The 138,394-nt window shown below is 32.2% G+C and overlaps 3 protein-coding genes and 1 non-coding gene across 4 annotated transcripts; 1 reads left to right on the top strand and 3 right to left on the bottom strand.

Moving 5' to 3' along the window:
• Nucleotides 1–24,324: 24,324 nt before the first annotated feature.
• On the bottom strand, nucleotides 24,325–120,356 carry LOC123709503 (calmodulin-binding transcription activator 2-like). The gene is made up of 24 exons (XM_045660893.1): nucleotides 120,220–120,356; nucleotides 118,198–118,310; nucleotides 104,249–104,340; nucleotides 71,139–71,206; nucleotides 54,604–54,739; nucleotides 41,695–41,766; nucleotides 39,004–39,148; nucleotides 38,373–38,419; nucleotides 37,279–38,313; nucleotides 36,959–37,196; nucleotides 36,495–36,718; nucleotides 35,972–36,241; nucleotides 34,896–35,086; nucleotides 34,410–34,544; nucleotides 34,192–34,286; nucleotides 33,795–33,884; nucleotides 32,604–32,671; nucleotides 31,879–32,024; nucleotides 31,394–31,557; nucleotides 30,932–31,068; nucleotides 30,188–30,288; nucleotides 29,379–29,453; nucleotides 25,145–25,249; nucleotides 24,325–24,822 (listed from the first exon to the last, which is right to left on the bottom strand). Exons 1-24 carry the CDS (start codon nucleotides 120,354–120,356, stop codon nucleotides 24,744–24,746), a joined length of 3,963 nt encoding a protein of 1,320 aa, XP_045516849.1. The 3' UTR covers nucleotides 24,325–24,743.
• Nucleotides 100,004–101,207, top strand: LOC123710261 (carboxylesterase 4A-like). The gene is made up of 3 exons (XM_045662058.1): nucleotides 100,004–100,246; nucleotides 100,450–100,646; nucleotides 100,916–101,207. Exons 1-3 carry the CDS (start codon nucleotides 100,052–100,054, stop codon nucleotides 101,118–101,120), a joined length of 597 nt encoding a protein of 198 aa, XP_045518014.1. The 5' UTR covers nucleotides 100,004–100,051; the 3' UTR covers nucleotides 101,121–101,207.
• Nucleotides 107,497–109,948, bottom strand: LOC123710260 (UDP-xylose and UDP-N-acetylglucosamine transporter). Its single transcript, XM_045662057.1, has 2 exons — nucleotides 109,818–109,948; nucleotides 107,497–109,426 (listed from the first exon to the last, which is right to left on the bottom strand). Exon 2 carries the CDS (start codon nucleotides 109,417–109,419, stop codon nucleotides 108,409–108,411), a length of 1,011 nt encoding a protein of 336 aa, XP_045518013.1. The 5' UTR covers nucleotides 109,420–109,426; nucleotides 109,818–109,948; the 3' UTR covers nucleotides 107,497–108,408.
• Trnae-cuc lies at nucleotides 109,450–109,521 on the bottom strand. The gene has a single exon. It is a non-coding gene; the product is annotated as a tRNA-Glu (tRNA).
• Nucleotides 120,357–138,394: the final 18,038 nt, after the last annotated feature.

The following is a 138,394-nucleotide window of genomic DNA, read 5'->3' as shown; positions in this document are numbered from 1 at the left end:
AATTCAACTTTGTACGGGCATTGCCACTTAACTTAACTACTTCGAGAACAAACCCTCATATAAGTTATAGAACAAGAAAATTGCGATTGTTTTAATGTGAATTGTTGCTTTGAAACAACACTGATGTTTTTTTTAAGTGTAAATTTTTTATAAACTTGATACATACAATAAGTATTGACTCTGAAGATAAAAATATCAAAAGAAAACCCGTATCGTCACAACCTTTATTATTTCGATATGATATCAGTTCCCTAAGTACCCATTCACTTAATGACAGCCCATTTGAGGGGCCTCTTGAAAAAAATTACTCGAACCTTTTTGTAACCAGCTGAGCCACCTTCAGGCTGACGCAAAGTGTACATTACCATATATATGTATTAAATACCTAATTCGCTTCGCACCGTCAGAGAATTTTCAAATTTTTAAACCAACTTATGTATATAATTATAAAAATAAGTATCAATCGAAAAGAACTTTGCAGATCTCTAAATTTGTGGTCCTCTTTGTGGTTCTTGTAACGACATATACGTTGTATTGTTTTCAGTTCTTTAATTTAGAGGTATCACTCATTTACTCTTCTTGCACTACGTCCGATTCGGAAAATGTTCTCCAGATAGTAAAATATTACAAATATATTGCAATCACAGTATCTCAGTTGATAACACTGTGGACTTAATGATCTTGAATGTTCTGATTTCATGTAAATGTGAAATTATAAACATCAGAACTTCCTCAAACTTATGTCAAAAAATCTGAGTACACCAAAAGAAAATAGAAAAAAGACGACCCAAAGAACGGTTGTTATACAACGTGGGCCCTGCAGCAAGTATAAGAGATTTTTTGAGTGTACTGGAAACGAAGACAACAATAACAAAAATATAATAATAGAAATATCCGTAAAATGTTGAAGAATTAAATTGTATTGCGGTTGCCTGGAACAGATCGCTCGAAATCGATAAGGCCGCCAGTTACCCTCATTTTCATTTAACTATGTAATTATGTTATGGGTGAGTCGCACGCTGAAGCCACTAGGCCAACAGAGATAAAACTCTAAAAGAGATTCTTATAGCATAAAAGTTAACTATAGAAATCAATTGACCCTTTTAAACTATTTATTGTAACGAGAAAATGGATATTTTACAATATAACATTATCATTCTATCAGCATTAAGAACCAGATAGCCGTAATCGCTCCTTTAATATAGTTAAACCTTTTTAGATAAAGCCCAACTATTGGATGTCGCTTAGATTCAGCTATTATTCTTCGAAGATTGCCCTGGACGGCCTTTAAATTACAACAAATTCAATGGAAATCATGATAAAGGAATAGATTTTTTTTATATTTTTCAATATTCGAACTTAGTTCACAAATTTAAATCAATAAATAGCTGCCTAAGAGTTACCTCTTGATCGTTACAATAACATAGGTACTGCGAATCTCATGCTTGTTTGGCCCATCAAGGTTATATTCAAACACACAATTGTTACGTTATCAACACGAATAAAAAATTCTTTATACACATCAAATAGAATTTACTGTTTTGTATGTACTATGAATAATTTACAACTACCGTCTTCCATATTAACAATAGATCTTTGATGGAGCAATACAGATAAAAAAAATCCAAAAAAAGCGACGATCAAAATGAGGTTCATTGAGATTCAAGTGTATTGGGAAATGGCTCCCTCGATGTTAATAAATACAGATTGCCTAACTTGCCCTTTCTTCCGATCTCTAATACAATATTGAAATAGAAAAAAGTCCGGATACGATGTGTTTAAGTATTGACACTACTGGGTATTAACATAATTATATGAAAGTGACATATCATTAAAAAAACATACTACTTTTACTAAAAAGCGAAATCAATCATTACAGTATTATCAATCTGACGGAGAAAGACAAACGAGTATTTTGTTAAAAGAGTGCCTTTTTATTGTACTTATTCTTACTTAAGACTTAATCATTTAAATACTGAAAATAGAGCTAAATCTCTATTGAATTTTTTATTCAAATTGTTCGTAAATATTAAGTGTCATCTATGAAGTCATACATTCTCTGCTCGCTCAGCACATAAAAATGGATTTTCCGCTGCTATTTCACAGATTTCTATGACGTACATTCTGCCTCATTAAAAATATATAGGTTCCTGGGTTTAAGGCAGATATAGTCCCAAAGTGGTTGCCGTTAGTTACAAAATTGTTTCAGGTCGATACACAGACGGCAGTTCACCTTATAAATAATTTAGTTTTATAGACCAATGAGCATGACATCCTTTGTGTACTACTTTTAATTTTGGATCCCTGAGACCAACTCCATATCACTAAAGAAAATCAGTCATGAAGATTGGTTTGTACTCAAGTGAAACCAAGTGACTGAAGATGCAATTAACAGAAATTTCCAGCTCAGTGGGAAAGTATTACAAGAAAATTACAAAGCTTTCAACGTTAACAACCTTTGGCATTGAAAATAAAAATCATTCACATTTCTTAAGATTATAATTAAAAGATTTTAATAAAATTAACGGTGTTGGCTTATGGGTGGAACTGTCAACCCCCAAGTCGGTTGGATTTATATCAATATATTTCTTATCAATAAAGGCAAAAATTAATCAAAGCACAGAATATGACACTGGTCTATAAAAGATGCCAATGTGATTCCAAGACCCATGTAGGGTTGGATTATTTTAAATAAGTGACAAACCAAGCATGTTGAAACCAAATAATAGTTACCGCATAATTAACGTTCAGAGCGTCATATTTCTAAAGGAATTAAAGCGGATTAGTGAATGCGAGGGATTTAGCCTGAACTTACTGACTGACGGACCGTACTTATATTGGTTGAGGCCCCAATAAACATTAATAGAAAAATGTATTCTTCTCATCTAAAAGGTAAATAATATCACATTAAAAAGTAAAAATCTTAGAAACCAACTAAACAGAAACCAAATAAAAATTACATCAAGATATGCTATTATTTTACCGTTTTTAATTTAGTTTAGTTTACACAATAGAAAAATAAAAATAATCCCCGTGTTCATCAAAACATGTTTCATTTTGTTGTTTTCTCTGTTATACGGTATTAGCTAGGAATAAAAATTCTAAAGTTTTTATCTTGGGCATTTTCTTTTAAAATGTGAACGCTGTGGAAAGATATAGGACAGTGCTGAAGTTCAACGGAACTTAAGGCAATCTTATTGTCTGACACTGATTAAGTACGGTGGTCGTTGGAGTGATGTTCTAATAAATGAAACACCATGGTTGGAGCTAAATGTCAACTATATTTAATCATTTAACACAAGAGCTTATAACTAACATAACATTAGGGGTAGTCGGGTTGTGACGCTAGACTAACAAAAAACTTAACTCATTTGTCACTACCGAAACTGACGTTTTACAATTTATTAGCAACAAGTGTAAGATGATGAATTTCTATATACATATTTATTACCTAACTAACAAAAGGTCACATCTTCTTCTTCTTATCCAGTAGACTTGAGAGTCGGTCGTGATCGCTATGTAGTGGTGGTATTAGAAGGGGCAGATGTGCCGAGATACGTGTCCGAAGAATGTAAGGATGCGAGATTGTACTGTTGAAAACAGGCGCTGCCTAATACCGAATCCTTGAAGTATCGAGATGTTTGTACGAAACTCGGTCCACGAAACCCTAAGCATTCTCCTCCAGTACCACATTTTCAGAGCGTCTATTTTCTGTCTTTCCACATCTCGCAAGGTCCACGTTTCAGCCGCGTACAGAAATATGGGGAATATAAGTAATATCCCCATATTACTAATATAAGTTAGCTCACTAATAATTTAAATTAAAGATTTGTACTTTTGAGAAATATTTTCTCGCATGAAAGTTAATGCGACCCCGTAGGGGATAGACAAATGAATTCCAGTTTGTCGACATGTCAGCCTACCTCATTTTAAATTAATATACGCGGTTGATTTAAGAAGCTCTAATGTTGAATGTCGTAAAACCGCAATTTCCCGGTTAGGTTCTTTCTGCGAATACGAATTTATTATTCATAGCTTTAGTTACATATGTACATGATACATACATTGAGCAGCCTTGGAGTTCGTATGTTACAGTTATTTTTTTTATATATCATTTATGATCAGTTTGGTCTGTCGATTTGTACACTTGTAATTCCTCTCTTTCTTTTAAGTTTTCTCTCTTGTAAAGTGGTTTAACGCATAAAAACTCCTTTAACCGTTTAAATAGTTTAAGCGCTAAATATTCTAGGTTATTGCTAAATTAATTTTGAATATAACTTATGTTGTAGTAATATTGTGTTTAGTTTTTACCTAGGGAAAGACATATTACATATCGTAATAAAAAAATCAGTGTCACTACAAACTATTTAGGTCTCGGCCTTAGATTTCTGTATCTGTTTCATGATAATTTGTCAATCTAATACACAAATAGGGGATCAGCCTCCTGTGCCTGACACACGCCGTCGACTTTTTGAGTCTAAGATAGGCCGGTTTCCTCACGATGTTTTCCTACACGAGCGAATATTAAATACGTACATAGAAAGAAAGTCCATTGGTACACAGCTGGGCATCGAACCTACAACCTTAGTGATTATAATCGAACGTGAACGCAACTAGGCTAATACTGCTCTATTAATTATACTACTATTATATAATGTAAGCATGCCCTAATTGTGAATATATAATACTCTTAAATCCCAGTAGATTTCTAACATTTAACAACACACATATAAACTTTTTGTATTAAACTTTATTGTGCTAAGGTTTTACAGCACCCTAATGTAACCTAAAAACTGGCTGTTACGTGTGCCTACTTCTACCTCCATTTTGAACAGTTAATTTAGATTCGAATATTTAATGAAGGTTCCGGCCACAGGAGGGGCAGAAAATACTTCAAGCACTCCTGTGGTTCAGCTACCAAAATTATGTTCGAATCCTATCGTTATTGTTTTGAGGATATACAATAATGATATGACGAAAATATCAATAATTCAATGATAAATAAATAAAATTATTTTTGTACTACAGCTGATATATCATTATATGTATATGTCTAAAGCTTAGTAGTTATTAATTATACAACATATATTTGATTGAGGTGACCGAAGGATTTTCTCTCAACTTGGTTTGGTATTTTTTTTTCCGCTGAGATAAGTCTTAGCGCGTAGCTACCAGGAGGCCTTGTTCTAAACAGCGACAAATAGTAAAACTCGGAAAATATCTGTTTTAAAACATCTCTTACATTCTACCCACTAATCGTGTATATCTAACGATACGAAAAGTGGTTTTCCTAACCCATTATAGTTGTCGTCGAACGTTAACTTTCAGTACTTTAAACTTGAAACGGTAAAAGTTAACCTGTTACTGAAGATTTGCTTATACTCCGCAGTTTAAAACTTTAAATTATTATTATTATATTATAGATAAATTAACATAGAAAGTAGATTTATTAATTGTTGATAATTAGCACGAAGAAAGTTTTTATTAATTTGGATACAATACAAGTATATTAACTGAAGGTATTTTACGCGCGAATTAGGGTAATATAGAAGACGCAGTTACGTAATATGTATACTCCAATTTAATGTTAACCCATTCGATTTAATCATATGTATCTCATAGATATTGTAAAAAATTTGAACTTAGAAAAAACCTTTTTTTAATTATAATTGTCAAAAGCTCATATTCTTCGCCTTTACTAAACACTTTTAATCTGTTCGTGCATGCGTTACTATTAAAGAAATACTTCTTAAATTCCAGCCACGCCCTTCACGTAGGTGTTTAAAACCGAGCTCAATAGTGCAATCAAAATCTCACCGAGTGAGCCCTAAAAGCATTCTGATTTAAGCCAGGTACATAACAGTGCACTTTAACATTAACTTAGCTTTAAAGGAAAGTACTTATTAGTTGAAGTTTCGAACTTCGCTAATAGTGCTTGATGGACCTTTTATTTGTTTCAGCTCTATTGGATTTTATAAGACAAAGCGATCATTGGTGTGATAATTACAATCATTTGGTCTTTCGTTTTAAATTCTCATACCGTAATCTCACTAAGCCAACTTTTTTGACTAGAAACGGAAGCTAACATCTTTTGGTTTCGACTGGTACACATTAGTATGGAAAATGATGTGTGCTGCCAACAACTAACGTTGAGTACACATTCGTATAGAACTCGAGGTAACTATAGAAAAGTTTGTGTTCAGAGCGAACCTTTAGCTAGCAAAATTTATGATTTCACCCGTGCGTCTCCCTCTGCCCGAGTGCCATACGCAATCACCATGGCGCAACGGTCGCACTTCTATAGTAGGTAAAACTCGAGGGCATTTTAATGGTGCGCTGTATATACGTCTATTATTTTTAACCATTGTTAGTACTACTTGATTTGTTTTATAAATAAAATTATATAAGTGTCCTTCTCAATATAATCTTAAGGTAGCCTCGGTTTAGTTAACATATACTACGCGGTTTCATTTGAAATTTCATGGAATCTTTTTTTTAAGTTGAATAATTACGTATTATATGTTCTTACTAATATTATTATTGCGTAGTGAAACTAAAGTATGCTCGAGGTTTGAGTGAAATGAGACGGACGATATAGTGTTTCGTGGAACAAAAATAAAGTAAACGCCAAATGTATTTTATTTAGATAACTGTAAATTATACAATATTTCATAAAATCGCTAGTAATAGCTCAGCCAAACTAATGTGCTGTAATTTAATTAATTTTTAACTCCATAACGCTCGCCACGATTGAATAAAAACGAAATTGAACAACGAGGTGACTTTGTGTTTTTAATTAGAGTCCTTCATTTCATCAACCATTGCAATGATAGTGATGGATATAAATATTTATTGTTTTGAATATAAACATCACATACTTAGATCAAATCAAATCTACGATGAGTGATTTTGATTATATAGCCCGCTCGGGTCAGAAACTATATTATATTATCAGTTGAGCTATAAAAGTTCTGTAATTAACCATTTAGCTATTTGTATAAGAAAGTAAAACCGGCTAGAGATCTCCGACCGACAGATTCAGACGTTGCACTTAGAGCAGTTTTGTCCTAGTATCTTCACCTTGCGTTTGACTCTCATCCCCGATGTCAAAGGTTCGAACCACGGATTTGCACCAAATTCTACGTGCGCATTTAACAGTCACTGGTACGGCGAAGGAAAACATCGTAAGAACATCTTAGAACAAAAATTTTGCGGAGTGTATCAGGCACAGAGAGCCTAGAGCTCTATGAGAAAAAAACAAATGATAACGAAACAGAAATCTGTATCAATATTTTTTTCTGCACTTGGTCATTTTATTTGTATTCCTGTGTATGTATAAGCAGGTCAGTAAATATTCATCGAAATATATGTAAACCGGTCATTGAGAAATCTTCGAGAAAATTTAAGAAAAGAAAGTCACGTAACGTATGACAGCCATTCATATTAGTACGTGGTCTGCGAAGGTTTGCATTTCCTGCTTTATCCGTGTTATTTATTTTTCTTATTTATGAGACCCGGATTCTTATCAAGAAATACAATATAATGTAAGCCCTAATATTTCGAACATGTGTATAATACAAAACATATTCTAGGCATTGCAGCGTATTCTGTACAATTAAATTATGTAGTATGCGAACACAATTATGAAATAGTTATCTAAACGTGAATTGGCAATAACAACATGCATAATTAAAATATTTAACTAAATCTTCTGCTAGCAGAATTATGGGTCAGATCAACTCACTTTCAGACTTTGTAAATGACAAAACAAAAATGCCTATCCAGTCGATAATGTGAAACTCAACATCAAATGAAAAAAATATAAAACAATGTTAAGAACTTTTTAAAGTAGGATATGATTGAATGAAATATAGATTGTCTAGTTTATCATGTGAGTTTTATGAATATTACTTACTTATTTTTATCTCTTAGTCTCTCTGGGTTTCTAAGGTGAATTCCACGAATTTCAAGATATTATTATATACTGGTACTTTCGTTCGCGTCTGATACAGTGATTTTTTGAGAATATTACATTGATAATTGGAATTTATTCGTATATAAGGTCCCTAAATTACACACTAGAGGGGAGTACTTTTATTAAATAGCACCCTTTAAGGCTGATTTCGTTTTTATGCCTCCGAGTAAGGTTTACAGCGTTATGCTTCAATGTAGCAAGCTAAGCACACATGAAGTGGCCAGTTACTTTTTAAACAATAATCTTGAGAGCAGAGTCCACTTACCATGAGCTCGAATTCAAACCAGAGATTATTCCTGCGTATTAAGCAAGTCTGGTTTTGCTATAATATTCTCTAAACTATTTTACGACAAAACATTAAGTGCACGCTACTTTCCAATATAAACATTTAAAAGTCCATTTCAGTGTTGGAGAGAGTTCACTTGACCAAATACAGCTAATACTTTCTGTCTCCTCGTCTCCTAACACCAGGAAACTGTTATAGCTTAAAAGCCTGTCCCAGTACATTATAGTGTGAACACCTTACCATAGTACATGACACGTGTTGAAAACTATTAAAATATTTTTTACATTTATTTCTTAAGAATGTGTATTTTCTCTCCTTTCCTTTAATTCCTTTTTCAAATTGAAACGTTGGGTAAAATAAATTTCGAGTGCCTACTTACATTATTTGGCCGCCTAAGGCCGTCTTAACGATATTTATATATTTTTTAATGTGATTTCTGTTTTTACATTTACAGATAAGAAATCTTAAGAAGATAAGAAATTATAAAATATCATGTGCAGATAGAGCAGTGTTGGCCTATTGGTTTCGGCCGGCAACTCTCATCTCTGAGGTCATAGGTTAGACTCCGGCTGTGTAATAATGGTCTGAAGGAAATAATCCTGAGAAAACCGGCATGCCCCAAAAAAATCGACAGCGTGTGACCAGTTACAGAAGGCTGGCTTCTTGGCTGTTAAGCAAAATAAATTATTACAGAAATCAGAAGTCCAGACCTAAACTATAATATCTTGTAATGAGGCTAAATTTTCATTGTTTATCTTTTATCTTTCTTTGTTATCTTGTATTATACATTTTATTAAAATGTAGCCTACTAATCTACTATGGTTGTGGTTTATTGACTACCTATATAATGTTATATAGGTTGAAATCCTGATATCACCGTAATCATAATCATTGCCATAAAACTTAACTATTATAAACAATATTTCGTATATTTATTTTTGTCTTAAACGTTAAGACTAATTTCTACATTTGGTTAATCGATGTTTAAAAGTGTTCCTTATGTGTCTGCCAAACACAATTAGTACCGGGAATAAGAAATCTAGAAATGTGAAGTCATTATCACACTTATCAATACTACATATCGGAGAACTTAATTGTTGATTTTTATATTATTTATAAAATGAACAACTGGAATGAAATACACTGTTGTTCTAACCTCTCGTGACTCTAAAGTCACACAGCAGACCTTTTATATCGCTTTTCCGAATAGTGCCTAGAATAAAGATATCTAGAAATATTTGGCCAAATGTATAAAGCTTTTATAAAAAGCGAGCAAAAGTAATTTCTTTGCTTATATCGACGGCAGCAAAAAACAAACGGTCACCCACAAAATCACTAGTATTAGCGAGAGCATTTTATGTGCAACAATGGTATAATTTCTACAATAACAAAGATATCATTTTCAAATTTGGAATAGTTAAATATTACATTTTATTATTTTTCAAAATACGGCAGATGTCTTTATCTAATCCAATCGAAATAACGAAGAAACTGAGTAAACTGTTCGTTTCAACTTGGGACCGCTAATCATTTATTCCTTAACAATTTTTCGACGAAAAACATCTCATTATATAAATAAAGTCTGTATACTGCTAGATATCCATTAATGCTTCGCTTATCAAGCTTAAATATCAAGTAGCTGATATCTTTGTTTATAACAGCGAATCGCCCGCGCGATGGACACAAGGACAAGTAATTCGTATTTAAAAAAAACAATGTAAATATATCTTTATAAGTTGAAAAATTGGAGTAAAAAACAACATTCTTCGAGAAAAAAGTATCACAAGATAAAACAAATAATTCTGTGTTGAATTATGCAATAAACGATTTTGGCAAAATGCTAATATCATTTTGTTCTTTGCTGCCGTCGATATATCGAGTAACACGAACTGTTAAACATACCAAACAACTAAAACATATTTCAAAACTCTGAAGCTAAGGTAAACCTTGGTATAAACTAAATCAGTTTAAATTAGTAGATAATCATACAACAATAAAACCATTTAAAAATACCTCAGCGGCCATAAAATAAAGCAAATACCGGCTTCCGTAAAACCAATGCAAGTTAAATTAAACCGAAGATAATCCCGGCTCAAAGAATAAAATTAAAATTGATAACAGTATAATTTCATTCCATACTGGGCGTTTTATTAACATTTTATATTGAAACCCAGATTAATTTTAAGCGTTGAAATTCAGGCACTAAGCTCATAGGACCGCGCTCAAATGCTATTTTTAATTAAACTCTTGCAATTTTCACAGTAAATGTCAAACAAAATGTTACATACGTTACATTCCCTTTACATATATAACGAATAAGTAATACAAATATATTGTTACTACATATGATTACATATGTTCAGCATATGTAACATCTATGCAATACAATCGGTGGTAGGAAGTTATGTAATAATTTATTTTATGTATGTAGGTACAACATTAAAATTCTTTTAAAGCAAGAAAATTATAATACTTACGAATCCGAACCATGTTCAAAGCTGTAATAAATAAATAAATTTATGACGGTGTTTGTCTTTCATTGAAAATTATTACGTTTTCCTTTCTTCAAGAATTAAGGTAATAAATACAATTACAACTCGCGCTATTTAGCTGAGGATTTCTTGATAAAACAAATTGTTGAGAGAGCAAAAAATATTTTCGAAACATGAAATATTTTTGGGTGTACCGTGAAGGCTGCCGAATAGTCGAACTTCAAGTAATGCGGCTATGTACCAAAGATAATGTATTTTTTCATGTGACTGATTTCCATTGTAATCAGTTAGGATAAATAATTTTAAATTTAAAACAACCAAATAAACAATAAAACTTCGATTAGCACTAAAACCTATAAACCTAACTAATAATGAGTATTTTATAAAATAGAGACATACATGAAACAGAATTAATGTTCAAATTAACCACAATCCCTTTATCTGCCAACATTCAAATTCATATTGATTTGAAAATTGTATTTCAATGCAGGTCAAAATATGCTTTATTAGAGACTTTGTTATATTCGTTAATTATTAAGTGCTGTGTATTATGAGTAATGTGTATGTGTCGTATGGGTGGCTTTTCGGATTAACTAGTGTGTGACTGTTATAAATGAAATATATTTTTCACATAGCTTTAGCTCTCTTTTAGGTGTTGGGTGTAAGAGATCACTCAAAGGCGATAAGACCTGCACCCATCCTTAAGATTTATTACTGAGTGTTGCTTTCTTTAGTAGAAAGTGTAAATAAATAAGTAGGCCGCCATGCGCGAATGGGTCAGTCGGTGAACAAGAATGGGTCTAAAAATCCATTCTATTTATTTTTCTATGTTTGGTCATAAATATTAGGTCCTTACATATGAAATTGGCATTTTGTATGGGAGGAACAAAAAGTCGAATATTTTTAAATATAATATATTTCATTAATCAAAGTATGAACCATTGTTTTCTATGCACTTTTGCCATCTCATATGTAGTTCATTGATCCCTTTACTAAAAAAAACAGTCGGACGGGAATCAATAAAATCTGTGAAGGCGCAGATGATCAAGGCGCCCGCAACTTTGATGGGGCAGTCCAAATGGACTGCCCCATCAAAGTTAAATTTTTTGCCCTTGCAAGAAGTTGTCCAAATTTCGAAAAAAATGGTAATCTGTTGGAGCAAGGTCCGGGGAGTACGGAGGATGTCTTAGGCATTCGATTTGAAGCTCTTCTAATTTGGTAGCCGTCTGTTGTGCAGTGTGTGGTCTAGCGTTGTCGTGAAGTAGTAGTGGCGTGGAGCGATTGACCAGCCTAGGTTGTTTAGCCGCTTGCTTTTCCATCATGGTTTGCAATTGCTGATAATAGACATCAGACGTAATAGTCTGGCCAGATTTGAGAAAACTGCAATGAACAATACCGGCACTAGTCCACCAAACGCTTACAAGTAACTTTTTTGGGGTTAATTTTCGCTTGGGGCAGGATTTGGCTGGCCGGCCAGGATCCAACCATTGCGCTGAGCGCTTCCGATTATCGTAAAGAATCCATTTTTCATCACAGGTAATGATTCGGTTTAAAATACCTTCATTATTGTGCCGGTTCAGTAATGTAACGCAGCAGTCGACGCGCGTTTTCCGGTTTGCTTCGGTCAATTCGTGAGGTACCCACCTTTCAAGCTTTTTAATCTTCCCAATTTGCTTCAAGTGAACTAAAACAGTTTTATCACTAACACCATAGCCTGCAGCTAACTCGGACGTGGTTTGCGATGGATCCGCTTCCACAATAGCCTTCAATACTTCAGTATCAACTTGGCTCTCAGGCCGTCCACGGGGCTTGTTCTGCAGGTCTAAATTTCCAGAACGAAAACGTTGGAACCCAAAAACGAACTGTGTTTTCTTTTGCAACATGACCGCCATACACATCATTCACCCTTCGAGTTTCGCAGCACTGGTGCCACGGCGGAACTCGTACTCGTAAATAATGCGATATTTAAGTTTTCCATTTTGTAAAATGAGTGACACAAACAGAAAAAAAACAGAAGAAAAAAACAAATGAATGACGGTCATCGAAGCACAAATTCATGAGTAAATAGCTGTACAAATTTGAATTTGAAATTCCTAACCAAAGAGGAGGTATTTGAGGTCAAAGTGGCCAGTACGACAAAACACCAATTTCATATGTAAGGACCTAATATATATATTTAGGCCATGAAACCGTCTTGTATAAATTTTATGATTATAGTAAAAGTTTTGTTGTTTCGCAATTAATTCAAGCGCTAACGCAGTAAGTTTGAACGACATTTTTTCAAGATTAAACATAATCAAATACGCGAGGAAACAGATATCAAGAGTGAAATGTCTGCAACAGAATGCACTGTTTGTGACTACAAAAGATTTAATAAAGATAACTCGCTATGGACAACGCGTGCGGGATTCAAATAAGCTTTTACGATAAGCTCTGTTACTAACAATGCGAAATCTTTATCTCTTTTTTTATGTAAAACACAACTTTATCAAGGTTCTCTGGTATTTACAGAAACTCAATGGCACTTAAGATTCCTTATTGGTATCAAAAAACTTCCTCCATTCTTTTTAAAAGTCTATATATACTTACACTTTTAAATCCTTCTTAAACGATGGAAAAGGCATCGTTACATAAATGAATTGTAGATGTGTAAAATGTACCGAAATAAAAATTATTAATATATAATTTATATAATAAAATAATATATAAATAATATTGAAAAATATTTCAATTTGTTCTGACGTCACATAAAAAAGATATCACATCTCATATACACTTTTTTAGGAGTAAGATGGTGTTTAAAAAACTTATGTCATAAGAGTTAATAAAATAAAGCTAAAAAAAGGTCACATTAATATTTAGAATTTCGTGAAAGGTAAAATTGTATTACCGCAAAAAAGCCCCAAATCTTGCTAAACAAAGCGAGGACATATTTCACGAAAATATTGGGAAATAAATCTTTAGAACAAAAGTAGATGCTATATTAATGGATTTACTGCTGTTCATCAGCAAGTTAGCGTAGTATTCGACGTATAATAAATACAGATACGTACTAAAGTATATACAGATTCTAGTGTAGGAGACGATGGATATAGTATTTTCAAAGCAAGAATAATGTTTCATTTAGATATAAAGATCTTCTTAATATAATGAAAGTTACATAAAACTTTACTCGATCATAGCCTTTTATTTATTTATATTAAGTCAAATAATGGTTCATCTTAGGTTCATACCAAATTAAGTTTATTAAATTTATAAGCGTATGATGGCTCGATCTGAACCGCCGACGCTACTCCCGAAATGAAACTCGAAGTGGATTGTAAATGTTTCATTTATTGGTTGAATGTTAGTGATGGTCAAACTAAATTACAAGGCGAAGCAAGCTTATGACTAATAGTAGGGGGAGCCCACGATGCTAAATGGGGATTTACTCGAGCGTCTTAGAGACCTATTGGGTTGCGAAGCTTAGACAATTATAAGAACAAAATGTAATATAATGTATACCTTTTCATCGGTGGGGGGAGCGACTTTCAAAAATATAAAAAAAAACTATGCCATGGACATACTCGAGCGCGTTAGATGTTGATAGCATCCATGACCTACGTTTTTTAATGATTTTCTAAGGGGGTGTTTAGTGAACCTAAAAAAAGCTCTCATCTTATAAACTCACGATTTGGATGTGACGCAAACTCGCGGTCGTTATTAGAATGTGCACAAAGATCGCCATTTTGACATACTCAAGCGCGTCAGATTAAGATATATATGGTTCATCTTACGATTATCTGGAGGGATTCGCCTAATCTGATAATTAAAAACAAAATCTTTTTTAAATCATCGAACTTAATTGATTTATAAGCTCAGGAAATAGCAAAAAGTGTATGTTATTCAAGTAGAACTTGTATTTATTATATAATGATTTTAAAAAAATGCTTTAAAAAAATCATAAACCGGAAGAACCGGTTTATCTCGTCGATATTCTAAAATATTTATATAAAATACACTTTATGTTAGTATTACTCATAGTTTCTGAACGAATATAGGCATCATGCAGCCGCACGTATTAAACTTTATCGACAAAATTTTCTTACTTCAGCATATTTTTCGTCATCCTTGAATTATTTCCTTCAAAATAAAATAAAAAATCAGTCACGCTCGAGAATGTCGAGATGACGTTTTTTTTACAATTTTGTCAGATTAGTGAAATATACACTTCTTAGCATGTGACTAACTTAGCCTACCTAAATCTAATGCGCTCGAGAAAGTTTGATCCTTAACTTTTTTTTACCAATCTGATCCTTTATCCTTGACGGGCGGCCATATATATGGAGTTCATATTGTAGAGATTAACCTTAACCTTAACCGGGTACAAGGTATCTCTCTGTATATTAATCTGCCGCTGGAGTATATCCCGAAATCCCCTCTTGGGCTCCCCAGCTATGACGTCCGTGCGGCACGGCTGCGTAAATCCATCTAACAAGTATACAAATAATAACTTAAAGCCTAATAACCTAAGCTTACGCTGGTAAAAGGGGCTGGCCTCTTTCACCTGCGCACCCGCCAACCGCTTCCTAGACCAATATTAGGCTGCCAGCTTCGTTCACCAGCTTTCTTAATTGCATTGTCATTGTCCGTAACAAAATTAATGAACAATAGACAAAAAAAACCAAATCACATGTTTGGTAGTCGCAAACTTTAACGAGGCCAATTCTCACTTGATATATAATGTATGTATGATGTAGGTATGCATAATATATAAAAGATATGAAACGCAACCCAGCTTTTTGGCTTATAGCACAAAAAATATGAAAATCTAATAGCTACGGTAATAGAAATGTAACCTTTTCTATGAAAAACATAAGAAGTATTATTATAGATTATTACATTAGAAGTAGTATATTAAGGCGTATTAAAAACTAAATAAGCAAAATATACATCGTTCGAATATAATAGATGTAGACGTAGTAAACCGTACTATAAATTAATAGATTCGAGCGGCAAAACTGAATTTATCGTATTAACTAAATGACAAATATGACAAATACTTTACGATACTATTCTTAAGTTGGTATTAAGACCTATAACAGCGACCATGTAAGAAACAAAGTGAAATAATAAATTTAAAAAAAAAAGTAATAATACTTTATTAATTTAACCTAAAACCATTTAAAATATATAAATGTAAAACAGATAGCTGCATAGAAGGAGCCATCAAGTGTTATTCGTCATTTTTTTATAAACATAAGACAGAAATTCTTGACAAAAAGTAGAAATATACTATTTTCCTGTACAAAATTGCGTTAATATAAAAACTCCTGTCTACGCCTCATTAAGTATATCGATTCGGGAGTCGGCTCCCGGTCTATAAAATTGCCTGGATCGCAAATTGAGCGTGGAAAACATACGTAACTATGTTTGTGTATAGGAAGCGAGAAACAAACATTGAATTGGATTAGAAACTTTGCGGAAATGACAAAATATTATTCGAATATACAGCTCATTCTATTTGTTAGTATATATATAGAACATGTTTTATTTTTTAAGATTTAATAATATTATAAACGCGTACGTATTTAAAATCGATTGCTTTCGTAATAGAAATTGGTATAAAAAATAGTAGGGAAGAACACAAATGATCTATTTGAATAGTATTCGTACAATATATTGTAATGTGAATAAATAATTCGAACGGAATTAATAAGTTGTATAAAATTTACTTTGCATGCAGATACTACGACCTGATCAGTTTTTCTAGAATAACTGTTTTGTATTTGGCATTGGCCAAGTACACAATTTGAATTAAAAAACTTTCTGCATACGATACGTAAAGATTGAAGTAAATGACCTACATCGCAGAACAGGATAATCTATTCCACCCAATACGCTACACCATTCGCGCTTCTACAACGTGAATAGAAATTCATCTGTTCAAATTTCAACCTTATACGTACGCAATAAGATAATGTGGTGTGAAGATAAAATATAAAATCCTCTTATAACCAGTTTCAGTTTCAATGAAATGGTTTGGCGGGAAATAGAGTTTTTAAGGCTTAGCGTAAGGACTTCAATGCAATAGATTTATTTCTTTGAATTGTTCATTTAGGTAAGTGCATAAACATATTATATATACTACACAAATATATTGTGTATGACTTTCACCTATTAAGTAATGTAGTTTCTAAATTAAAATCTCTTGATGGTTCTTACAGTACATTAGACACATTGCACTCTTATATACTAGGTTCTTTACACGTTGAGGTTTAAATTCAAAAAAGACTACACATTCACGAGTTTAGTAAAATATAAAACAAGTTACTCTTTAATTAAAGCTAGTTTCTACAATTTATAATAATGTAAAGGATTACTTGAACCGTTTATTTTAAAGAGAAGAAACGTGCCGAGTATTTAAACACGGGCTTCCACAATGTATGAAATGTTACATTGCAAATATAAATCGCGGTATCTTCTATTGTGCACCACAAAGCTAGCAAAACGTGCGGTTACCATAACAACTGGTCGTACAATCAGCTTCCGAAGACTTGCAGTAATGATGCCTGATTGTCCTATATTATGCAGAGCAAAGCCTACGACGCTCGGTGGAAATATTTCTAAGAAAAGTAATCGTTTCTATTCAAATAGAAAGCTTTTATACGGACCATGAACACTCGTAGACCGATAGTTACAAGTACAATGTATATACTAAAGATTAGACTAAAAACGCAAAACCCACTTTAGCTTTCAACTAGGTTTTTTTTTTAATTTTACTCGACTTTAGTAGACTGTTTCGAGTATCGAGCATGGCCCGTACGATCACCCAGGCCCTGAGGCTTGCTAAAAACGGGGGGAGTGGAGGATATTGTGCGACGTCACTAACACGATCTTTATGAATGATTAGCGTGACTGAAGAAGGAAAACATTATAATAATGAAACTTTGTTCTTGACAGAAGTATGATTGTGACAAAATTATCTGGTCTTAGGAATCGTAGGATTTGATTCACGTCAACACGTGCCGTGTTTCGTCAGGTCGTGTGTCGTTTTACTATTGTGTTTCCGCCTTTAGTATTACTTCTAATCAAACAAAAGTCGTGATAGACGTATGCGCGAATGAATTAGTATGAAAATGGGTGTGTACAATACAAAAAGCGTTGGCCAAACACTATTTTATATTAAACTTTCATTTGTTCTAAATGTTTTAGGGTTGTTTAAAAAACAAAAGTAGTTTTTTATTAAGTACACAGACTATGGTGACATAAATAACGAAATTCAGCTGTGTAAATTAATATCCGATTTTCTTTATTTATTGATATTATCTTTACTACTTCTAAAGGAAAATATGTAATAATATTTTAAAAGCTTCCATTTATTATTCCACTATTTGAATAAACGGAAACTGAACTGACTAGTCCCAACTTTCATATTGTTAACAATTTATTTAAATTATATGATGATAAATAAGATTGCACTTATTGTTATACAACAATTCACCGTTGCACTTTTCAAATATTTTTTTTTTTGTACTTATACAATAAACATGGAAATGATAAGCAGATTTTTTTATTAGACTGAAATCTTCGACTTGAAAACTGATAAGGGTTGTTACAGAGAGGTCGCTCTTTTCAACAATATACATAATTTCAATTTGTTTATAAAATATCCTGCAACATTTTACCTTTGCACGTTTATCAAGTTTACTAACACAGATTAATCACTTTATAAAAGTGAAACTGAAACAAAACATGCGAGAGGTAATCCTTATTTTCAGCCCGAGTACATTTCTAAATATTGAGTCCCATATGCATAAGGCTCTTGTTTTAATAGTCCGTTGAAAAGGGTCGGCCGAATTTTTCGCTTGATAGCTTTTGTGCCTTGTAAGAGATGCGTGACTGCGATCTCGTCGTAATTTTTCTAAACGAACAAAACAATCACACGTGGATATGCGTATAACGTGACTCATTTTTTGGTAAAAATATTTAAAAGGATGAATTTAAGGTAATGAAATTAATTTCTATTTTACGGAATATTGACTCTTTTTTAGATACTTTATATGTTGATTTGAGTGTGTATGATAATTCTTCTTTATACGAAGGTAGGTGATCTTTTAGTGTCTGATACCATTAGTGTTCAGGCTTAAATCTGAATTAGATACAAAATAAAATTTCTTGAGTGACCAGCTGTGGTTCGAACGGATGTCGTCACTTAAGAGTCTCACATATAACGTTTTTCCCTTATAAAATAAGAAAAAATCTGAACTTTTAACTTGCACCAAACGAAACGATAACACAGGCAAAGGGCAGGCTACTTTCGCCATGGCTTTTGATATGATTTTATATTTCCAATTCGTAAAGGCAAACCTACTTTGAAAATTAAAGCGACCCTTATAATAAGGTTCTCATCTTTTTCAAACTGTCCTTGTTTGAAAAGCGTTTTATTTCTAGTGACCTACTATCGGGTTTGTAGGTAACAAATAGATTTTAAGATTTGTACTTTTGTGTAGAGTTCAACTAAGCCTTTACATAAATACTGTTTTAAAATAGGATTCAGTTATCGACCACATTTATATATTTTCATATTTTATTTTATTATTGCAATGTTTATACTCTCTTTATAATTATATTTTAATTACTTGCTGGTAAAGGTAACCATTAAACACTTTATTTTCAAATAATTATGGGCTTAATAATATCTGATTTGATATTGTTGTTTCTAGCAATAAATAACTAGAAGAGTAAAATTGTGTTTATTAACTCATTTGCTAATTATAATTTACGGGTAATTACTGACACCAATCCTTTAATAAAAACATTTATAATACACAACTAATTAATGGAACTGTCCTTATTAAGATATAATTTAAGTAATTATCAAATGAGATGTTATACTTCTATATAAAGTGATATTTCTAAAATCTTTTATCATTTAAGTACGACATTCGATACTGTAAACTACTTCTTTTAAAAGCTGTGTTTTTCCTTCTGAAAATGAATTGTGCACAAGACACTGCTTCGAATTGCCGCTGCAAATCTGTAAGTTTTATAAATATCTATTTTACATTCTGGCTCATTTTAGTTATAGCAATACAGATTCAACAATATATTTTTCATCGTCATTCATTTCATTCGTCATATTTTTTTTTCTCAGGTGCAAAAGTGGTTAGACAACCATGAAAAATATTTTGTGAAGCCCTCAACATCTGAAGCGAGAGCCTCGAGCTCATTAATGCAAAATGTTTCACCATTCATCGCCCATCAGAATTATGGTCCACGACATGTGCACTACGGGATTACTGGAGACATACAGTACACGGATAAAGTTGTAAGACTCCCCTACACGATGCAGCCGCCCTTCAGGGTATCTCCTATACAACCTCCAAAACCCTGATTATTTGTACTTAGCTTTATATGAATAATAAACTTTTTAAACTGTATACTCAGTCTTCATTAATTTAGAATGAATCCTTTGAAAATCTAAGCATTGCTACGTTCAACAGCGTCGCTAATAGCAAGCAAGCCACACCATCGATTATGTAATTTTTGAGCATTTGGACGCTAAATTTAAGGTATACAATTCATTGTGAATTATTTGTGATATATAAATATAAACATTATAGTTAATCTTAAATATCAACTATTCACTACTTCAGATTTTAAAATAAAAGTGTTAGATAAAAAATTTAAGACCAACTTTTCTGCCCTATTTATTGCCATGAAAATATTATTTTAGTAGGGTTTTTACGTTTCTAATTTAAAACATTGCTTTGAAAGGTTTGGAATAAAACAACTAAATTTAATCAGCAGTATTATTTAAATTGCTTTAAATCACAATTTTGTAGTGTTTATAGGTTATAATAATTACAAAGGAAGATTATTTTTCATTTCAAAATACATAGTATCCAGTCACTTGCGTTGTATGCTATTATTAGATAGATAAATACAATGATAAATTATTAAATTTTTACAAATTTATTTTACAACAAAAACTTTGCCGATTCGTCGTGTTCAGAGATAAATATAATCCGTATAGATTTCCTAGTTAATAAATAATTAAATATGTCAATACTAAAACATTACTTTAAGTTTATAATAAAAATATATCAAACAAAAATACATCCGTAAGGAAAACAACGTAACATTCAAAATTAATTATACACACAACTCTTTATGTATCTGCATATGTATTTTTGACTGAACTGGATACTTTACACTGTTCATCCTTCCCCATTTGGTGTTAAATACTGGCAGTACATAACAATTTTTACACTCTTCTATAATATTGAAACTTAATAACAATGATTACAATGCATACAATTTTTATATACATAAAAAACTTCATAAATTCGCTATTAAAGTAATGCTAAACATTACAAGCAACAAAGCATAAACTCAATTTGATGTTTAACTAAATGATGTAATACCTACCTATTTCTAGCGATCCGTGAAAATAACCTACAATGTTAAAAAATAACCGCACAATATCTATGATATGCAATATTATATTAGGCAGGCTAAAGCAGACTGATATATTGTCCAAAATAAAAGGTTTGCTAATGTTTTTACTCTTGCCAGCGTCACATTTTGCCGTTATTGTCCTAAGTCCCCAATATTTCTGTGGGTTTCTTCTTGACAACAAAAATAACTTTGAAAGTCCTTTTACTATTATTCTCAATCTTTCATTCGTTATACATCTTATATGCATCATCGTTAAATTAACTAAGTCTATATTATTGCTTACGGGACATTCGAATCCATTACTTAATGGGTGAGCCGATTAGTTAATTAAGATTAAGTTTTCAGAGATTATATAATCGTAAATACGCCATTGTCGGCATAGAAAGAGGATAAAGCCCTTTTGGTAATCTCAACATTCATGCTTGCATTAAAAGAAAAAAATCGTTTATAAATTGAATGTGTAATTACAGTTTAGGATTGCATAAGATTTAATTTTATTTTAAAAATGTTTCTATAAAACATAACCTTAAAAATAATAAACCAATATTCTGCACAAAATATCAACCTGTCATACACGACCAAACTGTAACTATAAAAAAATCAACAATACCGCACCGTATCTACAAAAAACAACAATTAAAAACGTAACTCTCAGACAACATAATTGTTTTTGCAATTTTATCACATTCGTTGAAATTATTCGCCTTTGGCGCAATTAGTAATAAATTTTGAGAATTTTCACGTGATTATTAAATCCTAAAAGCAAAATTCAGTAAAAATACTCAAAATTTAGACCGATTTAACATTAATAGTAGCCAAAATTAACTAAAACTGAACAATAATCTCACTAGCATTCAATCCATGACCTTTATTACATTTCTATTATACTTAGCTATTACTAAATACGATTTAAAATGTGTGAACAAGCTTCTTATTAATATAATAATAAAAAGTAGTTAAATTTTTTAAATTTAAATTCTATGTATAGATTTCAAGATTTTTTCCATTTTTTTAATTTTCATTTCTATAAGTATTTCTCTAACTATATCTACGTCTAGTGCACTATTTTTAGCTGTGGTCAATAACTAAGGGCGGTTCGTAACTAATGCTCCCAAATTTTGTATTATTTTTTCATAAACTTAAATTTGAATATATAATAATAGCCTACTAAAGTTGAAGTTGTCATTATGCATTATTTGTTGGAAAGTCCAGCTCTTATAAGTCTACATACTAATTATAATTGAACTATACCAGTATGATTCAACTTTATAAATACTTGGAGCACAAGTTACGACAGCACTAAAAAGCAATCTATGTATTGAACTGTTTGTGACGATTGCGTGGATAATAAAATACTCTCTTTCTATAAATCGGAGTAATTTTTACCACAAAAATATTATTGCTTTCAGTTATCTCGCTTATTGTTAAAAATATTGTATACGACTTAACTACTTCCTTCTCTTTAAAATATATCGTTGGCGTTCCGGAAGCAACGTGCACGCTATCCAAAAATATATACATGACCTAGCTAGACTAGCTAAATGAACTGTTGTCTTTAACGGAAAACAAATGAGAAACCGATGGGTCGAGAACTTTTGGCGATACAACTCGAAATACTGATTACGTACTCGCCGTCTACGTATACATATATAAATATAGCATCTTAAAATTAGCAATCCAAAAATATAAAATGTACATGTTACATTCGCGCGCCCTCTGGTACCTCAGGTCTAGTGAATCTGGTCACTGTTGACACTATTAATAAAGGTTGTATTCGCGTGAACTTTATCGCGTCACCAGAGGGTGCAAAAGCCGCCACATTGGACGGTTATTCTCGAACTTCGTCGTTTTACATAAATTTCAACTAACAATTGCTATTATTATTAATGATTTCCAGATCTTCCTATAACTTATCTTACTTTCGAAATTTCAAAGATGAAACAACAATTTCCAAAAAATGTTAGCAAAAACTCTTATTAAACTTTATAACGATACCAGCAATGGAAATCGTTAATAATAGAAAATCCTCTTCCGACTATTCCGGGCCAACTTTCGAAAGAGATGCAAGACATAAAAAGTATACGAATGTATTCGGAACATCAAAGATTCAATCCATAGTTTTAAGACTGCTTAAATTTCCCAACATTTTTCATGAAGTATAAACAAATTGACAACTTAAAAAGAAAGTCTAATCCACGGCCCTGCAAGCAAAGCAACCTTAGTCATTCGTAACTTTGCTTTATAAAAATACGAATCGAAAATATCTCGACGGCAGCATGTCGTCTTATGGTAAGCTATTATTACTTCTAACTCTTAGTCTATATCTATATTGCTACGTTAAAATATCAGAGAATTCAGAAAAAGGGAATAATTAGGTAGTTATTCTATAATTAAGTGGTGCACAACCTTATTTTTCATGAACGCTAGATTAGTATGGCATTTAGCTTTATTTAGGAATCTAAAACAAAGTTTACTATATTCTAATGAACTAATCGATTTATATTGATAGTAAGATATTTAATAGTTGAAGTAGGAACTAGGGGTGGGGAATCGAAATTTGGAATAATATAATATTGAAATTTTTAAGAGAAGTTAACATTGCTAAATATAAAACAGAATATGAAACAATATAAAGAATAACGTGTAGTCTATGGAACGCGTCGTTCGGCGCGGGAGTACCCGTTCGGAAAATGCTTCCCTGCGTCGACTAGAGAATTAACCTATTAGGCTGGAATGAAACCTTCACGGTAAATGTTAGACCAATAGTAAAACTAACTTTTTTTTTCTTAAATACGATAAAATCTCAAAATACTCACAGCTCGTCGGGTTTATTGTATTATACGCTAGGTGCATCTACTTTATAAGAACAGTGGCTTTTAATAATTTGAATTTGTACTTAACCTACTCTCTAACTTCACCGTGGAAATCAATAAAATAAAGTAATTTCCAAAAATTCACGTAAAATTACAAAGTTGAAATTGAAAACGAAATCAAATATGTTGAATTCACTCCAATGGCACAGAAAGTATTTAAGGATTTTAAAACACTTTATCTCATCGGCGTTCTAGGAGAATTATTTTACATCCAATTTAGTTTCAAAAATATGATTCCAATAAATGTTCTAAACAAATTTCTCAAAAATATATTATGAAAATATAATACAAATACGATAAAATTTATACTAAATATAACCCTGTCTATGACCTGAAGTTCCAACGAAAAACAGAAGAAAACAATGTTAATTTTAAAAAACTCGATAGACTAAACTATAGCGTAAAATAGTCAATAGCTGTAGATGATAATCAATAAACAATAGATCTGGAATGTACTACAGAAATCAAATTCGAGAAAATTGGACTATAACGACCGTTTTAATATATTAAAGACGAGTTAGCAACCCGAAGACTATAGAAATATAAAACATTCGTGAAACGTAAATAAACAATAATTTTGCTTAAAATAAGAACCATTAAGCGCCTACTTGTTCGTATAACTTCAGAAGTCGTTGGTATAATTATCTTCGGTAAATATTTGCAGCGGTGTCAGGTCACATTTTAAATAAAAGCTCGATCAGTAAATCATCATCGGCGTTCATAGGTGATTCGGGCGCTAAGTAATCAATGACCCTGAAACAAAATCTTTGTAATTAACAAAGTAGGACTACATCATACGATTGTACAAAATGCTCGACTATCTGCATTCCCTGGGATGTATGCCTACTTGCTAAATATTTCTACCACTTTCTTAAACTTTTTTGGTTAAGTCTCCTACAAAACATATTAAGCGGATTTAATCCTAATGAAAGGTAAGAATCGCAACCGATTTCTACTTCAATTTTTATTTTAGCTCCTTTAGCCTACGTTCCACACGATGTGACCGTAGCTGAAGAGCCAAACTGCAGGGGAGTTTATTCGCCTTATCAGAAAAAGGAGAATTATTATTTTATACCTATTAGGCGTGTGAGATGTACTGGTGATGGGCAGCAACGAGTTTCGGCGGGCATCCTGCAGCAGCCGGTCCGCCCTCGCGCTTGCGGCTCGCTCTCTCTGCAATCTGCCGCAAATATCAGTTTTAAGATTTTAATTACTTTATTCATATACATGATTTTAATAATAAAGCAAAAGTTAAAATGTTATAAATTATTACTAAACATGGGCCAGAATGTTATTTTATTTCTGGTTACATTTATGCATAATGAAACGTGGCAAGTTTTGTTTCCGAAGTATTTGTATCTCTTGCCAAGAACGAAAAATTGTATTACAAATCTACTATATACCAATAAACCAAATTTAATTAATTACTTACATTTGTTGTAAACTCCTCCCAAGTACTGGTGAGCAAGAAGTTAAAAATGTTTGCTTAGTTTGTTCTACTTATTAGCTTTTACTAGACCGAGTGAGTCCTAAAACTGTTGTTTGATTCAACATAACAATTTAGTTGACAAAATTTATAATATGGTGCAACAAAAATTTATTTATTTTTTTATTCCACTAGTCCACAGTACAGATAAAAACATCCACATTATAAATTCAGATTGAAATGAAATAAAAGATTAAATAAATTATTGTAGTTCGTTTCCGCTACCCTATACCTGTTACACAAATATATATTTATGTTGCATTAAAATTAATACCTGAACAAACGGTTAAAAGACATTCACTAGATTTAAACGGCTTCAAATTACTATTTTGACAAAATGAAAAATAAAGGGGTTATTTAGATTTGTATCTGTGAAGAAATTGGCTTTTGCGTTATGGAGTAAAATAAATTAATAAAATAAACAATTATTAAAAATATAACCCAAAACGGTCCAATGGACGATGACCTTCTATGCCAGTAAATAATGTTGACTTAAGGTTAGTCGGAAATTATTATTATTTGTGTAATTTACAAAATGACCACGTACAACACTTGAGGTTTGTCTACATATTTACTGTCATGCTACATCACAGAGACTGGCACGACGCATACATAGAGAAGCGTGTTGGCGGTTTTTTTTTAAATAATATTGAATGAATGTTGAATTCGCATTTAATACCCAATAGTTAACAGAATTAGAAAAAACAATTGTTATAGGTTCTATAGTTCTGTGTAAATTGTTGTGTTCCCTAAATTCGCGTAAATAAAGTCCTATATAAAATGTTACTCAGTCGGGTTCAATTTTCAAATGAGTTATTCAGAATTCAATTAGTAAACGAGTTATAAAGTTCACATGAATAAATTAATAAATAAATATGAAATCATTAAGAGGCCGAGAGCAAAAAGTTTTAATTAAGACCTTAAGTAAACTAAAAGGGATTAAGTACAAAGAGAAACTCCAAAACCGAATAAAACACGGCCGGCTGTTGAAATTATTTCAGATATTGGATAAGGGCACAGAACAATGCCGGCAGTAGATTATAAATATATCATGGAAATGTACTTGGTATTATTTCTATTAGCTATTTCCATGAATAAATGAAACCATATTAGAAAGTATAATATCTTATTTAAGATAGTTCCTTTCCTGCTAATCCCCTTGGATTCTCTTTCTTGGATTCTCTTTCTTGGATTCTCTTCTTGGATTCTTGGATCCTCTAAAGATTTATTTTTTTATTACTAAAACTTCGTTACATTAGCATTATATATAAAGCCAGGTAACATAAATTATTAGGAAGGCAACGGGAGGCCTTACCGCTAACAAGCGATCTCTTCTTGGAAACCTTAGTAAGGAAAAATAAAAAACAAATACTAAGGGAAATTGGAAGAAATTAACAAAAATAAAATTATATGCAAATACAATGGAAAAAATACAATTATTGCTAATAAAAATACCAAAAGCTAATATAAAATCTAGCTAAAATATATGATTTATAAATTTAAAGATGTATTATTCGTAGGTCCAAAAGTTGTATACGGACTGTGCCTATACTATCTCGTCGAAAAGTGATTTAAAAATAAGATTTACATCATAATATTACTATCACTGTCAACTTTGAGATGTCTTTTTCTTTAGTGGTGTCTACATCAACGTAAATAATACTCACTAATATCTGTGTTAATAATAATAACTATGTTGTATAATTTAACAAATAGTTAAATTTAATATAATAATATTATGAATACGGGTTAAGAAAAGTTCTTTGTTCGTTTCTCTTTTATAGGGCTCGCCGGAAGGCATCACCGTTCAACTTAATTTGTCTGATTACATTTTGTTACTAGTCGTCTCTTTCTATTAAATTATCTATGTATTACGTTGGAAAGAGACAAATCAGAACTATTTTAATGATTTATTTTTGCACTTCTCACAATCCCACTTGCAAAGAATGTATTCCGAGTGAAATATCTTATATTTGAATATTTTTATACTGGCTGGCCTTTATACGGCAGTTTCAATATATGAGATAAAAACTTCACGAAAATTTGTGACTAAAAATCAGTGGCGCAACAACAACAACGTTTATTAGGTCTCAGATTTCTGTATCTGCTCCGTGATCATTGATTTTTTTAAAAGGCCAGTAGGTGATCAGCTTTCTGTGACTGTCATTTTTTTTCATCACGATGTTTTCCTTCATCGTGTTAAATGCGCATATTGTATATATTATACAAATCATCCATTGGTCGTGTCCAGTGGTGTCAGGGGTTCAAAAAGGGTGAAAGTCGCTGAAGACACTAGGCTAACACTGATCTACTGAGTTAAACAACTTAATATATATATATTACTGTTGTCTGTATAATTTACTTTACAATCATACAACAACAATCATCAATCATATGTCGATGCAATGGCCATTGGTATGTCACAGACCTCGTAAATTTACAACTTCAAAGTACAAATTAACGACTTTTCATAGTCAATTAGGTCATAGTAAACGTAGTTTTATAGCTTATTATTGATGTCTGAGTTTCTAGGCCTTCCTGCACCATTATTTAGGTGCTGCCCTCGTTCCTCCTTTTTGTGACACCTCGCTCTTTAATGTTTTATCCTCTCTCACTCCGTCATTTATCATTTGGATGCTGTGAATAACTTATTATTTGTGCGATAATGACATTAGCTCACGCTTTGCTATTTGACAATTTTCATAATAATTCGTTTTAACACCATCGTTCGGAAAAGGGGCATTAAACCGTCAATTCGGGTCCCGGCAATAATAAAAGCAATTCTCCCTTCACAGAAACACAAAGGAATATTAGTTTTCATACATTACTTAGTCGATTCCGAGAGATTTTAGAGCATATGTATCATATGATATTAGTTTTCCGTAAACCATTTCGGTCTATAGGGAATTTCGGAACTTTCTAAACCAAAGGCAATAACAGAAAAGGTTTTATATAATATTAGTTAAATGATTGGGTGTTATTGTAATACAGGCAAATCTGTTAATTAAAATATTCAGGTATAAGATGCTTTTGAGTACATTGCTTGAGGGAAATATACAATTATCGATCTTGACTTCAGATTGCATCTGTTTCTTTGATCATTTTTACTTAGCGTAGAAGTAGCGTGTCTGTAGCCTTCACGGTAGGAGCTAATTGCGCACATAGAAACAAAATTCTATTCGAGGACAACCGTGATTCGTACACACTTAAAAAGATAATCTAACTTTAATTTAACTTTATTTTAACTCTACTTTAATGGCGGTAAAGAAATATTGAATTTCTTTATTAAAAATTGAAGCTATGGTTCTGATATGAAAACGTTAGCAAATAATTGTTCAGAGTTTTCCCGTGAACAATGTTCAATAGTACTACTTCCATACTTTTCAAAAAGTATTTAATTTTACATGTCCCGAGTCTGAATTTCCATATACACCAAGTGCTGTTTACCAAAAGTGAAACAAAATGTCTTTCATATGACATGTACTATTTTCATATTTAAATTGATACTTTTCTTGGAATAAAGTTATGAAACTCTTTTCTATTTATAATTGCTCCCTGTTTATAATTTGTTACAAATCATATAAACACTTAACTCTTTCCTGTATCTCTAATATGACATTCATAACTCTTCATTCGTGTTTTATTATTTAAATCTGGTATTATGGTTATATTAAAAGTTTGTTTTTGTATTCTAAGTATTTCTCTGTACTCAAATCAACTGAAACAAGTCACTCGTTGGCAACGAAATAGTGACAAAGAGGCCGTTACATAACGAGAACTATCGTTTTTTTAAACTTGGAGAAACGTAACATTAAATACTCACTTGATCTTAGTTTGTCTCATAAATTGTTGGATTTTCCTTGCTGCTTGATTTTGACGACGCTGTGAGTAGGTTTTTCTGTGAAGTTAGTTTTTATGCTTAATTGACAGATCGAAAATCATATTCCCTGTTGATATATCATGAATTTTCTTCGGAATATTAAATTTTATTATTAAATAAGGAAAATTAATTTAATATATTAAATGTCCCTTTAATCTAATATAATAAAATAATTGTAAATTGCATTACATGGTAAAAATTAAATACAATAAAAATAATCAATATTAAAATAAAAACAAAGTAAAAACGATAGGTCATATTATGAGAGAGAAGAAGCAGAAATGGAACAGAATCGCCACGGATGTGGTACCCACGAATTGGGAAACCAAAGGAAGAAAGAAGGTGGGAGGAGTATATAAAAAAGTAGAGGGTCCAATGTGGATTTGGAACGCTGGAGAACGCCAAGAGTGGAATAAGTAAAAGAAGGCCTTTATCGAAAGACAAGTGTGAATTCTTATTGATAACAGTTTGCCGATAGATATTAGGAAATAGATATTATTTACTTTACAATTAAGCTGTAAGTTAAATAGCATTAAACCTTTCTTAGCTAATACAATCCCTTACTTGTCTACATAACTTTACGAATCACACATTTTATTATTGTGTATTTTTTCCACGTATGAAAAAAGAGTAATAACTGCCGCGGCCGCATATTCCTAGACAAGGTTAATGTTGTATAAGCAACGTTTTTAGGTCTCCTGTAATATATTAAACGTCTACAATCTGCTTCAAATCACTTCAGAACTTCTTACTTGATTGTCGCAGTGGCGGCCTGTTGCCGACTCTCTCTGTGCGAGCGGAAACCTCGCTGAATGACAATGGCGGCGGCGTGCATTTGCTTCAAGTAAGCGAACTGAAACAAACACGACACTAACATTACTGTTTCATTATAAATGATTTTTATTACCTTATCTAATACCGTGACGATTATTAATAAGATTAGTTTTATTACTTTTTTAATTTGTCATGAATGATTTATTGATTATGGCACTTCACTTGACATCATATATTTGTTTATCTGTTCAAATAATATTTATATCAAAGTTATACTATATTTAGTCCTTGTAATTTCCATTGAGGGATTTTAATTGGAGCAACAACCCTAAGTGGGTCTGAGCCCAAGCTCAGATTTCAGCCGTTTCTTCGGTTATTATTATGATGTAGACACAGATCATTCTTTTGGGTACGACACAAAGACGAGTCGGCTTCCTCATGATATTTGCCTTCACCGTAGGAACAAGTGCTTATTCCGCACACATAAGAAAATTATATCGGTGCACGGCCGTAATTCGAACCCAAAACCTCAGGAATGACATGACACTGAACCAACAATTATATAATTATTTTACTGTGTATTGAATGATTTCTAACTTTAGTATGAGCTAAAGTTTGCAAAATCAATAGAGATTATAAGCTGAAAATGTAAGGCTTTGGGCATATAACACTTATTAAATGTTTTCCTTAAGGTATTCGCTAATTGTGTATTAGGCAATGACCTGTTTGTATCGCCGGTAGCAGTTCTGTATAGTGATGGCAGCAGCTGCTGCTCGCCGCTGCAGTTGTCGTCCGCGGTACTGACGGTATGCCTTTTGGATGGTTATGGCTGCTGAGTACAGTTCCCGCTGTTCACGATCTATAATACAAATGAAAACCGTAATGACATTTATCTCTGAAAGCAAATGGGTCTTATTAAAACTGCATTTGTTCAAGGTACCTATTATACAAGGTTAATTAAAACCTTATGATTTGAACTATGGGGTTTATATGGAGAAATATGCACAGAAAAACCTTAAAGTTTTAATTCTGGAAAACCGAACAGTTTCTGTAGTAGCATAGCAAAATGTATCACATTGGTTAGTACTAAAAAGGTAGGCTAAGTAAAATCACAATAAGGAAAAGCGAAGTTCGCGGGGCATCTAGTCTAATATAAGATGAGGTTTTTATACAATGTGACTTACCGTTGAGAGTCAGGCTCGAAAAGTGTGTGGTGGTATTCAGAAACTCCTGCAGTGTGGCTGACGGGGTACAGGGTAGAGTTGACAAAGGTGATGCTGGGGGTGGAGATAATGCTGATCCAGGGGAAACTGACCCGGATGAGCAAGGGGTTGACCCGCCACAATATCTGAAATCATTACCTTTAATAGTAGGAAAACATATATTTTCTAGAATTTTAAATGGCGGTAGGGTCATTTCTCTTGGCATTTCACAAACCGCAATTCAGTGAAATATTTTTTTCTAATAGATAAATCATAAGTAGGTATCATTCTTGTTGCGTTTTTGTTTTTCGGAATTCTTTTTGTATTTCATTATTTATTAACGATTCTTCACATAAAGTCCGAGACTTTGTTTTGAATGCTTTATTCCTCTATTTTTATTTTTAAAGGCCAGAAATTTAAAATTGAACAGTGTCGGCAAACACAATGAAATGTGAAATGTGACTTACGTTCTGTAAGTGTTGTCACAGAACTCAAAGTTGAACTCGGCGTGGAACGCAGTTGTGTCATCAAGTAGGGGCACCATGAGCGCGTCATCACCGCCGCCAGATCCGTGGTCCAGTTCGCAGCCGGATAACAACGTAGAGCTTTCGTTCTGTACAAAAAATAATAATATATGAGTTCACAAAATGTACAATTTCAATTGTAACTTAAATAATTGTAATATAATTATACAATTGTGATTTATTATATGATTGAATCATCGTGTCTATTTCTAAAATATAGTTTTTATACTCTTTATGGGAACAAGACTAAACAGGGTTTCTACTAACATTGTTATATTGTCTAAGTCCAATGTATGTCTTTTATTAACATAGCTTTTACACATTTTAAGAAAACACTTTTTTTATAAATATCATATATCAACTCCGGGGAAATAAATACAGTTAATATAACTTTCTCTACAGCTGTGATACTATTTGACATTCAACACTGTTTGTCTACAGTCACCGTGACCACGCACGTTGTAAAGCACGCGAAACGTCGAAATTATGTAAAATGTTTTTATAATTATACCTTATTAGAACTTATGTTTATAATAGCTTCAATCCGGTAAAAAAGTGTTTTCTTCCAATGTATGTTTCAATCAATTAAAATATTGAATATATTTTTAATTTTTCCATTTATTATAAACACTAATTAGTGGTAGATATAATGTGGAAAGATTGTTTACCTTTATTCTTTCGGGCATTGCGGCTATTATCTGTTCTGCTAACGTGAACACTCTGTCATCCTGCTCCCCTGGAAAGTATCATATATTGGCAAAAGGGAAATCACAATAACTAGTCTCAATTCAAAGAGCCTAAAGTGAGATCTAGCTTTCAACTTGCACGTATAATGAATCTTCAAATACAAACGTTTCTATTTATGTTTTATAATTATTTTGCAAATTTTAAGTGGGTGTACTTCAAATTAAGTGTTACCATATATTAATCAAACATCAACTCCACACTAATCATCCATAAACAACACCAAGTATCCATCAAAATGTGCTTTTAAATCACAGTGAAAGCAAACTTACCTTTATTTATCAAATATATATTAGCATAAATTCTACACATAAAAAGCGGTTATATAGGTTTATCGCTTCATGCAAGCCACCATGCAGTGTCGTGAAGTATTTGATTGTCCTTTTGTCGGGTGACTTGTGTTCCTGAATAGGGCTTCGTTTTGTTGTGTTCGGATATAGAATGACTGTGAATAGACCATTACGAACCACTGAAAGCGACATCGATGGACAACATCGAACAAGTCGAACCGATATTTATCATGCACTATCGCCCAATGAACGAAATAATCATAAAAATACTTCGTCAATGAGGTTTTTTATTTAGTTAATTATATCGGTTCAACCTTAACAGGTCTCTACTAACAACACCGGGACATCTCCGCTCGATATGGGATACAGATACAGAAGAAACTACAAGTCTACCGATAGCTATGACTGAGCTACACTGGCAAGAGGGACAGAGACAGACAACGTTGATAAGAAGAAGGCCAGAGCGGCCATGCAACTACTACATTCACAACATCAATAGTCGAGCGGAGGGGTGGCTCCAAATTGAAACCGTATAGAACAGTCTTCGTTAAGTATTTCTCCTTATTATTGGATTTACGGTAATCCAAATCGGGTAAAACCTGAAAGCTAATCTCAAGTAGCGCCACGATTGAGTGTTCCTAGATGAATTGTGATTTCGGTACTTTTAGTATCCTTGGGTCGTAAACTAACTTTTACAATGCAATATATATATCACGTTTCCATATTTTGGTGATGCTAGGAACACTCAACAGCTCAGCCTCAAGTGAACTAGTTGATCCCCTCCCGAGTGCGACTGTCTATACAGCTTCGCAGGAGCGAACTGACCTGCGGCAGACGGGCAGGGTGCGCACGAGGTGGGGGGCGTCGAGGGGCGCGCGGGCAGAGGGGGGCTGGGCGTGGTGGCCGCCGTCTCGCCTGCGCGGGCGGACAACTGTCAGTCGCGCGGCTGGGACCAGCGAATCACTCCTCTAGTTTGTTTCTAACTTTACCCGACTCTCGAGCCTTATCTCTAACCGATTTATCTACCTTCGTTACCATCATTTTATCTATGGTGAAATATTTTAGTGTTACATAATGCGATTCGACGACGCTGAACCTTCGTCCTATGAACTAAGGTGAAAAATTTTGAAATACCCGAAGAGGGCGTATTGCCGATGAACTAAATAATCGTTTGCAAATGAAAACTAACTTTTCTATTATAGGACAGGAATGTGACACTTACAGAGGGCTAGATCCATGCGACGGCCTATCTTCATATCTCCGAGACTGTCTTCCGAAGTGTCAGAGTCTAAGGGTAAAGACATACTTCTCTCCCACCTGTAATCAGGTTAACCTTGCAGTGATTATATTATACTTCTGTATAGATATGGCTAATGTTAAATATACGAAAACCTGCCACTACCACACACACAATAATAAATTAAGTTAGTTGTTATTCACCTCAGTGAAGTAGAGTCATTCCTATCAATAGCGGAGTTTGAACGAAATGCATCTGCCATGTTGATGCCGCTATCAATTGAAGGTCTTTTCACTAAGTTGCTTTCTAGGCTTCCCGTTCGACCTTTTTGCAACAAACTGAAATAATAAGAAAAATATTATTTAAATGCAATTTAAATTGACATTTTTATACGAATCAAAATTTGTAATTACTAAATTAGTAAAAATGGAATAAATTGTAACAGACTTTCTTCCTATATACACCTACACCTATATATACACGGCATAGCAATTTGTGGTAGTTAAAAGTCCTACAAATGATCATAATCAGACTGTTTCTTAACGTTTTTAGTTAGGTTTACGCGACCAATCCACATTTAAATAAAATTTATTTAACCCTCAATGCTGACCACGATATCTGTAATGCATTTGAAACATCGAGTTTTGTTAGGTGAACTGCCTTTAATTACTAAAGCGGCGATAACATACCTATAAGGTCTCCGGAAAACCGCATCTCCCGTAGGTGGATGAATCCTATCAAGCAACGCAGCTAGTTGGGTATGTCCAGCTCGGTGTGCGGCTGCAGCCGCTGCGCGGGCGCCGGCCTCACATCTTGTGCCTGCGCTCCAGCGAGCTAAAACTACTGCCGTGTCGGTATGACCCGCCGCACTAGCTACCATCTGAAATTGATTTAAAGGTATCGCAATATTTGTTTCGTAAAAATACTGATGTTTTAAAAGAGATAAAACCACCCAACCAGCCAACCACCATGTGGAACCAGCAGCCTACCGATGTATTTCGGAACCAACCGGGCTTAGGGTCCCTCAAGAAAAGAGCGTACGAATTTTTAAAAGGCCGGTAACGCACTTGCAAACCCTCAGGCAGTCTTTTGGCGGCGGTAAATAAGTATCCTAAATGCAGTATAACTTAGCATTAGCTGAGCCTCCTGCCCGTTTCCTGTTATTAAAAAAAATATGAATGTTGAATTTTCGACTACATATCAGTACGATGACATCACACCCTGAAACGCACTAATAAAATTATTTCGGCCTCTATGGATATGTTCAGCTTTTCGACCTTCGCCATTGGCGCATTCGGCTGGCTAGTTAGTGGTTATACAAAAAGTCAGTGCTTCCACAAATTTATAAACTCAGTGGATCACTCAGATGTCAATTTCGATAAAAATTGCCGATTTTAGTTGTTCAGTTGTTGTCCGCTTAACGCCGACGCAAATATTACGCCAAAACACCATCGTGGGAACATTGCCGTCACGAGCATCAGGCGCTTTCTTTCTTTAAGATTCTTCATACAAATCTGTCTACTCATGTCACTTGACCTACGATCATTGTACAATCCACATAATTTTTTTAATTATATTAATTTATTAAGTATATGGGCATTCAATTTACACCATCTATCCGCTAAATATAGAACATTAGTTGTATGCGTCTAATAGCCTATGAATATATTATTTTCGAATAAACTGACTAGTATTTGAGATGATACTACTTACTATTCTCTTTAAAAATTTAACTAATTGAATCTTGCCAGATTTTAGAACTTACCAACGGTGTATTATTTTCGCTGTCTCTGGCTCCTAAATTAACTTCCTTTTCTAATGCCAAGCTATTATCATCCTGCCGCCAACGAAGCAGGGCTGTGGTCAACTTGGTATAACCCAAAGCTGCCGCCAAGTGGAGGACTGTAGATCCTTCCTCACTTGGTTCGGTTGCAAAGCCCTCAGAAGTACCTGCTGACCTATTACTCAACGATTGGCAAAATGTGACCAGGCGATCTTCAAATTTTGGATTCGTATACAACTGGACGTCTTCAACCTGAAATGTTGACGCATTAAATTAAATTACAGAAAATATTCTATACAGAAGAACACTAGGGTTAAGGCTAAAGTTATAGTGTCGACTTCAAAACTTAAATTGTAGAAGCAGACGTTGACAACGGCTATAACACGCTACGCCAGAACTGATGCGGGAGAACTTAGCACAGTTGATATCACAGAAAGCGGTTATGCCACTTAAGTACTAAACAATTAAAATAATAATTATTATGAATGTAAATAAGGCATAATACCTGATTATTATCTTCCATAGGCTCTGTTTTCAACTGCAAGCGGCCATGTAGGCGTTGTAAGCGCTGCAGTAATGAGAACCGCCTAAAATCCAGCGAAGGTAACGGCGCTGATGCTGGAGACGTAGGTGCGGGTGCTGGGCCAGCTTTGTATTCGAATACAACGGTATCAGACACTACGCGGCCACCTCTAGCCACTTGCATCGCAGCTAAACCTGCCTCATGAGCTGAAAATATCCATTATTTTTTTAGGAAACAAGAAGCCATCCCAAAGTCTTTGGATCGGTGGACTGATAATAATTTACATAAAAAATTAAATAGTTGTTTAAGAGATACAGAACCGACAGACAGATTTGTTAAATAAGTATCCTAAATGTATGCCAATCATCATATCATTCAGCACAATACCACCTACCAGACAAAATTAAATCCATATTACAGATACCATTTTGTAAAAATTTGCTCACCTGGACAATAACACCTCAAGAGTCCATTTTGAACCAAAATTGATGGTACTGGAAAATTGTCGAACAATACCGTGTATTGATCAGAAGTCTCAGTCCAAGGTCCCGCAACTAGTACCTTAACTCCACCTTCGGGATACGCCCATTCCGGAGAGTAATCAGTGATGCTCAATGCTCGCTCATTATTACTATCAGTCTGCATCTTTTCTTGATTGTCAGACGGTGAATTACCACATAAGGACTGAAGACAGAATAATTTAAAACAATTACATTACTTCATAATATGCCTATTTTATCTTACTTAGACTTCATATAAAACTTACCATAGGATTCGTGGAAATTGAGCTCGGATCTAGTACTTCCAGTTCAGGAAAATCACCTAGCATATCGAAAGCATCCAAATTGACAAATACATTATCATCTACCACATGCGTGGGTGACGCTACAGCCTCACAACTCTCTATAAAGTCCATAGTATCAATACCGGATACCATTACATTAGCGGTCTCCGTGGACCGTACTACACTTCTATCTAATTCACACGTTGGCATATTCGCTGACAACGTTTTTTGGATATCTTCATGCGATAACTCCAACGTCTCGTCAAAAAATCCACTAGATGAATCTAAATGCGCATCTGTTCCTAACAAAACTAACGTATCATCACAGTTATCTATATGCACTTTATTCTCTAAACGCTCTAGAAGATCTGGGTATCGAGATGGCGTCGCCGGTGCGCTTGCGATTATGTGGCCACGACTTCTCGGTTCCATCTTTATTTTTCTATCAAAAATTTCTACATTTACTTTCTCTTCTACCTGTGTTTCTACTTCGAAAGTAGATTCCGTTTTATTTATACATGTATTTGGCAGGTTATCTGGAATTTCCCTTTTTAATACAAAAGTGGGTTTATATTGTTGACGATATCTGTCCCTTGGCTCTTCACAGACAAACGAAGTTACTGACAATGGCGATACTAAGGAAGAATGCTGTTGTCCTCCATTACTAGTACCGTTCAAGATAAGTAAACCTCCACCTCCTTGTATCTGTCCCAATGATAATAACAAGGGGGACGACTGAGTGGAAGTTCTATGATCTCTTGTGTATTGGCGTGGGGGTTGTGCCATAGGTCGAGGAGAGGGTCCAGTTGTAGAGGACACGTGGTGGTCCGATGCTGGTGGTTTCGAAGCCTGGATGCGACGCAGGGGATGAGCACATGTCCTTGAATCTTGACAAGTTGAATCAGGGCAACCGCATTCTAACTGTCTAGCCAATGCTGCTGCTCGAGCTGCTCTTTGTTTTTCCATTAATTGCCCCACAATCGCTTCCACGGTTTCCGCCGTCTGAAACATTTTCCCCTAAACTTAACATGGTATGCAGAGTTCATGAAATAAACAATGAATGAAAAAATACGTACTGATATTTCCAAATCGCTATTAAGGTCCGGTTCATCTTCACTGAAGACTGAAATCAAAAATTAATTATATCAAATTATGTAATAACATTTATTTAAAGATAAAAACTCATTGAGTTAATAAGTCTGATAAATTGTAGCAAAATATTAATATAGTGATGATTTCAAGCCGCGATAATAAACATAGTAAATGTTTCAACATTGTTTTAATGATCCACATTTATGAGGATCAGAATTAATTGGTTATAATTAATTTATCACTCATTCTCTTTATAAATATGCAATGAGGGACGAACATAGCTTGTTGCGTTTTAATTTGCAGTACTTAACATTTATGAAAGTCGACAAGGAGACAACTATTTGATTATAACTTCGCCCTCTGCCAAGACTATTTAATATGGTAATAAGTTGCCGCAAAAAAGTTTACACGTATTTTTTGTGCGTCACATAAATTTTAAGGGAAGTCTAATGGCGATAACTTTATACTTTGTAGAATTGTAATGGGCCTCTTTTTTGACGATTACATTTTTTATATGAGTAACAAATGATATTAATAATCTTAATAGCTTTTCTATATGTAAAGTGTGTTTTAAAGAAGTTATTTTATCACACAGAATATGATATGATCACTTACACATAGGTTTCAACTGGCTGACTAGTTCGTCTTTCGTCCATTCTTTTTTGTCGGCCCACAGCGCTAAACTTGGTGCCACCGTGGCCAGCTTATTGTCGTCGGGGTACGGCACGTTCAGGTAGTGTACTAGAACTATATCTGGATTCTGGAATAATGTTAAAAAAATATTAATATAAGCTAACAAAATACATTCTTATACCACACAATAAAAACACGATTTTGTTAATAATTATAATATCAATAGTAGCTTTATTTTAAAGCTTTATTACCATTTTCCCCTTGAACATGTATAAAGAAAAACACCAAAGTCATGATATAAGCAGCGTGTGCGTTGTGAAGTTTAGTTAAGTGTAGATTGTAGGCGCCACATTCATTATATGGAACAAAATAACGAGCGAGTAAAGAAACTCTCGGAGCCCATAGCGACTCTCACGCAGTTAAACCTATAAAAGTAAACAATATTTTAATTTTCAACGGGAGAGAATGTAAAACGGACTACGCAGTAATAACTATCCATTTGTCTTCAAAATGGTGGCAATAAACATGGCGGCATTATTTATGTAATGGCCGTTGTCCAGGGTTGCCACTCGACACGTGCACTTTATTGGTGTTATTGTGGTTTTTCATTAACTCGTTGTTAACGTGATAATTTGTTGTAAACAGTTGGATAGCACCACTTAAAGGTTTCATTCAAGTGGAAAATAAAAATTAAAAATATTTTTAATCTGTTTAACGAACCAATATTATCACCAAAAATCGACGGAGCATTTTCTATTATTATTATTTTTAAACTTATGATTAAACTTAAAAACTTAGATAATTTTAACTGTTTGAAAAATTGTTACCATTTTCAAATTATAACTTTAAAATATACATTCATTGATCAATCTATTTTATGATTATAAGTTAAAATTATATCAAAATTAATATAAGGTGACATCGTAGGATATATTCAAGATTTGGCAACCCTTAAAATGCAAGTTTTATTACTGTAAAGTTAAAAGTTGTTCTACAGTTTCTGAGGGGCTGAGACCGGATCTAGATTTACTTTTATAGACAAACAATAAACAGATAAACAAGATGTTTATTGTAGACAGAGATACACATTGAATGTTATTATATTATACGATTTATACTTAAAGTTTATTAATTAACGTTTTATGTCATTATAGTCACTGTATTAGTTATCGAACATTTACCTTATAAAGTAACAAAGATTCGTAAAGTGAAATGTTAATACATTTAGTTCTTACATTATAAAGCATTTCATTGAAAAAGTTATCTGTCTTTATGATCTTTAAAGACAAAATGAAACATATATTTTGATAACAAACATATTAAACATTTTGATATCTTACACTAATTTTCTTTCGGTAAACTTATAATTCAGTAAAAATACTACACATATTCACAGAATAGATAAACCAATTTTTTACTATTGATTCATGAAATTCAAACTAGTGTTGTCCCATATCGAGTTTCGCTGACACCTGTTACGGGAGCCTTGCATTGCAATCAGATATTCAATTACAGGTAGGCATTTTGGACGCTATCTAAACCTACTGTTGAATTCATGGCATTTTTCAAATACCATTTTATAACGGTGAGTGGAATTCTATGTAACTTTCATAAAAAGAAGTAGATATTTGTTATACATTCACACTTTATTAAATTTTAAGAATTTATACACAAAAATTTAGTTTATAATTTAATGTTAGTTTTAACTGCTTTTAATTATTAATAAAAATGAATGAATTTTTATATTAAGTATTTATAAATCCGTAATAACATTTTATTGTACTTTAAAAAATATCAAGAATTTCTGGCTACGGAGTTGCTACGAAGTGTCTACGTTCTTTGTACAAATCCCAAATAGCGCAAAGGCGGTAACGAATAAAGAAATTATTACTTATTGATACTATCAATGAACACATTAAAACGAAACATATATCACCTAATTCGCCGACGTACTAACACGCGCTATTAAAATGACAAACTCTCTAAAGGATACAATTTTTCAGACTCAGCACCGAAGCTTTTACCGTGATATGAAATCTTGAAATACGCGCCTTTGATACCTGCCTCATGAAATTGATAGAACCGCGAATTGGACTTTCCAGTTCAATATTTCTGATATATTTTCACTTGAATCGCTGGAATATTAATGGAATTTCGCAAACTTCTCACATTTACGGAGCCGGATCCGCCGTGGCTTTTAGATATGTAAGGCAGATTAAACGCGAGTAAACATGAACTTGGTTTAAACTGGAGTACAGATTTATATAAGATTTTTGAAGAAACTTTGCATTAGAATATTTGAATTTGGAATATGTTAAATTTGTATTAGATTTACGATTTGAAATATAATTTTCGCCAACATTTTAAAGAACTACCTTATCTAACGGTATATGTGTCTCAAGGGTTAAGCTTTTCTAAATAATAGAAAATTTCTTTTTAAAAATAATGTCCCTGCAATTTAAATGCAAGAGTTTTTGAACTTTACGACACCTTTATACTGACAGTAACTTACTGAATGGTAGATTATTATGGATGTTTAAAAACCTTAACTAATAACGGTAATATTCACAACACGTTGTTTGTTTATTTGCGTTTACATATAATTAATAGGGAAAAATCATAAGGAGTAAGTTTTTGAATAAATATTAATGATGAACTAGAGTTCAATATTACCTGCAGTAGCCAGTAACATCTTCGGTGGAATGTCGGCAGAATGGCGGAGTGTACGTAGCACCCATAAATGCACTGAAACGAAAAAAACATACATTAATATACACATTTATTAACAGACAGTATGGAGTTTCAGCTTCTATACTTGTAAGCTTTCTACAAAATTATTTATTACACCGTTCACTTTAATTAACCATAAATTAGGGAATCGTCACAGTTAAAGCTCAAATAATACATAGGTGCTAAAACCGTTATGTTTCATTTAATAATGCATAAAATTAAATCAAAATTAATTTATTCATATAGGGAACTATGTACACTTATGAATGTGAAAAAATCATTAACATCAATTGCGCTGATCATTTAATACAAGTAGGTCAACTTTCCTTGCCAGGAATACGTCGAAGCTAAGATATTCTTATTTCGTCGCGTTCATTTGTTTTCCTGCATGGATATGAGTAGGAGTTTATTAAGAAAAGAAAATCGTTACCCAACTGGGATTGGGGCAGGGGACTTCAGGTTTGAAAATTATCTAACTACAAAACAGAAACGACGAATAGCCTACATTGTTGTTTAAAATTATTTCTTCAAATTACACAAAATTCGACGATTGACTTGGTAAATGTAAAATATCTCAATGGATTACTGGTCCAAACTTCAAAATACTTTGATGAAGTTTGCAAATTCTCTAAAATCCAATTAATCAATAGTTAATCTATTGAAACTCGATTGGCAATGTAATAAACGTTGATTTCAATAAGCAACGGGAAAATGTTTTTCCTTTAAAAATAAATCACGCGTAAAGTTGATAAAATAAAAACTATAAATCAAATTTGTACGTGATTGTACTCACTATTAAATCAATGCACAATATTTATCGCGTTCTTCACAAACTTGAAATTTTGAACGAATAGCCTTTATTATTTTATTATACTTACAGTTTTATAGTAGTGTTCAGTGATTATTGTTAACTTTTATATAATATGTATAATGTATGTCAAATAGAAATTAGTAAATAACTACTTTCTGAATATTTGACTCTGATTGTTGCTTTGTAAAACTACGATTTGAAGGAATAACGCAAAGTGTTATACTATTTAATAGGAACTTAGATAATACGACGCACTACAAACGGTCGATAAGGAAGGTGAAATAACAAAGAATATTGTGTGATATTATTTAATTCACTTTGATTTTAAAAGTATGCATCCCATAAAAAAGATTTAATATATATATATAATCTAACTCCAAATAAGTGGTAATATATTAATAATTCAACGCTAGACGCATTGCAAAACTGAGGTGTGGTTTTAATTACAGATTAAAGCGAAATTAACTATAGGTAGAAATCCGTTAAACTGACTATTTCATTAGGTGAGAGGGTGTGTTTATGTTGAGTTACTCTAATACAAGTCTATCCCACAATTGACACCTGGACTGGACCACCTAACTTCGTTATACAGTTTATAAACAATGTTTCAAAATACAAGCGTAAGCTGTCACCATATTTTTAAAACGATATTTTGTGTTTATATGTTTTTGCTCATATAGTTGGCTATTTTATATATTATAAGGCTCCTTTTTTGGTTCTATACGTAGTTACTGTTATTGTTTTATGTGTAACAATAAAATATTTTCTCAGTTTATGAGGGTTCATATAAATGACTACAACTGACCGACATTATCCAAGCCTAAGCAAAGTAGTAATTGAAGAAGAAGAAAAAATGCATTTGTTTTTACTGATATTCTTCTAGTTAAAAGTAATAATTTTCGTGCAACTGTATTTTTTCATTCCGTCCCTAGGAAAAGACTTCCTTTAGATACTTACGTAAATTTTATTTTAAATATACTTTAACTATAGTACTCGCGTACTATAGTACTATAGTACTCGCGTCGACAAAAGAAATTGTTACAAATAAATAATCCTCGGCTTCACCAGTTATACTTAATGGTAAATTAATGATACTTTTTTAATCAATATAATGCAAGATATTATCATACTTTCTTTTTTATTTCATCCAGCTTCTAACATAAACACAGCAATGAAGTGAGTTTTGCATTTAGCTATTGTTCTTACATCATGTCAATGTAATATATTCACCACACACCATATCAATACAATAAATTTTACAGAAAATAGCTGATGTTCTAAAGCATCTTTGTTGTCGAGGTCTCGATTATATTTACTTCTAATTTATGGAGATCATTTAATACATAGTGAATTAAATTGTTAATTCTTTTAAAGTGACTATAGTTTTACTGACTAGAGGAACTTACCCTTCTCACAAAGTCCCATCAGTAGCAAAACTAATATTATTTAACAACCTTCACATTAATTAAATTATAGCCCTCGAAATATAGCTTAATATTGCAATAAATATATTATATTCTTATTTTCCTACTTTTGTTTTTGTAATTGTTTACGTCAAGTACTTTAAATAGTATTGAATTTCTTCTAACTTAAACCACAGTACACTTAGTGGCAACAGTTGTGGTATGTATTATTCAGCTGTACTCTGCTACTTATATACTATGTATGTATATTATGACGTCATTCAATACGACTAGCCAGCCCTCTCGTAGGGGCACTTAAAGAAACTAACGAGATCTTTTTGGTAAATGATTTGTAAATCAAAAATGTAAGTTATGTTTGAATGCTCATATTAACTATTAGCAAATCTTTCCAAGTGTTAACAGTTGCCTGGGTTCAGAAAAAATGTGTGAATTGGATATATTTCATTGATAGAAATAAAATCTTATTTTAATTTTTAAGTAATTTAATCATGCTCTAATTTTCTTCCTCTAATTGTTACCTTCTTTGAGAATAAGTTTCATTAATTATAATTTTTATTAAATAATAAGTATGGCACTATAACATTTTTTTTCGGAAGAGGTCGCTTAATAGATATCCGTTATGCAATACGGTATAAATTAATTATATATTATGACTCAGATTCACCAAAACATGCCAATGTTAGAAAAGCTTTCTCATAAAAATATATTTCTTTGAAAACAAAACTTGGCCATATTCACAAACACTGGTTATTTACAATGCGTATATTTTATTCAAGAAGTACACCAGCCGGCCATCTGTTTGCACACTTTGTGGCCAGTGCGTGACGATTTCGTTATGTTTCGGAATGTTAATATGTGAAACTTCGTTACGCTTACGTGGTAATAGGTAGCTACGAAATTGTGGAAGTTTGAAAGAAATCCTACAACTTCCTACGTATAAGGAAAATTATGTACACATCGACGAATGTATAGGCTAAATAATGATGTCTTAGTAATATATTACGTACGCAACAACGTAAATGGACTAGAACGCTAAGGTGTTTCAAGTGTCCATGGGCGGTAAACACTTAATTCTGACCCCTGCTCGTTCGCCTTCTTTCTGATAAAAATGTACATTTTGGTATCAAATGCTGTTGAAAACAATAGACAAATTATGGGGTATCCAGGCTGACACGGTGGCAATTTTTTTTTTATTTTAATTCAGACTGTATTCAAAGCATCTTCGTGCATTATTTGTTATATTAGCAATAAAGCATTAGGCCTTAGTATATATTGTTATTTTTTCGTACAAATCATTGTCTTTTGCAAATCAAAAGTACATATATAAATGAAACCTTAATGTTAAAAAGGGATCTTCTTTCATGGATGAACCACCTGTCAAGAAAAGAAGAGAATTAAGTAAAAATTTAACGCTACAAGCTTGTAACGTTCCGATTTTTTGTGATTATTTGGTTTTCTTAATAGACAATTCGGTCACCAGCCTTCTTTTTGAGCCCGACTCTTTGTGGCTAAGGCATGTCGGCATGTCCTTTACCGGACTAGCGAGTGTTAAATGCGAATCTACGACATTAGGACTGGCAGTTTCTCGTTTAAACCACTAGCCCAAATTGCTCGCAAGGACGTAAGTAGTTTCATAAAAGTTGCTCACATCATACCCAAAATATGAATAGTTATTTGCGACAACAGCAACCAAATAAACAAGAATAAAAATCCTAGGTCCTAAAATCATAACTTTGCCTTTGTTTCATGAATTTTTATTTAGGCCGTCTTGCTGCGTCGTCATTTAGGAGGAAAATAATATTTTTCCTGAATATTATATTGCTTCACCGCAGACGAGAAAATTTCATTATTCTGCGTTATGTGTTCCTTGATAAGGTTCTTTATGTATTCAATAAATGTAAAATTATTTAGTGCTTTTGATAAAGCATTTTTTATTGCGAATTCTTTTCGTTTCAAGTCACGTATTCGTCCAGTTATAATAAGCAGTAGCGTGTAGCGCTTTTTTTGTCTGGGCCTTAGATTTCTGAATGTTTTTCGTAATCATATATTTTTTCTATTAGGCAAGCAGGTGGTTATCCTTCTGTACCATAGACTTCTAAGGTCTATGGTATGCCAGTTCCCATTCATTCCTGCAATATATGAGCGAGTGATCACAGCTGGAGATCTAACCTACGACCTGAGAGTTGAAAGTCGCACGCGAAGCATTAAACCTCCAAAAGGCAAAAACATTTCTGGATTATGATGCCAAATTATGATGAGATAAAGGAGACATCCTTTATCTCATCATAATTTGGCGTATGTATGGTGGAAATAAATAAATACTTAACGATAACGATGTAGAGTCATAGCTCTACACCCACACCACGACAACAACCTACAAACTATGTCTGGCTCTATATGGTTGTTGTGACATATAGAGACAGACATTGTGTGTAAAGTATGCTACAGAATCATATTTAGTATATATACTGTAGGTGAGTACTGTTGATCAGCATTGGCCTATGCGTGTTATGGAATACACCTGTAACTGCGCAGACACTGACAGTATTAGATTAATCATTAAAGATTCACGGCATATTTACGACCACTTCAGTTTTTATTTTTTTAAATAAGTCATTGTTAATTCATTTTGTGCACCTGACTAGAATTAAAACCTGTGTAAATTAAATTAAATCTCTCAGTGAACACAGCATTAGAATAAACAATCCGATTTCACTGGTCAATTGTAGTAAAAACCCGTGAATCGAGCAATTATCCATAAATAAACAGTTAATAGGACTATTTCAATCCACATTCCAAATACGGTGTTAGTAAATAAATGTTGAATATTTTTTTTAGATCTGGACCTCACATTTCTTTATCTGGGTCATGATCATTTATTTTTTCTAAATAGATAAGTAGTTGCTTAGCCTCCTCTACCTGACACACGGTGTCGACTTTTTGGGTCTCAGGAAAGCCGGTCTCTTCACGATGTGCCTTCACCATATCATCGATTGTTAAATGCGCACATAGACAGAAAGTCCATTGGTGCACAGCCTGAGATCAAACCTACGACCTCAGGGATGGGAGTCGCACGCTGAAGCCACTAGGCCTACAATACTTTTTCCTATATTATAGTTTATTATTAAATTAATTACGAATGAAATGATTTAAAAAAAATACCGTGACATTATAACTATTATATAATGGACTCTGAGTTCAGAACTGTCGACGTAAACTATAAAACCTAATACGCGGATAGAATAAAGTCTCGCCGTATATTTTCGAATGCCCCACTCAATAACTGGAGTTGGGAAGCTTTTTCAAATATACCTAAGATATTTATCTTCACATTATAGGCGATCCCGTTTTCCGATTCTGGAGTCACATTCGAATGGAAGCTACTTTTATTCTTATTAAAAGATGGATAATGAATAATGTTTTGAATTAACTGGTATAAATTACTACTTGTTTAAATTTTAAAACAGCCCCGCACACTTTTACCTTATTATCATATAACTATCAATCCATGTTATGCATGATTGCACATTAATGGTTTATAGACAAAACTATAAATGTGTGTGATACGTACAATGGTTGTCTGAAATGCCATTATTGTAGTCCTGTGTTTATTATCTACACTGATAACAAGTTTTATGTCCGAAATATTAGGATACTTCTTAAATATTTATTTTTTTGATAATTTCTTAAATTAGTTATTAAGATCTTTTTATATAGTCACGGCGCATAAGACATAAAAGGTATGAATTGGGCGCGGTAAGTAAACTTAAACCCACGCCAACCGTACCCTCAAACTTCATAAAACAATGCTGGCTTTATTAGGCCTCCAGCTAAGCAAGGAACTTTCACCCTTTACTTAAACTACATTCCTGAGGCTAGACCAACTTAAGTAATTTAACTTCATTCCCTTATTAAAATGTCATCCTTGCTTGAAAATGATTTAGTTAAAATTGCATGATACTGCACTCGCGATCGCATAAATTTCAATTTCGCTAACACGGCAGAAAAACTTTTATAAAAACTTGCTGCTTTTCTGCGAAGTTTAAATTTCGAACCTTACCAACATTCGAATCATAAGTTGCCTCTAAAATTTGTTTTAGGAATGCTACTTTCACATTCATATTACATTTTCTAGGAAACCGTTTGCCTATATTCTGACATTGTTCATCGCTCTTATTCAACAAAGACCAAAAGTATCTTTTCCCTTTAAGCGTGTCAAAAAAATATTCCGTTAGCTTTAATGTAAGGTAATACATCTAAAAACTTTCCATTATCGGTTGATTATCAACGACCCATTTTCTCGGCTCAACAAAGGCTTATAAAAACGTGCTCCAGGTTAAACGATTCCCCAAGCAAAGACCTTTAAGATATACCATTAAATTCAACAGTGAGGTAGGTACGTTGATATTGGCTTTTCGCCAGAGCAGAGATCTTGAGCTGTCTAACACGTTGAGATAGATTGCCGTAAACAGGTGGACGTGAAAGCCAACCTGAGACTTTTGGTATAAACTTATAAGTAAGTTATGGCACTTTTGTTGACATTAAAGTTAGTGACGAAAGCTTTTAAAATGAGATTTAGATCTATTTTCGTAAATGTGAAAAGTCTTATAATTGTATTATTTTGTCCTAGATACAGATAAACTTAAATTTGAAACAATCTACAAGTAAAAATCTAAACACCAATCCTGTGAAACTATTGAATGATAAAGTTTTAGGAACGTAAAATTAATATGCGTATTTATTTTTCTTAGCAAGAAAATCCATTTCGAGACCAGTTCTTTAGGAAGTATAGAGTATAAAATAGAATATGACGTATCCTTGTTAGGTAACTGCAAGGTGGACTGGCGAATCGCCAGTTTTAACAGTTATTGTGCGGGAAACAAATGTTCAAATCCACTTGACCGATTCTGACGATTGTTTTGGAAGACAGCCTATTAATTTGAGGCTTAAACTGAACTGGTGCCAGCGGCGAAAGCTGATTAGAAATGCACTCCGATTTCATAAATTGTGAAGCGCATTTTTCCAATTCGTCTGACGCTTGTTTGGAGAAATAACCTTTATTTTTAACATGAATATCAACCCTTTCGCTTTGGCACGGAAATGTTACTATAACATTTTTTTAATTAATAAATTGTAAAACTGGTCTGTAAGTACTGCAATTATTAATACACTTATGGGTTAAGAAAATTCGTTTAATAGATCGACACTAACAAACATTACAATGTTATACTATACAAAGTATATATAATAATAAGGCACAAACAATGTTATGGTTTTCAATTTAAAAGAAATTAGTCTTGCGTACATATACAAAGCCAAATTTAAATATTAAAGATGCACGAGCAAACAAAATACGAAAAACCAACAAATATTACAGCAAAAAATTTACTGTCTGAGTAAAAAATGTAAAATTCATGAAATCCAGTAGCCGTCAGAAGCAGTTAAGCTATAAAAATGGCGATATGAATAAAAAATCGAATTATCGGTTGAAATCATGCGCTCTGTATGGGGTATAAGTCAGCAACCAACGCCATTGAAAAGCCAGGCACGGTCATTTCACCCTAACAATTAGGGGCTGCCATTGACATATATACGTATAAAGAGAAATTATTTGAGCCAATAAAATTATTTCCAGCCATAATAATCTTTCATGACGATATCGAGTCAATTCTGTAAATGAAGGTTCAATTTAAATAATAATACAGATGGATTAATTATTTACACAAGGAAATTAATTTATTATGATAAAAAATATATTATTGAAAATGGCCAACTATAATTAACTATTTGCGGTCCTCATTATTTTATAGATTATTTTACTAAGAAGACCTACATCAGCAAACCAAAGGTTTGAATTAATAAATCTTTAATCAAACTGTCTTTATAACAAAGTAGCATAATTTTAAGCCGTTTATTTAGCAGCACATTATGCTCCACTCTCACCCGATGTTATCTGGAAGATAGTGGCAAGAACACAAGGTATGCCACCTGAACTCTGTGGACCATAAACAAGTGACTGTTGCGTGCACTTGAATGCGATAAGCTATGGGAGGTAGCGAATAAACCAGACGAAATCTGGTCAATATGTAATGAATTATAAGGCATCCAATAAAGACGTATTATGCGTGAGATGTCGAGTTTGAATAAAATAATATAAGATAAAAGATCTTTTTTTTGCTTTTTAACGTTTCCGTAACTATATATGATATAATTTGCTTACCTGAAATTAAATTAGTTTTATTTGAATTAGTTTTGTATATTAATTACTGTTATCTTATTTTTTTTTAATAATATGATAGTGTTAAACATTTTGTCTCGGACTAATTAATTTCATTGATAATGCAATTCATAATTGGGCCAGCAGAATGGTTAGCCTGTTTCGTATATTTAAGATATATGAATGACAAAAAACTCATACAATATCAACTCACAGTTGATTTATTGCAATTTATATAAAAAAGCTCATACGGTGCAAGGACGGCCGCCATTCGCTAACCACTTTCGCCTCAATTTAATTGGCGCAATTCCAATCTGAAAACAAAACACTGGCGTGCTCTCTGATAGTGGCGAGAAAGCCCAACGCTGTGAATTAGTGTCCAATTCTTCTATAGTTAAAACCCTATATTTAAAAAGTAATTATAGCTTATTAAAAGCTCCATTATTATCACAGACAAGACATTGAAATACATTGATATAAACATCCGTAGCAAAATTGAAAATTTAGTTAAATTAAGGTAACTCGGGGTTCCATAGTTCATTTCCCGGCAAACTGTTGCAAGTTGGATAGAATCTCGTACGATAAGAGTTTTACAGTGTATGAGTGGAATTTCAAGGCAGGCTCGACAATTAAGGAAATAAATTTCGGTAGTTTAATAGGAGAAGAAACGAATAGCTATTAGGTAATCTTATTTACAATTTTTCTATTCTATCTATTGTTTATTAGTATTGAAAAACGTCTTCATTATATAAATATATATATATATATATATATATATATATATATATATATATATATATATATATATATATATTATCAATGTAATTGTGATGTTATTTTTTTCTTAATGTTATTGCATAAGTTGTTTAATATCTGTATCTTATTATGTTGTGGTGTTCTGTGTTCTATTAATAAATGTAATTTACTGTAATTTATATTCAAAGTATTGTCAATTAAAAATATCATGGTTAGTTTTGTTTAGCTACAATATAGAGGTTTTTACAAACACTATACAAAATGGGATTTTGCTCGCGTATTTCTCTGTTATTCTTAATTGTTGCTTACGGCACTTAAGCTTGCGTTAAGCGTTGTACGTCATTGTTAACATTTAGATTTAAAATTGCACCTTTAACATTTCCCCCGTGAATTTTAAACGGTGATTATAATTTTTTCAGCTGCGCTCATTGTGACTTTATCCAACCTTACTAATTTCGCTACGTTTGTAAGTTTCAAAATAATTGTGACCCAAATAACTTTAGATAACATTTGTTTTTTTATGTATACCAACAACTGCTCTTAAAGTAACTACGTAGCTTTCGTCAAAATAAAAAGCCATGTACATTGCTTTTCTTATATGTATGACATCCATTATATATGTCTGTAATATAGATATTTGGAAAAGATAACTATGTCTTTGTTTATTAAAGGAGCATTTCATAAGTTGAATTTTTATATGTTATTTCCGATTACCGACCGATTCTCCGGTCCTGAACCTTCAAAACTTTTAGATGTGTATAAAAGTTACGTTAATTATTGCTCAAACGGCGATTTTGTGTGACTGTCCCAAATAGTCTAAAATATAGACAAATTGCATTCCAAAATAAACCGATGCAGCGTCTTTAATTAAAATAATTTAACGACGTAAAAAGTTGAAATCAATCGAACGACAGAATAAAAACGTAAGCTCGCATAAATGTGACGCCCCAATTAGTGGTCGCTCCCAAAACTTAATTGGTAGATTCATTTGTTTATTCATCAGTTTGCAGCGACGGTCAACAGTCATCTGTTTATGTTGAGTGCAAAGTTAATGGATTTTTTGTTACAACACTAATTGTGGACTAGATTAATTGCATTTTTAATGCACTGAATTGAAATGCGGTAACAACGCAAACGACCGTTCGACCGAATTTCGTTAACATTTCCAAATCCGGAAATTGGTCACATTTGAATATATTAAAAAGATGCCATTGCCCTTAATGGTAATGAAATACACGCTATGTACATGTTGCCGAAGTGTTAGTAGTTTAGTAGTATTCATTAATTTTCACTATAAGCGTAAGCGACGTTATTTTTAGGATGTAGGCAAACAGGGCTCTTATCTGATGTAAGGTTATACTACCCCCCATGAACGTTTACGTCCTCAGAAAGCCTTTTAAGATGGTAGGTATATTGAAAATGTTAGTTACGACACCAATATATTTTTTAATTGGACTTATCCAGTATAAATTACTTTATACCGAGTTACTAGTAACATACGTTCCAAAGAGTAGTACAATTTCGATGTAAATAATTACATAAATAAACCTTAAAAGGGGAAAACATGTACTCTTCAAATAATCCAATGATTAGTGGATGTAGATGGGATAAATCCCGAGTCCCTGATTTAATAATACTTTGCCGTAAAATTATTTCTCCAATATAAATAATAAAAAGGGTTAAGTAGACAAACATAGAATATGTAAAACGAAGAAACGCAATTTAACGAGCTCAATAAACAAAAGAAAAATGTGAACAAGCGGAAATTAGCTTAGTATAAAATAAAACATGTCACAGAGAATGGTGTTTACACATTACGGAGATAAACCATAAAGATATAGTATGTATATAGGTGTTTAGAGGAAGAGAGGTGATATTTCATTAGTTTTAATGAAACAGCAAGAAAACTAAGCGTGGATTCTATTACAAAAACAAACGTTATGAAAAGATGTTTCTAAAGAATGCCTTTTAAATTATAAATTTACGACTCGGATTTAAATTTATTGAGAAACGCCGTTATTTGAAGAAAGTTTTTCTCAAATTGATTGATTTACGAAATAGATTTAGCTTCACAGATGTATTTCTCAGGTCAAAGAAAATCACGAGTAATCCCCAGTGACATTTAGTAAGACTTTAGAAGCTTTGACTTCTGAGATCCTCTATCGTAGTTCTTCCGGTAGTAAAATGAACTTTTTGTCGTAAGCAACAAATAAATATATCATCTTATCTTACTTTTAACGTTAAAATATGGTTAAAACAAATGACTCGTGGTGGAATTTTAATGTGGCGATATATTACACTTTTCATCGTGGATATAAAGTCGTGGCATAAAGTAATTATAGTAATTTTATTATATCTGACAGTTACTCTATTTTGCGTATAAAAATGGCGCAGAACTACGATAAAATAAAGATAGATTAGTCCTGTAATTTTAAATCTCAGAGAATTGTAAAATTGTTATAGAACATGTATTCATATGATTTGTACAATTGAACTATCATACATTACATACACCAATTGCTAAAATAATCTCCATTGTAGAAAAAATAAGCTTGAACCAAATAAACAGCGATATGTATGAATACCTTTATAAAATACAAAAAGAGGTATTGCAAACGAGCGCCGACAGTCTGCAAACAGGTGCGTCTCGGAGCCGTGTTGATGTTCCGATTTACATAAATACTGAATGATATTAATTCGATTATAATATTTAATGTTATATGAATTGAGTAGGGTAAAGGAGATGTAGTGATAAATGTAAGTTCTATGGTGTGTATTATGAAAAATAACTTCTATTTAATGAAAACCAAACGTCCGGATATTTTTGTGATTGTAAAAATAATCGTAATACAATTCACTTTAATGAACGTTTGATATAAAATTAAAATATTTTATTGATGGACAACCACTAACTCTGGTTTCGATTTCTGGCTTTTCTTTCTGGTTCTAAAAAATACCAATGACATTTGTCTGTATTATGGTCCTTGATACTTCAACGTTAATTTTTTTAAATCAATACATTAATTAATTTATATTAAGTAGATACAACGCAAACCGCTACGTAACACGCACTGGTATTAATAGCAATAATCTGCAAACTTAACTAATTTTAATCATATACGAAGCGTCGTCGTAACGGAGCACCTTCGTTAAGTCTTAATTCTTGACAAAGGCTCGATCGATATAATGTTATTTAGACTGCAACCTACCGATTTTCATACTACAATACATACACTAAGACTGGTTAATATTGTGTAGGCTTTGCTTAAACATAGCCAATTTTTTAAACATGTTTTTCCCTTGTCATGCACTCTTGATATAACTAACGACAATATAAATAAATATGTTTTTGTAAACTATGGACAGCCTTAGTTAGATACAAGAATGTGATAGACCAAGTATATGACCATAAAGCATCTTTTAAAAAAGATTAAGTTATAGGTTGTCTACTAAATATTTTTGGTTCCAACTGTACTAACAAACCTGCCTAATTAACTATGTATATTATTTATTATATGTAGTATTTGCTATATAACTTTCGAAGCAATTATGTTTAAAAAACGTAGTAACGATATACTTCGTTATTATGTTTTCATCGTCGATATTTTACGTTAATATCGCCAAACTGACATAGTAACACTTACCTCGGTACCTTGAACCTTCAGTTTCATGTGATCTTCTCGCGTTGTCTTTCCGTCTTTCCGTTTCTTCCAGCAATATCCATCACGCCTGTATCGGACCTTCTTTCGGCTGTATAGCAGCATAGAGCCACTTTTTGGCCTATAACAAAAAACATATGTTTCTTAAAATCGGTATATTTTACAATCATTGATACACTTAAGAATTTTAAGTAATTAATAAGTTTTTGACTATAGAAGGCTCATCTTATGATAAGTCATACTGCCGGTTACGGACACTAACATTGCGATAGCGAGTGCGTTGCGGCCCTTTTAACAGATGTTAACTTTATAACAGTTTACGGTTAGTATGTTTTTGAAGTTTACTTTATATATTAGCATTTAAAATAATGCATAGAAAAATATATAAAGATAGAAATCGCGTGATTTAATCAGGGCTGCATAATTCAAGATAATTTTTGAAAAAATTCCATTAGAATCACGTACTGTTATTAATAGTTCGGTTTATTTCGAAGTGTTAAGCTGGAAACTAAATGAGGTAATAGACAAGTACAGATGGGGGCTATCGCTTCGTTTTGATTTGGCGTTGTTTCAGCTCCCCTATCAGTTAGATTGTGAATTTTTCTAGCACATTCGTTGCCAACTCGATTCCCCTATAATCCATTCAGCCATGAGGCTTTGTTTCTGAATGAACCGCTTTAAATCCGATTAGAACATTTGGTTTGGAAATTTTTGTTACGATGATATTAATCCTTGCTATATTAATGAGAATTTAAAAACATACTATTTTAAACAATACAAAGACGTCCTCTTATCCGAACTCAAGCAAGAAAAATATTTAAAATGTAAGTTTCATTATCGGACGTCAAGGCAAAATACAAAATACCATCCGTATCACCTCGACGTCCGTCGTTCCACAACTGAGCGTTTTCTAAGGCAGTTTTTGCCGCGCACCACCACTATGTGGAACCAGCTGCCCACTGAAGTATTTCCGAACCAATTCGACTTAGGGTCCTTCAAGAAAAGAGCGTACCAATTCTTGAAAGGCCGGCAACGCACTTGCGAGCCTTCTGGCAATGTGAGTGTCCATGGGCGGCGGTATCGCTTCACATCAGGTGAGCCTCTTGCCCGTTTGCCTGCTATTACATAAAAAAAAAAAGTTCCAAATAAAACGAAATTACTTCAGGGCAAAAGTTATTGCTCACTACTCTGCTTAAATTTTTAAACCAACCGGTAAATAGTTTTATTCAAAGGAAAAAGTTCAACCTTTTGACATCTAAAGACAAATCTCATTCATAGGGCGTATAAAATGTATATCTATAATAATATTATTTTTTTTAAAAATTAACATTTGTTAGGTTGTACGGTGTAATCTCTGGAGCTACTGAACCGGTTTTATATATGAATTTACCAATGGCCACCTTATTTGTTAATATCATACGTTATATAATTACCCAAAACAGGAAAAGAATTTGTCGTGGTAGTCAAAATTGCAGAGTGTGGTGTAAAAACGGTCGAAGAAAAACGTTTCTTACGAACGCTGCCTTTCGATGTGGAGCTTACAAATAATTCGCGACCTCATATGTCTTTTACTTTAGTATTATATAAAAACAAGTCCTCCACCGCGTCTAACACGATAAATACGAAAACTATAACTGCACGAAATTGATTGAGATACGTTTTCTCCAAATGCATACAGAATTATTGAAATAATTAAATGAATAATTTTTTTACGAGAAATTATTAAATTTTTTCTAACGCTCAAAAAAAAGTAGTCAATATAAGCAACTTCCTTACTGTTATTACTTGCTTATAATTACTGTAACAATTATCTGCGTACAAAAAGCAATTAATAAAGAAATCGTTTAGAAAGAAACGATACATAAACGATAACATCTACATCGCCCTATGCCTCCCTAATGACCGCGACCCATTTTCCCGAGGGTTACCGCGATCTCTATTAATGGATGATACGTTACTTTTACACTCATTTTTCACTTTTGAAAAGTAGGTTAGTTATTAATATTAAAGTGATGAGTAGATAAATAGCTAATAAATACATTTAAGTTAATCCTTAATGGATCGTGGGATGAATAATATGGTACAATAAGCAATAGAACATACTTTCAAATATGTCGTCGTGTATATCTAAATTTTAGTAGTTAAGTTGTATCTAAATTTTCAAAAAGTACTCATTGATGCGGGCAATGTCGTAAAAATTCAAAGCACCTATGCCTGTAATTGTACGTTCATAAATGAATAAAAGAATTGGAACAGGAATTGCTTTAGAACCCTATACATTGAGTTAATCTACAAGACGTTAAATTCAGTTAGCTTCCAAAGGCGCCTTTAATTTTCTCCACACATTAAGTGCAGAGTGCATATTATGCGACGCGTGTACCAGGCTTACTCCTAACAAAATAATTCGATTACCCGCTCGTGAGCCAATTACTAATCATATTTCACATTAATTTCGCTTGCGTTTCACGGCTAATCGTGTGCATCACACTAAACGAAGCTCCGTTGCCAAAAGGCTGAGATAATCTGACCGAATAAATAAAACTCTTAATACGAAATAATTAAAGTCCATTTTTCGACAGCATATTTTCGTTATAGCTAATAAAATAACGCTTAACGATTCTTGTGGGCGTTCAATTAAGCAATAAGGATGAAGGTAGTTTCGTTGAGTGTTAATAACTTTTGTTTCGTGTGTAATTTTGAAAATTAAAACGTTTTACATATTTACTAAATAGAACATCGTCAATTATAAAGCACTGTATCTTTTATCAGACATTTAAAGATACAATAACGTAAAATTCTTAAAGTTCAATATTAATATTGACATAATATGTAAAAACAAATACGGGGAAAGAGGTGGATGTGAAATTTACTAATACACAATTCTTAATTATTTATAGTTTAGTATTTTCGTGACGAAAAATGTATTTAGGAATGGAATCTAAAAGTTTTTGTTTAGGAGATATCTTTTCCGAAATAGTTTAACTGTCGCAGTGAGACGTGAGAACGGGCAATAAAAACTAAAACTGCGTGCTATGAAATTGAAAGAGTTTTACAAATTATTTATAAAGTGTAGTAGTTTGAAGATGTTTTATGATGACTTTTAGATCAAATTCGATCTTTGGTTTAAAGGTTTTTTTAATTAAATATATATAGTGTGATATCAATTAATTATCAGTCGAAAATGCCATGATAAGTAATTTATGTAAATATCTGTTTTAAGTTACATTTTCGTAAGCGATTGATATTTAATGCATCTTGGCAAGTCGATAGTATCCTTTTGTATTATAAAAATCGGTGGTATTTTTTAAAATATGATACGGGGACAAACTTGCCAGAGGAACTATAAAAGTAAGTCACCGCAGCTTATGGTAACATGTTGGTGTTCAACTTTTATTCGTGATTATTACTAAACAAAAAGCAGTTTGTAACTACTATTTTTTCATAATTTCTTTATAATGTTTTATTAATTTCTCTTGAATGATCTTATGTAAGAAAATCCCAACTCTACGATACGTAAATTTATATTACTTGTATGGTTAACCCATGATAACCATGTAAAACTAAATGAATAATCTCAGCAAGCGCTTTTCATCCGCACACAAGTGACGTACCACAATAATAACGTGCATCTATCACTCATCCGCACTTTACGCGCCATATAGCATCCACAACGCAATATTTTCCTCCATGTCGTTATATCTGAACGGCGGCGTCGGATACATGGCTTTTCGCCGACTAATAAATCGCGTATTGAACGAATAAATCAAGCCAATGTTAGTTTTTTTTCGATGCATCAATGGACGTTTGTTCAGTGTAATTGCATTCTTGTGAAGGTTTTTATCTGTTGAAAGTCGCGAGGTTTAATTATATCAAAAATGTATGAAAATTAAAAATTTAAATAGAAACACAATTTGTATTATATATACAGGATATATAACGTGTGTGAAAATGTAAATCGTAGACCTGCATAACAAGTAAATGTAAGCAAGGAAGGATTAGTCATAAGGATTAGTCATAATTAATCAATTAACTGATATGGACTGAAGTTATGACTTCAGTCCATATCTTTTATTGAAATATTTATTTTATTAAAATAGGAATTTAAGAAGTTCCATAAGAAATTTACCAATATTGGAGAACCCTTCATTGACCTTGTGGATTGGCCAAGGTTAAAAGCCGTTCATTACAAAAAATCAAAGTGGGTAGTTGACGGATCGTTCGGTAAGGTGCCTTTACGAGCGGCTATTTGTTCAGGGTGAAGAGATTAAACCAGCTTATGTTTCACTATGGACATATATTGCTAGGAAAATGTAAAATACGTATAAGATTTTAATTCTACGCAAATAAAATTGCATACATATATATTATAAAGACTGAGTATCCCTAACATAGGTATTACTAAGCATATAATATACATTTTATTCTTGTCTTAAAATAAGGAATTGGGAAACAGCCAAACGGCTATTCGGTTGATAACTGCTTAAAATACTTAAATCTCTGTACCGATTTGTTCCATTTCCCGATTTAATATTTTTTACAGAAACCGGTATTCCGATACGATAATGAATGAACATTACATCCTTGCATAAGCTACCCTTCAAAGATAAACAATCGATAATTCGTATTAATGTTGCATTTAAAACCATATAAAAACACAAGGAACAATATCGTAACGCTAAATCCTAACAAATTAATGTCCGTTATACCTAAACAAACTAAAATGCAAATAGCCGAACTAATGAGGCCGCCGAGAACATTAACAAAAACTTAGTAAAGCATGCGAAACGCTATAATCGCATGATCAAACACCAATAAATCCTTGATTCCTAACAATTTCGCATTTCGGCTCAGTATTTATCGTTTAAAAACGAAAATTACAGCGTAAACCCACGGAACTTGTGAAATACTGAATATCTCAATCGGTAGAGTAAATTATGTGAGGCCTACACGGAATGGCTGAATTTTCATACCGTTTAATTATCGACTTTTTATCGAAGGTTTTTGTATGTTTGAAGTGGACTTGTATGTTCAAAAAATAAATTATTTTTTATAAACCTTGGTTGCCTGCAAATGTTTGTATCGTATAGGAACCCGGCCACTGTTAGCTTCATAGTAAATAAGAAATAAAATATTGAAAAATGGACAAGATTCCAAGGGAGGGTCTCGGAGTCATCGGAGTGTGTGAGCAACTTTAATGAACATCGAAACTTCATTTTAGCAATAAAAATAAAATGTCAACTTATTTAAGGTTTAAACCTTTATATTTCAGTTCCTAATCATAACGTTACTAATATTTAAGCTGTAAGTAAAGGTCTGAAATAAACTGGATCAGTTATCTGTTTAACTTTAAAAAAAGGTTTCTGTAAAGATTTCTTGCGCTTAGCTAACTAGATTTCTACAATTCTCACGGGGAAAACATGAAAATAAGCATAAACTTATGATGCTACGGAGTTTGAGCTAGTTTAATAGTCAACAAGAGTTTAAAAAATTCAAGATTCTTGTTCAGCATTTTAAAATTTTAACGCCGAATGAAATCAGTTTTATGCTTCGCTACTTTGAATTTTAATCTGACTAAATGCACTATCTAATTAATAATCAAATCAGCAAGACAATAAGAATATTGTCATCAGTTCAAGATGAGTAGTGAAAAAAAAAAAATTTAATTAAAGCACGTACAAAAAATACAAACACAATCACTTTTTGTCCAAGTCGCTGTCAACATTGATTTTCAGTGGGCCGCGAGAGGAACACACACTGAACAAAACAAAATTTTTAACAATTCAAATGAGACAATGCAACTAAATTCCCAACATTCCATACATTCTTTAAGATTTATCTTTATCTTCAGAGACGTAATGCCTAAGGTGTCGCAGAATGAAGATGGCAGGTTGTTCCAACATTAAGTAGCGTTGTATTGTAAAACTACGCGAAAAGACTGTTGTATGATTAGGGACAAGTTCTTTTCTCATGTTTTTTTCGCCAAAAGGCTGATGGGGCATATAGAAAGTTTGAACGCATGACCTCATATTAGAGTTTCACTCACCACAAGCCGTACGCTGTGGTGACCGTAATAGTAGGATGAATTTAAACAGTAAATTTGTAAATACCTTTATATTATTGTAGCTTTTACATGTCTGTTTATAGATATAATTATTTAATTTTTTTCTTTGGATTTGATTTGATTTAATTTTAGTTATAGGTGCATATTATTTCGAGTTTTTTTTATTAATTAATTACGCACTTCTTGTACTTTACCCTCTGTAGGTGTTTCTTTTTTTATATTCTCCCATATTAGGGTTGCCTGGAAGGAATCGCTTGTTAGCGATAAGGCCGCCTGTTGCCAAATAACTTATGTAAACTACTTACTTTTTGTTTGTATAATTATGGTTACGAAGTATAAATAAATAAATATTACGTATAATCGCATTATTTTAAATTGTAGTTATAACATGCTGCTTGCAATCTAACGAATGTTTTTAATAGAATATAACCAAAACTAACACAGTTTTGTGTGTGAGATTTTAGTGTTGCCGTATGTATAAAATACAATTTCAAAACATTCAGCGATCGTAGAAAATAACCTCCATACATTTATTGGGTTAAAAGTTACTAAAAAAAACATCGCATCAAGTGCATTTAAACTTCAAAATTTGGGTTGAAAGTTTGAACATGAAAATGGAACTCAAATTCACTGACTCTAATAATTGCATTCGTGCGATGCGGTTTTCCAAAACAAAAAATGATAATTATGAACATTATCAGAAAGTTAGATCGAATTTTCTATAAATCCGTGAATGGTTTGTTTTCGCGTGCGAAGCAATTAGCTTAGATAATATAACCGTGTCATTGGTAAGCTTTATTTACCTCCTTAAATTTACTAAAATGTTACACGGACTAACATCTTATATAAGTACAAGTATAATGTGTTTAATACCACAATTATTCATTTTAAAATAAGTGGGTAATCCTCCTTTAGTAGTTGCCAACCCGAAACAATTGTTGTTACCCGAAAATCTTAGTCTACTGGTTATAGATTAATAAATAAAATTATAAATATATATACTTATAAATTAACCACGCAGGCTGAATATAGTTCTCCTTTCATATAAAAAATTGACTAAAAGACAAACTTGTTATTTATTATTTCTTAAATCTTGTTTTGTATTTTAATTATATCTGATAAGCACTATTAAATACATTTTGTTTTTACAAAATAATTGTTCAATTAGAGGCACTTAGTCAAACTGCAATCAGACATTAATATTTGTAATTTTATATTCCTATTTGCAGTAATATTTGTAGTGCAACTAATAAATCCTAAATTCATAGAACATTAAATCAGAGGTATAAAGCATAACCACACTGCCCCGAAGAAAATGTTAAAGTTCCTGAAAATTCGTGAGGGCTGTTTTCACCTGTCAGACAAACTGTAATTGGCTCGCAAGCTTACGTAATCATGTAACTGGCACACAGTGGACCTGTTGTTTTTTGACAGCTGATGTGTTTAAATTTTTCGCCGAATTCGATTATTTTCGAAGAAGTGATTTATGTGTCATATTGTTTTTTTAAACATTCGCGAAAATTAACTGCCAGTATCTTTAATGTTTATAGATTAAAAAAATACATTCTCTCTAGAATAAAAGGAATGAAACAAACATGATTTTTTCGATAATTATTTATGTATAATATTAAAAAGAACAAAAGATTTTTATTTTTAAAACTACTGGCTGAATAGTTGAACTATTCAGTTTTTTTTCATTTCCATATAAGTAACATAAACGTTTTTCCCAACATATAAAATTATAATGCCCTTATCAGTGAGTAACAGGGATAGATCTATCTAGTTATCTAAAAAAATGCACACAGATATAAAAAAGACCATTTAAAAATGTCATATTTTACATAACGTAAAAACCGCAGCTCGTGATAAACAAACTGAGATGAATAATAATATAAAAATAATTTCTATAAACTTCCTCATGAATATAACTTTCAAAAAATTCAAATTTGTTTGTTTTATTTCTTAAGGTAGTAACTCTAAAGAAAATAAAATTATATACAATGTGTTAGACCCTTTTAAGTAAATAGAAATTGCTTGTTCCAGAAACTTGGCATAAACGAAAATTTCAAAAACCATTGAAATCTGTTTTAATAATAAAAAGCTCAGTAAAGTGATTCTACGTGGCTTTAATAATGATTGTACGCAGATAGTCATCGTAGGTATTACATGGTCATCCATGTACTTACCATGTAGAATAATGATTATGACCAATTACGCTAACAAAGCCTGACAGGGCTTAGCTTAAGTAATGGAATATTAGCATGTTACACTGACTTATGGGTGAAGTATTAAAATGTATGTGCTAAGTGACGTAATTTATTATTAGCGTCATTCCGTAATTAACTATGACGTCGCAGTATTATGAAAAATGGTGAATGCCGAAGACAGTTTTCAGTAAAAGACATTTTTGTGCCAGTTATTCTTGTCCGTTCTACACCTTTGTTTTAAGAAATTCTAGTAAATGTAAAATTCGGTATTGTTTTTATTAACCCTGTATACTTTATACATAACGTTACCTATAAGAATGAATACTAATTTTATTTTTTTGATCTTTAATAGGGTTCTTTTACAACACTGATAGGTATAAAAATTATTCAATAGTCTTTGAAAAAGAATTCCTTTGCGAGGAACTTACGATGTAAATTACGATAAAAATTGCGTGATTTGGCAAAATAATAAGCTTGGTGTACACCGATGATGAAAGGAATCAAAACCCAACGAATTCAAAACTAAAAGCATTAGATTTCTAAACTGCATACTCGTTTCGGCTTGTTATGGACTTTGTCTTTTTAGCATAACATTAAGGTTTTTTTCGATAAAGATTAGCTTTAGTTTCCTTTTTGTATTATTAACATCCTACAACCATCTTATTGTTAAGTCATTCTAGCTAAATTGTTCAAAATCCTTACCGTGACCCACGTGATGTCAATTAAAAAACACTTGTCAAAGGAGAAATTTCAAAGTAAGGCCCGTTTAATTATAAATTAGGCCTGCGATAATTACACGCCGAATGAAAATGCAATGCCGTGAGCTTGTGACAAATGACTTTCCTCGACTAATCACCTTATTTTTCTTACTCCGGAAAATTTGCAATTTTCTTACGTTAATATTATAATTAAGAGACTTTAAATTAACAGAAGTTCACTTCGACATTTGGTGTTATAAATGAATGTTAATGTATTGTAAAATAGGAGGCAAGCGGGCTGTGATGCAGACTCATTCGATAACAACGCAGCCCATCGACACTAATACTGCCAGAGAGGTCGCAAGTGCATAACTTTAAGTGTTCAATATATGATTTTTAATTAGATCTTAGGGAGAATTTAGTTTAGAAATAAAATTAATTAAGTTAAAAGAATGCGATATTTTCTAAATTATTTAGATAATTTTCAATACCATGCGGTTTCTTTCGAATTCTAGAATGTCAATCAAACCTTCTTTCAAAAGCTGTCAAAGTATTTTTTTCTCTATGAAGACATATGTGACAGCACTGAAGACAAGATTCTGAGATATTAATTATAATATACATTCTCATCATTACTTCATAATTTTAATTTATTTAAAAAAAAGTCAAACAATTAACAGATATATGAAATTGCCAAACACGTTTCAATCACATAAGTAAATAGTAATATTAATATATTGTAAAATATGCATGTTAGTTTGATCTTAAGCAAACCGACAAAACATCACAGAGATCAGAGATTAAGCCTCAATTAAACCTTTCGACCCTAATCCAAGCCATCGGTAATAGAAAGCAATCTAGCGACAAACCACAGCTACGATATAAATCAAGCTACACAAATAAGCCACGGCCGTCAACGAATAATGCTTTCGATCCGAGCTGTCCCACAAATTATAGAGAGCCAATTCAGGGGATAGAAAAGTGTTTATTCCCATTTTTCCTGAAACATATACCATGTTCAATGCAGCACTTACAAGGTTACTTGCAATACGTTACATTGACTATGACAGCTGTCAGTTTTCATAGAATTTTTCATTTATTGGCAGCCGTTGTGTTCACTATCTTGAATACCAATTTGTGAACATTTGGTCACAATTTTCCTGAGAATCACAAAGCCTATTTAAGTTTATCTTTATGAAAAATTAATTTAAGAAATGGATAATCAAATATATTTCTACTAAGTATTATTATGGCTTAGTATGAAGCGCTGTATAAAATGTTTCTATGTAAATTGTTCGTTTGTCCGTAAAACGCGTTGTAAGATATTTCATACCTACGTTTTACAATGTGTTTAAAATCGTCAGTCTGCATAAAACATTTAAAATTGTTGTCTATGTAATCGGCGACTAAAGAATTCAATTCAAATTGTCCAATAAATTATAGACCGGGGAATCACGAAAAAAGAGCGCTTTAATTGCTGATGTACTTTTCGTTTTTGTACTATTTTTTTGTTTAACTCATACATTAACTTAACAGTCAGCTAAATTGTATCTTACATATAAAAATATCTCTAGAAATGCCTGTATAAATTGTAGAAATAGTAAAGGTGGGTTTAAACGGTTGTAAAGCAATGATTTGGAGCGTTCCACAGATTATAGACTCCGGAAGTACGACGAACGTGTTTTCCGGGATACCGGAAGTGCCGAGATCGTGTAATTGTGGTCTCTTGAAATAAAATATATGTCTAGCCAGCAAAGTAGCTGAGGCACGCAAAGTAGAATTTTAAATAGTACATCATTTATCGTATATTAAAGTTCGGTTTTAAAACATTCACATATCCGTTTACATTTCGCATTAGTCTGCATAAACAATTACCTAAAGTATCTTACTAGTAATTATTTACAAACAAAAGTAACAATGTTTTTATTGAAAGAAAAAAAATTGCCGTATGCCGTGCTATGTATTATTATAAACTTATAATTATTTTATATAATTTTAATTAACGTTAACGTTTCGTGTGCTTTTAATTTAAAATTATTTAAAATAATTATACGTTAATATAATAATAATACATAGCTTCAATCCAGTATAAAAGTGTTTTCTTTCAATGTTTAAAAGCTATGTTGACAAAAGACAATACAATGTTTTTTTTATTTCAAATGTTCTCTGAAGTCGTATGAGCTTCTAGCTATAATAGCTTGGGTAGAACAAAGCAATACTGTCATAATATAAATAAATGATAAGTTTCCAAATATTATTACTTATGTGCATTTTATTCTAGTAAATCTAGGTACATGATTATCTAGGTGTAACAGCGTACCCTGCACTGATAACATTATACTGAGAATAGCATCCTAACAACGCAACACCTAGAGCGAGCTTAATTCAAACTGTGCAGAATTATGCACTTGTGATAAACCTTTAATACCAGACAACAATTTACATCTAAATTATGATGTTTCGAGTTCAGTACCCGTATAACAAGACAAATTTAAATTCAGTTAAGCTCGTTGCACACATTTGCTGAATTGCAATATTCAAAGTCATGAGCCGGCTTCGGAAGCTTTTAATTAATAAGTTGAGCTACTGTTGAGTAAATACAGTGCGAATCAATGAAAATCAAATAAATTCAATTTCACTCAATTTTAAATAAAATACATTCAAAACGGAAACGCTCAAAATTTAGTTCAACAAGAATTGTTTTCTGTAGTTAAAGATGAATAAACGTTTATCAGATATTAATTTTTCGATATTAGATCTACTAAAAATGGTCGAGTCAGTTATTAAAATTTACTATTAAGTATACTTAACTGGAGACCTTTTTTAGCTTACGATTGAATCTATTAAATAAATTACTATATAATTAAAGATAGTTATTAAAATTTACTATGAAGAATACTATACTTCCGTAAATCAGGCGTTGACTAAAAGACTGACAATTTTGTAAGTGACTTGAACTCTTTCGATTTAGATTTGGTGTTATCGTTATTAATGTATCAATTTATAAATAAGCAAACTAACACGTAATATGTTTATTGCATAGATGGCGTTAATGTGACAACATTTCAGTAGACTCTAAATCAAAATAACAAATAGTTAAGTGTCATACAACAGTCTCTCTTTGACTGCGATTGCTATATAGGCGACGTACGTAATAATGTAATAAATTCGCGGTTGTTTCGGTTAAAGAAGTATTATTTAAATCAAAACTGTCCCGGAATACATCCGGCAGCGTAAATAACAGAAACACATATTCACATGCTAAATACCCAATTTCTGTCCGCCCTTAATCTTGTCAACGTTTCACTAAACTGTTGTTCAAAAGAGCTCCATACATCAGTTGTAATGCGGGAGTTTCATCTCCATCAGAGTAATCGTTGCGATAAATACAGCACGAGATTGGCCGTGATTCCAGTGATTTAAGGCATTTAGGACAAATTAGTGTTCACGTCCAAATATCACGATATTTACAAGGGCGATATTTTAGTGACAAGATAACACAAGCGGTTTTCATGGGCATCGTGGTTTTTTAATTTAGAACCATTTGAAATAGTCGATTTCTACAGAACAATCGCATATGCAATAGAATAGAGTTTGGTCAACATTACAGTAATAATTTTTTTATGAACGTAAGTTAAGTGTTCGACAGAGTTTAAAATTGGAACCATTTGCGTAACGAATATTATAGAACAATCGTATCTTTATGCAATACTATAAGTCAACATTTTTGTAACAAGTGGAATGCCAGAGAATTTATTTATTGTAGGATTTTTAATTAGGAACAATCGCAAATAAGTTTTTAACGAACATATAAGGCAGAAACAGCACATAGTACATAGTATAAATATTTATATATATATATATATTAATTGTTTTATTAAATCGATTAAAAACACTATAGAAAATTCAAGAAAAATATTAAATCGAGAATCGTCATAACAACAAAACGTGAACGTATAAAATAAATACAACCAATAAAAAAATTTTTTGACCATCATTATTTGTGAAAATATTATATTATAAAAATATTTTACAGGTTTTAAGCTACTCTCTAAAAATTATTGTCTTGAATCGTTGTAAATAGTTTATTTCAATTCACGTAAACAAACATACGCGAAACTTTACAAATAAATTTGATCCCCGACCTTCACGATCTCATAAAAGCTATTAAGATGTATTACATTTCCTGAGTTAGGAAGTTAAATAAGTTTACAAACTCGTATACTTTGTACCCAGTTTGAGACTATCGTGTCGATAAAAGACAAGTTGTGTCCGCGGTATGACTAAGTCGGAAAAATAAGAGGAAAATTAAGATAAAACGAATCTCTATAGTCTCTTCAGTAAAATTCTTAGATATACACATAGACACTACAAGATCGAAAGACAGATTTAGGTGCAGGTTAGTGTGTAGTTAGTTACAAGATACATTTCCTTTAAGAAGTAAGGTAATCAAATGTACTAAAATAAATTTTCTTAATTTTTATTACAAGATTAGTTATATCTGCTTAATAACGTATTTTCGCAGCAAAGTATTGCAGAATAAAATAAGCATTAATTTATTTGAGTTTATTAATAAATGGTAAAATGGTAGCATAATAGTCTAATTTTTTCCACAAATAAGGATACGGTTATAGGAGGTACCTTTTAGATAATGAAATTCTTAATAAAAGCCTAGAACAAATCACCACAATGAACTACAATTACAATTCATAAATATCTTAAATAAGCAGTGTGACATTCCGATAGCTTTACATAATTTCAAATGATTGGTTTTCATAAGCGTTGATAATAACGGGAACACAATAACGCAGGGGTTGTGAATTGATGACTCCAATTCACTGGATTATTAATGTGAGTTGACACGTTCATATTGAATCATGTCAATGGCCAATAACTATCATTGGTTAAAATGATCATCAATATCTACTATACAGAGGCGGTGAAACACTTTATGGCTTTTGTCGCACATTTCTGCATTTCTCTGTCATTGTAGTTTCACGCAAGTGGCCAGTCTCTTCTATCGATTTTTGGGTCAGATTTTATAACAATAAATTAAATGTAACAACTACATTAATAATATTATCATATTGGGAACTATTTTACGGAAGTAACGCATAGTAGCAGTGACTGGTGATGGCAGAAATTTTTAACACCCTCCAGTTTTGTTGGGGTTTGCAGATGTCTTCCGTCGTATGTAGACAATAATGAACAGAAAACACTACTTATACATTTTAATTTGATAAAACTGAATTGTTTTTTGGTTGCTGGGTGGACTGCATATCTGGACGTCCGAGAAAGTTATATTATATCATCGCATATATACTTTTTGCCACACATTGCTGGGTTGACTGCATATCTGGACGTCCAAGGCTTTACTCTATATTATATCATCGCATATATACTTTTTGCCATACATTACCATTATTTCTTTAACTACTCTTTGAATGACTACTTTATGATTGGCATTTCAAAAATTATTGGCATTTTAGAAGTGTCTTAAAAATGGTAATACATTTGTATATCAAACGATAATTCACGTTTCTTTCAATAAAATTTTTACTCGAGTAATACTCGTAACGTTTTAATAGAGCTAAATGCAAAATCAATATCTTTGGAGATAAAATTACAAATATATATGCTTATTTTGCAATTAACTTTGTCAACGTATATTGCTTAAAAGTCATATTTTATATTAAACCTGTAACGCCCGTGGGGATAGTGGCAAAGACTTGGTGTTTGCTGTACTAAGTTTTTTTGGCTATAGATGGGATTTTATAGGGATGATGTAGGATTTTAGTTTAGTTCTCAAATGCACACAAATCATACTAAGCCGGACCCGAACGGGGTTAGACGTAAACAATTAACTTTGCTACCGATGTTCCATAATGTGACTAGTGAAAATACATTTAAAATATCCCGAGTTTTTAATATAACTGACGAAAACAGTTGATTAATATGATATTAATAACTAAATAACGTGGCAGAAAATGCAGAGATAAATCTAAATATTTTTAGATAAATATTACGGCAGAAGTTTCCTATAGAAAACGAAATTGAAGTATTGAAATAAATGTATTTTTTCGAGCACGAAGCTTTGATAAACAGTTTACATTAACGGAAAATAACACTTAATCGTTGGTAAAAACTCGAGTTAAACTCTTATATTTTTTCCAACTTGTTTCGTTTGAATTATATTCTTTTTCGAAGTTCGCAAACAATTAAATTGGCTTGACTTAGTCTCAAAGAAAATAATCGTAAGTTTAAACAATTTACTGCTATACTTATAAACGTCTTTTAATTTCAAAAGCGTTATAGGCTGTTGGTAAAAAATAAGTTTGCTTATTTATGTTTATGACAGTACTGTCATTATTTTCTTTAGCTAAGATAGCTAGCTAGATTTAATATTAGGTATATTAAATCTAGCTAGCAAAACAGCAATAGAAGAAAATGTATAAGATTAAAAACTGGCTGGTATATATGAGGTTATCTGCTAGTCGACAAAACGCTAAACGATACCTTTTAAGTACTTATCATATAATATTGTTAGTAAATTATATTTGTATACCTAAACATAACTAAGAAGCCAACTTTTTCATAGAAACACCAAACATGGAAAATTATTAACAAGGTCTTCGTTTTGATCATAACGTTTCATTAAAATCACATCCATTGTCCGAATAACTGACGGCACAATAACGAAAAACTTTAATTCCGCAAACCCGAATAATCCGATGACAAAGACAACCGAAACTATCTTTTACACACAGGGATCCGTATTAAATTTTAAACTAACGACTTGGATCTGCGGGTACATCGAAATTCCAAAAGTACACTACGTCCTCATAAAGACTTAATATTTCAACAGAGCAGACTAAGAGAGCAGTAGTCACGGCGCAACTTTTAATTTGCTTAAAGTTGTTACAACTTGGAACGGGTCCCTCGTTGGACGCCAAATTAGGTACAGTCAGAGACTACAGCATAAAAGTGGTAGACATAAGTCTACTGATAGTTTAATTCATGCTCCTTGGGATAAAAATTCCCCTCTGATTTAGGAATACTTTTTTCTTTTCGTAAGACCCGTTCGAAATGGTCATTAAAATTCATGATCGGTTGTCTCTTACCTGCCTTTGGTCGAGTTTAAGAGTTCGTTTCAAAGGATAGCGTAGGTTTAAAAGTCTATTTAGATTTGAAACTGAAACGAATGTCTCTGGGATATTTCTCGTGCCCGAACCAATTTCTCTTGCTTTGCTTTGAGTCTGGAGTGTGACATTAAAGAGTGCTTTATGTATTATACTCGAGAGATTTTCGGTTTTCGTGGATCGCATGCAAGTATTTATGCGATGTCATTTCAGTAATGGAAAATCAACTCACAGATTTTTCTACTTTATTTGGAAATTATTGGTATAGCCTTCTATTATATTTGCTTACTTATTTGTGTTCTGAGATTATTTTAATAGCGATTTCTCCTAAATTCCTAATTATTTTTTAGTGGTTCTTCTGGTGGATCTGTGTTTATCTATTATTTGTGAAACCTGAGTAATATTAAAAACTCACCGTATTTTGACTTCCTTCGACTGCCATTCCGTATGCTTGTCAAAGCTAATGAGGATAGCCGCAATTTCCTGAAACAAAACAGATCGTTTTAAAGAAAATATTGAAGTACATCCCCAAGTTTAAATAGAGCGTCGCTTAAAATAGACCATTGTTGACATTTTCAGACTGAGTAAAAGTGAGCTTTCAAGGGCTTTATGGTTCAATTTTATAATGTTTGTGTTCAAGTTTATTTCGATGCGGTAGACGCCAACCAAAAATATTAATTTGAACATTTATAATTCGAACACGGATTCGCAATTCTTTCTCGCACAAAATGGTACCGAATTCGGGATACATCAACAAATCCCCAAACAATCACCCGCAGACAAGCGAACAGGCGTTTCCTCGTTGTTCTAACGAATTCCAGCTACTTAACTATGCCTCGCTCGGCCCAGATTACTCCGGGGTAATAAATCTAGGGTCATGTGGTCCCACGGTGTTTATAAATTTAACAGAGCAATTTGAACGCTATCTCGATCTTACAAGTTTGCGAAGGACGATATTGTGCGTTGTGGGACTTAACTTTTTTAATGTATTGGTGATGGTGACCAACTTGCTCTTAAACGGTGCGTTAGTGTGAGTTGGTTTTTTGCGAGATTAATTAGCAAAGTAAATTACCTTCACAAACATCACACAGATGAGTTATATTAGAAATAACTATATAATGATACCAAGTTGGTATATATAAAAAAATTAAACAGTCAATTTCTAGAAGTAGCTATTAGAATTTCTAAAAATTAAATAGACAGTATACCCCGTTAAACTAATAGCATAAAGATCACATACGAAACAAGGCCGCAAAACAGCTCTAACATTTTGATATCCCCCATAAAGGTCGGTACACGACTCATTTGCATACGATAATAAATGACACATGTGTACATCCTATATTCGCATTTCCTCATTTTTCTGTAATTTTGCGTAAAAATGTTTTTATATTCCCGTATTATGACCGCTTATTGTCGGCTCTGAAATATCGCGATCGTAAAATTCGGCCTGAGGCCTCGTTGACATAAAGCTCAAAAATCGGCCCAACTTATCTTTAATAATAATGAATAAATTATACTTTTATTACACTTGGAGGAGCCCTTTTATTTAACGATTGATCGGATAAATTGCGTTCGTGTTTCTGGCACAGTAAAATTTTAACGCGTCCATTTCAAATGAATCTTATAAAATGTAGACACTGATTTGCTTCAGTATCTGAATAAAAATACCTTTATTTCGAGTATAATAACTTGATGGTAACAATAGTTCTTTATTCGTCGATATGGTTTATTATATTGACTTTATATTACCTCCATCTCAACAAAGTTATTATATACGTAAAATCTGAAACACTTATTTAAACATTTAATCATTGTCTGCTTATTAAATTATTATTATTATTAACTAATGGCAATAAGTCTTTATATACACAATAACAGTATATATATAACGGCATATATTCAATTCGGTATGATTTCTGATCTATATCTGATAGGAACGTTAACCTACAAATTGTAACAATAATTCATTTCCGTGCTCAATATTTACTTTCTATATCGTATTGTTGACTTATGAAACCGTTAATAAGGGCATATTTTCTAAAACATTACTCGAAAATAAGGGGAAAGTCATTAGAATTTTCACCCTCAGGGAGTCGACATTCTCCGAGCAATAATTGATAAGGGTGTGGTTTAATTAATGCTAGATGAGCGTTTTAATACATTTAAATCAATATTTGTCGATTATTACATTTTAATGTGTGTTAGCGTCTTATCTCGCCGTTTACTAATTAAACCAATTGTAACCGGTGTAATTTCCAATAGCAATCCCGGTATTTTATGGTAGAAAAACCGTCCGTTACAGTTATTTTATTATCCATACCGCTGACGTCACAACCTTGGGATTGCGAGTTATATTAAAGTCGTTATCGCTATTGAAATTGGGAAAGAGATGTATATTGAACCGTACTTTCACCCGCGTCATATATAAAATTTTGTTATTTGTTAAAATATTTAAACCAAATGACACACACACATGACCTATGCTCATACTACTATTACTAAAAATACTTTCAAAAATCTGCCGTTTTGATGAAGTCCGGCACTAACAACTTGACACGAGATTTTTACATAAACATGTTTATTTGATACTTTATTGGTAATAGAAGATAATATGTATTTACTGGTTATTTCAATAACATGAAATGTTTTTACGACTATTGATAATTATTATATTAAGGAATGCGCAATGCCATCACCACAATTTTTCTGCCCATCAAACAGTCGATTGAACACACTTCAAATTAAAGTCTCCAGCATACACCTATACAAACTTTTTATGAGGCTCCTTGAATCACTATAATTCCGTAAGAAATTAAAATGAATGCTGCTAGTCAAACTCTTCCTCCGATGAATGGGCTCGAAACATCGAATGAACCCCATTGAAATTTTATTGCCAGACCTACACCGCCCTTCAGTTACGTTAATGACGCAATAAGGCCTGACGAGTGACGTCTACTATCATGACAATTCACTAACTTTCGGAGTTATTTGGGATCTGCACTAATTTACTTTAAATTCATGTTTCCTTCAAAAGAGCTCTTTAAAGATGTGAATGTTAATGAAATGTGAATAAATACACTTCAAATTCATTCATTAAGTAAGGGGAAATACACAAAATAATGAAATAATACAAAATTGTATTTCCTTTTCTAATCACGACTTATTAGATGCAATAATATGAAACCAATTGTGAGGTTTTTGATTTTCTCGCACGAACCTCCTTAGAGGCCCTGATTCATAAAAAATAAGGGCATTATTTAACCTTAGGGCTCTTTCATCATTCTGTCAAATAATAATTCGCTGTTATTAAAAGAGAAAGATATTATTGAAATGATGCACTACACTCATTTAGTTTTTATAGGGTGAGTATTTAAGTGAGGCTTATAAAGTTTTGTGTACATGATATTGAAACAAGTTTATTTGTGGTTTTATTAGTTTCAACTTATATATATGGCAATCAACTAAACTGAAACTTACGCATAAAATATGTCAGATTCGCGCTTGCAAATTCTCAGCAAATGAAACTAAATTACGTCTCTGATAACTACCCAACTTATTCTTAACTTAGATAAAAGCTCGAAGAAACAAAATTAATCTGAAAGTTCTAGTAATTAGTAAGGTGGGATTAAGTAGCAACGTTAGTAAGCGTCGGTTTAACTAAGGTGCCTAACTCTCAGTTTAAGTGGTTGGTTTTAAACTCGGTTAGCTCACGGCCGCTACAACTAAATTGTTTACAAATACCGGACACAATTTATTGTTTATTCGATTAATGCTCAAAAATAGATTAAACTCTTCTGCGTTACGTTTAAACATTACTTTGAATTCACTTTAGCATATTATTACATTATGATCATTTATTACCACTTTGTTGCATTACAATATAAAAATTGAAAATAATTCAATGAAAGGAGGGCAAGTGGTGGCCTTATCGCTTTCGAGCGATCTCTTTCAGGCATCCAATGTAAAAAAAATATTTTATTAATATCAAATTTAACACATTTTTTTAGGCAGGCAAGACGTGCAAAACATCATATTACATAGAGTTATTAAGACAAATCTAAACAGGAACAAAAAAACAAACTAAACTAAAAAAGGATACATGAAAAATAAAAAGTGCACGTGCATTTACCAATTACTTAAGATATACTAATATATAATATAATACCATGCATGGTTTTATCTGCAATCAGTATAGAGTTCAAATTAAATATACCATTTTATAATCATAGTAATATTAAACACGTTATTTACACCATAAACCTACTACTTTAGTTCACACAACGCAGATATAAAGTAAACAAAAGATGTAAAACCTCGGATGTATACCATCGATTCTACTGCAATTTCTTCCAGACGAACGAAGCGGAGATTGTTTAGCGGGAAATATTTACAAAAATAAAAAATACTATGCTATATACCATTAAATACTATATAATATATAAAAATAATATAGAATTATAAATATAAGTAAATTATATGTGTTTAAAAAAAATTCATAAAAATCCAAACTAATATTTCAATCGTAAAACCAACACTTTCTAATATGCTAAAACATTTAAATACAACGGTTTTCTTAAGGATAAGGAGAACTTCTTTATCCCGTGAGACAAATATGTTCCAAAACAAGTACTAAACAATATAAAAACTTTGTGGTATATCGCTAAATGACAACGAAGGAAGGCTCTATCGGGGCGATAAGAGTAACAAACGTTGGTTTCCGGTTCGGTGCAAAAAGCCTAGGCTTTCTCGATAACGACTGCCTCTATTTCGTTACCTGTTTATAAATTTAAATACAAGTACATCCTTGGATTAAGTTTATGCTATATTTGGTTAATGTATGCTTTTTATAAGACGATACAATTGGAACCGAAGTGGTTTTCTTCATAAAATATTAATTAATAGTGTATTAATTTTTCTAAATACTTATTAACTTAATAACATTAAACGAAGGCTTTCGTTATTTTCGTACGTCGTTTCCCTATTTGCTGTCAAGCCGAACAGTGAAATAGTTTATATTGAGACCTGGCGTTGCCTTATTAGTATGCATACATAATAACGGTAATAAGTAATTAGGGTATGTAGACAACAGTTATATAACAAAGGGATAGATTTCCCCAAACAGTTGTTCATAGCGTTATAATAGTTGCGGAGCTTCGCCATCATTTATCGACCGAGATGTACCACAGTTAATGTACCGTTGTTTAAGAAAAATAATATGAGTATTTTATAAATCAATATTTCTGTATCTTTCTTTTTTAAATAAACGTAAGATTTAAAAGAATATAAAAGATATAAAAAATTAACTTATAAATATATGTCACCTTCAGATAGCAAAATCCAAAAATGTTAATAGATATTATTAAATATTCCATTATTATTATAATTGATTAAGATCTATTCGGATAACAGGGATTTATAATTTATTATTTTTAAATTTGTTTTATTTGATGGTTTAAAACTCGTACTCCTTCATAGGTAATCTTTTATTGGGTAACTCTAGATAACAAAGGTATTTTAATTAATTTCATTTCTTTACATATTATGCCCGTTTGTACGAATTATATTGTACGATCTGGAAGTCCTCCTTCTCCTCGCTATATTAATATAAGATAAGATAAATACAAAAAACAAATGGAATAAATAAATCCAAACAACCATATATGAACATCTGCGAACGTTCCGACCGTGTTTCATTTTATCAGCACAAACCTATTACAAAGTACAAATTTTTATTACAATTTACAAATTTTGACTTCAGAATATTAATGAAACTTTATGTAATATTTAAAAATCGAACAAAGGTAAACTGTCGAGTTTAATTTCCGTTCCAATATGGCGGCATTTCCTCATAAATTTAATTACAACCTGTTTCCGCTTGCTTTATTGCTTAGCGTTATTTAAGATAACTTTCTTTCAACTTAAATTGTTGTCTGAGTTCTCTAGTTGATAACTCCGTAGCAATTAAACGGTAGCTTTTTGAAAAGTTCCTCTTTAGGATCTTGAAAACTTTCATACTTGAGTGCATAATTAAAATCATTCCATTTAATGCATTCTTCTCCAGCATATTAACATGAATATTATAATGTACTAAACACATTTAGCCGTGCAACTTTTTTATCTTTTAAAGCTAGAGCTAACCAAAACAAAGTTAACACATAGTCTCTTTAACAGTAATGTAAAAATTTACCATGTGATTCATTAATAACAAACTCGTTTTCTTTCCTATTTTTTACTGTGTTAGGCTGTAATAAAAAGTGATAAATTGTATTATTTATAACAGAGTAATAAGAAGGAATTGGTTTCAATGGATAACTAAGATAAATCATGAGTTGTTTAAGCGCGAAACCCACTTAATTATAATTGATGTTCTAATATCTAAAGTGCTTTACATATTTACAAATCTTATCTCTGGCAACATTAATAAAAGACGGTCTAAACAATATACCATTAAAATTACATTAATCACTGTGGAGGCTTTCAGGGCGAAGTTTCGCCTAAAATGCCGCTAAGCGATCCAACTTGGGTGTGGACTCAAATGTCATGATGGTATTTAGGCCTCGAACACTGGCGTGTAATATGAAATTTATAAGAACAATAGTTCTTCCCGGTAGGAACTGTTTACGATTGTCGGTAAACATCCAGAACAAATGGGAAATGAATGTGTTGTCTGATGAATGCTGTTGTTGTCAGTGAGTCTTTTTTACAGCAGTTAAAAGCGTCCGTATTCAATACCAGATCTAACATAAATGTGTATGAATTTTTTTAGCTAATGAATGATTATTTCAAGTATGACAAAATATATTGAATCCACATATTGTATGGTGTTTTAAAAACCAATACTCATTTAAGTTTAGAAAAAAATTACGCCCCATTTAACATAATGCAACATTTTACCGTCACAAAGTATCAAAGTATTTGGTTACGCATCTTTCCGCCATACATCAAAAGGCCTTAGATCTTTGATATAAGGCTGTTTTACATACAGTGTGAGTTACGGAAATGGGACATGTAATCTACGGCATATGGAGATATTGTTCATAATATTTTTGTACTTTCATATGCATACCTGCCTATTATATAATTTACATGTGATTATTATTTATTATACAATACTTTATCAAAACAACATTTCAAATCAAAAAACATCTAGAAGGAACGTGTTAAGAATGAACATTATTGCGATAACAATAGTTTAAATCAAAATTGTGTTTGTAACTAAGAAATAATGCTGTGGCTATCTTGAGGCTAATTATTTATAAGAATGGAATAATCAAACGTAAAAAATCAAATCAAAACCGGTAAATAAAGGTATTAATATCCCTTTTCTATGATATTTCTGGGACATTACACGGATGAAAAATGGTTTTTCGTGTCACTTCGTCGCGGGCAAATTTGAGGTAGATTGATTATTTTTATACGAATAATAAAAAAGCTAATATTCTCACATTTTGTTAAACTTCATAAATAATACATTGATTTGCGATTATATTCCCGCTTTAGAAACACTGAAATTTACATAAATGTTACTCCAAATGAATTCATGTTCTCAAAAAATGCCTGACACCGTGTTATATCAATATCTGACACATGAAAACAATAAAAGTAGCGACTAAAGTCAAAAACCCTTCAGGATACAATGATTTATGAAGGTTTTACGGCTTGTAGCTGCCGTTAAAAGTTTACTTAGAACGATTTGAAATAGACCTTGAACAATATTATTATTAAAAATCCTTGATGTGCCTCAATTTTACGATTTAACATAATTTATTTTCTAAACCCAACATTGGTTAAAAAAATATATAATTTCTGAACAAACTTTCCACAGAACGTTTAAAACTATAATTTTATAAATATTTAATTAGCAGCCTATTCATTTTCTAAATAACGTGTTCGATACGGGTCGTATATTTTCTTCAAAAACGGCTGCTATTCACTCTCCGTAAAACATATACATATGAGTCGTAAAAATCACAGCTGCTAATTTTGATATAGGAACCGGGCTAAAGGTATTAAAAGGCTAGCTATAAATTATCGTTAGTAACCCACATGTTTTCAAGGTAGTTCAAGTATATATATATACTATAGTATGTTAAATGAGATCAAAATATTTTTCTATACATTACGGTGAAACGAAACGTTATTGCAAATCTTTGATGTAAGTGAGTGTTATCCAGTATGATCCAGTAAAAGTATTATAACCCCAAATTAGCAAATGCTAATTTGGGGTTAACACAGTAACACAGTTAACGCATATGGCTTAGGTGTTTGATGCTCTGTGTCATTTGAAAGGTATAAATATCAGGCAGATTACCTACGTTCCTTAAAAAACACAGAATGTTTGCAGTACTTCTAACGAAAAACATTATAAGCTTTCTCCCAACAACGTCAAATAAAGTATTATGAGATCGCTAAATGAAAGTAAAAAAGCGTACCTATTGACACAATTTCGTAAATGAGGGATCGGCTAGTCGATCCCTTTAGAACGTAACAATAAAACGGAGCCGAGTGCCTGTAAAGTGCCGATGCTATGTAGGCTAGTGCGGGGATAGTGTCGATCTGGTGATAATTTAGATACGAAACTATTTCCTTAGCTATCAATATTTTATTTACGGTGATATAAAACATTTTAAATTGAAGTCCCCCGCGGAATCGTTTGATCGCTTTCAACTGAAAAACTTCAGGTTTTTTGTCCTGAGATAAAGGAAGATAGGTTTATAATTATATATTGGTTTTAAAACGAATGCATAACGAATCTTGCCAAAACAAGAGGTTGACCCTGCGGGCGAAAGCTTGTAAACGCTTTACATATTTTCTCAATATTTTTCCGCAATGAGATGGAGCAATAAATGCAGAAAATTTATTTCATTTACTAACTTCTGTACCTCAACCCGAAATAGTGATTACTTCAGGCGGAATTGCACACAGAATCTTCTACCCGATGCTTGAAAACGATTTGAATATCCTTTCTTAGTATGTACTATTTTATTTTATTGTATTTTGAAAACTTGCAAACGCTTTAAATTTACAGGATTATTTTTTTTATTTACGAACCGGTATGTAAGAAAAAGGAACAAAGAAAGACCAATAGAGCGATGGGCCGACGGGATCGAGAGGGTAGCTGGTAGAAATTGGATGACGATGGCACAAAATAAATTAGGGTGGAAAAAGTTAGAGGAGGCCTTCTCCCGGGGCCTCATCTTAGTTAAAACTGTAAATTTATCTTTTTTATCAATTGTATGTCAAAGATGTGGAATAAAGGCTTGTTATTATGTAAGAATCATATCTATAACATACGGCGTAGTATTCTTGTACACATAATTCCGCTATCAAAAATTCCATTATTTTAGTATTCCAAGAATTTCACTTTTAATAAAAGTTATTAACCGTATTCCGAGAATCGGATAATATTTGTAACCAACATCTGATTCCCTGACCTATGCTCATTCCTATCTCTCACTGATTGTCATGGCCTATTAATTCCCGAATGTTCTATTTTTCCATTTCCAGAATAGTACTTACTTCATCACGTCTAGTTCTAACAAGGTTAGATGAAGTAAATTTAAGTCTTCGTGTTTATTGATTTACAGTTTACTTGGAAGGTTTTTTACATAAAGTACAACCATTTTAGGTTTAGTATTAGGTTACTTCATCCTTAGATAAGAGATAAGGTTTTCAGCATTCTTTAAATAATCTAAGTCGACTTTTCTAAGACACTGTCGTCACTGTTTTTACAAGCAAAAGCAATTAATTGGACACTTGGAAAGAAAAATTCATTTGTGGAGGCCTCAACGCACGACACCAACAATTGAGAATCAAACGCTGCTGCCCTATATACAAAGCAATGAGTACGTGCATACTTAAGAATTGTCAAAAACTGTATTCCTGTGAAACTCAAAGTATTTAAAAGTGTGAATACCTGCTTAAGAAAAGTGAGACACAAACAATTACAGAAAGCGTAGGTTCACTTTAAGTGGTTTAAAGTTAGTCTCAGAACTTAGAACTCTTCTTAGTGAGAAAATTTCAGTACTTAATGTAAGGTGCAGAATAATTATGGCTCGGCTTTGCTGTCTTCACACGACATTTTATTAATGTATATTTGGTTTTCAAACCTCTTTTGTTTGGAAAAAAGTATTTTTGTCTGCTCTTGTTTTATATAGTAGCCTATTCACATTATTCAGTTTCACTGATACCGAAATAAAATACAACTGAATTCTCGATGATGACCTTAATTGTATCATGTTATAATTATTAAAGTTCCTTATCGCTTAATGTCAATTATGTGTTATGTCAATTAATAAATATAAATTTTTGCTATGAAAAAGGATGTACGATTAAAGGCTCTCTCTCAGGTCTGTAGCTCGTCTGATTGTCGTGGTCAGTGTCTAGAGATGTTCCCCAACGTGGGACCCACGCCACACACGGGGGTAATTTGATTGTTAAGGGGGCTATACGAAACATCATTAAAATTATTTAGGATTTAAATCTCGGTTTTTCGTTATATGTTTTGAATACTTACTGTGTTTCGTTAACAATTTCCTAGTGTATTCTTCCTAAATGATATGTCATTTAAGTTTTTTAAGTGAATAATTCATTTTTTTGTTTGGGGCATAAGGTTAAGGTTAAGGCACAAATAGGTTGATAAAATAATGTAAAATACGATATGAGGAAATGATGTAAAAATCGTGAACATTTTTATGCTAAGGTGCGAGCGAAGCTGGGAGCAAGGTTGATGGCTAAGTTACACCAAGAAAGTAATCCAGTTTTAACAACTTTCCATATTAAATTTCGTCTATAGTCTCGTTTGATTTTACTCAAGAGTCTAAAGTTACTTGTCGTTGAACATTAAGATACTTTGGTATCTATTTAAACGTTTAAAAACTGCTGATTTTATCGAATGCCTACATAGATAGTATTATAGTATAATTTTCCGAAAATTTCATGCACATAATTATAATTACAATGATTACAAACGATATCAACCTGAATGAGATACCGCCCTCTGACTTTAATCTTAGTAGATAAAGTCTTGTAATTCTAGATTCTAGTCCCTACTACGTATTTTTAGTATGCAAATACTTTGCTAAGACAATTTTATGGTTACCAAGAAACTTGTAAAACATATCTACCCGCCTCCTATTTTGAGTCATAAAAAAACAATTTCATTGTAATATTTTGTATGAACCAGAAATGTACTTATAAAAAACTCACAATCACATAAACTGCGAGCTATTTAACGCAAGAAGTTGATAATAGGATCTTAGAAATCCACCACAAAAACACGGACTTCAGAAGTGTCAAAGTTTCATAGACAAGTCCATCTTATCTTGTTGTTACTTGTTGTAAGTTGTCTGTCTTGTCTTACCTTTACAACTCACACAGTGAATTAAATTTACAACTAAACTAAGAACATTCGCTGTCATTATCAAAGCCCTTATGGTCCTTGTAATCTAAACTAATCTTGGGATAATTAAAATATACATAGCTACCTAAAATAATATAATTTGATAGAAATAATATAGGTAAAGGTAATTCCGTTATTTATAGAGGACTCTTGCATAATTAAGAGTAATAGATGACCCTGTTTTAACACCATTATGTGTGAAGGTTCTTAAAGCTATCAGAGTGTTCGAGCACCCGATTATTACACCGGTATTTTTCGAAATATCTTGAAATTGTCTTGAATTGAATTTTTAGAATAAGTAAATAAGTTTCTAAAGTATGAAATTTTTAAGGTTGTAGATTGTTATTACAAAAATGATGTTTAGATATTATTAAGTTAACTTGTGCCCAAGGTGCAACAAGGAAAAAAGGAAGTCAATTTAAAAGCTAGATACCAGATTGAGATAGTGGTAGGTAAATGGTAAGTGCAGGCAGAAACGGCGAACTTTGGAGGAGAGTTTTGCCAAAAAACAGATACCAAGGAATGAACAGTGTTGAACAGATGATAGTATATCAAATGTATTTCTTACTTGCACATTTGATGTACACACATTTAGCGTTACCATTTCGCAAATTTATTGTTACTAGCAAGATATTTTTTCAAGTAAAATTATCTATACCTCTTCTTGGGTTTGCTTAAAACGGTATATTTCCTTTTTTATACGCGTTTAACTGCTATGTCGTTGCCAGACTTCGAAATATTTACACTCGTCTAATGGCAATATTTGTGAAAAATTAAAAAAGGGGCTTTAAAAATGCCGGATTGTGTCTATGGTTGCTAGTGTGGATTAGATATATGTTACATATATAACCATAGCCAACGTCGAATGTCGCACGTCTGTACACCAAACATTCGTTAATTTGACACTTGCAGTCAGCCATAAAAAGTACAAAATCGTGAAGTACGTGGTTCGTTTAAAAAGAAATAAATCCAAGCCGTCCCTTTGAGCGCGCGTGCTTGAGTACTCGCCGGGCGACACTAGGCGACTCGATAGCGTTTGCTTAGATTACAAATATCTCACGCTTGAAAAAACAGGTCAGGTTTCTAACTATTTATTGTCTTTCACGCATGTCAAAATTAATAAACATAGCTAATTTATTTACTCTATGCCGCAATCATTTATTCTACGTGAAACTAAAATGTAATGTTTTCACTGTAAGAGAAATCTTTGTATAGATGCACTTAATATATTTTCGGTCCATCTAACTATATGAGGTAACAATTTTTGATTAAAATTTAGTAATCAAAATACATTTTACTCGTGTAGTAATTAATATTGCTATGTAACTGTGAATAGAGGCGCGGCGCGGTGATGGGTTTATTTTATAAAACACTTCTTCTACCCCATAATATATTTTTAATTATACTATTATATTTGTAATTTATAAAACTGTCAACTGCTTACAACAAAAATCTCATTTATTAAATAAAATAATAAAAAAAGATATCATAAAGTCTCTATGTTGGCAGAACTTACTTTATCTGCTGGGCCGTGTGGATGCTCTTAGTTATCCTATACCGAATAGTGCTTAATTAAAAAAAACTCCAAGTTCGGTTAAAACCTAAAATTAAAAATTAGAGCCACTTGCTTTGTACCTAAGACAATTGATTAAAAAAAGAGCAACTATAGAGCCTCCTAGATAAGGGTAATCCGTCGAAAACCTTTGATCGGACGTGTTTAAGGACCACTTAGTGGTGTAATAAAAGAACTTCAGCTAATAAGGGCCATTGACGAATTAACCGCTTACCTTGTAATATTTTACGACGCCTCCGTATCTCGCTAAATACGGCATCAGTTTATTTACTATGTTTTAATTTCAAACTAGGAATTTTCCTGTTAAAGCATTTTATATGCCTTCGATCAAATACCATCGTAGTTAACACGTATTTGCTTAAAAATTAGAAAAGAAAAAGAGGACAAACACAAAAATAAATTAGCGCTTGGTATGCCAAGTTACAAGGTTACTAATTTGAAATTTATTTGAAGTCTAAAATAATATCAGACATTCGAGCTTTACTGCCCGTTATTTAAAATATTACTCATATTTAATATTTATAGTATATAAATATTAAATATGGCTTTGTAAAACTTTACACGATTTCATGTAATTTAGCAATAGGCGCGTTCCCGCAACTGCCCACTTACCATACTTCTCATGTTATTATTAATAACCCAAAAATTTGCATGTAATGATCAGTTAAATCGAAATATTTTGTTCCATACACACGCCACCCTGCAATTGTTCTAAGGCTGTGTTTAAAGGGTGTTTAGTTTCGGCTGTTTGCTTATAATGGCAATATACTTAAATGTTCGTTGTTAAGCACGTTATGTTCTTGATTTATTGTGCTTTTATTTCCGTAGCATGGGCTTTATGCACTGATATTAAAAATACTGACAATTCCTTAACATATACACACTATTTTATTATTTAAAAAGCTATTGCTGTTACTAAAATTACAATATTTTGCAATAATAATTAAAATATGCCCTGAGCTGTTCAGTTGACTAGGTATTCAAGATATAATAAAACCAGTCGTTATAAGCCTTTAATTGAATTTTTGTGTTTGCTATTATTTTACTGTTTATTTGTTTATTTCTCCTTTTAGCTCCGTCTCGAACAAGCTGCTTTTAGCAGTAACACCACTCTTTTACACCTAGGTAGTGTTTATTATAAATTTTCGTGAAAATCTTTGTTATGTAAATATGGTGTTAATTATTCATAGAATTATATATCCGTTGTACATGTAATACTCATACTTAGGCGCTCGGAAGAAATTGTTGAATGCTGATCCTGTACATCAGGCGAAACATCTGAACAGTTTTCAGTTTAATTATAAAATAAATAATTACTTACGATTATAAAGTGTATGGTGACAAGGTGAAAATTCAAAAGTATTTCAACGTTTAGACAATAATGTTTTTGCCTTTGACTGCATTTGAAATAGACAAGCTTTAAGAAATGAATCACCTAAATTATCATTTGTGTTTTCTAATAGGCAAGTAGGTAATCAGTCGTTTATGCCTGACACACGTCGTCGACTTTTTGGATTTATGAAATGCTAGTTTTATTACAATGCTTTCTTTCAAGAGTAAGTGTTAAATGTGTACGTAGAAATTCCATTGGTGCTCGTCCAGGGATCGAACCTACGACAGCAAGGATAAAAGCCGCATTCTGAAGCCACTAGGCGGAAACTGTTCAAATTAAAAAATGTTTAGATGTGAACCTTCTTATTTCATTTTGCTTTATTAATGCAGACCAACTAGCACTTTTGGGATCTTTTTTTAAATATTTTAGTAGCTGGCAGGTACAGTGTCATAAAACGTGGACGCTCATGTCGGTGTCCAGGATTTGTTTCTAATCAACAGTACTATCATAAAATCTATTCTAACTACGTCTATTTGTTTTCAATTTTAACAGGTTTGATTTACAGTTATGAAATTGGTTTAATATAAATCAGTGTCCAAATGCGATCTGAGACTCCTTTTTGCATTTGTTCTATATTTACTATAGCTTAATATTGAATTAAAAAATCATTAAAAGGATATTAAAGGTAGATAATAATGTTATTCCATATTGTAATAATAGAGTAAGGACAAATCTTTGTTTGTAATTTATATTATTATTATAAATTACTTAAGATGTCATGTGGAACATGATGTAATGATTGCAGCTCCTTACGAACATTATGTAAAACAAAAAACTTGGCGATTAAAATGGCGGAGAGCTTTTTGCCAGTTCTTCTCTTCCATTCTACGCCCTTGATTTGAGAACTGGCTGTAAATGTAAAATTAGAAGCATTTCATATATATTTCTTTTTTGACGTTCGAAGTGTACATTGTGTTACCTATATGAATAAATGATTTTGAATTTTTGATGTTTTTAGTAACAGTGTGAATAATAAAAAATTACATGATAAAATCAGAATATAAAAAAGTTATTCTAATATTTTGTTGAGGTTAAATCGTGTCCTTATTTATACAACACATTGTGTACATCTGTCGATAGAAAGGTTTCTGGAATCGGGAACGGCCGAGGTAACTGCCCTATTAGGGTATGTACACACAGTTTTATTTCCGGTTTACTAGCTAACATACAATATTTAAACGATTGGAAGGAATTTCGGTAATTCATTTTCACTGAGTAGAATGTAATTCCGAATTTGGCATAAATAATAATATGATCCCGAAACAAAGAGAAAATGTATTTATTATTTTTGTATTTATACTATTTAAGATTAAACACACACGCAGTCGCTATTTTGTCATACAATTAATGAACGCGCTAGTTAATTTCATTAAGATTCACTCTGCTATACTATATATAGATAAGTATTATTTTATATGTTGTGCATTGAGTCCTGCACCCGTACTTTGTAAGTCCCAATAGCGATACCAATCCTGACGTTTCCGTATACAAATTCGACGTAGTTCTTTCAATATCCGTAGCGCTGATGTCGCAACGTTGGAATGCGCGTTGCATACACTTATTATTGGGATCGGGATCACAGTATCGCGATTGGAATTTATGTAGAGGTCCTGAGCTTGAATGTAAATTACACTTGGTTGAAGTGCATGTCAATGAGTACTTGGCCTTATAAAATTGCAATAGGGCTTAATCCAATAGAGTATGCCTATTTACACCCGTGTTACATTGATTGCTGCATTAGTTACCTACGCGGTCCATTGCGTGTCTCTTTACTAGTTTATATAACAAGTATATTTTTTAGTAGGTTTTATATGGATAAATCTCTATAAATCTGTATAAATGTTTACAAACAGACATACTTCGATAAAAAATTATAAACATGGGTAGATTACAATTAATGAGTGTGGGAAAAACTAAAGGGCTCATTTTGACGTCAAGTTTGCGATAAATTGGGCTGCGCAATTTGTTAACTAATATGTATATAATATGTAACTTAACTAATGTTTGATTACTTAACTCGGGTATTAACGCTATTTGATTGAATAGTTAAAGAACGCGAAATAATATCACAAGATTTTAGTTGTATAAATATTCTTACGTAAAATGTAAATACAATAGTAAAATAGCAAAATAACATTCAATAACGCTTAAGGATTATAAACGATTATATATCTTTAGTCAGCTGAAATCAAGTGTGAAAGGTCTGCAATACAAGAAAAGCGTTCTATGGAACCCATACACAACCGTTTTTTATAATAAAAATCAATGTAAACCCGACCGTAGGGTCGGCGAATACATATTAGACCCTGAATTCATTAAATTCTTCAATAGATCGTTCTTTTTAGTGCCTTCAAGATAAAGTTCCAACTTTGGGTCAGTTGACGATCGATTAACTTCACATTACTGGCGGTGACAAACGGCTTTGTTAATGTCTGCAAAAATTGTGTCGATGGGCTTCTGTCGACGATTAAAGAAATTTGGGGCAAAGGCTGAATCGTTTGACATGTAAGGTATCACTGTCTCGTACGTGGTGTTCGTAAGCCTTCGTAGCGTAATATATGTTTTATTATATGGCCATTGGACAAATTAGCACAACCAACAGACATACGTTGTCGATCAGTTTCGGTAATTATAATAGATATAATAAATAAAATACGTAGTGATAATAACAAAATTAATTGTAAACACTTCAGATATTCGTAGCAATATATTATATATGTGTCATCAAAAAAATATAAATAATATAAACACAAACTAATAGAATACAGTATGTAATATATTTTTAACTGGTTTCAAAAACATCAAATGTTTCGACGTAGGTTTCAATCGAAAAAAAAAACTAAACCTACAAATTGCACACTATAGAAAACATGAATTGTGTATATAAAATATCTTATAATTACTACATAAATGAAATGTCAATCAAATATGTTTAATGTCAATCAATACTACAGCTTTCAACCCTCTTTTGTTTTTCCGTTTTGTTGGAGTCGTTTTCGGCAAATTATTAGTTTGTTTAAGGCCACGAGTTCGTAGCTCGACATGATAAAACCTACAACACAAATAAAAGGCAAAAAGTTTAAACTATTCAAATGTAAGTTTTAACAACGACATGGTTATCAAAATTGAATCTAAATTGTTGTCTTAGCCAATTTGGAAGCAAAGCCTTGCCTAGACAAAGTTTTATTGCGAACGGAGAGTCGCCGAATTTCATATTAGTTTGAGGTGGTGACACACTGGGCAATGAACCGAGTAACTTTTGTGTGGGACTTTAGCAACTATCTGAAATATTATATAATTTAAGTTTGATAGTTATATTACATTGCTAATATTACTAGATTGGTATTTCTACAGCGCTCAACACCATCTTCTATGGTATAAAAAAAAATATGAGAAGAGGTATTTTATTAAACTAACTTCTGCCCGCAGCCCGCCTGCGTAGATTTCGTGTGTTTCGGAAAGGTTTCTGCAACCTCTTGAACAAAAAACATTACATTTCACTCAACTTACAACCACAAAAATGTCGGGTTCATTCAAACGTGACCGGGGGACTTAATTTTATAATAGTAAGGGTTAAAACTTCATGACTACGTTACAATCAGGAAACTAATATAAATACGCCCTACTAAATATACCCGGGCAGCCTTATCACGCAAACTGGTCTCTTCCATGTCTTCACAGTGTGTATGTCGTAGACAATTAACAATTTCTATATAATAACCTAGCGCACTTGTCTCGTACATGATACTGTTAAACTAGCGGTCCGCATGACATTCATCTGAAGTCTTTATAATGTTAGATATATTAGCTAGATGAGGTCATACATTAGAATACAACTTTAAAGTCAGTGTTGCAAACTCATATGCAATATCTTCTCTATACCATTCAAACGATTTCTTCTCTATAAAAAGTGACAGATAATCAGAATATGTATTGAAAACATTGAATGCGAATCATTACTCCAATCACTCCATTTACCTGAGAAGTATTCACAATTCCCATGACTAAAATAAACTTTATTACTGTACGCGTCTCAAAGATTGTCGATCGGATAATGTGTTGTTTATTGTTATTGTTTATTGTTATGTTTATATGTTTTATTGCTTGTGATGAATTAATCGTGACTCCGAAGACATAAGATTTACTTTAGTGATAATCAATTACTTAAACTTTGTCCCACTATGCCTCAAGACCTGGACTTCGCCTGTATACGGGACATTAACTAAGCCCATACATTTCGTGTCCAAAGCACTTTAATCTGATGGCCTACATACTGAACTAATTGAGCGGAATTCTATGTGCGTTTATTGTATGTCATCTGAAATCGTATAGTCGGAACTCTGAACTGCGTAACAAACGCTTGGAGACGAATTCGTTACATAAATGTGTCAAGAATGATCTCTAGGTTATATATGGAGGGTACTACGAGTATACGAAACAAAGCCCTGTGAACTGATTTGAGATAAGAACACAGGCAACTAATATAAAAGAGAACTTCATGAATGACGAACAATTATTTATATACCAATTTTTAATTTTTAAACAATATTAAACAATTTTTTTTGCTAGATGGACACTTACATTGCCAGAAGGCTCGCAAGTGCATGCCTTCTTTTTCAGGGCTTGAATGAAATATTATGATGATATATGGCACTACGAGTACATGGGCTACTTACAAAATTGTCCTTACCTGTACCTACTTGTACCTACTTTGTACCTACTTTTGTATCCAACTAATATAATATTACATTAGTTGGATACTTGAAAGTTATGTTCATTTATAAAAATATATTATAAAGCCGCATAAAATACATTAAAAATAAATAAATCAATAGCGCTACCTCCTTTTTAGGTCTGGGCCTCAGATTTCTGTATATGGTTCATTATCATTTGTTAATCCAATAGGCTATCATAGGTATATATATATATATATATAGGGTGATCAGTTTTATATCTCAAGTTAATAAAGTTTATATCTTAATTTAATAAACTTTATATCTATTTATTAACTTGAGAATAGATAATATTTGAGAATATTGTCGAGGTAAACCGGTTCATTCGGTCAATGAACCGGTTTTATAGCATGTTTTAGAATTATTATAATGCAAGTTCTACTTGAACAACATACAGTTTTTGGCATTTCCTGAGCTTATCAATCAAATTAAGTTCAATGATTTATTTTTAATTTATCAGATTAGGCGAATCCCTCCAGATACTCGTCAGGTTATGAGACATCACGTCTAGGACATAAAGATGAACCATATATATCTTGATCTGACGTGTTTGAGTATTTCAAAATGGCGATTTTTTTACATATCGCATCCAAATCGTCAGATTATAAGATAAGAGGTTTTTTTTAGGTTCACTTAACATCTCCTTAGAAAATATGACGCGTTCGATTACTTGCAACCCCCATGCAAACAATTAGATTAATATACGTACATGAATAAAAATACGTAGGACGTGAATGCTATCAATATCTGAATATCTCACGCGCTCGAGCCACGGCACAGTTTATTTTTTACATTTTTGAAAATCTATAGCCGCTCCCCCCAACGATGAAAAGCTATTAAACATTATTTTCTTCTAATTATCAAAGCTTCACAACTCAATAGGTCTCTACGACGCTCGAGTTAATACTCATTTAGCAACGTGGGCTCCCCTACTATAAATTTCCTAGTCTGTAAAACCGCACTTTTAAATCAATGTTAAGAAACTGCTGATTGTTAAACCAATAGACTTTGCTTTCTATATACGCAACTGCCACTGAATATTATAGGCACCTATAGAGAAAAATATTCAGGAAAACAATTGTCAAAAGTTTGGGGCTAACACCAAAAGTTTAAGCGTCTTAATTATAAAAAAAATTACATACAACTACAACTACTAAATACTGTTGTATGTAATAACTACAACTACTATATACTGTTGTATGTTACAACAGACAACACACTGATAAAAATGTAATTCCCTAATGCACATATAAAATTTAATTCTAACGCTCAACGGCTCGTTAATTTTTAAGTCTATATAATTTCCTTGTTACATAATTAACGTCTATTATAACGGTTGTGGTAAGTACGGGCAAGTTTGCGCTTAGTTTTCGTGTTTTCTTATTTCCGTTTCCTTTATCTTTAAGTTATTACCTTTATCTTTCCGTGGTAACGTTTAACATTTCGTGCTAAAAATGTAATTGACTCTGAAACCTTCGTTTGAAGGATGAGTTCACATTTAAATTATAATTTTTACACTGTGAGGGTACCAAACTATTTCTGTCCATATTAGTTATTTGTCAGTAGTGAAACTATCAATAATTTCGGAAATACGATATAGTTTCATTCTTGTATATGATAATACATGATATTTAAAAAATTAAGATCTTTATTTTGATCGAACTTGTTCAATATTTGGTTAAAAGTGAAACCCAGCATACGAACACGGTTTTTAGCACTACCCGCAAAAAAAAGCGTCGCTCCTGGACACGTTATTGTGCCAATGTAAGCAAGCACCTACGTATATGCATACAGTAAGTATATATGACATTCCTTTTTGACATGTATAAAGAAATTTTTAAAATTATTTAAGAGTTATTTACGGCGATCCCTTTAATAAATTGCATCAGTGGCGTGTATGACGTTAAAAACATTGTCGTGACTGTATTCGCTGTTGTTTCAAATTGTATTATGTTTATTGTATTCTGATAATATTAATTGCTTAATATATACTGATAATAATCTAGTGGCACTTCATCTGTTATATTGGACTAAGACTTCTTCCATAATTTTTATTTTAAAGGAAAGTAGGTTAATGACTCCCGTATGTCAAAATACAATACGTAAAACATCTTACCGTAAACACAATTTAGCATACGAAGTGTTAGCCCACAAAAAACATTGGTGCCGAGATATTAACGCACATCAGTCATGACAGTAGTTTATATATACTTGAGTGATAATATAATTCAATAAATCCAAACCAAGCCGTAAATATGCTATAAAGAAAAGTCAATCCATAAACCCGTGTAGTGCAAATTGCAAATGTTATGTATGAAATTTCCAATGCTCGCTATCATTAATAATGCATTATATGAAGATTGAATTATGAAATCCATTTACCATCCAATACCCGAAAACTATAGTTACCCGCAGAGGGAGTCTGTTGTTAGAGGGGTCTTGCTAGAGCCAATTTTCTTCAAGGTCTTTTAGGGAGTACCCACTATATACCCACCTAGGGAATTTGCGACAACATTGAATTATTCCTGAGAACGCTTTTGCATCCTATTGGGCTAATAACAAATGTTTATCGAATTTTACTTTAATATTGCTCCTTTTACCGGTTTTAAGATGATAGAGTTCATATTAAATGTAATGAACAGGTTTGAATTTTAAACACGTTACCTCTGCGAACGTAAAATATTGTTTATGCATATATTTTATAAAAATCTATGGACAATCTTTAAACGTTGACGCATACGTATTACGGTCTTAACTCGTGGTACTGTTCCTCGAAGGAAGCGCTGATTCCTTTACGAATTTCCCTTTTTGCACTTAGGCCTTGATTTTTCCCATATAAAAACATCTGTCGCTTAGACTTATCTCAAACACTTGCTATTCATAAAATAACTTGAGGTAGAAGTAAAATTTTCCGATTTTCTCGGCAGCAATAATTCTCTGTGATAAACGTAAAAACTTCTTAAGGCTTTCATTTGTATTCCAGATTTTTTTTAAGTATTTCTTTAAATGCAAGGTAGACAAAACTTTATTCAACATTTTCTTTCAAAACTATTTAATAACAATCTGCCCTTGCACTGCATTTTATGTGTGCTTTGTGTAAAATTTAGTTACAGTTGTCATAATACCACAATATATACAGTCGTACATGTTTATAGTGAGCCATGTTCTATTTTTTAATTAAGTAATTACTACTAATTTTATGCCAGCCATCTTTTCGTAAAATGTGACCCCATTTGGCATCTATAATAATATTGTTAATATATTATAGATTATTGTATTTAAACAAAGAACTTGTCGTAATAAGTTTTTTAAATACTCGGGAAAAATATAAGCGGTTTGAATCTACGGCTATAATCAAATCAAACAAAATTTATTTAATACTATCTAAAAGAGTTTCTAAAGTTAACATTTACTACGCATACAATACCGTATATAAAATGAATGAAAAAAATGTAGATAAATAAAAAAAACATATTACCATTTACTGATCTACTAAAAATTACGTTTACTAACAATTAGCACACCTAACCCTGTCAGAAAACTATAGTGTAATATTATAACAATTAGTGTAATACAAAACATTAAGCGTTTTTATTTTATTGAAATAGTTTATTGTGAAAACATTAGAAATATTTTTTTCTTAGCTTGTAGTTCTTAGTCCTTTAAACACTTCCGTAGCTCGGAATATATATGAGAATCAAAGAGGCAACTTGGCTTAGTTAGTGGCTTGACCGTATGACTCCCCTCCCATCCATAAAGTCGATTCAATCCCGAGGCGTGGACTTTCCGTCTATGCTATGCACATCTAACAATTAACTCATTTCTCTGTCTATGAAATTAAAATGATCAAAAAAACTATCTGAAGCTACACCCATGTGGTGTTGTGAAAACTTTAGGAAATATTTTGTTGTTATCCTTAAGGTGTCTCTCAAGCCTTTATACATTTCCCTATCTCGGAATATACCTGAGAATCACAGATGCAAGTCGTTGAATCTCATTCAGGGGGATATATGCCAAATATTTTTCTTCGGCCGCCTATTGTGCCGTCTTCGGAAAATATAGTGTACTTAGACATAATGTTTTTAAAAGTACTTGAAAATATATCGAGTTTATTTCGCTGAAACGTAGGGTTATCTTGTATAATTTTTACTTTTGGTAATTGTAATTCACTTATCACTACTACTCACTTGGCATAGGTATGCCAAGTGAGTAGACTACCTAGTCTAAAACTGAAATCAGTTGCATTTGAATGCATTTTTTTTTACAGTTACGGACAAATCTTATTTTTTGTTTGTTGATTTATTAAGAAGAAACAAACCGATACATCACTTTAATAGAAACAAAAAGGTGAATTAAAATATATAATTAGAGTATTTGATTTATTCTCAAAAAGTCTCACAGAAAAATAATACATATAAACAAACGCATAATGACAGAAGATCGGTAGACAGGTTGAAAATACAATATTAAGGAACACACATTAGAAGCCGACATAAATACTAATAATAATAACCATGAAAGATAACTACTAAGAAAAGTATAATAATTGTTTTAATTTATTATTAAAGCTGTTATGTTTAACATCTGAATCGATCCCAGGACCTCTCATTATAAGAAAAACTAAACGTAACGTTCGTTCTAATCTAATGTTTATAGTTCCGAGAGTCTTCATACTAGTTATTGATACCTAATAACAATTGTAAGTCCGTTTATTTACATGCGTCTATTGATATTGACGCCCTGAATAATTATATATCACTGTGCTCTGTGTCTCTAAACACTTTATAAAGACCTAACTATATAAACAGAGTAGTAGCCATTACGCCCAAATTCTTTAACCAACGTATGTTTGCGTGAATAATGAAACGAGCAATTTTCACCCAAAGCATATTTACCCATGTCTAAATAAGGTTAACAACTGTATGACATGTTGAAAAGTTTCTTTTAATGTTAATATTTTTTAATCCTCTCGATCATTTATTTGGAGACATAGATATTTTTTTTTTAAATTCTACTAACTTTTAGAGAAGCAACAGATTTCAAATATGTAATATTTATCCACACAATAACCCTGACATACAAGAATCCTTCATACAATTCTAAGGGCTACATTTTCGCAAACAAAATGCCTAACAAAAACACTTAACCTAAACAAAATTGTGTCCTCATTCCGTCCAACTCCGTGTACTTTATTGAAAATTCGACTATACTCGAGAAAAAATAGAGTCGATTATCGAAAAGTTTAGCTTTTTCTTTGACAAGGTCTTTTTGGAGGCAGCGCGTCTAATGAGGCATATAGAATAAAAAAGCTGTATGTCTTTCGTTTCTTTAAGGCTTTGGGTGTCTTCAGGGCCATTTAATTTTAGACTGGCCACTCTTGTGATGAAGCCATTTCTGAATATCGTTTGATAAATTTAGACCCCTTTTAGGGCTAAGAAATGTGCGACTTTGTTTACGTGTCTTTGGTGATTCTGAACTTTTTGCAAACTGTGACATGTTTGAAGATGTAATGATATGTTTGTATAGTATTTAAAAAAATAACTTTACACGCTAAATTTTCACTATGTCATATGGTATATACAGATTGCTGTTTTATTCTGACTAATATAATAGTATTATTTTAGTGTGCATCATTCAAACCAATAAAATACCGTAAAAAATATAGCATGAGGCCTTAAGTATACACGAATCATTTAAGTTTTTGTTTTACAAATTATGAAGGGCATACATTTATCGCAAAAAAATAAAACACACAAAAACAAAAAGCAATGTAAGTAACGTTCTGTCAGAAAAACGTAAATGAAAAGCTTCGTAAAGTAACATTAAATAACTCTAAATTTTGTATGTAAATGGCACGCAAGGGTTTGTAGGTTACACTAATAGAGATTTCGAGACTATCAATCAAAAGTAGAAACTGGTGCTTATGGAAATTTGTCTAATATTAACAGTCATAAAAATGAAAGGTATCTTTATACGAATATCTTAATAAATACTTTTGTTTCGACTTATAATTAAATTAAGGCCAAATAAAGATAAAGGCAACTTTAGTCTTAATCTTGTTTTCTTACAAAACTTTGTCACGCTCCAAAAATATGGTAGTAACTAGACAGTTACGCAGACGCGTATTGTAATTCTATAAAATAATTTACAGAATTGAATGTTAACTTTCATCAATATCAGTAATATTATCACTTGAATTTAGGGCACAAAAAGGGCAAGTTTGTATCATTCATGGCTTATTTTAGATTGCTTGTGCAGAGTTAGCCTAGAAAAATTTACTACAATTATCTATGACATAAATTAAAACCCCTTGGCACAAACTAAGATAGTATAAACTAGTTAGAACCGGTGACATCGCACATCAATCCATCCGCCACCGGTTACCGTGACGTACGCCATTAATATCACAAAACATGGCGGATTTGTTTTGGCGCGCTGAAATACAATTAATTGATTCGCCGCACGCAATATGTCACGTGTTAGGGTTACTAGTTGCAAAAATATATCGTAGGCTAAACCTAAATCTCTTAACCAATATTCATCTATGAAGCAAATGCTACAATTTTTGATGATTTTTTTTACGAACGAAATTTTTGAATCTGGTAACCCTACAAAGCCGGCTTACCCTTAATTTTGTATTCTAAACTAATAGTACAGAGGCGTACATTACGCACCGACTAATTGCGCTGACTGTACTGATTTACTACTAATTGCTTAGCTAATTTTAGGGCGTTGTACATGGTACAATTTAGACAACTTTGAATTTTACGTACATTTTGATACGACTTCTAGCTAATGGGGTACCAAACTAATTAGTCTTTATACAAAAATGTATATATTATAGTTATTTTATTAGGTTTTTTAACACGATTGGATATGGAAAATGATTATTATTATATTTCTAAATAAAATTTAGTATTCCAAGTAATCTTATTAAATAACTTCTTTAGCTTTAGGTGCTAGGCAAGGTGTAGTAATATTTTCCCGACATTACTAAATATTTACACGACTAAATCACTTTTGACGATTAGATTCACACGTTTCTTAATGTAAAATGTATGTAAGTATATTATAATGATATAAGTTTGCATAAATTATTCCGTATTATACCTTTTATAAAGTTACTCTTAACTTTATAAAAGGTAATGATGAGAGTAAACTCAGTGATCTGTAAAACACATCACAAGCCAGCTTATAACTTTTACTTTACAATTTACCTTTGAAAGAACCTTTTTTGCTTTTTGTAAGAATTCAATGAATTGTAAGTAATTTTCATTACTTTTCGTATATTTATAAAAAGCTGAAAGCTTAAGAATTACTGTACCATCGCGCATAGAGACTCCCGCGTCTTTGCATGGAATCGAGATAATGCTAATATTAGCCGTGCTCTCAGTGGAGGAAGGAACTTCTACTCTTAGTCCAAAACTGAAGGGAGGATTCTCGACTAGTCAACAGGCAAGTTCGTCAAGATGTCGTATGTATATTCGGCACTGGAAGACTGGTCTATTGATTGTAGTTGTAGATTTCAGATGTCACCACATCTATAAGGGATATGGCAATCGGCAATTTCCTATCTTCTACGAATATATTTAATTCTATGCAAGTTAATCGACTCATATTGATTTTTTACTTATAACTATGACCAAACGGAAAATATGCTAGATGTATTAAAATAATTTTCACATGTCATGTTCTCAGGCGTGTGCCTGATACAAACCCACACACACTAACTCACACTCACACACATCCTCATATACAACTTTATTTCTACTAACTTTTAACTAGTAATATAGTTGACTGTTTTATTTTTTTGTTTAAAACTTTAAATTATTTTGGTTACATGTATGTATGCACTTTTTGTTACCACTTAGTATGACTTTGCAGTGGAATGGAAGCCTGGTTATCCATATCTTGCCTACCTTGGAAACCAGTCTCCCAAACCTACTTCACTGTAATCGTATTGTTTGTTGCAAATCTTGTATGGGAGAAATAAATAATAACAATAATTATTATTATATAGAGTACAATGTTTTTTATTGTATAATTTACAATATTTTCTCAATTTCATGCATTAACTCGTGACAAAAATGAGCTTTGTAAACAAAATCATTTGAGTGGCGTCGGGAAAGCGGCCATCTTAGCTAGACCATTCATTAACAATAATGTGTTTGCTGTGTAACGTTATTAAGCTCGTTCTGCTTTAATATGACGCTTTATTTACTTGGTAATTTTATTTTTTGCTCAGGATACCTTTACGCAAATTTTGTATTAAAACTTCAGTAACAATGAAGATAAAAATAGCAGACTGCATCATCAGTCTAGGGAACCTTTTAATACGAGTCTCATTCCGATTGTAATTTACAATTTAATTGTTAGCATTGAAAGGACTAAAGGACGTCTATCCCTAACTAATTAGTAATATTGATAATGAAAGACCGATAAATGTGTTTCCATTCCCTAGAGTGGGATAGTACGGCTACGGTACGGTGGGTAGTCATTTCTCAAGACATTTTTTAATGATATATACTGTCAAAATCGAATTAATGAAGCAAAAATTATTTTGAATAATTCGAATGGTTATATATGTAACTTACAAATATCTGCAAGTAAAAGAAATTAATTTCAAATCACAATAAGACCTCCAAGGCTTGATACCTTCATTCTCAGTACGTATATTTTTTCACTACTTTAGTGTAAAATAGCCTTTCACTACAAAGCTATATTTTATACCTAACTTTCACTAATGAAATTTTTCCTTGGGTTTTTATGACAATATTGGTTACAGACAGTAGACAAGTATTTATAAATTACTACTTTGACATACTTTAAACGTTTTACGGTAATTAAATTATTTTAATACTTTTGTCACACACGATTTGTTCACTTTTATTAAGTTTAGTATTACTTTTTTATAATTTGAAAATAGAATGCCATGTTCAGCAAAGATTTTTATATTAACGCTGTACATTTATTTGCATTAGCGGTGCTAATATGTATTTGTGTGTTTGTGTGCGATGTATACCTGGACACCCTCGTGATCACCAAACAAGGTTGGATACGTGGTTACAGAGCTAGTGATGGAAATTATGTCAAGTATATGGGTATACCATACGCAACGGTTAGCAAAGATAATCCTTTTGGTGTAAGTATTCTATACAAGAATATATATATCTTTTGGTTTCTTTACAAGATCCAACTGGCAAATATTTCTATTTAGTCACATCCTGCTTTAATTCTGGGATGGATGAAAGCATTATATAGACAATTGTGTCGCCACCTTCTATTGTTAAAGTATTATATCCAATATACTATATTGTATACTTTTAGGCAGGTGGTAAAATAATATCAATACAAATTTGAATCATTTTAGGAATCTATACCCTTTCCGAAATTAAAGGGAGTGTTCCAAGCAAATAATAACAAGATAATATGCCCACAAGTAGATATGCTATCACTGCAATATGTAGGAACACTAAACTGCCTTCATTTAAACGTATTTGTTCCATACACTAAAGTATCAAAAGCTGTGATGGTTTTTATTCATGGCGGAAGATTTGCGCTTGGATTTACTGGTACATTTCAAGCCACACACTTCCATGGACCAAGGTATTTCATGAAACACGATGTCATCTTAGTGACTATAAGCTATCGTCTTGGGCCATACGGTTTCTTTTGTTTAGATTCACCAGAAGTTCCAGGAAATCAAGGAATAAATGATGTTATTAAAGCCTTAATGTGGGTAAAAGAGAACATACACGCATTTGGTGGTGATACTAATAAAATCACTGTGTTTGGCCATAGTGCTGGATCGATGATAACGGATTTGTTATTGTACACCAAAGCCGAGAAATATATAGATCAAGCTATTCTACAGAGTGGCACTGCTCACGCGGCTGATGTTTTGTGGAACGTAAATAATAGTGTTCCACTGATAATTTCTAAGCATTTGGGCCTTGAAACAAATGATTTAAAGGAGGCCCTAAGTTTTTTGAAAAGTCGCTCAACACAAGACGTTGTTGTTGCTGCAAAAAATCTGTCAATAGAATTCAGACCATGCATTGAAAAAAGATTTGAAACTTATGATGGTTTAATCAACAAAGATCCTTTTATTACTAAGCCAAGCGTAAAGAATAAAAAAATCATTTTAGGACACACAACTGAGGAATATAATATGAAACTTCAGAAACCAATACAATATTTTGAGGAGAATGATGTTTTTTATAATATGCTGGAATACGAGTTTGATTTCAATAACGAGAAAGGAAAAGAGGCAGTCTCATCAGTACGTCATTTTTATATTGGTGATAAAGAAGTTAACGAAGATCTGAAATGGAAAATAGTTAACTTTACTTCGGACATCACATTCAATTATCCTGCATATAGAGATATGGATAAATTTATACAAAATGGCGCCGAAAAGGTACCCATTTTTGTTAATTCATAGAGCAATACTTAAGTAGTTAAAACATATTTCGGCCATTGACTATATACAAGATTATTTAAAATAATATTTTTATAAGATTAAACTTAAAATAAATTGAAATCTAGATTTTTTTGTTTATCTATTTAAAATAAAAGTCGTACTATTATAATTATTAATAATTTTAAACTTTAAACTTCTAGGTCTATTACTATATATTTGCGTACACGAGCTCGTCAAACTTATATAAGAAACTATTGAATATATCTGTTGGAAGATCTATTCATGGGGATGAATTGGCGTACCTTTTTGAAACCAACTCAATACCTCCTCTATCTGCTCCAGATAGAATTATAATGGAAAGGATGACGACTATGTGGACGAATTTTGCTAAATACGGGTAAATTTTTATTTCTACTAGTACTACAAATTTCTATGAGATATAAACGTGAATGAACTTCACAGTGGTTATGGTTAGCAATAGACACTCGAAATGCCAAGTTATCGGTATAATGTATTAATTCGCGGTTATGTCCTTTATCAAAGGTTTAAATGAATTCAAATTCTAGTTCCTGAACTGTGCTTTTGTAATTGTGTTCTTTCAATTACATTTCTGGAACCAAATATTTAAAAAGATTATAAAAATCGATATTTTTATTTGATTTTCAGGAATCCAACACCCGACAAAAGTGAAATGTTACCAGTACTATGGCTTCCAATAAGCAAAGATAGTAGAAATTACCTCCTCATTGATCTAGACGAAGAAATGGGTAAAGATCTGTACAAAGATCGCATCGATTTCTGGGATACATTTTATGAAACCTACAAACCATTTATGAGACCGAATAAGAGCTTTGTTAATTTATTATTATAAAAATAAATTCTGGTCTACGAAACATTAAAGAAGTTATGTCTTGGATAACACATTCCAATATCGCATATAAATTCGTTTTAAACTACATGCAACGTGTATTTATTAAATTTTTTCATGTTTTAAGTGCTTTACTTCCATGTTTTAGTAGTTATTGAGAGATTGTCACAGAAAGTACGTAGAAAGTCAACGTAACAGTTTGATATTAGATTTAAGCTAAAAAATGATAATATAATAAATACGACTTATTTCCAATAAACTAGTAAATTAACATAAAAGTTATATTTGGAATTATAATCACTTGAAAAGAGCTTCAAAATCTAAAATGACCCAAATACAAAACACTACATCATAACTAACAAATTACAGACATATCTTAATCCGGCGAAATTCTTCATTTGCAGCCAAAAAGGCCAAAATTCCACAGTCGAAATAGCCAACCGGGCTATCAAATGTGGCATAGCGGTATAAATTAGCTATTTCATGTATTATGCAAAACGATGTCCCCTCATATAGTCATATCTCGGCACGGCAATGCTTTACCCTACTTAACCTGCTGATTAGCTGAACCTCACTAAACAGGCAATGAGGATGCGTGTTAATATACATTACAGGTGTGACAGCATCACTCTGACAACATCTAATGTTTACATCGCAGTAGTCGCATCATTTTTAATTAACCTTACAGATAATATTCTCTCTGTATTGTTCCAATTTTAGTTTATGTACTGCCGAAGCGAACGTACTCAGAGAACATTATCTCAGCACATAAAACCTTGACCAGCTGTTTTGTCGTTACATGCTAATAGCTATCCTTTTATGCAATAGATTACTAAAATATTAACAATTATAACTGTCACATTTAATTATTTTGATTCAATAATATTCTATATTCCACTATATAGCTCCGCTGGATAATAGTAATTAAGTACGCAAAAAAGGGATATGGTTCGTAATATTTCAACTTAAACAAGTCTCTTCCCAATTAACTACATACATGCATTAGGGTAATTATACTGCAACGACAATACGTGGGGATTTGGAGCATTAGGAACAGAGTAGGGTCATCTTACTGGGGGTTAACAGGCGTCTGCTTAATATAGGCGCTTAATATCTTAATTGTTCTCCAGGATTTATTTGAGTTAAACTAAAATCATTACAATACAAAATTCTTTTGAATATTGTAATCAATTTCGATAGCACTATGAGATGATAAGATCGACTTCACCGATTACCGACTTCACTTTTAATTAAATTTTGAACAGTTTGTCATGCAACCTAGTAATTAATCGATACCGATCCGGTACTTTCTTGCACTTGCACGGTGATTTAATCAAAAGTGACCAATGTTCATTTCTAAATAATAAGGCGTAATGAATGGGGATAGTATTGACTATAGAATGTAATGATTACACAAACAACACTAAAATGTAGGTGATACTTTAAAAGGGTGTCCCGCCAAGAGACAATTTTAATCGGTTCCGAATTTAAAATGTGCTAACAAAAGAGTAACTAGGAATTCTGAAACCTTTTTAAATGGATATACTTTATTAGGAAATAATAGTATCCAGACAGATACAAATATATAAATCCTAACACGAAAAGTAACACTTATTACGATTATGTTAAAAAATGACATAAATGTCCTTTTTCTAACACTCCCCAATTCTTCTGAGATAGGTCCAAGAGCAAGGTGTCATCACGCGCCAGTCCCGCGGGCACTACGGACATTAATAATTCAGATGACACTCGCGAGTGAAATAGCCGTGATTTACGAGTAGAAATGTCAATTGCACTACTTTAGATTTGGTGTGGGACGTTCAGTTTTGAATTCTCTTCGATATTACTTTTTAACAGCAGAATTATTTTCCATACTTCATTTCTTTGTTTCGCTTAATGTTAAGTCTAAATTTATTTAAGTTTTTGTATCTAAATAAATTTATAAAGAAACTAATAATTGATCTATAAATTAAAAAATACCAAAATGTAATTACACTACAATTAGTGTATGTTACAATACAATTTAGGAAGGCAACATATTTTCTAAGGTTTACCTTATTAATTTATGCTTAAATTCACAATATATTCCCTACATAAATTTTCATAAATATATTTTGATCGTTATAACAATGTAACAAACTATTTTTTACGCTACTCTACCACAATAATGTATCGTTAAAAAGTTCCATAGTATCTAGTTGAGTAATTATATACACCATACAATACATACACATACAATATTCATTATGCTTTAATTGGGGAAGCTACTCCTAAACCTAACGATCCGTTGTTAAAACTTTGTATACGTCTCACCCTTCCATAATTACGCCTTCTGACAATACTAAAATTATCTGTTAAACATGTCATAGCGTATATATAAATCTTTATAAGAATCATTTATTTTTATAGTTGAGGGTCAGAAATCGAATTTGAATAAAGGTGTGTATAATGTATGTATTTATATATAAGAGTATAAAACAGTATATGAGTGGTCATTTGAATTGGTTGCATTTAATTTTTATGTTAAAAATTAACGGTCTCGAGAACTTGATTGTAAAAACTTAGTTAATGAGTTTTCGATATAACAACAACTTCGAGATACATATGATATCACTGTTGAAATTTCAAGTTACAGAGGCGCGATTTATAAGTGTATTTTTTAATTTGTAGAGTCAAATTTAAATATTAATTCAAGTTAAGTTTTGTAGTTTATATTTTTTTATTAATGTATTCATTCTTTGCACGTGTACAAGATGAAAACGATATATTCGAAGCCCCGAACCCGAACATTCATTTTGGATTTTATTGCTATTATTTTGGGGAATTTCAAGTAAGACGTCATTATATTTTACTAACTGCGACATACGGTGTCTCCTTTTTGAAATTCAAGTTATAGAGTATCAATAGTTACAAAGTCTAAATAATTCAAGATACTTTTTTATTTAGGTGTTCAGGCCCCTAAATACGCGGAATACTGAGGATTTCGACTTAAGGAGATTCCAGTTATCGAGATTCTACTGAATATGGTGTATAATATTGAATTATTAAGAAGTCTAGAGAACTTATATCTTGTATGGATATAAGATAAAAAAGAGCTTAATATAGTACTCTTATATGAAATTCAATCCTACCTCATTGGTGTTCCAGCGATGTCTTTGAGCGGCAAAATGTTCCGCTCGCGGCAAGCTTTCTAGATTTTCCGGCAGCTTGATTGGTTCACCGTCTGAAAAGTAATTGTTATTAATTGACAGCTTCAAAATATTGTAGGATTTTACATATTTAATTTTGTCAGTTTGGTAATTCCGAGATCAAGCAAACCGCCGATAATAATTTAATTTTGATAAATTGTTTATAGTTATTAAAACAATCAGTTATCAAAAAAAAAATTAATAATAAAAATATTTATTACAAAAAAGAAAAACAGTTATTGCAAATTTTAAACCATATAACAGATGTGCATTTTAATTTCCTCCAAACGGATTTCATTTTATTTAAGTCTAAAGCAACTGTACATGGTCAAAAGTCCATAAATTATGTCGGAACAGCGACAAAGCGCAACCACGCCGTAAATATTCTAGAGTCTATTCGGTTGAAAAAATAAAAGGCCCAGAAAGAATTACAAGAGGCTAAAAATGTGTCTCACACGTTATCTGGGAACCACGATTGGACAAAATTAGTGGGCACTCGAGCAAAAGCTTAGCTGGCGAAATTTCTTCCTTCTACACAAACTACCAATTTATTTCTCCGGCCCCTTTACTGAAAAACGAGGGAAAATCTTCTTAATTTCAACTGTATGAGAGCTTATATTTGGGCCCGGTTTAGTACATTAAATTGGAAACTACGTACACCGGACGGCGACGGAATTTCAACAAGTTGGTCCATAGATTATTGCAAATTTAAACCCGCTGCTGCTCCGTCACTATCTCTAGGTAAGTAAGGTTAATTTTAGTGTATCAGGTTGAGTTAGTTATTTGTCGTATATAAGGCAACTCCGCTAGCAGCGCAGACATTCTTGACGAATGTTGCCAAAAACCTCGTTTTCACCTCGTTCTCGACATCCATTATTGTTTCCCCGGTGTTGAGATTGTAGTTATATAAATGGCAATTCTAAGATGTGTAAAGGCATTATAAGTATGTCTTTTTTATATGTTATAGACACAATTCTTATAACTTCTTTATTCTATTCACTTTTGTTTGTTATGTTTACTATTTGTTAACAGTTTGATGTTACTTTTAAGTTATATTGAACATATAAAGTAAGATTAATTTATATTTACATTTTCTTAAAAGAGAAGCTCCGCCATGAGATAACATATTATCTTTAATAAAGTTCAATTACTTGAACAATAACGACACGTATGTACCATGTCAAAAAAAAACATTGTCTGATCATTGAGAGCTCCTTGTCGGCAGTCATTATTCTTAGTTTATCATTATTCTAAAACAACTTAGATGCAACTAGATAAATAATTGTGCAAAGTGATTGTGATTTAATGTATGGTATCAGAACATTATCGGCTTTAACACAATCTTATCTGAAGCACGTCATCAAAACGGCCTGATTTAAAAACTGTGTCAATTTTGCGATTCAAGTTTTAATTGCTTTTTATTTGGTTTTAGTTGCGCTTGACAAAATTAATAAATGTTTTTATTTTTACAACACCTACCTACAAATCTTTGTTTTTCGTGTGTTTCATACTTAAGTTTTTTACTAATAAAAATCTATATCCGGAAGAGAATTAATTAGTAGTAAAAATATCTTATGAATTCCATTGTTATGCTCTTTTTAAGTATGGTACAGCATAAGCAATCGTTTTTAAATGCAAGACATTTTTGGTATATTAATATTTTATCGATATGCATATTTACTAATACAAATTATTCATGAATATACCTCCAACAACTAATTAATACTCTCAATATTCTAGTTTTGGTTAACGACGACGACTAACAAAACGAATATGTCAGTTGCTTAGGAGTAAGACAGGAACATAAAATTAAATCTATTTTGATTAACAAAAATCAAAGTACTACTAAGCACCTACTAATTACGCTAAAAAACTTCGCTTGCAAAGGCAAAGTAAATAGACAAAATGGAGTCAAAAATCAGACACAAAAGATATATTATTCGTAACTCGACGTCGGTACTAGGTACATAACTAATGACCCACTACTCCTAACGAACAAGCGAAACTTCTTTGTAGCCACCCCTACGAGTAGGGTTGTCGCAATTTAGACAGCATACATTTTGCATTTTATGGAGTTAGACTATTTACTGTATGCAAATGAATTTCCTTCAAAAGAGAACAAGATTCTAGTTAATGACAATGAATTGGCACTTTTAAGTAAAATACAATAATCCATAAATCAACATTGTACATGTGATTAGTATAAACTAATAGTTATTTTTAACCTGAAGTTTAGACCTGACTAGGCGACGGTCACAAATATGAGTATCACGGCTAATTTATAGAAATATTTAATCAGGAAAAAACTTATCTAACTAATCAAGTTAGGACCTACCCTATGTTTGTTATACAGTTTTCAAAGACAAAACGTATAAATTATAATTAAAACGTTCCGCCTATGTTTGTTTTTTGGTTACGTTAGTTTTTTATAAAGTGTACCAAGATTAGGACATGACAATCAGTTTGGAAAATATGGCTTAGTAAATAATAAGCTTCATTTATATCATATCTTCATTCAATATTTGTTTCCTTTATTTTTGCAACCCTGTAAAACTCTCGAGCCGTCCTTTGTTCTACTGGCCTTAACACGAGTCGATTTAGAGGGTTCAGGGTGTGGAAAAATTCTTTTTATTATTTCACATCTGGCGCCATGTTATATCGACCATAATCTTGTTACTTCTTTTGTAAATTGCTATATTAGTATGTACTTATGTACGTACTTTTCAAAGGAAATTTTGGAGACCTCTATTTTTAAGTGTTATATAACTTAATCCATTTAAGTTTCAATGTTTAAAGAACTTTATTACTGATTACAAAATGATATTTTTTTCATCAGACAGCTGGTTTAAGTTTAGTCTTCACTCCGATGTTTTTCAGTAATGCCCTTATAAATTGATGAAACACGCTTATATTTCGAAATTTAGGCTAATTAGTTATTTATCAACTAATTGCACACCCCTGAAAGATAAGAAAGAAGTTTGGTAAGTAGTTGTTTCTTGAAACACTCTTGGTGGAGACCAATTTAATATTAAAAATGTCCATTTAAATCTAATTTCAGCAGACAAAAGGCTAGAGATAGATTGCAATTAGATGCGTTTTTGATTTTTGGCTGGGATCAAGGTTAGCAAAGTAGTCATGAAAACTGTAACACATACATTTTAAACGACCATAAAACAAACTTCAAGTATTTGTAAAAAGTTTATTGTTCATTTTAATTATTACTGACTGATATAAATGGAATTGTGCAGATTTGTCGATTGTCTTATTAAAACAAGTATCAAATTACTGAAAAAAAAAGTTAACAGGATTACTATTTCTAACGTTAACAAAACGGTTGGTAAACAATTAAAAAACCTGACATAAAAATCATATTAAATAAATAAATACATAAAGCAGGCTCACCACAATATTTAGGCCAATAGATTTAAATCTTTCATTTCATCAGTACAATTGTTTCTCTCATACGACATTATATCTGGAAGCCTTTCCAGATATCATGTTTTATAAACGTCGGAAGAAATATCGAAATAAACAGTAACTACGACGACATTAACCAGTTTATACCATTTACAATTTATCCACAAGTCTAAACAATAAATATGATATTAAAAAATGCTTGTAATTATTACATTATAAATTATTTATTATTCGTTACTCGTCACATTTTATCTCGCATTTAACGCTCAAGGTGAATTAATTGTCTTTTATCTAATAATTATTACATTATTATTATCCTTAGTAAATTATAGCTATTTATTTTACTACCTTATAATAAAATAAATACAGATATTTTAATACAATAGAAAATGTTATTCAAATATACCTAATACAAGTGACTGTTGATAAAATAAATATTTTAACTATTTTAAATATTACTATTCTAAATTTTAAATATAAATATCATTGAAAACTCTTATATAATATGTTTGTTTGAACTTAGGATTATTACACATAGTCATCGTTTACTATAATATCTACCTATCACGTAATAAATGATACAGCAGTTTTTATGCCTTACCACTTAAGTATACAACAGATTTCCTTTATATAAACCACTTATAAAATATAAAATTAACTATTGCATTAAAGATTTTTTTTTTAATTTACTGCACTTTCTTTTTCCCCTTAGGTATAAACAAAGCGATTGATTTTTGTAATAACTCTGTGAATATCATAGTCCCAATAAAGACTAGTAAAGTACCTGTCCAATGACCCAATGTGAAGGGATTTTTGAAATATAGAATAGAAAATATAAGTGATACGAACTTTCGTAGTGTAACTGTCAAAGTCACAACTAGCGATGCACATTCTGTTGTCAATACATACACGGCGCTGATACACAGACCTTGTGTTAACACATACAAAATTAGCCACAGGACTTGGCGTGGTAGTGTGAATCCAAGGAAATCCACAACTGGTGTATCTAATGCTATGCTTACATGGTTTGACAAATTAGTAGCTGTCGGTAGCCAAAATACCAAAGGCAGTAAATGCGTGTAGTATAACGCCTCCCACGGATGTTTGCCGAATTTAGAATACAGTGATTCTTGGAAGATACCCATTCTCGCTGATACGAATAGAGCGAAAGTCAAAATTCCTATTCCCAAACACCACCAGAGCCAATCTATGAATTTTAGTTTCTCCTCTTCGGCAGCGTCTTCATGTGTTTCTCTAGGTGCTTTTACATCCCCGCTCGATTGTATTGTGCATATGGCAATACCAGCGGATATCATGAAAATAGCTAAGTATTTTAATACTGGGTAGCGCTTCTTCAAGATCCAGACGCCCATAGCCATATTTGCCATGAGGGAACCGGCTCGGAATATCATATGTAGTGGCATAGATATGTTAAAATCAAACGCATAATTGTTGGCAACACTGCTTGTCCAGAAGAATCCTACTAATAGCAAGTATTGTTTAAATGGTATATTTCTTTTAGCTGTACCAAATTTTCCAACGGTACAGAAACCTATACAAGCTATAAATAAGAATTGCAGGAATGTTGCCAGATTTCCCGCGCCTGAGTCTTCCTTAACGACAAATTCCAAAAACACAACATTGGAACAACATCCCACAAACACCATACAAATGGCTAATGCAGCTTTGAGGTTCATTCTGAATCTGAAAAAAATAAAAAAAGGTTATTCCGATACCGGGAATCGAACCCGAGCCTCCTGGGTGAGAGCCAGGTATCCTAGCCACTAGACCATATCGGATGATACGGAAATGCTTAAATTTTAAGTTTCTAAGAAAGTTGAATTGAAAACGAATATTCTATGAAATAATATAATATTAAACTCTCATATATCAATGTTATACCTTTATTTACTATTATTCATATTAATAAAATGAAAATATCTTATCAAATTGTTACGAAACATCACATCGATCCATGTAAATTCTACGGTTAGCAACAGCTATTCTAATACGTAATAATAATTATTCGTGTCAAAAACTATAACACAGAAAGTTGTAAAAGCGTTTAATACGTAAATTGTAATAAAATACTTACAATTTTAGCACTCTGTCACAAAATTCAAAAATAAACACGGGAATCACGAAACTAAACACATTCTGACAAGCATTACACGTTTGACAGCAACAGACCAAAGTCGCTGCATGACGTAAAACGTTTCTTGATTGGCCGAGCCAACGGCCCTGGCCTCGAACGATAACACGCATGCGTAGATAATAACTCGTCTTTCACCATTTTGTTCACTTCTAGATGGCGCTTTTACAAACTTATTATATTCCAAGGTGAAGTTACGTACATTGATAAATATTGTTTAAAGTTATTAAAAAACAATTTTAAATGATTTGTTTATGTAAATTAACATTTTTATAAAATTAATAAACGACGCGCGCTTTGTTATTACTTTCTTTCTGACGAGCAGCGCTTCTATCTTCGCTGGAAAGAATGTCGTAATTTAAATTGCATCCATTGTATTGCTGAATGTAAGCTTCCATTCTTCCACACTATGTCACACCTAATGAGTGTTTGCTCGGCAAACTGTTCCACTGACTTCAATCTTCAAATTAAAAACTAAAATTAATAGCCCGGTATAATGACCCAGTTATGATTTTTACTATTGTTGTTTTTCAGTTTAGTACTAAGATCCAGGACTCAAACCCTATACAAAGAAACAAGTTTTTAGCATTTAGCTGAAACGCATCAAAATAAATGAATTGAAAATTATTTATCTGTACGAATGTTTTTGATACTTATATAACTGTGGTCCCTCGCTAGTAAAAAGAGGTTTACTATTTTAACTAAACAAAAAAATACCTCATTCGTGCATTCAAATTATAGCTGTACACTAATGGACTTCTTATTTTATCTGCGCGATTAACATGAAGGAAAACGTCATGGGGACACCGGCATGTCTTAGAACCAACAGTCAACGGCGTGTGTCAAGACGTAAGGATTGACTACTTAATTATTAACAAAAATAATCACCGAAGAGATGTCAGCATGCTATAGAAAACAGTGCGCCCCTTTTTTTCTGTTGTAATTTTTGCCAAAAATAAAGCTCATTGGGAAATTTGGATACATAATACCTTATTTTGTCCTTAGATACAAATTAAAAAAAGTCAATATATCAGTGAATAGGGAACGTATCTGATATTAAGGGGCGGTACAACCGATAAACGTAGATTTATAGAGGTTTTATTATCATAACAATAAGTTGCCTGGCCCGACTTCAGAAATGGGCCCATTATGGCTAAAGTTAGTGGGATGCTTAAGCACAATTTGTTTTTAGAATATCCGGTTAATTTTTATTTTATGTTTTCGGCTAGACGTGCCTAACCTTGATAAAAATTCCCTTAAAACTATTACAGATTAGAGATTGGGTTTAAAAGGCGGGCAGCATATAAACGAACTAGCATATATGTAATCTAGCATGATGTAAACCTCCCTATCCCTATTTCCAATATCCTTTTCAAAAACATTACGAATACAGAATCCGATTATGTTAAGTTTTAAAAATGGAATAGTATTGGACTATACAAGTACAAAGAACGATTGTTTTTCTATATTTTTTTCTTTCAAAAGTAAGAAAATTTTATAGCAAAAAAACTGTCTAGAATCTAAATGTTAGGCTCAGCGACGCATCACAAGCACGTGTTTCAGCCCATCAATCATGTCTAATCTATTTAAAATTAAACGCTCAATCTTTGTAGCTTTTAAAGATATTTTAATTAAATCTAAAATTGCTATTAAGGTTTATTCAAAGCAGAGAGATTCGTCGTCGTGTCGAAGTCGTACACAAAAAGTGCGTAGGCTTATTGTAACCAGTATGATCAAGACTACTACAAATTTTAAATTACCGTAAAATCTAGGCAATCAATAAATTGTATCTAAGAAGGAATTCAATGTTATAATAAAATGATCTTGCTTTATGTATAGACTCTGGAAATGTTAGAAATAGTGAACAGACAACCTTTTGCCTCATAAAATAATGAAGGAGAACTAAGATTATAGATACCAATTTTGCTGTTACCTTAGTCAAAAGGTACATACAACTCACATGTCTAAGAACACTTAAAAATCCTTGTTAGAAGTAAGGGTGATTTCAGTTATCTCAAGTTAAGTTTGTCAGTTATCACATCACGTATAAAATTTATAAAACAAATATTGAAACCGCTTTTTAGTATTTTATTTCTTCAAAAGATCTTCTTATTTTTAATATTTAAGTAACGTCCGTACTTTTTCTCTGTTCCAACTTCATTTAGAAGTTCTAAGCTCAAACTTTATTTAGCTAGACAACCTAGACATTGAGTGATCATTATAAGTATCGTTCAAAAGAAATAATTGCTCATATTTATTAGTTAGGCGCAAAGTAATTACAATTAATAAAAGTAAAAAACTAAAAACTGACTGTAATGGCTGTACCAAAACGATTATAGTTCAAATATACTTTACAACAAGACATTTTAATTTTCTAAAAAAAATATACGGTAATATAGGTATTACTTTATAACAATATTTACTTATATAACTCTTCGAGCAAATACATTTTCCAATCCAATGGTCACTATACAATTGACAATTCAGAAGTTGTAGAAAATTTTGAATAAAATTTTCATCCACATTAAAGCATTGAAATATGCATTCTCCATTGGAAATATGAAATGTGGTTTGAAAAATTAAAATACAATAATTCTAATAACATTATTGTACATGTTCTATATATTACTACAAACTTTATGGGTTAGTGTACTACACTTTTATATATTAATACACAAAACAAAGTCGGGTTGTTCGAACACATATAACTCGAGAATTGTTGGAGAGATTTTCATAGTTTTTGATTTGTTGTATTTGTCTCCCGAATAGCAAAACATTGGAATATTTAAAAAAATAATAAAGGTGTTGAATCTACAAGATATGTATATCCACAATACAACCCCGCATTTAAAAAAAGGTAATGAAAAATACAAATACAAACTGATTGACATATACAAACATAATGGACAATGAATGTTTATGAAAGTAATACATACTCATTGATAGGCGGTACTAAATAATGTGTTGTAAGAAAACCTCGACATGCACGTGGTGAAGATGCGTCTGCTGAACCACTATGCCCAGTCTTTAATTTCTTTAACCGCTCTTCCTTCGACAAACTATAAGACATTTGAAAATAATTTAAATATAGAAACGTTCATGTCTAGTTGATATCAGTGTCACTTAGCATAATATTATGTATGTTACCGTGCAGACATATATCATTTGCAACGCTGCAAGGGTGTTAGAACGATGACTGTGTTCGTGTTGAAATTCTTGGTACATTTTATGCTTGAATTTAAATATAATATTTATAAAGTGTATAAGACAATAGAAAGACAACATAAGTCTATAACTAGTTGTAAGGTAAATTGTTTCATTATTATTTAAAATTTTATTCAATTTATGTATTTTTTTCTTCATTTTAGGGTCGATACACAGATGTTAATAATGTATTAACAGTAACTATTGAGAACTCGATTGCGATAGTGTACAGTGTGTATATATCTTAAAGCGATCCTCAATAAAATGTCCATATATGTCAATAAGTTGTAGATATTGTATTATTCATAGGCTTTTCTCATTTAGAAATTTATAAATTCTATTTTTAATGTAACTTTAATATCAACTTTGTTCTGAAAAGGAAATAAAACCTGTTTGTATGGTATGCGTTCATGGCGGCGTTAATTTTTTATTCATATTATAATAAAGAGATGAATACAAATTTCCTTTTCAGATTTTTACTTATAGTGAGTTTTACTTCTTCTATCTGCCCTTTTCTGATTGTAATGATAGCCATAATTAGGGTGCACTACAGTTAAACTAATAACTTATCGTAATTGCAACATAGTTAATTAGTCAGTTTACCCCACAATTACTTAGCTAATATTAATTACGGGCGCTTTTAGACAGAACTAAGTTTGATCTCAATCTAGACAGTTTCCAACACCTAATGTTGCAAGGTAATTCATTATGCAACATTTGAGTATTGCTACATCACTCCTTTTCCGCAAATAAACTTTCCAATCGTATTAAAGCTTTCAATTTATAATATTTAAACTTGGCTTGCATTTAACATTACTTTCAATTCAATACAGTGGTAGGAATTTAAATCTTATAATATTCTTATAAATAATAAAATGGTAAACCATGGTAGGGACAAGAAAAAAATGGCGCGTAACGGAAAAATATAAACCTAAGAGTACTAAAAAATACTACACCAATCACAACTTAATCGAAGCGACTATAAATGGAACTCACGTTGCTGACTGTAGAGATAAGTTAATGGGAAAGTATTATTTTCACTTTTTACACATAAGGGCGGTATTGGCTTGCATCGTTACATAACCGTCACACCGGCGGTATAGCCGTGTGTAATTCAATTATTCCGGCCCGGTGCACGGGACTAACGACCTTTTGGACGTGTTAACCCTATTGAGGGAAATATTGCGAGTGAATTTAAATACTTGAAACGCCTTCATAATAATTTTATTTAAGGTTACCTGATTTGTAGCGAAGATTTGTGACTTCTCGACTGTAAATGTCGAACAATTTATAAACCTTTAGATTTCTAAATATATGGAGTAAATAAGGTGAAAGAAAGAATATCTGACTATTTTCTCATACCTTTAACGAGTTACTTTTTACGGGAAAAATAAGAATCAAAAATACTGTTTTTTTTAAATAAATACAGGCTCACTGCAAAATAATTCTGACAGAAGAATATTGTCGCACCCTAATTATGAAATAATTTTTGAAATCGGTTCAAAAGTGGTCCAAAAATACAAATCATTCCTCGTTCATTCTCTTTTTTTATACCGCAAGAAGGAGAACCAGAAAGAAGTAAGTATACAAGGAGTTTGCGTCAATTCTAAACATTGAAGACCAATGAGGTCGAATTAATTCTACAACCACAAAATTGACACTATACTTGACTTAATGAAGGGAACGTTTTTCCATGTATAATAAGCTTCCCAAAAAATCCTTTGCAATAGGGTCAAGGCCCTGAGACAAAGTTATAGAGTGAAAATAACACATACTCTTTCTTATGAGACATAAATGTCTCAAGTATAATTTTAAATATTGCTCTTAAAAAACACCAGAGGGGCTAAAGCCTCTGGTTGTAGCCTTAGATTTCTGAATTTATTTCGTGATGATTTGTTTTTTTCCAATAGGCAAGTAGGTGATCAGCCATGTATGCCTGCCTTACGCCGTCGACGTCGAGTCTAAGGTATACCGGTTTCCTGACGTGTGAGTGTTAAATGCGCACAGTAAATTTTTTTTGGCGGAGTTCGAATCTTCTACTGAGAAATGAGACAAACTATAATCTTTTTCATCATAGTGTAAACAAAAAAGAGAATGAAAAAGTTTAAATACTGTATTAAGGTAAAATAATATTTTATTTCGATAACACGATTATGTCCCTATGTTTTGACTGTTATCGAATATTAATATGAATTGAGAGGTTTAGCACCAATTTTAGCCACTGTATCGTGGGATTCCACATCTTTTTATAAATAAGCCTTACGTATTTGGATGGATTCCGCTATTGAAGTTACGTCCCTCCAGCTTTTCATTGCTTATAAACATACAAATTGGTACCTAAAAGTATTACAACTCAATCTATCATCTCAACAATAGGTCAATAAACTGTGTATTCCAAAGCAAACAATTTGCACTTAACACTATTGTATTAAAGTCCAATTTCTATTGAAACAATAACGAATCGAAACGTGCCTTGCAAGAAAAGACAAGAATAATATTATTTGAATATTTTCGATTCGAGAAGAACGAGACATCAACCAATATTGAACTCTGTACCAACACTTTACAGTTGAATTCCATTTCCAGCAAAGTAAGCAAGGAAATCAAGATGATGTTGATTTCAGCTGAAAGAATAAACAGGGGTTGTTTAAGTAAAACATAAATATTATTGAATTCTCGAAGATTCCATAAATTACTATTGGTATTCTATATTTTTTCGCCAACGAGTAAAAACTAAATTGTCTATATTTAGTTTAACTGATTAATAGATATATCTAGATTGTTTTGCCGCACACGTTAGAAAGCGTTTCCTATATAATATATACTATATAATCCGTGGTTGAATAAAATTAATAAAATTTAACGTACCTTGAAATTTACTTAAATGATTAAAATCAGACTCTATAAAAAATCCTAATCGGGACTGAAATACCAAAGATTATTCTTGTTCATTAATAGTGCATTAGTCGTTAAGGTAGATAGAGTATAACTAAAGATTCTGGTAATGCTTCCTAGCACAACAATAATTTTGCGTTCACATGTACAATGCCTTAAAAAAAACATTATCGGCATTTACCAGCCGTCACTTTAGATAAACGACTCGTAACAATAAGGCTAGTATAGAACCCGCATTATAATATTACCTTCCAAAGATACACCTGACATATTCCCTAGTATAGGAAAATTAATTACTGTATAGTGTAATAACTTTATATTGGGTTAGGAAAACTTCGGAATATGCAAATACATGCTAAACGGGATCAAAAACTAATAAACTTGATTAAAATTACTTTTCTACAAACTAATTTCATAATAGTCTATTGAAAACTAGCGTATTCGTACTTTCACGTGATTACCATGCCAAACACACAGATAAAAGTACGAGTTAAACGAGTTTGTATGAAAAAGTTATTTACTAAATTTCAATTAATTTCAATTCACATAGAACCTTATCTTAGTTTACCTAAGTGAGTAGAATTGCGTTATTCATGTATGTATAATATAAATAAATACATTTAATGTTAATCTTTAAAACTGGGTTGAGTAGTAACATTATTTTAAGTGATATAGACATCTTTGATTATAATGAATATTTGTTGTACCGTTTCCAACGGGCAAGATGGGTTGGTAACTTTTGTATATATCAAAAACAACCATAGCAATTGACCAAAACTAACGCTATCTTAGATCTGTAATTACACCCAAAACGCAACAATAAATATCGTATGCCATGAACGATTATTCAGAGAATTCGGAATATTCCGTACAATTTAACGTCTGTTCAAGTGTGCAATAGTGTTAAGGGAATGTAATATTGCATACTAGAGTCTCTGTAGGTCTCGGTTAGATTAATGGCGACCAATAGAACTCTATTGGTACCAATATCGAAGTAAAAATTAGAATCTTTGAGGATTTAGAATTATTTGTGCACCTCAACGTAGGTACGCCTTACCTACTACCTACGCATTTTTTAAAGAATATAATTAGATTAACTTCTCTGTCAATATTTGTAATTGAATTTGATTAATTCTAAGTTAATAGAATGAAATGTATGTTTCCTTTAAATATCCGGATGCAACTTCAAACAAATGGAAGAATCTGGAGGAGGCCTTGACTCCCTCGGAGGTCGTGTACTAATATTAAATACAATAACATAATCTTAATGTAATCCTTATTACACATAATAATTTTTATATACCTAACGACTCACACATAAGCACACGAGATGAAATAACTGATAGTCATTCGTACAACAAAACCACAGAAATTGATTCAGCGAGCAAACATCGCCTTCGCGCAAAACAATAAATCAACGGTGGATGAAACATTAATATTCTATTTATGGCATTTCAAATCAAACGCTATATGGGTCATTCACTTTCATAGAAGTGACGTGTGAACTGACAGATTAGTCTACAATATGTACCGTCAACATAATCATAAGTCACCTTATGAAGTCCTTCCTGCATAGTGACTAATTAAATACATTTAATTCTTATAAAACTACTGCGATAGCTTCTAAAAATCTACATTCTCCAAAATAATACTGAAACTAATTAGTTCAAAAATTAAAACTACCTGCCGTTGTCGTTGTGGATATGTCTTTTTAATAAACACTAATAATTTAAAAATTAGTTAAGCGACAAAAATCTTGACTCTTTATATTTGAGTTATAAATATAAAATGAACATATTTGCTATCGCTACACAACATTAGCCAATACATTAGAACAAAGCTTCGAACGGTCAATTGTCTATTATGATTATTGCTATAACAAGTTATTTGTTAATTAATGGACGAGTTAATTAGTCCCATAACAGCATTATCGGCAAATAATATAGCTATTTATATTTGTTTACAACTTCTGTTAATTATAAAATCGATAATTGTGTAATAGTAATTTTAGGTTGTAAAGTATTGTTTTTCTACATTTTTAATAAAAAAATTATATGAACGTCCGTCTTACCGTGTAATCCTCCTTCTATAGAAATCAAGTTTTGTAGTACTTACTACTGGTATTTATGATTCTTTTAAGAAGAATATAAGACTTGCCGTTACCTATAAGCTTCATATGTCTTAATTCAATAGTAGGTATGAATAAGATAGTAATAGTACTTACTCGCATTGAGCGGTACGGCGGGCGAGCGCGCATGGTAGGTGCTTGCGCCGCCCGCGTACACAGCATGGCGCGTATACCCCGCCACCGTGGATGAGGGATGTAATATTTGTGTTTACCCCACGCACCACATTACTTTTAACCAGTAAGGGACACGATCTGAAAAATAAATAATGCTTAAGACTTACTTGGACTGGACTGACAACATAATTTCCCCTTTTAAAAAATATTTCGCAAATTGACTAAAAGTAGATACATTTTTTTGTTACATAAATAAAATAAATTAGCAAATAGGTGAATTTTATTTCAATGGAATGATTATCCCATAAAGCTGCTTTTGGGATGACTGATACAACCGTAATGGCAGCCTTATTCTAAAGAACTGCTGCTAAGATGAATTATTTGACACCATAAAACTTAACACGTCGATTTCATAACCTCCTCATTCATGTCTTAACACAGCTTATGTTAAATAAAATAGGTCTGTTTTAAGGTATAGATATTAAAAATATATTGTAAACTTTTTATCCAGTCACCTCGGTAAACATGTACGTTTTAATTTTATAAATAAAATCCCAAGAGATCGAAGACAGTATATATTAAAATCTACTTGAGTACGTACAGTAATTGCATTTTAAATTCCGTCTATTTGTCGCAACAAATCTGTCTTCAAGCATTCAGCTTCAATCGTCTTTGAGCCTTTAGTAATTTCGAATTCAACTTGTTTCTTGTATAACCTATATCATTTATAGATCATTTCTTTTGTTTTGTTCTTTCTTGTTACCGTCTTATATTTTTAGTTACCTTTTATATAAAAAGGAATGTAAATTATTTGTGCGCAGATTACGGATAAACCTTGCATTTATCGAGTGTATTTGTTAGTTCTTCCATACTATTTATTATTATTCCATAATAAATATGTCATATAATTATATATATTATAGATTGAAAAAAAATTTAATATACATTTCATACCATCCCAGAAAACATGTAGTTTTAGAGGGCTATAAACAAACCAAACCAACCTAGTTAAATATAAACTAAACAAGTCAATTGACCCGGATATAAAATCCTTTATAGATTTATACCAGCATACCTACTTTTACACGAATTCACAATCAGTTAGCCGGTAGCTAGCATGGCTTTCAATCCACCACTTGAGAACGCATACACGTTATCGCCACGTTTGACTTAGCGCATTAAAACAACCCTTTTGAGGTTACCGAGTCAGAAAGCCAGATTGAATGGCACCATTTGAAATAGCTTAGTTGGAAATTGACCCGATTTTTCTCGTATCAAAAAACGCTAAAATATGCTTAAATTTAACGTTTAAATAAATTGAAAATTGCTGAAATATATGCCCTAACAATGGTATAACAACTAATAGAAGTTTTTAGTAGAAATCACTCAGACATGACAAACGAGGTGTTCCAGGTGATATTTTTAAACTAAGATCCAGAAGTAAGAACAAAGGAGAATAATATCTTCATATCTTAATAATGTTGATCTGGAAGGTAACGCAGATGTTGTATTTTAGATCTATCTAATGTAATATAAATCTAAATAATAGATTTTAATTTAAGAAATTAGACCAACTTTAAATTTTGATAAATGTCAAATATGACATTTATGAAAATTAGGACATCGACGACACGATAATAAAAATAATTCCTGAGATTTTCAAAGAAGCTTTTGAAAAACGCATTAATTCATCAATATCAACATTAAAAGATCTTTCTCACCGTCTTCTGGATATTACTCAGCACCGTTTATTTCAAAACACTGCACTGTCTTTTCTTCCCAACTCAACTTAGTACTTCTCTGCGATATCGCTTTGGTGGATTTGGACAATCCTACGCAAGATAAAAGTGTAGCTCTTCCAGCGTTTGTCTCATGTGGGTGCTAGGGTGCATGTCTAGGGAATCCGTTCATTGGCTTAATGCTTATCCTTCGTCAAACTAACCCTTTTGGACCCTGAATCACTTTGAATTGACTCAGCCTTCGCTTAGGAGTGCCCATACGTACTCCCCATAAGTGTCTGGCGTTGTAGTAAGTACCCTTGGAACATGGCCTCCATTGCCAAAAGAGTGCAGGTCGTTTTTCGGGTCGTGTACGCTTAACGACATCAACGACTCATACGCCTCTGTCACAGTTCTAGCCATTTTGGAGCCAAATGTCGATCTAGAAGATGGCAAGCAGCTGGATGGGGTATCACTGTCCCTGGAGGGTGGCTTTGGTATGGGATGCTACTTGTGTGGGCACCGGCCGCAGATCAGGTGAAAAATAATAAACATAAGAGTCCAACTTTGCTTATGTTCCCTTTGGAGTAGAGTCTCTTGGGCCATGGGGTTCAAGTGCACAGGTGCTTAATAAAGATTAAAGGTGGCGCCTGGTATATAGTACCGGTTACCAAAGAGCTGGTGCCTTCCTCGCTCAACGAATAAGTATCGTTGATATACAGCGAGGAATTGCTGCCTGAATTAAAGGCTCACCACATGGACCAAACTTTTTAAATTTGATTTAATTTTCTTTTTATCAATTTTTTAGTTATAATTATTAGTAGGTTAAGAAAATTGTAAATACTGTATATTTGTGTGTAGGAAATAAATATTTATAAGTTGTATTAAGCAATAAAAATATATTTATCATTTCTAGAACAAAGTGATATTTACAATGAAATACACGGCTTAATAGAATTTACTCGTTTCGTTAGTAATTTAAATACAAAATACGAAGCTAAGCAGTTTCGTTACTTCCCATATTGATAATATTATAAAGTGCCCTTACATTTTCATAAAATGACACGGTCATTGGTGACATGTGCTACTCTCGTGCTCTGTCGGGAATCTTTGAATCGCTGCAATTCTGAATACAAAATTACTTGCATTAACAATAGTTATCAAAATTGCTCAAGTTTGTTTCAGTTTTACCACGTACGTCGCAACAATGTGTCGGGACAACTTCACAGGACAAATATTATATGCAGCAGAAATATTTACAAGTTAATTGGTTTATATAACGATGTTTGTTAAGGTATTGTTTGTAAGATAAATAAATAATATATATAGATTCATAGATCTGACCAGTGGCCAGAACATTGTTGCATCCATAGCAAAAAGAGGCGAACTATGCTCGGGCTGCTTCATATGTAACAATTGTGGCAGTATCAAAAGCTCATTCGTATTGCCTACAAGTTAAAAGCAACTCAAAAAGAGCCAAATTCGGAACCTATTCGCTACCCGTACACGCCACGCGGCATCGCGCCTACCGCACGACAATAAAATGCATATTAGATAACAATGTTTTGTTGTCTGTACGTGTTGCGGCGTACGTGCGAACCCCGTATTAGTTAGACCGTTCGAAAGGCCTGTATGACTGGATATTGAGAATTGTTAGTTTAGTGCCAGAAGCTGACTGGAAATTGGCTATTTTCGTGAGAAATGTCATTGACTTTCGGTTGGCACAATTTGGGGTTATGTTCTGGCGGAAATATTGTTTCGGTAATGGTTTTATTGGGACATCAACTTGGATTATATTGAACAGAATATTGACGATATTGTGAATATAAAACACTTAGTGTGAGATTTATATCATTTTTACGTGACAAAAGAAAACGCATTAGGATTTTTTTATTTGTAGGAATGTGTTAGTGTACCTAACAGTCCAGTCGTAGCTCCGGCATTGTAACGCTACGGTCGAGAGACTGCTACGAAGAGTAATCTACTAAATTACTGAACTGGGACTGGTAATGCTGAAAGAGAAACCTATGACTTTAATCACTGAAATTATGATAATCATGAACGTCGATTCAGGAATAAAGATGAATAATACTTTCGTGCATAAAATATTTAAGCAATGATGATTATAAATACGTTATATAAACTTGGTTTCCAGCTTAGCCCTTAAATGAAAATGTAAAACCTGACTATTTGATAATTAAACCTGTGTAAATAATATAGTTCTTTATTTCCTAAATAAATAAAATGTCGAGAAGACTGAACCTTACAACAAATTTGATTAAAATAATATGTATTTTTTTAACATCAAATCTCAAACAAACTCTTAATTATAAATCTTTTATCGCCTAAATTCGAAAAAAAATTGTTAAATAAAAGCAAAATGAAAACGAGGTGACTAAAAGACTTTTTAAATGGAATTAATAATTTTGTATTTATTCTGTGAACGAAAAATTATGAAATTTTACATAATTGAAAATATGTTTATGGATATTTTAGTATGGAAATTAAACACAATACGAACAAAGCTCGGCAAAGTGTGTCCTGAAAGTAGATTTGGCAAGCATTCCGCATGAAGGGCAAAATAATTGAGATACACCGCGTAATGGCCACCGCTGAAAATTGTTTTCATTACAAACGCTTAATTGGAAAATCGTTATTCTATTTGTATTGGATTATTTAGTCGCTGTTTTAAATAGAGTAACGTCACAGAACTAAATAGTAAGGAACATTATTTGCGTAGAATATAATAATAATAATAATCTTTATTTCTTCTCTCACATATACATACATAGAAGGTTATTATGATTAAACTAAGATGATAACATTTGGAAGTGTATGTGAGAGACTGGTCTCTGTAACAGGAGACCTGAGTGACAGATAGCCAGCCTCTCCACCACCGGACCGGAACACGTACAATCAGGTCATTGTCATAAGATACAATAGAAGAAAATAAGCAAGTGCTTAAGGAAAAAAATGGAAACGGATTCGTAAAAATAAATTTGGTGCGCACACACACACAGACACAAACACATTGTGTCTGTGTGTGCGCGCGTGTGTGTGTGTGCGCGTGCGTGTTTGTGTATGTGTGGGCGAGTGGGTGTGTTACAGAGTAACAGTTATTAAATCTTCTGTTTCATCATAACTCAACGTCTTCAGCCAATTAGTAACCATTTTTTTACATTCATATTTCGATAGTGGGTAAATGTTAATTTTTTCATTTAATTTATTATACAGGTAACAGCCTAGGAAACCAAAGAATCTTTGCGAGAAAGAAGTTGTCCATCGTGTAATACGACAGCAAACTTTATGTTTAATCCGCTTGTTTATATTTAATTCGGGGTCGTAACTAGTTTTATAATGTTGTTTTAAAACTGTGTTGAGAATAAATAATTGACGAATTGTTAACACATCGGCTAGGGCATAAAGCTCTTTAGTGGGAAAAAGAAACGGTAAGGAATGACTTACTTTTAACACTGCTCGTTGGGCTCTTTCAAGTTTTAGTAGATTGGTTTTGAAAGTAGTCAGACAAGAAACAACAGAAATAGCCAGACAGTGATACAATAGCTTAAAATTGACTGACATAAAGCCTGATATACTACTTTAACAATTCTATTGTCTGCTATAAGTCTTAAAGTTTTAAAGATGTAAATGAGTTTACGAGTTCTGCATGAGAGAAGATCCACGTGAGAATTAAAACTCAAGTTACTATCGATAACTACACCCAAATACTTAACACTATAGGCAATGGAAATGCTTTTGCAATGGCAGAGTTGATTTGAAGAGCTAGTATGGGCTGTGATAGAAAAATAATCATGAATGTGAGACGGAACGTTTTTAATAGAGAAGGGCATAAATTTTGTTTAATCAACATTAAGCGTAAGGCCGTTGCCTCTCAACCATTCATTAACAAGGCCAAAACCAAACTGAGCAGAATTATACATTATACATTATAATAGGATAAAGATCAGAAAATATATTAAAACGGGGAAACTATTTACTAGAAAAATAATTCAATTTTCGTGGACCTTCCACTAATTTTTTTTACTTTTAAGCATTTCAATTTTTTTATTAAAAATAAAAAGTATTTTTAATATGTCGTAACCCACTGTTATTGCTCTAATTTGATAAAAAGGTAGCATATGCATATAGTCATAAGAATAGAAATTGCTATGATATTGAAAGAAATTTTAACCGGCTTAAAGCTATTTGTATTATTATAAATTTATAATTATAAATAGAGGAGACGGCCTAAAATTATCAAACACCTGGGATCCAATAATATCCAAATTAAAACCCCAAGACAAACAATTCGCGAAAATAGAGGACACCGTGAGTCATTTCTGCAAAAACCCGTCACCTTTTAGTCGATACCAACTCCGGAGAAATAAATACAGATAACACAACTTTCTCTACAGCTGTGATACTTTTGACATTCAACATATTCTGCCTTCAGTCACCGTGACCACGCACGCGAAACGTCGGAAAAATATAAATTTAAAATTATGTAAATAATTATAAGTTTATAATAATACAAATAGCTTTAATCCGGTTAAAAAATTGTTTTCTTTCAATGTGTAAAAGCTATGTTAACCAAAGACAATACTATGCTATGATATTTCTATACTATCTAAAGAATAATCGAGTCGACATCTATGCAATAAAATTTATATATTAATTAAAGTATTTGATTTCTAGGTCCCAAATATCCTTAAATATATAAAGTATTGTAATAAAAGACTATAATTTACCATGAATGTGTATGGCAACACCAACATGTAATCAATTTGGGTAATAGCGAGATCTTTCACTCATCTTTTGTTACTTTGATGTCAGCGATCGAAGGCCACAGATAATGAAATGGATTACGATTGAACGGAAAAGCCTAAATTGCCGACAATTGGAACAGTTGTAATTTTTCACACTGGCAACCTTTAGAACTTTTTATATTGCTTTTATATTATCAATGGGTATGAATAAAAGTTCTTTTTCAACGAATTTTTGATGAAATGAAAATATATTATGAAGTATTTTTAAACGCAATTTACAATCAACAATGCTGAATATTACCATCCAATTTTACTTCGGGACTTGCTTTTATATGCGTTATAATATTATTTATAATTTATTTAATTAGAAATTACTAAATCTAATTTACTACTTGTATATTTTCCTTTTTTAGGTGTAAGTGAGAAAGTAAAAGGAAATCTACTTTCATTTATACCAATAACATTAGATACAAAATTATAACTGAGTCTGGCTATAAATACTGTTACATATAAACTATTCTTGTTTTAATTATTTTGAATTTGAATCACGAATATTATTTTTAAAACTCTTTCGATTTGACGCCATTTCACATATTGTTTCATGTTCATTATCAAATTATATTATGGAATGTGTTGTTAAAAAAAATAGGATTGCAGTGATCGCGTTGCATAAAGTGGGTAAGGAGCAGTCGGTCATATTACAGACTTCAAAAGCTTGGTATCAGCCGTATGTTCGTATATCGTACTATCGACAGATACAACAACACTTCTTCTGTCAAAGCTCAGAAAAGATTAGGGCGGCCGCGTGCTGTTAAAGCTAACTACAAAGGCTTTTAATGTTGTTATAGTCAGAATTCCTCGAAACCCCATTATGAAGCAAAATATCTTATCGCGAGAAATGAAGATTCCGGATGGGACTCTGTCGCGTATTAAAAAACAAGACCTGAAGCTCAGTGCTATAATATAAACTACGTTCTATAGACATGCCCTAAATCAGTCTTCAAAATTAAAGAGAGTAGATCGATCAAAACCCCCTCTGTCGCGATACGCAGGTGAAAAATACAGACATGTACTCTTTACCGATGAACAAAATTTTCACGATTGAATATAACTTCAATAAGCAAAATGATAACTTGTACGCTCACAGTTCTAAAGAAGCTATTTTGTGAAAAATTAGTGAAAACTTCAGCCATAGTGTATCAAGATACTTGTCTTGGATGATATTATGAAACCTCTCAGCAATACACTTTTTAAAAATATACCGTGGACTTTCCAGCAGGATTCTGCACCTGGTCACAAGGCACGAAGTACCCAAGTCTGGCTTGAAACCCTTCATAACAGCTGAAGACTGGCCCTCATCTAGCCCAGACCCCAACCCTTTAGAATTCAAATTAGGGTCAGTTTTGATGTAGATGGTCTGCTTTAAACGATACTTTAGCGACATTGAGATACTTAAAAAAATCTTTTGAGCAAGCAGTGGTAAAATTTCCCTTGGAAACAGTGCGTAAATCCTTACATTCGAGGCCAAACAGCTTAAGGGCTTGTATAAAAACTAAAGGTGGCCATTTCGAATAGATTCTTTTATAATTTTTTGCTAAGACTGTAATATCTGTAGCTGTAGGTAAACATTTTAATAATATTACATAACTTTTTAATTTCCTTTGTAATAGAACTTGTGGCTGGACTAGGTAAACAATATATATACATATATTGTTTTGTTAATTATTATTATTATAGGCTTTATATTAACAATAAATATTATATTATGAAAATCAATCCCGAACCCTTCCTCTTGTGTGGCTATAAACGGTTCATTAGCACAAACTTTACCAAGAGATAATAAACCGGTAACGTAGTTTTTTTTTTAATTAATTATTTATCATCGTAAACTTCTAGGGCACAAGAGAATCGTACTTATTAATCAAAAGTTTTAAAAACACGTTCAAATATCAATAAAAGTGCCTTTTAAAGTACTTTTAAGACACATTTGGCGTTCTTTATTACTATAGAATATAGATTTATGTGTTTTGTTAATTATAAGTCTGTTTAAATAAATATAAAATTCAAGCAGAAATAAAGATTCTATAACCCAAATCTAATGTATTTTACACACACATGTATTATCTATTATAAGCCGAGCCTACAGGCGCTGCGCTCCCCCGGGGAATCGTGACATCGACAATATTATACCTACGTAAATTACTTATGTAAACAAAGGTGGACACAATTTATGCTTTATTACCCTCATAAAGTGTACGTTTCGGTAAGTGGATATCTGCTTTGAATGGGGAATCCCCTGAGATAATTGTGATAAATAGATGCTGGAAAATTAACGAGATCCAGTTTCTATACCGTAATATTTATATCATTTGTTTTATTAAGCTTACCATCATTTTAATAAACCGTTTGAAATTTTAGTACTAACCTACTGTTACTATTTCTTTCTACAAATTAGAACTGAGTACATAAAAATACATAAAATAACATTTCGTTTGTAACATGTAAACAATAATGCAACTATATTAACAATGAACAAAGATATACCCAAAATAAACATTCAAGGCGATATTTTCAATTTGAATGAACGATTTGGCCGGAACAGCGAGTTACCTGTAGAGGGAATATCAAGTATATTTATTTGTATCACCTCTTACCCCGATCATTTCCCTATGGACCTTACCTCACTATATCAATACACAATCGACTATTTGTCTAAACATTATACATTTTATATGATGTTTTCTGTCCTATATAATTGAAGCTATAACATATCGTATATGTGTATTTCGTTAAATAAAGGCTTATTTTAACTACTGTCCTATATGGACCTCATCTCTAATACTTTAAAACGTAACTGGAAGTCCATCATAATGTAAAGAGAAAGTTGGCCTTTATCTTAACTTTCATCTCCATACATACAATATATAACCAATAACAAGTATATAACTTTTGAAAGATTATTCCTATTGAGATATAAACATTAAGAACAAAATATTAATTTTTAAAGTTAAATGCATGAATTAGGTACTCCTAATTTCAATGCAATAACAAGTAAATAAAAATTCTAATGTCCAGAAACATTCAAGCGTAAACTTCAAGTAATTTTAAGATACCTAGTAATTTTGAGTGGTTAAGACAAAAGATAACTTAAGTAACGTTGCGCATAAAATGTCTACGAACAAAATAAGCACAATCATGTTTAGAACACAACACTTCAACCTTTCATAAGAAAAATTAAAACCGCTCATGCGCTACAAACAAGCGACTGTCGCCAGCCAATGTAACCACACGTTTCAGGAATTCGGGATACCGGGAAAGTCAGCGTTCAAAATTTCGGGGAATTCAAAGCTTTCTGAAGTGGAATTCGAGTGTTGGTTTTATTACTTTTATATCAGGGAGGAAGTGCACTGTCGCTTTGTCTATGAGAGATATTGGTTGCGAAAGTTGTTAGTCTTGAAAAGAATTCGTAATAGGAACGTATCTGAACTATTTACAAATATCTACGTTTACAATCTTGTAGCGTAAGTTTGAAACTCGGATACAAGTTTGTGATTGGATTTTGAACGGATATATTTACTTGTGAGACTTAGATACGATATGTGAAACCAAAATTTATAATACATTAAATAAGTTGTTAATAATTTTTTACTTACTCAACCTCTGCATTGATTGTAAGGTATGTAACATGAAACTATAACGTAATAATATTGTATATTGAATAATTCAAATAGTTAATTTAATACATACTCAATACAAAATTCTATTTGTATAGAAAGCGGTTGAAGTATTTATCTTTCAAGTACTGAAATCAGCAGACGGTAATAATCAGAACGAATCGATTACCCTCCCAGACGATTCCTAGACAAATACCTCGATCACATCAAACGTAAGCTAAAATATACCAAAGCCTTGCCCCTCCGGCTATGCTTGCAAAAATTTAATTAACCTACCAAGAACATTTAATATTAGCATATGTGTGGGCCAAGGTATCCGGAAGCTATATCCAGGATGCTCCCTTCCCTCGGTGAAATAATATGCGCTGGTTCGGCTGTCGCGTGTCAGTATAATAAAAAAAGGAATCCAATAATCGATAAGACTAAAACTAGCACATCAACGGTGGCGTATCTCACTCCAAACACTGGATCATTCAATGATAAGTCAAAAAAAAGTAAATGCTATACGGTATGCGGTATATATTTAGCGCGCAGCGGTTAAAGTATTATTTTATATTTAAGTTGAAACATACTCTTTCTGTTTTGTTTTAATATTTTAAAAACTATGTGTTCTCATCGATTCACTATCGCCTGATCACGATGTCCAAAAAGACCCTGTAAAATACTTGTGCAGGAAGTAACACAAAGTCAAAATGACAAGCGCCATGTATCAAGTTGTTTAGCTCAGCGGAAATACGAAGCAACTAAGACTTGTTACAGACATCGCGCTATATTGCTCTTTTTATTACAAATACCATTTGGTTTACAAGAGTATTTAACTATTTGTTATCAAAATATAATGAATTATTTAAAAAAGCATACAACGCTTTAATCTAGAAATTATATTCCCTATAGTAACATATTTTAAAAAGTTCTATTTAAAAATCTTGTATGTAACGCTTCAATTCGAATTCTAAGTTTTAAATTCAAACTATAAAAATCCAAATGACAGTACAACTATAGCAATTTTCCCGTGAGTCCATAGACTCTAGAGCTCTTATCAAGATGGCGACCTACGTTCGTATTTCGGCGGGAACGTGAACGTTTTGCTAGCTAGCACTTGGACAGAGATGCTGTTTTATCTCGACTTTGATTTCTTAAAACAATAATTCATTTGTCAAAATTTTTCGTGAGACGTGCCCTGGAAATGAGTCAAGAAAGTTTTCACTTTTACGTTGGTAATTTTAAAACAGCTGATTTTTAAAAGTAGTTTGAAAGATATGAAGTGGTTTACTAGTTTCAGGTTTTTATATAATCTCTCGATATTAGGATGTTTAATTATTTCGAACGTAAATACTTGTCCATTCTCAACATTAAATATCATATTTCAATAGACGTATAATGTTTATTTTGCATAAATCTTGAACAGTAACTAATTGATTTATGACTTTAGCTTAGTCAGCTCATACATAGCGGACGTTATTGAAATTTCGTTGATTTAAAATTAAAATTTAATTTATTAATGTACATTGCGATGCTCTGGTATAAATCATATGCAAAACGGATGCATTTCCTTAAATTTGGAACGAACAGCATCTAATATTTTCTGAACATTTGGAATGTTTATTATAGTAAAATTGTTTATATATTTTAAATTTATAATATGTTCCATGTTTGTTGACTTTGTTGTTTTATTTCAAATCAAGATTAAAATTAATTTGTTCCTTTCTTAGTTGGTTTTCTATTTTCATATTGCCGAAGGAAAGAAAGTTCAACTCAATCATTGACTAGAATACGTACAATAATATAGTTTTTTTGGAAATTACTTAATTGTAAATGAATATATAAATATATTAAATGCATAAAATATGGTTCATAGGATATCATTTTAATATCCCTAGTATATATTGACACTATTCAAAGACATAAAGAAATCCATAAATTTACGATAAGGCCCACAATATTATGCGTTTTATTAGTGAACGAATGAACGAGTTATGATTCGCCATTTGTCAGAAATGGGGACCGGATCCCGAGTCCCAACGCGCTACCTCCAGCTATTAACCTACATTAATTAACGATGATAAATTTTTCTATATAAAAATAGTTTGCTTACACAGTTAAATGTTCGGATATAAAATAACACAATCTGTTAATCTGTAACAGATATTTTTCATGTACTTTTAAAATGCTCAAGTGCATAGGGCATAATTAAATAGCTAATTTAGTTAAACACATTTGTAATATATATAGTATATAGTAAAGACTATTGCAAATCATACCAACTTGAGTATGAAAAATATTTAGTATTCAATAAAAAATGCCGAGTGTCAAAAGTATGAAAACCAACAGAAATTATTGATGTTTACAAATCGTGAGTAAATAACGCGGAAACAGAAACGTAGTCAAGAGCCAAGTTTTGACAAAAAAATCAAAGCTGTAAATCCTCTCATACACAGTGCCAAATACATATTGTTAAAAATGAAAATATGCGTGAATATTGAAACGATAAAGTATAAAAGATTTACGTTATAGAGTGAACACGGTTAATTCGCAACAAGTGGAAATTGGCACTTCGTGACTAGATAGCTGTGAAAATAACATTTTTTAGAATGTTTAATAAAATATTTTTACTGGTCGCCGCTATTGAATTGCATTGGCCGCAATATTTCAGTAAAATCACTGAGTTTTAAACATTTCTTTGAAGACGCCAAAGTTTGTTACCTCACACCCTTGTTGTTATATCAACAACAAAAAATTATAATTTCAACTCAACACTGTATGTCAAAAAATTAAAAAAAAAATGTTTTTTCAGATATATGTACAATACAATTCAGATAGAGGCCTCCCTAGTAAGTCGGAGACCTGTGACAGGGAAGCTTCGCTCTTCTTTAAATTTACAAAGTTTAATCAACCAACACAATGGGTTTAAAAAAGAAAAAATAAAAATAAACAAATATATGAATATATTATGATGACTATGTAATGTGTTTGTGAAAGACGAAACAAATGTGTGCGCGTGTTGCATGAAAAGATGGATTAAGGAAAAAATTATATTAGATGATTTAACAATGCTTCTGTTTTGTTGTAGTTAAGTGTACCGAGCCAATGGTTTAAAGTTATTATACATTTATGGTATGTAAGATTATGAAAGCTAAGGGTTTTATTTAAACTATTATAGAGATAAGCTGAGCGATTGTTTTATTGCTTACGCGCAAAGATTGTCTTGCAAATTGTGTAGCTTATTATATTATGTTGGGTCCTTTTTTGAGGTGTGTCTGTTTTATGTGGAGAGGTTGCGTGTCTCCTAAGGACACAACGGAGAATATAGAGCTGGCGTATGGTCAGTAGTTTGCAAGACTTGTACAGCTCTTCAGTTGGAAAACTTTTATTTTTTAGTAACATTATTTTTATAATTGCTCTCTGAGCTATTTCAAGTGCTAGAACTTTGGTTTTCGCACAACCACCCCACACTGTGATACAGTAGGTGATAACAGATTGAACTAATGTTTTATACACGGTATATATGATGTTTGGTTCCGCTAGATGACGTAGATTGCAAAAAATCCAGCTTAACCTACGTATCCTTTTCATTACTGCATCAACATGGGCGTGCCAGTTTAGATTTTGGTCAATAATCACACCTAAGTATTTAATCTGTTTCACCCTAAGCAGCGTGTCACAGCCGCAGTCTTCACTACAATTGCAATTTAGTTTGTGTAATTTTATGTTAAGATTGGAGGGGGGTTGGCTCTTATCACGTATAGCAAAAGTTATGAAGTTAGTTTTAGATGGATTAATAGTTAGCTGACTGCTGGTTAAGTGCGCGTTAAGTTTGTGAAGATCCGCTTCAGCGTTTTTATAAGTTTCCTCCCATGTATCCCCATAAAAAGTTAGTGCCATGTCATCAGCATAACAAGTGATGATACCTTTATTGATTTTGGTATTGCACATTTCATTGACATATATCAAGAACAGCGTTGGGCCTAAAACCGAACCCTGAGGGACGCCGAAAGAAATCGGGTTTTCATTCACGTTACTAATTAAGTTACCTAGCTTGACTCTGTGAGTCCTATCTGTCAGATAGCTGGTCAAGAGGTTGAGAAATACTCCTCTAATGCCAATATTATCCAGGCGCTTAATCAGAGTTGAAACACAAACAGTATCAAATGCCTTTTTGAGGTTGATAAATAGTGTAAGACACTTTTGTTTCCGGTCAAGGCGTTCAACTAGGTAATTTATAACGGCTAGGATAGCATCTTCAGTACTACAATTTGACCGAAAACCAAATTGTGTTGGTGAGAGGAGATTGTATTTATTAAGGTAGGATATTGTTCTTGAGTTAATAGTTTTTTCTAGGATTTTGGATATAGCTGTTAAGATAGAGATTGGGCGGTAGTTACTTATGTCTTTTTTATCACCACTTTTGAAGACTGGATGGATAATTGAACTCTTAAGAATGGTAGGGAAGACACCGGTTTTATAACATACATTGCATAGTTGAGAGATAATAGGAGAAAGTAATGGTGATGCTAGTTTTAAGAAGCGGTTGGAAATATTATCTATTCCAGTTGCACTTTCTGATTTAAGGTTTTTTATTATAGCAGAGATTTCATTGGGTTCAGTGTCAACAATTCCTATTGATGTTAATTGCGTCTTATTGTTAGACTGGAAGTCGAAGTGTCTTGGGGTGGATAGTAGTTCTTTTGCTAATAGTTGACCTATATTTGCAAAATAGTTATTTATGAGCAAGTGATGCTTCAATGGTAGGCTTTATTTGCATAAGTTCTAAATTATTGTTTTTTGATTTGTGTAGATTACTTATTTCTTTAATTGCTTGGTTTAGATAATAGGTCACGATAATACTTGCGCTTCAGATTTTTGATTAAATTGTTGGAGTAGTTACGATAACGTCTGTATGTTATCTGGAGTATGTCGTTACTAGAGTCTGCTTTGAGTTGGAATTGGAGTTTATTCCTGTGTCTTATGCATTTCAGAACACCGGGTGTAATCCAGGGCTTTAAACAACGCTTGGTTTTTGGGGTGGTTTTTGGGGTAGTTTTTATTTTAGTGTTTGCCTGAAGAATCTGTGTAATGATATCAGTCAGTTTTTGCGTTAAATCATTGGGATTATCGATTGTTAATAGATGAGAGGGGTCGGTTTGCGTCAGGGTGGATAGTGCACTTTCATAGTCGGTTATGGTATTATATTTACTAACTTCGGTCGAAGTCGTGTGTTTGAATATGTATAAGAACACAGCTGAGTGGTCAGTTATTGTAGTTTTTAAAACGGCTACTTTTGCTGAAAAACATTTAGGGTCAAGGTTAAGCATAGCATGATCTAGACAGTTTTTGTCTCTGGTTGGTAAGCGGTGTCCTGGAATCAGCCCTAATCCCGAGAGGTGTGTTAGATAGTCAGTACCGTCCAAGTCAGTAGATTCATCTTAAATGTTTATATTAATATCGCCTAGTATTATAATATTTTTAGTCAGAGAGTTATCTTCTAGGTATTTAGTCACTGATTCAGTAAATTTCTTTTTGTTGCTGTTTGTATGTGATCGGTAGATTCCGAGTATGGTTAGGTTTTGTATTTTGATAAGCATGCCAGAAGCTCCGTATAAGTCTAGTTCTTGCTCGGAGTGTTCAATGTTATCTTTGAGATAAATAACTACTCCATCGTTTTGAGTTTGTTTTTTTGTTGTATGATGGGCCTGATAGCCTTTTTTGATATGGAGGGGTTTATCGTGGTGAAGTCTTGTATGTACAGAACATATAAGTTACATTTTGATTTGGTAGATCAGTTTATATTGTCTGTTTCAGCAACAATAAAAACGCTAAAAACAAATTGTCAGTGATTCCCTTAGATACAAAAGCGGTATTCCCTGTGTACAATACTGGGATGACACTATAAAAATACCGATTTCCGACACCTGAAAGCCAGACAATCAACGTCCAAAAAATACTATGACAAAGCGGTTACACTGACGAGTATAGTTTTTATAGCTTTATTTGCTGACGAGTAGCAATCGTAGGCGACAGTGCACTGATTTGTTCAGTCTCTCATATATTTCAAATATGAGTAACTGAAATCTCTCTCAGTGAGATGTTACAAATAATTGTTAGTGTTAAGTTTGTAACATACGTATGCTATTAATGAATTAAACTATATACAGGTTATAGGAAAGTGTTCGTCGTTGTTGTGTCCTTATTAATAGTAAAACCAGACTCATTAAATCTTTACTATCTTCAGCCTTTATTTATTAAACCTGTAAAATAAGAAACTTATATTTTCAGAGGTTTTGAACCACTGTCAAAACTATATAGGAGTCGAGAACGTCTAAAAAGGGGCCTTAAAAAGCAAGATGACAGATCATTTATTCTATCAACTAAACCCTTCGACATCTTCACTCGATAAGGGGTTATGAGGCGATTTAGGGGTTAGAGAAACAGGGGTCTGGGGGTTTAGGTAGGCAGGCGACAATTACTCACAGGTGTCGCTGGCCTGATTAATGCGAGGGAACGCTCACCGTGACAAAAAGGTCCAGGGAAACAAATGTCAACGTTTTTGGCCTGTTTCAAATGGTTTTTATCGTGTCGTATTATAGGTGAGGCTTTATTTGTAGATTTTTTCGCAAATCCAACAGTTTTGTTAGCAGTTTAGATTTGGTGAATATATTGTTTGTCCTATTTTGGTTTATTGTGTTCGAAGTTTATTGAAAAAAATATTTGTATCTTTATTAAGTCACTACTAAAATTTTGCATGTAACATATCAATCACTGCTTTATTCAATGCCTACTAAGATCATTTATCCAGTAAATTTATTAATAATCATACAATTAAGGCTTTCGCCTTGTATCGCTTTCTACTATCGAATGTTAACTCAAAATATTACATATTACATTTAAATATAATCCTGGGAGAGACACATTTACATATGTTTTATTAAAGCAATGTTCTCATTTCGCTTAGGTCGAACGTAGGACCCATGTGCAAACTGCAACTGCCACCGCAAGATATGTAATAACAGTAGGACCACTTACAAGCATCTCTGTATAATTACTTGTAAAGTAATAATAGTAAGAAACTTTCCCGAACTTTATACTTTTACAAACAGTTAATTAAAAACTCCTAAGTCTTTTTAAATAACACGAATAAACAAAAGAAAATCCCGGACCAGCAAGGAATAAACGATTAAAACGGTTTTGTCTTAATCTTTATAAACGCGTTCACTTTTTACGCTTAAGCCCGGACTCTCAATCCCACCCACAGGATATATTGTTTTCATTTTACCTAACCTTTATTGTGAAAAAGTTTTGAAGATCCAACCTTTTTGTCATTCAAATTATTATATTTTAGTTATTGAAGGCTGCAGTAACAAAAACAATGTATTTTTACAGTTAAACTGACCTTTCTGTGCCATTTCCTCCGAAACAATAATTATTTCGCCAAAAATCGCACCCAAGACTTCCGTCTTTTATCAACTAAGTAGAGGCGGTATATTTTAAATTATGTTGTAAGGAAGAGAAATGATTAAAAAAACTAACATTAAACTAGTAAATAAATTCATCCCGTTTTACTAGATATATTAGAATATCACGAAAACAGATATTTTAAAGAAAATGCAACAGTTGTGCAAAGAATTTCAACTGGCGTAAGCTGCTTAGAAGCCTCAAGGATCATAATACAATCACTTTATTTTGCATTTTCCTTTTGATTTAAAAGTACGAGGCTTCTCTTTTACAATTTTAAATTTTATAGTCTACCCAGTCTATGTTTGTCTGGGGATTTATTTTAAACAATAATGTATATACGGCTGAATACATATAATATTATATATATATACCATCATACCGATAGTAACAGGCACAACTGAAAACGTAGCTAAAACTTCATCATTGACCATTCTCCAAAAACAGGCTAGAATTCACACCGCGACCATAACCAATAAAGTGCATGGAAATACAGTATTCCAAAATTGAATTACACCACAGGTCTTGACCAATACATAGACTACAATAATAAAATTTATATGGCACGAGATTGCCTTTTTTCTTGAGGGTCTCAAGACGTTAGTGCCCGACTACACCGACTGTACGCTGTGTAGGTAAACCTTTAAATATATATTATACTTAATAATATAACTCATTATCTGCCATCGTATTTATTAAATACAACGACTTAGAAAATATATAATGGCTGTTTCAAATTACCAAGTACAAATAAGATAAACGCGAGGCCTAAATAAAGAAGGAGCCGCAAATAAAAGCTAGTGTTCGATATTTGAACAACATTTTAAGAAATAAATTCAAAAGCTCTCACAAAATGCATTGGTATTCACGGACAGTGTGCAGAAATTGGGGCAGCACGATCTAGGTACGGTACCGCGCTGCTAAATGTCACCTGCGAAGAGCCTTTTCGATTTTCTCATTTTTTCTACCGCTAGTTTTTCGAGTGGCATATTGTGAAAATCTTTATATGAATAACCATTTAAAGGGGCCGCTGTTAATTCATTCTGAGAATATAAGTTACACTCGAGACTAAGCGTAAAAAATGTATGACATTTTAGAATACACTATAACGATTGTCTTAGCATCTTTAATATCAAAGTAGTTTTAATTATTTTTTACTTATTTACATACTTATCTAACAATTTATAATATTCTGAGCTCAACTGTCATAAATAAATAACGTCTTGTAGTTATAATTTATCAAGTTGTTTCATGTGAAAATGTCGGAGGGATGTGGATATACCGTGGCGGTCAATACTGAAATAATTATCACAGAAATCACTGATAGACAGAATTCTTGCGATTTCGGAAATGTGATTTTTTGTATGTCATTAATTTAAATGTTTATTTTACAAACATCTTAAAAAAAAGTAATGATCATATAAAATAAAAATATATTATTTATTTTCGTACCTATATTACATTACACGTTCACTTTTGCTAGTCTTCACACGGCGGCGCACATATATGTGTTATGTTAAACGTTCAAGTTAATAAAAATTAAGTCCGCAATGAATATTGCCTGAGGTACAAGTTTAAGATTTATTTATTAAAGGATTACTAGCGAACTTAATTTTAAAAATTTCTACATACACAGTATTTTTGCACAATAATTAAAAACAGTCCGAATAATTTAAATAAACAGAGAAAAACGATGATCTAAGCCTAAACAAATCAATAAAACCAGCGTAAAACTGTTGCGCTCTGTTCTGACATTTTGTTTCCCGCCATTTTTTCTCAAAGCTCCACAGATAATTAATTATACTTTCCTTTTTCGAGTTTTCGTACTTATCTCGTATTTTGTAGCAAAATATAATGAGGTTCGACTAATATAGATAAATTGTTTTAGTTATATATTTAAGTGGTCTATAAAATTTAAGCTATGGTATATAATTCATATTATATAATAAGTTTAGCAAAGTTTGATTTTATCAAAGAATTATTATTTTAAACATATTTTTTATGTTTTGTTTATACATAATAATCTAAACATTTAAGAACACGTACTCTAAAAGCGCTTTTTCTTTTACTGTTCAGAGTTTTTGATAATCTATGTACAAAGGCATCCACAGAATAATACAAAGAATTGAAACTATTTTAAAGGGAAATTATACAAAAAACAACAAAAAAGCGGCACATTTGTAGAGCAATTAAGTGTACACAGAGCATGTGCGAATGATTCCAGATTTCAACCTACTTGTTACAGGGATGTCAGGAAAATTAATTAATCGTCTCTAATGAAAGCCTGTGAGGGCCTTTGATGCCCAAAATACCGTACGTTAATGAAACCAGACTATACTCATATGTGTGAAAAGCTTACTCTGTATTAAGAACTTTTTTATAAATGAAATTGATGATCTCCACTCAGGCTTAAGACACTTCTACAGTGCTCACTATGTACCAGCCAATTCATGCAAAGAAAGATTGTTTAATTTATCTTCCGAAATTTCTTTGAAAGTTCAACGCAGTACCTCATATTTACCAAATAAACGCATTTGAAATAGCTTTCATAATCATCATCTTCAGATTGTTA

Source organism: Pieris brassicae, chromosome 5, assembly GCF_905147105.1.
Source record: "Pieris brassicae chromosome 5, ilPieBrab1.1, whole genome shotgun sequence".
In the NCBI taxonomy this organism is placed as follows: Eukaryota; Metazoa; Arthropoda; class Insecta; order Lepidoptera; family Pieridae; genus Pieris; species Pieris brassicae.
The sequence above is the reverse complement of the archived record's forward strand: the minus strand, read 5'-3'. Positions and strand labels throughout refer to the sequence as shown.

Coding starts and splice junctions, on each gene's coding strand:
- LOC123710260 (XM_045662057.1), bottom strand. CDS start 109,419: ATGAACCTCAAAGCTGCATTAGCCATTTGTATGGTGTTTGTGGGATGT.
- LOC123710261 (XM_045662058.1), top strand. CDS start 100,052: ATGCTGGAATACGAGTTTGATTTCAATAACGAGAAAGGAAAAGAGGCA. Junction 100,247..100,449: donor TACAAAATGGCGCCGAAAAG/GTACCCATTTTT, acceptor TTAAACTTCTAG/GTCTATTACTATATATTTGC. Junction 100,647..100,915: donor ACGAATTTTGCTAAATACGG/GTAAATTTTTAT, acceptor TTTGATTTTCAG/GAATCCAACACCCGACAAAA.
- LOC123709503 (XM_045660893.1), bottom strand. CDS start 120,356: ATGGCTAGAACTGTGACAGAGGCGTATGAGTCGTTGATGTCGTTAAGC. Junction 118,311..120,219: donor ACGCCAGACACTTATGGGGA/GTACGTATGGGC, acceptor GTGCGTGGGGTA/AACACAAATATTACATCCCT. Junction 25,250..29,378: donor ATGAGACAAACTAAGATCAA/GTGAGTATTTAA, acceptor TATTTGCGGCAG/ATTGCAGAGAGAGCGAGCCG.